Source organism: Haliotis asinina, chromosome 4 (genome assembly GCF_037392515.1).
Source record: "Haliotis asinina isolate JCU_RB_2024 chromosome 4, JCU_Hal_asi_v2, whole genome shotgun sequence".
NCBI lineage: Eukaryota > Metazoa > Mollusca > Gastropoda > Lepetellida > Haliotidae > Haliotis > Haliotis asinina.
Genome location: NC_090283.1, coordinates 72,651,560 through 72,795,738, shown reverse-complemented (window position 1 = coordinate 72,795,738; position 144,179 = coordinate 72,651,560). Strand labels below are relative to the sequence as shown.

Here is a 144,179-nt window from a genome sequence, read left to right as displayed (position 1 = left end):
AGCAATACCTTCGATAGGGTACTCCTGTGTAGGGATTCTCCAAGGTTCGGCCGTGTCGTAAACAACGCGTTGTAACTCCACCAGTTGTCGTCTCAGGTCAGCCACGGTAGTTTCTGGTTCAGCTGCTGGAAGTGTCGCACTGCTCATGTGCCGGATGTCCTCCATAGGTGACAATTCGTACTCTGTCTCTAGCGCGTGGCCATCATGCCTCACTCTGCAGGCCACTTCGTCCGGGTTGATGTCGTGGTGTGTAGTGACAGGCTGCCCAGTGGACCTACGGTCCCTTGCATAGGGGTGGGGCTGTCCGGACGGATTGCTGTTCATGGCCGCTGACGTCACCGTACATGATGGGATAGTTGTCCTTCGGTTCTGTCTACTTCGACTGGAAATAGTCCTGGTCTCAGATGTTGGAACAACATTCTCTTGGTATAATTGGAGCATGGTCCGTCGATTCCACGATTGTGGAATTTTGAATCCCATGTTCTGTAGCCTTTGTCTCAAATCAGTGCCTGTAAGGAGAGGATTCACTTGGGTGGTTACTGGGTCATCATGGCTGACCTGAGGGGTTGAAGGTGACGGGATCCTGGTTTGTTTTTGTCCTGGTAGAGGCTGTACGGGATCTCTTGCATCTGTGCGTTTGCTCAGCCATGTCACAAGCTGTAATGTACCAATTTTGGGTCCAGAAACGCGGGGATGGGTAGAGTACCGGACGATGCTTCGAAGATATTAATTGAATGATGATAAAAACAATGGCAAGACGGAGTAAGAGGGTGATCACGTGGTAAACTGGTGTATATATAGATGTAGTGACATATTTCCGGTACCGGTGAGTACAAAACTAACGACGAAACATAGATGAACATGGAATGAATTATAGTAGAACTGCATCTGGTTGTTGCACAACTAAAACAAGAATACATGGACAAAGACGCAAATAGAAAGCATTATAATGGACATAAGTTCTAGTTGCTGCACAAACTGAAAAACAAAATTTTTCAGTATGCCCTGTCAGTTCTGCCATTTCTGAACTTCTTGTTTCTGTCACATATTTTCTTGTAGGTCTGCTTTTTCAGATTCTAAAGTTTGCAATGCTTCTCCAAATAGATTACCTACTCATGGATGGGTTGGAGAACCTGTCCCCATTTTCCTCATATAGGTCCAACATCAAACAAATGGCTGTATTGTGACAGTGAAACTAACCTTCTGAAAAATCGACACAAAAAAGTTAAAATCATAAGGTAGTTTATGTCTGTACCAATAAACTGAAAATTGGTCTATTATAGCTCTTTATTAAAGATGCAAAGAAGGTTCCCCTTGATGCAGAAAACTGCATATTTGATGCAGTGTAAAGTGAAATTATGCATAACAAAAACAAACACTCTGTTGCTGGTGATGCGATAAAATTACTAATCCAGACCACACATTTCAATGCTATAGGTAATAAATGTTACGCCCATGATTTCTGATTTCAAACTGATCTGAAAGTACACACGATAATTCTTTAGAATTCAGACTTAGAGGCTTATATCTGAAAAAGTAATTATAAATTGAAAATGGATTATCTTTGTAAATTGTTTGACCCTCAGTTTATATTTTGCTACCCCACTAAAATGTGAACAAAGCTGCAGATGTTTCTCATTCTTTGAAAAAGAGTCCTCGTCTGGGTACTTATAAGCATTAAAATCCCACCACAGTTGTAACCATATTTTTCAATAAATGGTTCATTATATACTGAGTTCCGCCATATGCTGTAAACAAAAATGTGCATAATGTAAATATTTGAGATTTCACATAACAGAGTTAGTACTCACTGTTTACCCTATAGACTGAACAAGAGTTTGAAATAGGGACTGTAAATTAACTTTGCAGATGGTTTTCATTTGGATTGTGTGTTTCACCACATTCAGTACTAACTCTGTCAGCAGATAGTTATGCCCCATCTTTATCTGTGACCAGCTCAATATCATCAGTCTGTATCACAAAGTTTATATACAGTAATCTACTGGATCTCGAACATCAAGGGACCATCAAGATAGGGTCGAGATATTGTGTGATTACAGACAGACAGACAGACAGACAGACAGACAGACAGACAGACAGACAGACAGACAGACAGACAGACAGACAGACAGACAGACAGACATCTTTATTCAGTTTACAGGGCCATGGCCCACATTACAGAATAGAACACTGTGAGTTCTTAAATTCTCTCTCTGTTGGGGCCAGAGGATATAAAGCTCGAACTGAATCCAATGGTTTCAAAATGCATTTTAATTCCTGAAGTTCCAGTGTTTCTTGTGACACTTATTTAAACAACAATCCACACGACGTTAGAATTACAGTAATTAAACATTATCTTCACAGTAACTAGACAATAAATGATCAGTGGTTGGACAGCAGGTGGACATAGGCTGGATAGTGTCTGGATAGAGGCTGGCAGAGGCTGTCATTTCTTGACAGTTCTTCTTTATCATTGCTGAGGTGCTCGTTAAATTTTCTGTCGAAGTATCCCCTCAACTGATGATCAAGTGACTCGTCTGCTAGAACATCAGTTCTGTTGACTGCGATCTTGCTGGAAGATTCAGATTCTTGGAGAAGACTATTCACCATCCAGCCGAGAATTGTTCTTACAGTATAGGGTTACCATGACTGTTGAGGATTTCTAGTGCCATAGGTACATTGTTGCCAATTAGTAGCCCTATCTCTGCGTCTATAGGTGGTAGCGTGACGTCCCATAGATGCGGCCATTGATGAACTCTTCTTTGCACATCGGGACTGAGTGGCCAATGAATGAACAAGGTCTGCAAAGGTGACATTTCTTCTTCCCAAGATATCAAATGAAAGTGCCCTCCATCTTTCTATTAATTTGTATGGCAATTTTTGATACAGTTCCCTGAGGTTTTTGGGATGTTCTAATTCTCTCGTGTATTCTATATCTGTCGTTGTATTTCCACAACTTGTCAGGAATATAGAGAAGCTGGTCAGTGCATCAATGTCTTCTGACTTTATAGCTGGCCATTTCAAGTCTTTGTCCATGTAAGCTGTTGCAAGCTTGTATTCCCAAATTTCTTATTTAGCAGTGATCTGGCTTGTTCATAGCCACTTTCTGGATTCGTGTGAATGCAGCTTCTTACCAAGTCATTTGGTTCACCGCTGGTGTACTGATCCAAGTAATAGAGCCTATCTTTGGGACTAATGGTCCTATCTTCTATGCCATGTTCGAAGACTCTTATGAATGGCTTATATTGTAAGGGGTCTAAATATGGGTAATTTCCTAGAGAGTAGAGTGGCAAGTTTCTGATGTAATACAAGACACTATTATGGATGACAACTTGTTTAATTCTTTTAACACAACGTTTCAAGGCTAATTCTTGCCCCTTCGTCAGGTGGATAATGAGCATAGGTAACATTGCAGAATATATATAGGTATACATGAAGCCAGAGAGGTAAGATGTATATACAAGCACATAAATGTAATGAGGTATGTACAATCACAGAGGAGAGATGAAAAGGAGGAATTTTTTAACAGTACATGGTTGTTTACCCAGCTGATAGATTGAGAGTCTATGAGTACTTGTTGACACACCAGGCAGAGGGTAGGTACACGCCCTGATCTCTATTGATCTGAGGTTCTAATCTTCTGATGTTGATTGCTTCCCAAAGCTTCCTTCTCCGCCAATCACTTATGTTGGAAGCCAGGATCTCAGTTTTTTTCCAGTTCATGGAGTGGTTTGGATAGCTGACGATGTGTTCAGAGAGGGCCGATTTCAGATCTAATTTTCTTACTGAAGTTTTGTGCTCTTTGAGTCTGATGTTGAATGGTCTGCAGGTTTCACCTATGTAGCTGCTGCCGCAATCACAGTTTATCTTGTAGATGCAGCCTCTGGGGTTGGGGTTGGTTTGATCACTGCCACCTCTTCCATTTGCTCTAAGGATGTTTTTCAATGTCTTATCAGAATAAAAGGTCACGTCAACACTGGCAGTTTTTCTGAGGAGTCGACTGTTTTGATGACTTTTCTTGCCTTGGTATGGAATGTTGACTCGGATGGGTGCAGGCTCAGGTTTAGGGAGGCTGTCGTTCTGATGCTGGAGAGTTGTGGCTATAGTCTGGTCAACGAGTTGTTTAGGGTATCCATTGAGGGTGATGAAAGTTCTCTTGAGGTGGTCAATTTCGTCTTGGAGGTGGGCTGGGTCACAGATGGCTTTGGCACGTCTGGCTAGGGTGGAGACTATGGCTTGCTTTATTTGTGGATGGTGGTTGGATAGGTAGTGGATATACTGGTCAGTGTGGGTGGGCTTTCGAAAGACAGTGGGAAGGATTCTTTCAGATGAGTTGTCAAGGGATACGTCTAGGAATGGCAGCTTGTGTTGGGCTTCTACTTCCATCGTGAACTGGATGCGGGCGTGTTGTTTGTTAAGGTGGTTGAGGAGTTCTGCAGGGTTGTGGTTGGGATCAAGGATAGTGAAAGTGTCATCAACGTTTCTATACCAACATAACGGTTAGAATGGCGATGTAGATAGGGCAGATTCTTCAAAGCTGGTCATGAAGATTTCAGTTATCAGTGGAGAGAGAGGTGAGCCCATGGGTAGGCCATGGATCTGCTGGTAGATGTTGTTCTGCCATGTAAAGTATGAGGTCTGGAAACAACTAGACACAAGGATGATGATACTGTCAATGGTGAGTTTGTTGTCAAGGGTGTCAATACAACTAGTTAACTTAACACGGAGAACATCAAGAGCTTCAGGTAGAGGGATGTTTGTGAACAAATCAACAACATCATAGCTGACCATACGGCCAGATAACTTAGCATCCAAGAGTTTTTGCACAAAGGAATAGGAGTCACTGATGAAGGATTTACCTTCCTTCCTCAAAGGGGCAAGCAGTCTGGCTAAGAATTGGGCAGTGTTATAGAAGACAGACCCTCTGGAACACACAAGGATTCTCCTTTTTACAGGTTGTTTGTGAATCTTAACGGTTGCACGAGCATAGGGAGATTGGCAGTTGATAGGATTTAACTTATTTTACACAATGTCATTGATCTGGTTGCTGTCATGGAGAGTCTTGAGAGTTTTCTTGTGCTGGCGTTCAAGTTTGGCGATGGGATCTTTGGGCAGGATCTTTTAAGTCGAAGTGTCATTGAGAGTTTTGTTCACAAGGTCATGGAAATCAGGAGTGTCCGTGATGACGGCTGCCTTGCCCTTGTCTGCCTCGGTGATGGTGATGTTCTTGTTGTGGAGCTCGTTGATGGCTTTCCTCTCTTGTGGTGACAGGTTGCTGTGTTGCATAGGAGACTGCTTGATGAGGTCTGCTATCTGGTGCTGGAGGTAGTCAATGTTGCCGTTGGGAGCCAGTTGTTGTAGCCACTCTCGATGCCGGTCATGTACTCGTCAGTCTTGATGTTACTGCAGGTGGGGATGAACGTCAGGCCTTTACAGAGGAGGGATATCTGGGCAGTGGTCAGTTGTTTAGAGCTCAGGTTGATGACAGTTTTCTTGGTGTAGGTTTCATGGCTGATGGTTTTGCTGATGGGTTTGGATGCTGTCTGCTGCTGGAGGTTGTTGAACTTCGTAGTCTGGCATTGTTTATTCTTGTCATTGAGGGAGGTGTTGTTGATGGTAGTCAAGGACTGGACTTTCTGCAGGTCAGGGCTGAGGGTGGACTCTAAGTCAGCTGAGGACTTGCGTAGGTTACACTCCAGGGATGCTTTCTTCCATCTGAGTTGTTGCACTTGGACCTTGAGGATTCTGCTACTGGCTTCATGTAGGATCTTGGAGATAGATGGGTTGTCAGTCTGGATGGGAGATCGGAGTTTGAGTCCATTAGGTACAATGTTGTTGTCTCTGCAGCGGAGTAGGAAGGTGAGGTGGTTCTTGGTCTTGACGATCTTAGAGTTGACAGAGGAGTTGAGGTTGAGGAGTCTTCATCTCCATGTAGATGTCCGATGAAATTCTTCAAAGGCATTTAGAAGTTGGTGAGGTAATACAAGACACTATTATGGATGACAACTTCTTAAATTCTTTTAACACGACTTTTCAAGGCCAGTGTTCGCATACATGTTGAAAGGGTTATCGGAACAGTCAGGCAAAAGTTCATGATCCTTGGTGCCACCATTCCAATTGACTATTTAATTTCTAAACCGGAAGAAGAATGTGTCACACTGGACAAGATCGTCACAGTGTGTTGTTCACTAACTAATTTGTGTCTCTCTGTAGTACCATTTGACTGATTACCAACAAATGAAATAACATATTAATGAGCTTTGTTCTTTCAGGATAGGGGTATCAAACTACTTCAGTTTCTGTATTTCATGTAAACTATGGGAAATCTCTTCGAGACAAGTCAAGGAGAAAAAGGCTATTTCAATAGTTTACTTACAGCTGTTGTTTCCCATCATTGGCTCAATAGTCACCCCTATTTTAAGATCATAATAATTCCCTATGCAGTAAACATGTTTCGCCTCCCCAAGGCTCATCAGTGCAGCTTGGATTTCTCATCAATAAAGACTGAGAAAACTGCAGACATGTTTTAGTTGTTCTGATATTTTGTTTTTTGTTGTTTTTCTTTTCAGTTTCATATATTTTCTTCATTTGCCATTCAGTGTCACTGCTATAGTATGTTTTTGCCATTCATTGTGACTACCAGAACATGTTCTTATCTCTCTCTATGAACAAAGCTATGTACAGACTAATCTGTACATTGCTTGCCCTGATACAAAGTCAACATTAATGAGCGCTTCCCTTGACATTGGTCAGAAATTGTTGTTCTTGACAATCAGGATTTGGTTCAGCACTCAACTTCATACATTTGAAGTGAAACCACTCAAAAGGTTTATTTGGACAATTTTCTGAGTCACAGGCACAGTACAGTCGTAGGTCTTCTTCCGATGTATCCAGTTGAATGTCTTGTGTGGTATGAGATGAGGCGACACTTGTTTTCTTTGAGACTGTCTTCTTGGAGTGAGTGGAAGCTTTCTTGGATGTAGACTTCACTGTCATTCTAGAAGTGCTTGGTGTAGGATCATTTGGCCTGGTGTTTAGTGAAATTTCTTGCAGGATTGTCTTCTTTGGGGCTTTCTTTCTTGATTCAACAGCTGTCTGAATTGTGCTTGAGGTAGAGTTGTTGGCTTCAGCACCGTAGTATTTTCCAACAAGTTCTGGTAAGACAACTGCAGCAAACAACCTTTGGGGCTTTCTTTCTTGATTCAACAGCTGTCTGAAGTGTGCTTGAGGTAGAGTTGTTGGCCTCAGTTATCTTATACATGAAATAAACGTTGGTCACTACAAAGAAGTCTTACGTCTAACAAGTGTACATGGTGTCAGAAGTGGGAAAAGTACTTTGAACACTGACTTGGAGATCAGTCACCTGAATCCATTTTGCACATCATTGGTACCTGTTTTTCAGCAGTTGACAGTGTCAATTCCAGTAATGCCCTATCTCTACAGGACTGCTTCGTCTGGTATACTTTAAATAAAAACTAGCAGGTGAGTTTCAACGTTTAATATTGTCGCCATCTTGATATAGAACAAGGCATGCTGGGATGCCGGGAGCATTCGTTGAATCCTTGTATCGAGGGAGCATTCATTATTCAGATCTAACATCGTAACATCCCTCTTTCTTTAAGGAAAAGCGATAAGCTGATTAAATTCAAAGTTCATGAAAATTCAGCTCTTATGAAAATCTTATTTCTCTTCACTATCCTAACTCTACACAGTCTCTTTATGATATGTAGTCACTGAGGTAGGTAGGTCTTCTCACTGCTCTGCCTCGTAGTGTCCTCTGTGGACTAACAGGAACGTCAGTCTTAGGTGGAGACATCGGCGGCGGCGGCTGCTGAGTGGGTTGTCGACCTCATTGTGGTGTAGTCAGCATCGGTTGTGGCTGCTTCGCTGGGGAGCGCTGAGGAGGATTGACATCCATCAACCTGTCTGCTGCTGGTGGCTTAACAGGCTGTCTTCTGCTGACTGCTGCTGGCGCTGGTCTGGGGTTCAAACCTGCTGGTCTCAGGTTCAAACGTGGTGGCTGCATACGTTGACTAGGCGTTGAATCTGGTACCGGATATCTCTTCCACATACACGTTTCTGCAAAGTGTTCTTTTGATGTTCGAAGGTGTCTTCGATTTCGACGATACTTTTGACCATCTTCTGTGCGAACACTGTAGGATCGAACATCTACCTGGTTTTCAACTCTGGCTTTTATCCATCTTCTGTGACCTGGAGGCTGGAATCTGACTATATCACCCTTGTGGAGTGACGGTAGTTCTCTGGTGCTCTTGTTGTAGTAAGACATCTGTACAGCTTTCTTCTCATTGAGTCTCTGTTTAACATTAGGCTGTATCTCTGGTTTCAAGAGCTGTTTGGACACTGGTAACTGACTTCTGGTTCGTCTACCGAATAGACGCTGTACTGGTGATGAACCCATCTTCTCATTTGGGATATTTCGTAACTCGAGGAGAGCTAGAAATGGATCCGACTTGGCTTCATGTGATTTCTGTAGCATTGTCTTTGCAATCTTCACGGCACTTTCAGCTTTGCCATTGGATTGAGCATATCCTGGTGAGCTGGTATTGTGTTCAAATCCATATACTGAAGCAAAGTCTGAGAAACTATGCAAGTTGAATGGCGGTCCGTTGTCAGTAATAACTACCTGTGGGGCTCCATGACGTGCGAAATGGGCCTTGAGTTTGGTGATAACTTCGTTTCCAGCTTTACCTTCCAGTCTATCGATTTCGAAGAAGTCGGAGTAGAAATCGACGGTAATGAGGTAATCCCTTTTGTCGCATTCGAACAAGTCACAGGCAATATATTGCCATGGCAGCTCCGGGATCTGGTGACTTATCATTGGTTCCTTGCCCTGGTTAGACTGTATGGTGTTGCACACACTACTCTTGGATACATAGTCTTCAATGTCACTGTACATTTTGGGCCAATACACTGTCTCACGTGCTCGTCTCACACATCCCTGTATACCAGTGTGACTCATGTGCAGTCTCTCCATAACGATGTGTCGTGCAGCTGAGGGCACCACAATTCTGTCAACTTTGAAGACAAGTCCATTTTGTACAGACAATTCTTCTCGGAAATTTGCATATGGTTTCAAATTCCTCGGAACTCTCTCTAGGTCTTCAGGCCATCCTTGCTGAATTATTTTCATGAGCTGGCATAGGTCTTCGTCCAACTTTGTAGCTGTTTGTAGCTCTTGGAGTCTTTCGCTTGAAACCGCAATGTTCTCTGTTATGTCTATGCGCTGCAATTCTTCTTCAAGCGATGTTAAGAAGATCTCTTCCTTTTCAACATCCTTCTACTGAGTGTGTCGGCTAAGTACATCTCCTTGCCTTTCTTGTACACAACTTCGTACTCATATTTCTGTGTTCGGAGAAGCATCCTCTGTAGACGTTTTGGCGCTGATAATAGGCTCTTCTTGTGTATTGTCACTAGTGGTTGGTGATCAGTTTCTACAAGAACTTTTCTTCCGTAGACATATCTCTCGAACTTTTCTAGTCCGAACACCATCGCTAACATCTCTTTCTCAATTTGGGCGTAACCCTTCTCTGTACTGGTTAATGCTCGTGAGGCATACTGTACTGGCTGGCCATCCTGAAGCAAGCACGCTCCGAGTCCACTTTCAGACGCGTCACATTGAAGTGTCGTGGTCTGGCACTCTGTGTCGAAGTACCTAAGGACTGGCGGACTTGACAGGATCTTCTTGATATCACTAAAGGCTTGTCCATGTACCTGTTCATCCCATCGAAAGTTGATATCTTTCTTCACCAACTCCCGCACTGGCGCAGATACCTCGGAGAGATTGGGAGCAAACTTCTGTAGGTAACCAACCATACCCATCAGACGCTGTACTCCACTCTTGTCTTCTGGCGATGGCATCTTCTCAATGGCGTCGAGTTTACTTGGGTCAGCTCTCAAGCCTTCCTTGGATATCACGTGACCTAAGTAGTTGACCTGGGTCTGTTTCAACTCAACCTTCTCTCTGTTTAGCTTCAATCCTGTTTCTCTACAACGTTGAAGTAGTTGTTCGAGGTTCTTGTCATGGTCTATGGAAGCATCTTCGGGTGTCTTGCCTTTGCCCCATACAAGCAGATCGTCATGCGCTGCAAATACACTGTTCAGTCCTTTCAGTGCATTGTCCATTCTTCTTTGAAATTCTTCTGGCGCCGGAGATATTCCAAACGGCATCCTTAGCCATCTGTACTTCCCGAACGGCGTCTCAAACGTAGTAAGGTAACTACTGTCTTGATCTAGGCAGACATGCCAAAATCCGTTCTTGGCGTCAAGGTGTGTGAAGTAGTAGGCTCCCTGTAGCTCAGGTAGGATATCATCAATGGCTGGTATCGGGTACTCATTTCTTTTGAGTGCTTTGTTCAATGGTTTCGGGTCGATACACAGTCGTACAGCTCCTGAGGGCTTCATCGCTACAGCTAAACTGCTTATCCAGTCTGTTGGAGTGTCAACTGGTGTGATGATACCTAGTTTCATTAGCCTATCCAGTTCATCTTTCACCTTGGTCTTCACTGTGAGAGGCCATTTCCTGCATGGTAACTTGACGGGATTCACCGAGTTATCTGTCACTAAGTGCAGTTCACCTTCAAGCTGACCTTCACCTTTGAAGACATCTCCATATTTCTTCATTAGCTCTTCTCCTTGATCAATCTTTTCATCCACTTTGGCTATGTTCTCTCTGTTCACTGTCATCAAACGCATGTGTTGTACTGCTCTGGATCCTAGAATTGACTTACAGTCCTCATCAACAATTATAAATCTCACCTTGTAACTCTCATCATTCATTGGGTTTGTCACAGTGAAAATCTTCTGTCCCAGGGTCTGCATTTCTGTTTTGTTGTACATGACAAGACTTCTCTGTGTCTTCTCTGTTTCCTTGAATTCTGTGTCTCTTGTAATGGCAACATAATCTCTACTTGACATTACATTAGTTGTCGCACCATTGTCCAGCTGGAAATTTGTCATGTGTCCTTCAATGTACATGTTTGCACATATGACTTTCTCATAATCTCTGTCAGTGTTCATTGCTAGGACATAGTCATTCCCATCTTCATTTTCTTCATCGCTAGCATATTCATCTTCTACTGAATGAACTTGAGATTTTCTGAACTTGCACATCGAACTGAAGTGATTTCTGTATTTGCATACACTGCAAGTTTTCCCATACGCTGGACTATTTCTTGGTGGGCAATCTGTTCCACAGTATTTGCAGACTCTCTGATTTACTCTGTTTTTCTTTCCTTTCTTGTCATATCTCTCATGTCTGTGGCTTTCATTCTTCATGGGTTTCTTGAACTTTCTTTCTTTCTTTCTTGAGAACGCATGAATATCATCTTGAACATTTCCTGTCATGGCTTTTGTCTGATATTGGCTGGATTCATAGGCTCTACAGATATCTATGCAATTTGGTAGCGTTAGATTTCTAACTTCCAGAAGCTTGCTTCTAAGAGACTCATCTTTGACACCAACAACAATTTGGTCCTTCAATAACCTTGCCTCCATGTTCCCACAGTTGCAGGATCTGATCAATTTTCTCAAATGTGCGAGGTATACATCAATGTTTTCATTTGCTTGCTGATATCTCTTATGAAAGACATATGATTCATAGGTTTCATTTACCTCTCCTAGACAAAATTCCTCAAACCTCTGTAGTACTGCCTCAATATCATTTCTTTCATCCTCATCTTCAAATGCTAGGCCATCATAAATGTCAAGGGCGTCACTTCCTATGCAAGTCAACAGGGTAGCGGTTTGGAACTGATTATCTTCATTGTTTAAACATGTTACAATTACGTAGTTGTTCCACATCCTACGAAACTTTCTCCAGTTTGTAGCCAGGTTACCTTTTAGCTCCAGTTTTGCAGGTAGGGGCACGTTCATGCGTCTCCCCACATGGCCATGTGCTTCGCCATGTGCTCCCTGCTCCTCTTCACCGTGATCTTCATCTGCCATCGTTATCACGGTAATATGGCGCTCGCTGACTTGTCAATAGTTCATTTGTATTCTATTACTCACTGCCGACCACATTTGGTCACTTCTGACACCATGCTTCGTCTGGTATACTTTAAATAAAAACTAGCAGGTGAGTTTCAACGTTTAATATTGTCGCCATCTTGATATAGAACAAGGCATGCTGGGATGCCGGGAGCATTCGTTGAATCCTTGTATCGAGGGAGCATTCATTATTCAGATCTAACATCGTAACACTCTTGATGTTCCTAACATTATGAAATTAATATTTTAAAACTTATAATTAAAATAAAACACCCAAAATAATGCCAACATAAAAATACAGTATTTTGCACCCTATTACACTTATATATACAGTCACAGATTCTTGAACATTCGAGCACTGTGCCACCACATCACCATAAACTTAGAACTTTCTTGTTTGGCCTTGTGTTTACTAATAGTCAAAAACACATACTCATGTACAGATGAGTGTCTAAAGGGAGGCAGTGCTAAAGCAACCCCCTAAAAGGCATGGCGCTAAAATACTATTACTTTGTCATGAAATGTGACCCATAATAACTATCACTTAATCAATAATAATACAAATCACAGAAAACACACTCTTGTAACAGTAGATATATGAATATTACATAATGCCATTGAGTGAGCGCACTAAGACAGTGGTGAAGCCGATCTTGTCCACAATTGTTGCATTTAGCAGAAGGTTTTAAGCTTTCATTCCTTGAAAACTTTTTTGTGGGTTTTTTCTCCCTAATTCTGTGTGTTTGTTTTTGGTATTGGAATTGGTAGCTGTTCGTATTTCTTTAGCATGCTTATTGGTTAGTTCCAATGTGCCAGCATGAGTAAGCAAGTCAACCAATGTCATATTTGGGGTCCCTCATCTTGTTAGATTAACAGCCTGCTATCAGTTGGGACTTAATTTCACTTTGAACTCTATCTTTTAAACCACAGGTAATTGCATGCTGACATGACAGAATTCATCAATATTGTCTGCTTTCTGCGTGATTGACGAAAGGCATACCTTTGAAATTCAAGGTTGACCTCTGGATTGAAGTGATTGGTGATAGCAGTCACTATTTTGCCAAAGTGCATCTCATCCTGTCCTGGCACCAAATCCTCTTCAGGAAATATATCCATAATGTCCTAAAAAATCATCACCTTTGGTCCAAAGGAAAACAGAAATGCTTTCCTCTGTCGATTATTGGTGATGTTATATCTAAAGAACATGTCATCCACCAGCGAGATCTCCACTTGTTCCAACGAATGAGCTTTCCGACTTGCAATTGAAGGGGGAATAGTGCAGCATTTTCACCACTGGCTGTATGTCAGGCTATGCAGCTTGGTTGGCCATAATATCAATGGATAGTTATGGCCTCCTCTATCCTCGATGCCAGTGTACTGTTTTTGGTGACTGAGACACTACAATGACAAGTTTCTTACACATGTTCCATACAACTAACTGAAAATCCTTCCTCACACGTCACTGTGGTTGGCTGCAGTGCTCTGGCTAGTTACGTTACCTGTCGGTGGTTTCATTGGCGGGCGAGAGTAAAGCAGATGACTTTTGGGCAACTTTTAAGCACTCGGTATTAATTAACCACAAATTTTTAAGAATGAATTTGGTGTTCCGCTTAAGACTAACAACAAGTCTTTCATATGTAATGGTTAAAAGGTTAAAAGAGAACAAAAAAACCCCCAAAACCCATTCTTTATGAATGATTGAAGTATCAAAAACTGTGTGAAATTCCATTTCATGGAATTGTTATTGCATGCTGACCATATATCATAGTATATCCCCTACAAAGTACCTATGTCACACAAGTTTTTGACATTTTTATCTATATTGAATCATTATTATGAAAATTGTACTGACATCACAAAAATGAAACTGTATAGGGCAGTGTAGATCTAATCAAGTGATGGCAATGTTAATAACAACTATTTTTGAGGCTGTTTCTATGATTGTAGTGGGTTTCCCGTCCTGCCTTCAGGTTTTCTGAAGACAAAAGTCCATGAAACAAGAAATAAAATTGGTCTGGCCTAATCAGTTGAAACAAAGTTCATTCACTGGATTCATCTGTAAGTGATTCACACTTGTAAGCACTGGTGTTCCGTTTCTCCTCTTCCTCCAGGTATAAAAAGTACTGGAATCAGTACATTAGCTGAAATTTTGGTCCAGTATGGAATTGTTTTCTGTTTTCCTGGGAACATAAATGTGTGTGTATTTTGATACTGATTCTGCAGGAAGCATAATACTTAGTAACACCATCCATATTGTTATAGTGTAGCTTAGATCCATGGAGGATAAACGTTCACTTTTACGGAACAATCCAATCCTCGTCACTAGTTTGTTGTTTCAGTGTGTTCCAATAACTCCTACCAACCTACAAAGTTGTTTATCAGTTGCATCGAACATTTTATTGGAAGAATAAAAAGAAGTTAAAATGCGCAATTCATCTGTTTTCATTGTCATAGTGAGTGAGTGAGTGAGTGGGAGTAATTTTGAGGTGAGATGAGGTGTGGTGAAATGGAGTTTAACGTTGTATATGAGAATATTTTACTCATATGACAATGTACATGTGTGTTTATGTGTGGCTGCTTGTACTAGCCAGACTTAACCTGGCTTTATTGGGTTGCTGAAAACCAATTCCAACCCGGATCTACCTGGAATGGGACCCATGATGGCGGGTCAAAGGCTGTTTTAACTTAATAACAGCTGAATGCCATGAACAACAAACAAATACTCTACAGAACACACAGGTTTGAAATCGGTTTAAATCCTGATGCACAAATGATATACTTCAAGTTTCATTACACAAATGACCATGTTCATGTCGCTGTTACCTACCAATGAATGACATAGTAAGGAACTGTTTACCTTCTTGTGCTTTTAGTTTAGGGCAGTAGGTAGAATAGTGGTAGAAGCGTTTGAACATCACGTCATATGTCCTGGTTCAATTCTATACGTGGGTATGATGTGTGAAGCCCATTTCTGGTGTAACCTGATATTGCTGGAATATTGCTAAAAGCGTCGTAAAACTAAAGTCACTCGTGTTTAGTAGTACACTTAGTACCCTGCGATATGAGATTGAAACTGTGGTCACGCTGATCCACGCTACTCAATATCATCTGTCATTCACTTAAATAATTTATTTCCTTTTTTTTCTCAACTCAACTTTAGGTATATGTGAGGATATAAAAAACAATACCAACATCAGAGACTTTTAAGCCTGTGTATCCCTATCACTTTGTAAAGAGAAACAACACAGATCCCTTCTTTACAACACAGATTCTTTGAGAATATTAGACAAGTTTCGTGTTTTTTCGTATTTGAGATTCAGTCTACTTGAGATAGGATATAATTCTATACAACAGACCATTGCAATTCATGGAAAACAGAACAGAATTCATTTCTATATGCCAGAAAATCATCATCCACGGGAACTAAAACAGAATTTATATTTACAGTGGAAGCCCTCTAAACCAGCAGCCCTCCTATCCAGAATGCTCTCAGTATTGGCACTAGAATTTGGTCCTAGCAGAGGCTATTTGATTTATGATCATATGTGATTAAATGCCTTCTAATCCAACACCAGTCTATTCGAGACAACAAACACCACTCAACTGATTGTTTGTACAGTAATTAACACTCTTTAAACAGGTATCCAGTATTTAATAATAAATAATAATAACAATAATAATAATAACTGTTCATTACATGAAGTAAATTGTTGTATCTATGCTGCCGCTCGAACCTTGGAGGAACTTCACACAGTTTCCGAAGAAAAGTCTTCTAATACTACTAACAATAAACCAAGAAAAAACCGGTTTCAAGTAAAATTAACAGAAACTAGAAAATATATTTCCTGGATAGAGCTGTGCCTGAAACTAAGATCATCAGGGAATCCCATGTCTAAACGACAAAAGGCAATTTGGAGAAAATTAAAATTACAGTACAAAACAACAAAAGAAAAGGTACTTCTCCAAATTGTCGATTCCCTTAAGGCAAAAATAAAAATTTGGACTGAAAGAAAGAAAAAATGGGAAAAGAGAAACAAATTTATCAAACAAAATAAACTTTTCAAAAATAATGAAAAGCAATTCTATAGGCAACTTAAAACAAGTGGTGATGGTGAGCATGATAAACGGCCCCCCATGGCTGCCAATGAAAGGTTCTGGAAACAGTTGTGGTCTGTACCCGGCAACTGTAACCTGGAGGCACCATGGGTCAGTGATTATGACCATGCAATGCATGAGAAAGTAACTAGGTCGGTTGTCTGTTACATCTCACCAGATTGCCTGAAAAGTGTCATTAAAAAGTCCAAATCTAATACAGCTCCAGGGCCTGATGGCATTCGAAACCGGTATTGGAAACTGTTTCCCTGTGTCCAAGCACCACTCCTTCACTGTTTCAATTCTCTTGTGGATACAGGTGATGTTCCTCCATGGTTCTGCAAGGTCGCACAATACTCCTTCCCAAAACAGGAGACTTGACGGATCCCAAAAACTTCCGCCCTATCACATGTCTAAATACTCAATATAAATTATTCACAGGGTGTTTGTCAAACCTCGTGTCATGTTACTGCTCTTCCAATGAGATAATTTACAGAGAGCAGAAGGGGGCGAGAAAGGGATGTTGGGGGTGCAAGGATCAACTTCTTGTACAGAAAATGATTTTGGAAGAGGCTAAAACATACCACCGCAACCTCTCCATGTGCTGGATAGACTACAAAAAGGCATACGACTCTGTCCCTCACGAATGGATTCTGAAGTCTCTTCAGTGTATTGACCTCCCTGAGCGACTACTTGATTTACTCAAGTCTTTAATGAGTTGCTGGTCGACTCAACTTGAGATGTACTCGCAAGGAGAGGTGCAGACTTCGGAATCTATTCAAATCAGAAGGGGAATATTTCAGGGGGACTCCTTCAGTCCATTGCTCTTTTGTCTGTCTCTAAATCCTTTGAGTTTCCTGCTCAACGGGGAGGAAGGGTACCATCCCGGACCTCCTCAGCACAGATCCCCAACACCTCTCACTCATCTCTATATGGATGACATCGAGCTCCTTGCCAAAGGAGAGACCAATTTGAAAGAACAGGTTCTCCTTGTCGAGTCCTTCTCTAATGATATTGGCATGACATTTGGACTCGACAAATGTAATACTCTTCATCTGAAACGTGGCAAGGTAACTAGTGATGGATCGGTCAAGTTACAAGGGGGAGGAGTTATTGAGCATCTTGTGGAAGATCAGGCCTACACCTATCTTGGAATGCAAGTTCGAGACAAGCTCCAGAATGCCCAGATTCAAGATAAACTTCGGGCCGAGTATAAATCTCGTTTAAAGAAAATCTGGAGTTCAGAGCTAAATGCTCGAAACAAAGTCAAAGCCACCAATACCTTTGCTGTGCCAGTCCTCTCCTATTCCTTTGGAGTAGTTGATTGGACAAAACAAGACATCCAGAATCTTGACCGCCTGACCAGAAGGATCATGTCTGATAATAGAGCACACCACCCTCGCTCCTCTCTTAATCGTTTATATATGCCAATCAATTTGGGAGGACGGGGTTTGATTAATGTGGAAGCTCTTCATGACAGAATTTTATTGTGTACTTTTGCACATATTTATTTGTCAGATGATCCTCTGGTGATGCACGTCAAGATTCATGATGAAAGCAAGGAATTCCACAGCTACTTTAAGCGTGCCAAGGTTGTTGGACACAATTTGAAATTTGAAGTTGATTTTGTTGATGGCGATGTACTGCTGGACGGTACAGTGATGGGAGTAAACCAGGTGAAGTCTTTCACCAAGTCTGCCCAGAGTCGGTCCTTTATGGAGAAGCTGTCTGAGAAGCCATTGCATCGTGTGTATATGCAGTGTGTGGAACAGAACAGCAATCCAAGCGACTCCTTCGCCTGGATGAAGTCGGCTGGTCTCAAATGTGAAACTGAGGGCTTCCTTTTTGCTGCTCAGGACCAGTCACTTCCCACTCGCAATCGCCAGAATGTGATTCTTAAAGAAAATATCAATATGAAATGTCGTCTTTGCAATCAATTTACAGAGACTGTCCAACACCTTGTTAGTGGATGCCCTTCCTTGGCACAAACAGCATATCTTAAAAGACATGATGGCATGGCTCGCTGCTTTTATTATCGTCTCCGCCATGCCTGTGGCTTTGACTCCGAGGTCCATCCATGGTACGACGCTGAGCATGTCCAGGGCGTCCTGGAAAATGACAACTACAAACTTCTCTGGAATAGGCCAATATACAGCCTGAGACGAATTCCAGCCAACAAACCTGATCTTGTCCTTTTTGATAAAGCCAATGAAATTATTTATATCATTGAATTTTCTGTCCCTTTTGACAGCAATGTGATTGGCAAGATTCAGGAAAAGCATGATAAATATGCGGACCTCGCCTTTGAAATGTCTCGCTTGCATCCCAAGTACACTGTCGTCAGGCTCCCCATTGTTCTCGGTGCCCTTGGTTTGGTACCTCCTGATCTCTTGGCGCAGATGAGGAGAGTGCCCGGGTTCTCCACCGGGAGCACAGCCCTTCTGACAATCTGGGTAATGCAGAAGGCTGCAGTGTTGGGGAGCCTTCATATTCTCCGAAAAGTTCTTGGTGGGTTCGACTAGGCAGTGTTTCCTGGGAGAAATCCCATTCGCTGTCTGGGCTGCGTGTAGAGGGGGCGAGGGCCCTGAGCTGATGATGAGCTTGACCAGCCTGACTGTGCCAGGATCACCCGAACCCTCTCTGCTGCATTTCAATTTTTAATCTGTAAAACATAATAATAATTCATCTTAAAAGACATGATGGCATGGCTCGCTGCTTTTATTATCGTCTCCGCCATGCCTGTGGCTTTGACTCCGAGGTCCATCCATGGTATGACCCTGAACATGTCCAGGGCGTCCTGGAAAATGATTCTTTTAAACTTCTCTGGAATAGGCCAATATACAGCCTGAGACGAATTCCAGCCAACAAACCTGATCTTGTCCTTTTTGATAAAACCAATGAAATTATTTATATCATTGAATTTTCTGTCCCTTTTGACAGCAATGTGATTGGCAAGATTCAGGAAAAGCATGATAAATATGCGGACCTCGCCTTTGAAATGTCTCGCTTGCATCCCAAGTACACTGTCGTCAGGCTCCCCATTGTTCTCGGTGCCCTTGGTTTGGTACCTCCTGATCTCTTGGCGCAGATCAGGAGAGTGCCCGGGTTCTCCACTGGGAGCACAGCCCTTCTGACAATCTGGGTAATGCAGAAGGCTGCAGTGTTGGGGAGCCTCCATATTCTCCGGAAAGTTCTTGGTGGGTTCGTCTAGGCAGTGTTTCCTGGGAGAAGTCCCATTCGCTGTCTGGGCTGCGTGTAGAGGGGGTGAGGGCCCTGAGCTGATGATGAGCTTGACCAGCCTGACTGTGCCAGGATCACCCGAACCCTCTCTGCTGCATTTTCATTCTAATCTGTAAAAATAATAATTCACAGAGTGTTTGACAAACCTCGTGTCATCTTACTGCTCGTCCAATGAGATAATTTACAGAGAGCAGAAGGGGGCGAGGAAGGGATGTTGGGGGTGCAAGGATCAACTTCTTGTACAGAAAATGATTTTGGAAGAGGCTAAGACATACCACCGCAACCTCTCCATGTGTTGGATAGACTACAAAAAGGTATATGACTCTGTCCCTCACGAATGGATTCTGAAGTCTCTTCAGTGTATTGACCTCCCTGAGCGACTACTTGATTTACTCAATGTTTAATGAGTTGCTGGTCGACTCAACTTGAGATGTACTCACAAGGGCAGGTGCAGACTTCGGAATCTATTCCAATCAGAAGGGGAATATTTCAGGGGGACTCCTTCAGTCCTTTGCTTTTTTGTCTGTCTCTAAATCCTTTGAGTTTCCTGCTCAATAGGGAGGAAGGTTACCATCCCGGACCTCCTCAGCACAGATCCCCAACACCTCTTACTCATCTCCTCTACATGGATGACATCGAGCTCCTTGCCAAAGGAGATACCAATTTGAAAGAACAGGTTCTCCTTGTCGAGTCCTTCTCTAATGATATTGGCATGACATTTGGACTCGACAAATGTAATACTCTTCATTTGAAACGTGGCAAGGTAACTAATGATGGATCGGTCAAGTTACGAGGGGGAGGAGTTATTGAGCATCTCGTGGAAGATCAGGCCTACACCTATCTTGGAATGCAAGTTCGAGACACGCTCCAGAAGGCCCAGATTCAAGATAAACTTCGGGCCGAGTATAAATCTCGTTTAAAAAAAATCTGGAGCTCCGAGTTAAATGCTCGAAACAAGATCAAAGCCACCAATACTTTTGCTGTGCCAGTCCTCTCCTACTCCTTTGGAGTAGTTGATTGGACAAAACAAGACATCCAGGGTCTTGACCGCCTGACCAGAAGGATCATGTCAGATAACAGAGCACACCACCCTCGTTCCTCTCTTAATCGTTTATATATGCCAATCAATTCGGGAGGTCGGGGTTTGATTAATGTGGAAGCTCTTCATGACAGAATTTTATTGTGTACTTTTGCACATATTTATTTATCGGATGATCCTCTGGTGATGCACGTGAAGACTCATGATGACAGCAAGGAATTCCACAGCTATTTTAAGCGTGCCAAGGTTGTTGGAGACAATTTGAAATTTGAAGTTGATTTTGTTGATGGCGATGTACTGCTGGACAGTACAGTGATGGGAGTAAACCAGGTGAAGTCATTCACCAAATCTGCCCAGAGTCGGTCCTTTGTGGAGAAGCTTTCTGAGAAGCCATTGCATCGAGTGTACATGCAGTGTGTGGAACAGAACAGCAATCCAACTGACTCCTTCGCCTGGATGAAGTCGGCTGGTCTCAAATGTGAAACTGAGGGCTTCCTTTTTGCTGCTCAGGACCAGTCACTTCCCACTCGCAATCGCCAGAATGTTATTCTTAAAGAAAATATCAATATGAAATGTCGTCTTTGCAATCAATTTACAGAGACTGTCCAACACCTTGTCAGTGGATGCCCTTCCTTGGCACAAACAGCTTATCTTAAAAGACATGATGGCATGGCTCGCTGCTTTTATTATCGTCTCCGCCATGCCTGTGGCTTTGACTCCGAGGTCCATCCATGGTATGACCCTGAACATGTCCAGGGCGTCCTGGAAAATGATGCTTTTAAACTTCTCTGGAATAGGCCAACATACAGCCTGAGACGAATTCCAGCCAACAAACCTGATCTTGTCCTTGTTGATAAAACCAATGAAATTATTTATATCATTGAATTTTCTGTCCCTTTTGACAGCAATGTGATTGGCAAGATTCAGGAAAAGCATGATAAATATGCGGACCTCGCCTTTGAAATGTCTCGCTTGCATCCCAAGTACACTGTCGTCAGGCTCCCCATTGTTCTCGGTGCCCTTGGTTTGGTACCTCCTGATCTCTTGGCGCAGATGAGGAGAGTGCCCGGGTTCTCCACCGGGAGCACAGCCCTTCTGACAATCTGGGTAATGCAGAAGGCTGCAGTGTTGGGGAGCCTCCATATTCTCCGGAAAGTTCTTGGTGGGTTCGACTAGGCACTGTTTCCTGGGAGAAGTCCCATTCGCTGTCTGGGCTGCGTGTAGAGGGGGCGAGGGCCCTGAGCTGATGATGAGCTTGACCAGCCTGACTGTGCCAGGATCACCCGAACCCTCTCTGCTGCATTTTCATTCTAATCTGTAAAATATAATAATAATAATAATAATAATAATAAGGGCCTGATGATGTACGCCTCTCCGTGGTGGGCCTAGATAGGGGAATTTTATTCCCTGAACTGAACGTACATCACCCAGTTAGGGCTGACCCCCCGAAGCTGGTTTTTACTGGGTTACAGACAAACAAGGAGAAAGACCTCTTACAACTCCGCAGCCCAGTCAGCCTTCCTCCGGTAGTGACACCAACCACACTGGAGATGGGACTTGCCCCAGGGGAAGGCACAGAACCCGACCAAGAATATCTTGGTCACAACATCTAAAATCCACACTACTTGAGTGTGCGATGGCGACTGGATGGCCTGACAATCCACGCATAAATGGCAAATCGCTTAAGCTGCATTGGGACAATGCCATGCCCATGTATGCTTACCTGACGGAGCAAAATCTCCGAGATCAACTCCGGAGGCTAAAACATCTTATGCCCCGTGAGCCAGTTCAACCCACAACTGGTGCCCGTCAGGAACCTTTGCAAGAGCAAAATACTCAAGTGGCAGCAGACCCAAAACTTCTTATGGACGTCCGCGTCAACCTCTTTCCTCTTCCTGGTGGAAACTCTTCCGAGAAAGAGCCAATTGGCCCCGAAATTTTGGACCCTCAATCTTCCTCTTCTTCAGTTGCAGACCTTACCGAAAACCCTGTTTATATTTTGTTTACTTCTATTTATGAGGAAATTTGTGATTTACCTTTAGAGAAACGGAGGCCAATTAAACAACTAAACATGTCTTTTCCCAAAAATGAAATTGATTTACTTAATGAAATTATCTCTTTAAAACTTCCTGCGGACTGTTCATTACATGAAGTAAATTGTTGTGTCTATGCTGCCGCTCGAACCTTGGAGGAACTTCACACAGTTTCCAAAGAAAAGTCTTCTAATACTACTAAAAATAAACCAAGAAAAAACCGGTTTCAAGTAAAATTAACAGAAACTAGAAAATATATTTCCTGGATAGAACTGTGCCTGAAATTAAGATCATCAGGGAATCCCATGTCTAAACGACAAAAGGCAATCTGGAGAAAATTAAAATTACAGTACAAAACAACAAAAGAAAATGTACTTCTCCAAATTGTCGATTCCCTTAAGGCAAAAATAAAAGTTTGGACTGAAAGAAAGAAAAAATGGGAAAAGAGAAACAAATTTATCAAACAAAATAAACTTTTCAAAAATAATGAAAAGCAACTTAAAACAAGTGGTGATGGTGAGCATGATAAACGGCCTCCCATGGCTGCCAATGAAAGGTTCTGGAAACAGTTGTGGTCTGTACCCGGCGACTGTAACCTGGAGGCACCATGGGTCAGTGATTATGACCATGCAATGCATGAGAAAGTAACTAGGTCGTTTGTGTGTTACATCTCACCAGATTGCCTTAAAAGTGTCATTAAAAAGTCCAAATCTAATACAGCTCCAGGGCCTGATGGCATTCGAAACCGGTACTGGAAACTGTTTCCCTGTGTCCAAGCACCACTCCTTCACTGTTTCAATTCTCTTGTGGATACAGGTGATGTTCCTCCATGGTTCTGCAAAGGTCGCACAATACTCCTTCCCAAAACAGGAGACTTGACTGATCCCAAAAACTTCCGCCCTATCACATGTCTAAATACTCAATATAAATTATTCACAGGGTGTTTGACAAACCTCGTGTCATGTTACTGCTCTTCCAATGAGATAATTTACAGGGAGCAGAAGGGGGCGAGAAAGGGATGTTGGGGGTGCAAGGATCAACTTCTTGTACAGAAAATGATTTTGGAAGAGGCTAAAACCTATCACCGCAACCTCTCCATGTGCTGGATAGACTACAAAAAGGCATACGACTCTGTCCCTCACGAATGGATTCTGAAGTCTCTTCAGTGTATTGACCTCCCTGAGCGATTACTTGATTTACTCAAGTCTTTAATGAGTTGCTGGTCGACTCAACTTGAGATGTACTCACAAGGGCAGGTGCAGACTTCGGAATCTATTCCAATTAGAAGGGGAATTTTCCAGGGGGACTCCTTTAGTCCTTTGCTTTTTTGTCTGTCTCTGAATCCTTTGAGTTTCCTGCTCAATAGGGAGGAGGGCTATCATCCCGGACCTCCTCAGCACAGATCCCCAACACCTCTTACTCATCTCCTCTACATGGATGACATCGAGCTCCTTGCCAAGGGAGAGACCAATTTGAAAGAACAGGTTCTCCTTGTCGAGTCCGTCTCTAATGATATAGGCATGACGTTTGGACTCGACAAATGTAATACTCTTCATTTGAAACGTGGCAAGGTAACTAATGATGGATCGGTCAAGTTACAAGGGGGAGGAGTTATTGAACATCTTGTGGAAGATCAGGCCTACACCTATCTTGGAATGCAAGTTCGAGACAAGCTCCAGAATGCCCAGATTCAAGATAAACTTCGGGCCGAGTATAAATCTTGTTTAAAGAAAATCTGGAGTTCAGAGCTAAATGCTCGAAACAAAGTCAAAGCCACCAATACTTTTGCTGTGCCAGTCCTCTCCTATTCCTTTGGAGTAGTGGATTGGACAAAACAAGACATCCAGAATCTTGACCGCCTGACCAGAAGGATCATGTCTGATAACAGAGCACACCACCCTCGTTCCTCTCTTAATCGTTTATATATGCCAATCAATTCAGGAGGTCGGGGTTTGATTAATGTGGAAGCTCTTCATGACAGAATGTTATTGTGTACTTTTGCACATATTTATTTGTCAGATGATCCTCTGGTGATGCACGTCAAGATTCATGATGAAAGCAAGGAATTCCACAGCTACTTTAAGCGTGCCAAGGTTGTTGGAGACAATTTGAAATTTGAAGTTGATTTTGTTGATGGTGATGTACTGCTGGACGGTACAGTGATGGGAGTAAACCAGGTGAAGTCTTTCACCAAGTCTGCCCAGAGTCGGTCCTTTGTGGAGAAGCTGTCTGAGAAGCCATTGCATCGTGTGTATATGCAGTGTGTGGAACAGAACAGCAATCCAACCGATTCCTTCGCCTGGATGAAGTCGGCTGGTCTCAAATGTGAAACTGAGGGCTTCCTTTTTGCTGCTCAGGACCAGTCACTTCCCACTCGAAATCGCCAGAATGTGATTCTTAAAGAAAACATCAATATGAAATGTCGTCTTTGCAATGAATTTACAGAGACTGTCCAACACCTTGTCAGTGGATGCCCTTCCTTGGCACAAACTGCATATCTCAAAAGACATGATGGCATGGCTCGCTGCTTTTATTATCGTCTCCGCCATGCCTGTGGCTTTGACTCCGAGGTCCATCCATGGTATGACCCTGAACATGTCCAGGGCGTCCTGAAAAAGGATTCTTTTAAACTTCTCTGGAATAGGCCAATATACAGCCTGAGACGAATTCCAGCCAACAAACCTGATCTTGTCCTTTTTGATAAAGCCAATGAAATTATTTATATCATTGAATTTTCTGTCCCTTTTGACAGCAATGTGATTGGCAAGATTCAGGAAAAGCATGATAAATATGCGGACCTCGCCTTTGAAATGTCTCGCTTGCATCCCAAGTACACTGTCGTCAGGCTCCCCATTGTTCTCGGTGCCCTTGGTTTGGTACCTCCTGATCTCTTGGCGCAGATGAGGAGAGTGCCCGGGTTCTCCACCGGGAGCACAGCCCTTCTGACAATCTGGGTAATGCAGAAAGCTGCAGTGTTGGGGAGCCTCCATATTCTCCGGAAAGTTCTTGGTGGGTTCGACTAGGCAGTGTTTCCTGGGAGAAGTCCCATTCGCTGTCTGGGGGGCGAGGGCCCTGAGCTGATGATGAGCTTGACCAGCCTGACTGTGCCAGGATCACCCGAACCCTCTCTGCTGCATTTTCATTCTAATCTGTAAAAAATAATAATAATAATAATAATAATGGGTTTGATTAATGAGACGGGGTTTCATTAATGGACGGGGTTTGATTAATGTGGAAGTTCTTCATGACAGAATTCTATTGTGCACTTTTGCACATATTTATTTATCGGATGATCCTCTGGTGATGCACGTCAAGACTCACGATGAAAGCAAGGAATTCCACAGCTATTTTAAGCGTGCCAAGGTTGTTGGACACAATATGAAATTTGAAGTTGATTTTGTTGATGGTGATGTACTGCTGGACGGTACAGTGATGGGAGTAAACCAGGTGAAGTCCTTCACCAAGTCTGCCCAGAGTCGGTCCTTTGTGGAGAAGCTGTCTGAGAAGCCACTGCATCGTGTGTATATGCAGTGTGTGGAACAGAACAGCAATCCAAGTGACTCCTTCGCCTGGATGAAGTCGGCTGGTCTCAAATGTGAAACTGAGGGCTTCCTTTTTGCTGCTCAGGACCAGTCACTTCCCACTCGCAATCGCCAGAATGTTATTCTTAAAGAAAATATCAATATGAAATGTCGTCTTTGCAATCAATTTACAGAGACTGTCCAACACCTTGTTAGTGGATGCCCTTCCTTGGCACAAACAGCATATCTTAAAAGACATGATGGCATGGCTCGCTGCTTTTATTATCGTCTCCGCCATGCCTGTGGCTTTGACTCCGAGGTCCATCCATGGTACGACCCTGAGCATGTCCAGGGCGTCCTGGAAAATGCCAGCTACAAACTTCTCTGGAATAGGCCAATATACAGCCTGAGACGAATTCCAGCCAACAAACCTGATCTTGTCCTTTTTGATAAAGCCAATGAAATTATTTATATCATAGAATTTTCTGTCCCTTTTGACAGCAATGTGATTGGCAAGATTCAGGAAAAGCATGATAAATATGCGGACCTCGCCTTTGAAATGTCTCGCTTGCATCCCAAGTACACTGTCGTCAGGCTCCCCATTGTTCTCGGTGCCCTTGGTTTGGTACCTCCTGATCTCTTGGCGCAGATGAGGAGAGTGCCCGGGTTCTCCACCGGGAGCACAGCTCTTCTGACAATCTGGGTAATGCAGAAGGCTGCAGTGTTGGGGAGCCTTCATATTCTCCGAAAAGTTCTTGGTGGGTTCGACTAGGCAGTGTTTCCTGGGAGAAGTCCCATTCGCTGTCTGGGCTGCGTGTAGAGGGGGTGAGGGCCCTGAGCTGATGATGAGCTTGACCAGCCTGACTGTGCCAGGATCACCCGAACCCTCTCTGCTGCATTTCAATTTTTTAATTTGTAAAACATAATGGATATTTTAACGCGCCATTATCCATCCACTGGTACATGATCAAGGCGCTACATAGAAGCATACATTCAATGCATGCAACAGAAAAACATACCAAAATAAGTATATATTGAAACTGGTAACAAAGGGATTGATACTACAAATAAACTTTGGAGAAAAGGTGCGAATTCCACAGAGTAGGGCCAGCGTGCTGGAAACACCTCTTGTCACAAGAAGCAAGAAGAACTTTGGGAACTGAGAGGAGACATTGGCCTTAAGATCTGTGAGTTCTGGTAGGGGAGTAATCAGTGAGAAGTAAAGAGAGATACGAAAGCGCTCGATTCTGTAAACATTTATACACAATGCAAAAAGTTTGAAGTCAATCCGGAACTTGATTGGAAGCCAGTGTAATGATGAGAGCACAGGGGTGATATGGTCTTGTTTAGTAGTAAGGATATACGTGCTGCTGTATTTTTTTACTTTTTGTAATTTATGGAGATGTCTGTTGGTGAGTCTAACAAAAGTGTGGGCGCTTTCCATTGTGATGTGCTTCCGAACCGCCCCAACGAGTCCCGAGGTGGTAATAGCAGGTATGGCACAACTTGTCTACTTGCGAATCTAGAGACAGGTCTGAATCAATATATACACCAAGATCTTTTACCACCTCTGACGGCGTGATGTTACCTGAGCCAGTCTTCACACTACCAATGTTTAACTTCTTTAGGTTCCTATGTTTTCCAACAATGAGAACGTTTGTTTTAGTGTCATCCGGTTTTAGTTTTGGGCCTGTCATCCACGTCTTGATTTCTGAAGTACATTTCTCAACCTGTTTGAAGGTTGACTGGGCGTGGTTAGGTTTAAGCTTTGTCAGGAGTTGGTGATCATCTGCATAGGAATAATGTGGAGTAGAGAACTCCGTAGAGAGTTGGTTGATGTAAATCAGGAAGAACACTGGGCCCAGAACGGATCCTTGTGGCACTCCACATGTCAGAGTAATCTTTTGTGAGATGCTGCCCGATATTGAGAGTGACTGGTGTCTAGCAGACATGTATGAAGTGAACCAGGCCAGTGCTTGTCCGCCGATTCCACAGTGATGTTCAAGCCTATGGAGAAGCATTTTGTGGTCGACAGTGTCAGTACTCTCTCTATATGTTTGGAGAGGAAAGTCAGATTTGAAACGAGGCGGTAGTTTTTTTGTTGTTTTTTTTTGGTTAACCACACTGGAAAAACATGAGATCATCTGACACATAAAAATGATTGGAATCCATGGTGATTTATGATGGGAATTGCATTTTTTAAAAACAAACAAACAAACAAACAAACAAACACTGATTTTTTACAAAACCATACAAGTATCGACCTGGAATGTTTAAATGTTGAATTTATTGGTGAATGTGATCATTCAAAATATCATATTGCCAGTCTTGCATGAATGTAACCACAATGTTTGGGAGAGTTCAATCAAAGACATCTCGTGTTTATGGAATATGGAATTTTTTTTGTCAAATTGCATCAACATCGCTGAATTCAATTTTCCATAGACACTGACTCTCAAGGGTTGCCTACGAGTGAACTTCACACATTCCCAGATTTCATGCGTTGGACTACTGGAATCTGTTTTCAACATCGCAGAAACCAGACGTTTAACTTAATATTAAAGTTAGGCTAGAAAATCAATCAGTTGCTAGGTTCATAATTAGCTTAGACAATCAGTACATCGTATATATAGTCTCCCTGATACGTATATATAGCCTCCCTGATACGTATTAGTCAGGTTTTGAACATTAACATAAATTAGACTTAAAGAATTTAGATATTTGGGGTAAGTAAAATTAGGTAAATGTTTAGAAATTCATCAAAACAAAAGTTTGCATATTTAGGTAGTCCTTCACACATTCATATTTTGCCAATAAATGTTATCATATTTAGTTCTTCATGATTATCACTTTTAGTTCTTCAGTTTTATAATTTTGAAAATAAGTGTTATCATGTTTAGTTGATTAGATTAATTTACCTTTTTCCACAAAAAAAAAACACGTCAGAACAAAACTTTGTTGCAGAGCGTGGTTCGAACAGAGACCATATACCGAGGGACAGGCCTCAGCAGTATTTTATCATTAACGCACACAAATGCATTGGACAGTGTTTATTTCTCAAACCACTGAGCTAGTCGCAGTTATATTTATACCATTAAATTAAATATTCTACATTTCTGTGTAATTTCACAGATACAGGACCACGAAAGGGCACTTCTCTCACAACGTTCACTTTTCAAACCTTACGAAAATGTGCGCCTGATACAAAAACCCTCGGCATCCAGGGGGTAATTTCAACCGATTCGTGACCTGAGCTTTGTGCACGGGACCACACGCCACCACAAAAAAATAGGAGAAACATGAATTAATCAACAAATAAATCGGACGTTGACAAATAGATCCAAGTATTTAAAACATGCCATGAGTAATTTTTCTCATATTTCGCCACATTTGAAGGCTATACAGTTGAGAACAGAATCGGTCAAAATACACCCACGTAAGTAAAACCACCTGATTACATTAGTAATCGAGAAGCATTTTGTAACTCTTGAAAATCAGTTTCTAAACCGGATCTTCATAGCTCAAAGTTACACCTCGCTTTTATTATGTATTTCCCAGACATATAGTCATTAAACAGATATGTCCTTTTAGTTTATGTCCGTGACGAAGTTTTAGTTGAACCCCGCCCATCTGCTAAGACCAATTCAGTGGAGTCTCTGAGTGTGATGTGAGGACACTTGTTCCACTACCAAAGACGACTCACTATTACTTGCTGTTATCGCTTTATCATGTTTAATATTAGTCACCCGATAATAGCGTCACGTCACTGTCTACATCAGGCAGGGCGACAGGGGCATGATAACCCGAAACAGTTCATGGATAGTTTGTGACGTCACAATACAAAGATGTTGTCATTTATTAGATGATGTCATGAATATGACGTCATCTTGTAACGGTAAACTGTTAGATCTTTCTCACTTGTTTAGGTTGTTTTCAAGAGTAATGATCTCGACACGGAAATGACCTCGACTCGAACAGGAAATGTTGAAATTTCCTTGTAATATATGGACTGTATGGAAAGAATTTCAAGAATTTCAAGAGTCTGGAAATGTTTTCATGGTGGCTGATTGCTGTTGGAGAACAGCGGGACATTTTGGAAATCGACTGGAAAATCTTGGGTATTAACCTGATCTCCGTATGACAAGATGTCTTCCGACAGTTGGGTTAGTATTTAATCAGAGAAATATCGGGCCCTCGATCTGTTTTCGATACACTGTCCCGTATTATTTCTTGATCCATATCTGAACCGATTTGGCGTGTAAATATTGGTTGGTTCGGGAACTTTCTCCGTCCCCCAGTCAAAGGGTATTTGTAATATAACTTTTCATATGTAACTGACATATACAGTAACGATATTAATAAATGCCAGACACTTGTTCACATGTGGCCCTGATGCATGGAACGCACAGGTTCGCTGCTTGCAATTAGGAAACTTAGAATTTCGTGTATGTTGATATCTGATTTCCGATGTTGATGAATTGTATTGATATTGGATTTCGTGGGTTATATATGTTAATGGATCAATCGCAAACCCATACAAATACAATGTGAATGACCTTTCCTGTGTATTTTGGCCTTTTCCTCGATTTCATCAAACTGACTCTGATTCTATGTCGTGTGCTACTGCATCAGAAGCACTTCACAAAATCAACTCTTGGCAATTCCGTTATCATAAAAAAGTACCACATTATTACAGTAGGTAAATGACCAGTATAGTACTCTATGCATTATATGTATTGAACACATAACATTGAAAGAATCATTCCTGCAACATTGTTATCTGGAAACTAGATAGGTTCAGTAAAGATTGAGATGAGAAATGAATTATCGACGGTATGATCGCTACTATAAATAAAAGATGATGACAACTTTACGGGTCCCTGACTGCGGCAATTAACCCTAACCCTAGCCTAACCCAAACCGTAACCTAACCCTAACCCTAACTTCCGGGGACCCGTAAATTACCCCAAAAAGCAGATTATTCATTTGGAAAGATAGCACTCCAATTTGGACAAGATAACCACCTGCAGTTACACATTATGCATGTATTTACTGCGAAAACATCAAATCACCAATCGGTTACATTCTTAAAGGGGAAGCGTATATACGAAAAAAAAAATCATGTTTTCTTCTTACGTGGACCAAATGGAAATTGTTAATAACTATATGTTTGAACATATACATTCATTTTTCTTTCAATGAATGTATTACCCGCACTATATATAAGTGCTAAAATGTTTCGCCATTATGAGGCCTGTTTGCTGAGCTAAACAGGCCAGAGTTACCGCCCTTTGAATATGAAATACTATTGTGCCACTTGTCCCAAACCAAAATATGTTAGTGAGTTAGTGAGTTAATATTTAACGTCACATCGGCAATATTGCAGCCATATTGTGACGTGAACATGTTATATATTGAAATGAAGACGTGCATATAGTAAAAACCTGTCAACGAAGGACAGTAAAATGACTAGATTATCACATTGAGAATATAAAACTAGCGTCGAAATCTAAAAAATAATAGAACAATACAAACCAATTTGGACATCACAATGTAAAATTGGGCTATAGATTGCCAACAACTGAAGGTAGATCACCACACTAGGGACCATGGGGACTTACAGTACCTCAGCTTCCTGCATGGACAGTAGCTGGATTTACACCATCCCTTCAGCCATTAGCAATTTGGACAATGCTAGCCATACATTAAAATAACAAATATACTACGATTAAAAACTATTGGTAAATTTGAATTGACAATGAAAGTATCGGGACTTACGTACCTTCTCCGGGGGACAATAATTTTACACTACTTCAACCCCCTTCGAGGGTACAGCCACAAACAATCAAAGTTACTAACATAAACTACCAAGCATTAAAATACAACTATATACAGAACATATTAATCAAAATTCAACAAGAAAATCTATTTCTTTTAAAAAACCAATGATTAAAGGACAATTAACTGTGCTAAAAAGATCATGAAGTGTTTTCACATTGAAATATTTATCCCTTGTGATGGAGAATTCAACACAGTCAAGCAGGATATGCTTGACTGTAACTCTCTCATCACAAAGGATACAAAACGGAGGATCTTCAACTTTCAACAGGTACGCATGGGTATACCTTGTGTGGTCAATACGACATCGTCGCATGATAACCTCTTCAAATCTCGACTGACAACCCAAGTGGGTATATCCAATATACGGTTTTATGGCGTGTAATTTATTTCTTCCCACTTGGGTGTCCCATTTCTTCTGCATCAGATCACGGATGTAAGTTCTAATGCAAGCTTTGACATCAGAGTAAGGGATAAGAAGTGGTGTAATAGATTTGTTGAGTGCTGCCTTGGCAGCAAGATCAGCCGTTGTATTTCCAGAAATGCCCACGTGGCTGGGCAACCAACAAAAGACGATGTCGCATTGGCCAGTAGCAAGATCATTATACAATTCAATAATCTCAATTAAAAGTGGATGACACATTTTTTATAGCCTGAAGGCAAGAAAGAGAATCAGAATAGATTATATACTGTTTATGTTTAGGATGTCGTTGAATATACTTAAGAGCCGTTAATATCGCGTTTGCTTCTGCAGTAAAAATAGAGCTTTTATCTGGTATTCTAGAAGATATTGTCCTGGATCCAATGACAGTGGCACAAGCCACTGTGCCACCGTCCTTGGATCCATCGGTAAATATGAATTTATAATTGGTATATTTGTTTTTAAGTTGATAATATTCTTGTTTATATTGTAAGCCATTGGTTTCTGATTTTTTAAATGAGGTCAATGTTAGGTCGACTTGTGGTCTCACCAACTGCCATGGAGGAGAAGAAAGAAGTCGGGAAGGAGCTATATTGTCCAGCTCAATACCAGCAGCAGCAATAAATGGCTTAATTCTGAGCCCAAGAGGCGGGACAAGAGAAGACTTTTTGTTATACAAATCCTCATAAAGAGGGTTAAAGACACAGTCAAATGCAGGATTTGACTCAGTAGAAAATAATTTGGCAATATATTGTAAAGAGAGCTTTATACGACAGTGGTTAAGAGAAGGTTCATCGGCCTCAACGTACAGACTGTCAACAGGAGAAGTTCGAAAAGACCCAAGACAAAGTCTTAGGCCCTGGTGGTGGACGGAATCAAGTAATTTTAGGTTGCTCTGACAGGCTCCACCATAGACGATCGAGCCATAATCAAGTTTCGATCGTACCAACGATCTATATAAGTGAAGGAGGGTAGTTTGATCCCCTCCCCATTTTGAATTAGAAACAACCTTTAATAAATCATGTGCCTTCAAGTATTTTGCTTTTAGATATTTAATATGAGGCAAAAACGTCAAATGTGAATCGAAAATGAGACCTAAGAACTTAGCTTCCTTGATGGGGGTGCCACTTAAAAACAGTTCTGGATCTTTATGGGGTTTGTATTGACGGCAAAAGTGTATACAATTGGTTTTTGATTTTGAAAATTTAAAGCCGTTTTCAAGACACCACTTATCTATTTTATTTAAACACATCTGCAGTTGCCGCTCAATAGTATGCATATTTTTTCCGCGGCAAGAAATATTAAAATCATCCACAAAGAGTGATCCATCTATTGAATCATTTAAAACCGTGGATAAACTATTGATCTTTATACTAAACAATGTGACAGACAAAATACTACCTTGCGGGACACCCTGATCCTGACTGTAATAATCAGACAGGGTAGAGCCCACTCGGACTTGAAATTGCCTGTCATTTAAAAAGTTGGAGATAAATTGAGGCAAACGGCCTCGTAAGCCAAAGTCATGTAAATCTTTTAAAATTCCATGTTTCCATGTCGTGTCGTAAGCTTTTTCTAAATCGAAAAAGATCGACACTGCATGTTGTTTATTAATAAGGGCATTTTTGACAAAAGATTCCAAGCGCACTAAATGATCGACAGTACTTCTATTTTTACGAAAACCACATTGTATATCTGTAATTAGGTTATTGGTTTCCAAGTACCAAACAAGTCGATTATTTATCATGCGCTCCATGGTCTTACAAACGCAGCTTGTTAGCGAAATTGGCCGATAATTCGATGGATCGGTATGATCACGTCCAGGTTTCGGTATGGGAACAACAATAGCATCACGCCATGATGAAGGAAATGATCCAGATGTCCAAATGTCATCAAAAATATGTAAGAGCGTCTCTAAACATGATTCAGGTAAGTGCTTCAGGAGTTGATAATGTATGATATCAGCTCCTGTGGCAGTATCATGAGCCTGGTCAAGAGCAGTATGGAGTTCGTTAATTGAAAATACCTCATTATAATCTTCACCATTATCGGAAGTGAAATTGATAGATTTCTTTTCTTGCTGTTTTTGATACTTTTGGAATTGAGGTTCATAATTAGTTGAAGAAGAATGTTTGGCCAATGTTTCACCAAGCTTATTAGCAATATCGGATTTATTTGTTAGTAGCTTTTTTCCGTCTTTTAGGTGGTGAATGCTAGCTCGAGAACCTTTACCCTTGATCTTCTGGATCATATTCCACACTTTCGAAATTGGGGTACGTGCATTGATTTTAGAGACATATGTTCGCCAAGATTGGCGTTTATTTTGCTTAAAATTCCGCCGTGCTTTTGCGTTTAAAAGTTTAAATTTGTTCAAGTTATGGACTGTGGGATGGCGATGGAAATAATGTTCGGCCTTCTTCCGTGCCTTTCTGGCCTGTTTGCAGGTATCATTAAACCATGGTTTTCGAATGTGTGGGTTCATAGAGGACTTAGGAATACATTCATCGGCTATCTTTTTCAGCTCATCAGAAAATAATTGTATAGGGTCAGAGACATCAATAAACACATCTGATTTTAAATTATTAATGGCAAGCATTTCAAATAAAGACCAGTTGGCCTTATTAAAATTCCATTTTGTGGAGGGAGGGACATCTGAAGGAGTTACAGGGTTTAGAATGGTAGGGAAGTGATCACTTCCACAGAGGTCCACGTGAACGGACCAGTCAAATTCGTTTAGCAGTTGTGCGTCTGTAATTGATAAATCAAGAGCAGAGTAAGTACCAGTACCGGGATGTAAATATGTTTGGGAGCCATCATTAAATACACATAAGCTGTTATTAGAAATGAAATCTTCTAGGAGCTTCCCCTTAGTATTGGTCTGAGAACTACCCCAAAGTGGATTATGTCCATTTAAATCCCCCATGATAACGCAGGGCTTTGGGAGCTGGTCATAGAGAGCTTGAAGTTCAGATTGTTGGAGAGATGAAGACGGTGGAAGATACAGAGAACACAATGTAAAAACAATATGTAAAGTTACTCTGACGGCAACAGCTTGAAGAGGAGTAGTAAGGTTGATAGGGCTATGGATGACACCTCGTTTCATTAGGATTGATGTACCACCAGTGGCTTTAGCTCCATGAGGTGAAAAGACATTATAAGAAGTATAGCCTCTGACATCAAACTTGTCAGTGTCTTTGAAGTACGTTTCTTGTAAGCATATAGCCGATGGATTAAAATCTTGAATTAAGAGCTGTAAATCAGTGAAATTATTCCTAAGACCTCTACAGTTCCACTGAACTAATGTACTTTTAGACATTATGGTGGAGTTATAGGAGATCGCTCACGGTCTTTCTTCTTCGGAGAATGACTCCGGGAACGGGTGCTCTGAGGAGAGGAAACATCCATGTCCTCTAGCACGCCAAACTTATTGAAGAGAAAAGCAGTATTTTTCTGTGCTTTAGGCACACGATCTGAACGTTGCTTTTGCTTGGAATAGTTTACATTTGGATTTGTTTTCTTTTCATTTGAATGATGATCAGTTTGTGACGCAGATGGCCGTTGAGATGATGTGGCATGAGCATTAGTAGACAGTAATAACGGAGCAGAGGATTCAGTCCATGTGTATTCTGTCTGGCAACCCACTGTATTAACTGAAATGGTTCGTGGGGCTGTATTAGAAGCTGGAATAGAAACGGAAACAGTAGCAGCATAGGATGGCCCTGGAGTTTCTTGGGAAAGAACAATCTTTTTTGCATCCTGGAAAGAGATATTGCGTTCATATTTGACGCGTGAAATTTTGGATTGCTGTTTCCACACTGGGCAGTCTTTAGATGAAGAAGGATGATTGCCTGAACAATTGACACAAGAAGGGGATTTGTCACACAATGCACTGTTTTCACATGTTCCGCCACATCGATGACAAGCAGCTGGGTTTCGGCATGATTTAGAGCCGTGTCCATACTTTTGACAACAGTAACATCTCAGTGGATTTGGAATAAATGCATCGACCCTTTGATGACAATAACCTGCTTTTAGCGAGTCCGGACGCGTTGGAACACCGAAAGTGAATAAATAAGTGTTAGTATTTTTAATTTCATTGTTTTTCCTGAGAGTAAAACGTTTCACATCAATAACACCTTGCGAATGTAGCTCTGAAAGAATGTCACACACATTCATATCTGAGAGGCATTGACCAACATCGCGGACAATGCCTTTACAGGTGTTTAAAGTTCTATGAGGTGAAACCTCAATAGGAACGTTAGCTAGTGACTTTGCAGAAAGGAGGACCTGTGATTGGATTTGTTTTTTGCATTCGATAAGTAAATGTCCCGATCGAAGCTTTTTTATCTCTTTGACGTCACCAGCTAATCCTTCAATGCCCTTTGCAATGGCAAAGGGATTTAACTTGAGAGGACTGCCATCAGGAGAACACATAACAAGATAACGTGCCCAATGATCAAGTTTGTTTTGAGATAGTAATATATCATCATCAGAAGAACAAGAATCATCCGATTCGTGTGAACGTTTTTTTTGTGGGGGTGCCATGGTTGTAGCAAATATGATTCACCCTCCTAGCTCCCCACCCACCATGGAGTGTCTACATGGACGATGCCTTATGTCAGTGGGTCTCCAGCAGACGGCACCAAGGATACTAGGAGGGTATACTCAAGCAGGAAAAATCTTGAAAAGATAAATCCTACCAGATTGGCCCATGAGCCATCGCCTTCTGGCATAGGACTCTAGGCAAACGAATGAGTCAGAAATTATGTTTTTCAACCAACCTTTAGCGCCAAGACAATACAATACATAGTGGAATAAATCATATTGTGTGCAACATATTTGTCCAAGCACAGGGCTTGGCATGACCAGCCGATTGGTAGAATCGGGCCCATTCTACCACCCGTCTAGGTGAAGTAAGGGGCAAAGTGGTGTGTTGAAGAAAGGAACGCTATTCCTGGAACCAGTGTCTTCAACCACCAGCCTACCGTCCTCCACCGACACGGGACGCAACCCACGGCCAACAGGTTGCCCAATTCGGTTGCTCCTTGCAACCAGCAATGGGGTGCTATGGACCTAATTGACCCGGGTCCACACGGGGGTTGGAAAGCTCTTAGCGTTATCCGGCACCCACCACGAGGAGGTGGCTTGCCACGGGTGCCAAAATATGTAAATATGCTGACATTAGTAACGTGAAAACACAGATGTTAAAAATTCGAAAAAAGCATTAGAACTGAAAGTGTAAACAGAAAGAAAGAAGTGATCATGTGTATTTTGATTCATAACTCACGTCGATGAAAATATCAAATATGTATAACATTGTTGACGTACATGTGAGAGACACCTGCAGTTTACAGGTCCCTGCCTTCGGCGGTCACCCGGAAGTAGAAATGTATTCTATAGTAATAAGACATCACTATCGGGAAGCGACTTTCTCAAAATAAACTCCAGTAGGCAGGAAGTTTTGAGGGAAACTTTCAATTGTTTCAAGCAACGTATATCCATATATGTCAAAAGTAAGGGGTGCGACACATTCTGGCAGTCGTCTGGTCGTTATTTTCCTTTTATTTTCACTGTGATCAAGGGGTCAATAGTCAGAAATGAGAAATGCAGTCATCGTTGTGTGAGTGTTTGAGTCTATCATGGCGTCATGTTTACGGAAACGAAACATCGTATCGAATCGTGGAATTAATTGGAATGCAACTGTCTATATTTAACTATCGTTTGCAACCTTTCAAGGGTATGCCAACAAGTGTATGCAGCGAGTACGCGAACGGATCACTCACAAAATGAGAAAACGATACTGTCTCAGTACACAGTGTAAAATCTGAGATTGACTTTGTTTACATTTCAAACGATTAGTCTTTTCACAGTGCGACTACCAATATATTGTGCTAGATTTCACTGAGACACTTGGTTTTGGTGACAACGACCAGTTGTCATTTTATTTTGAACTGTATGAGAAATTACAGGATTCATGTAAGGAATATATGATTTTGAACTATAGGAGTGAAGTAATGGACAAAACAAAATGGACATACGTGTGACGTGATTTTGTAAACACTCTTGCTGGAAGTTCACTTCGACGTTCGTGAAGTTTCCAACACATTTTCAGCGATTTTTTACGGTTGTTTGAGAACGAGCATTAGTGATTCTGCCAAACAACAAAAATATCAGTGATCACAGTGATACGGGTGACGAGGTTCTTTTCTGTTTATAAAATGTAGATTCTCCCAGTGGAATTCGACATTTAAAATTAGCCATACTATAAATTACGAAAAGTGCAGTGAATGGTCATTCAGTGAAAAAGTAGAATTACGATCCATATAATTTTCACTAAATGTTCCCAGCAATGAGCGGATGATACCACAGAAAAATGTGTGGATATATAGTTTCCACATCAAAGGGAAGCGTGAACAGGAGGGACATATACTGTACGATTTATGAAGCAGTGTACCCAAGGTAGAATACCTTCACATTCACCGATAGTAAACTAGATGTAGTGCATATCAATTATAAATTTGAGTTTTGGTGAAAGAATTTTAAGTTACTGTTGGTTGGAAAGACGCCCGACCGGTTGAATGTTATACAATGTGGTCACGTGGTAACATGTTTGCACCGTGCAACACTGTGGAACTGACCACATAGCTAGGTGACGACCATAGGTGGATTAAAACTAGCGCATCGAGACACAAGAACCACACCTATACCCGCACCACGTGAAAGGGTGTTCATAACGACACCATTCGTTTATTATTGGTACACCAATCACGTCATTTCCAAGGGACGTAAGCCATGGTGTGTTCATTGTGGAATAAAACCCACGGTTAATGTAGAAACTTTGAATCGATATAACGCAAAAAAAGACTAGATTAGGTACTTGGTACAGTTATCTGCGTTGTTTTGGCTATAACACTACTTTATAACCATTTCTTATGATGAAAACGTGGAAGACAAAAAGGTTACCTTTCGTGTAAACTTGCCCTTTAAAGTATAGGAGTTATGTCGTAGTGCTGCAATCGTTTTGAGGAACGTGACCCTGAAAGTGTCGGCTGGCTACAGTCGTGAGCGTGACTCTAGTTGCGAGTTGATTCCCTTCGTTTATGTGCCGTCGCTCAATTTTGCAGGTTGTTCATCAGTTCCCTCTTACGGGCGGGGCTACCATTATATAAACATCCCTGACTTTCACATGGTTTTCATTCTTATAGTCAAACCTTCCATTATAAGTAAATGTAGTAGGGATGAAATATCGGGGTTTGAACTCGTGATACATTACGAGCTTATTTCATATTTAATAATTTTCTCAAGTGTATTTTTAGGAATGTCATTATTTTGTGGTTGAGGTCATTTTAATATATGTTGTAAAATGCAAATAAAATATATATATAAAGAAAATGGGTCATAAAAAAGGTTGTAGGGGGCAGTATTCTTTTAAATTATTCAGTTAATTTGTGGTGAGGGAGTTCGTCAATTATTTTAATGGAAAAGGTAGCTTTGTGCTTTGGGTGTCCTGCCTCAAGGTGAGACGCACACTTTCATATTGTTTTGAGTTTGTCTTTTCATGCTTTATCTCCAGCAGAGACACGCCACATGAGTTTACTTTGACTTTGATTTTTAATGTTTTAGCTTCAGCTGGTGGATAACAGAGGCACCTGGACAATTATATCAATTACGTTATGGTTATTGTTTAGGTTAATGAATTGATTTGCTATTTCTAATATATAAGCTGAAGTTCTTTGACAGTGACGATTAATTTTCTGCACATAATCTCTTCACAGCATTGATTGTTTTTAGAAATATGTTGATGTTTTCAGGTTCGTGCAATGTGTGAAGCCCATTTCTGGTATTCCCCGCCATGATATAGCTGGAATATTCATAAAAGGCAGCATAGCATTAAACTCACTCACTTTTCATGTTCAGGTTGAAGCCCCGCATCCTGCCATACTGTGTCATTAACTGTTTTAACCCAGGTTAAAACTCACAACTTTCTATATAAAAGAGTTAATGGCTGAGGTGGAACCATTTGAAATGCTCCATTGAAAAAAATAATAATGTCTTTAAAATTGTTTCAGTTCCAGATGAGTCGTGACATCGGACAATCTGTCACCGTTTCAGAATTGGGTGCAATGCTACAACTCTTGCAACTGTTATGTCTTTCTTATTTAGTGTTTAATCCAGTTACAGCGTGTCACTTCCTCTCATTATGGCTTGGGTTTTAGAATGTTTCAGCTGACGTGGAGACCCTTCATTGAGACGGTGTATATTTGTAATCTGGATGCAGTGGGTTTTTATTTGTTTCTTTTTCAATTTGTCGGTTTAGACTTGGCACTACATCAGTTGATATGACCTCTAAATATGAATGCCTTTGATTTAATGTAAACCTGTCTGAAAACATAAAGGGTGATACCTTGACGACAGAGGTGTCTGGACAGGGGTTTCACACTACAGCTGTCCGTGGTCACGTGGGCTCCATTCCCAGAAAGCCATGCTATGCTGGACTTTCCCTGTGAAGAATGTGGTCAGTAGATATAGGGGGTGTATTTTGCTTGTCCAAATGTTCCGAGTAGTGGGGAAAGTATAACCCTCCGCATTCATGGTGAAGTGTAGGAGTGAGTTGCAGGTGCTGTCCACTCCCAATGATACCCCAGTTACCACAGACAGGTAGTTGTAGTGTCAGCCGAGGTGGGTATAAAGCAGAGACCATATATATGGTTCGAATAAATTCGTTTTAGTTTAGTTTGTTTTTAGTCTGTCGTGTTTTGTGGTACTAATTATTTTGGATAGTTGACTTGGTATTTTGTATGTGTTTTGTTTGTTGGTTGGTGGTGTAATGTTGAGCGGATTACCTCAAAGCAAACTGGAAGCAGCAGCTTTCATGAATCCTATAGAAAGTGAGCTAAAACCTTTGAAATTGAAAAGCAGCAAGCAGCTCCAAATTCATCTCTTACAAAAAGTTTAAACAAATTGCTAAGAGGTATAGAAGAGTTGCCGTCTCGACATGCTGTGAGCAACATGATAGATCAGATAAGTGTTCATCAGAGCAAGGCTATTAACGTAATATGTGAACTGTGAATAGTGAGTCAGATGAGGTTGATCTGTTCAGGCAAAAAGGCAGGAATTAGAAGCAGTTGCACGCGAAACTGACGGTGCTAATGAGCAGGCTAATGTATTTTTTAAAAATAGACTTGAGACAAATTCAGTCAAATTTGTCCAGAGTGACATTTATTGAGGATACTAAACTACCTTCCGTGTAATACCATTTTTATTAAACAAGTTAATGATTTGGTATCAAACGAGCGAAAGCGAGTTTGATACTAAATCTTTAAGGGGTTTAATAAAAATGATATTTCACGGAAGCGAGTTTAGTATACTGTTTATTACTCGCCAACATAAACTGACAGAAACTGCCGCTAAATTCCCTACAGTGTGATCACTCTCAAGGTCTAGTAAAATTGCGACATCGGCATTAGCATTGTGACGTCACAACTTAGAACCATTTTGACGTCATAGGTCAAGCGGTATGACACTAGTGCAATATTGCCGTAAAATATTACACTGCAGTATCTTCAACTGGCGAGTAATAAAAAGGTTGTTACACTCGCGTATTGATTACCACTACATGGTAGTCATAATTCCAAAGCACAAAAGTAAGAAAATGAAATTGATGTGGGTTCCAAAAAATGGTGAATAGATGAAACAGCTCAAATTAGGGCAATGCCAGACATAAACATGAACCCACGGAAGATTTTAGAGAGTCTCCAAATTTATGCTTCCTGACAGGACATATTAGAACAATGCGACCATATACAGGTGACGATTTATGGAGACAACTTAAGCGAGTGTCTATCCCTATTTTGTCAGCCAAAGTAGCAGAAAATAAAGGGTGGAAAAAAAGCCTGCATGACGAGTGTCGATAGAGCACCTGCAAGCAATGAATATAAACTGCTTCATTTGAAACAATACCTATCTGGAGATGCAGCTTAGGTTGTTGCAAAATTAGGACATGGTGCTGATATTTATGATATTGCCTTAGAACGGCTTGAAAGAAAATATGAGGGTAAAAAACAGACAGACTGCTTATAAGTTGGACGAAATTTTAACTTTAAACTATTGAGTCCTGGAAATGCAAAGGATTTAGACAAATTTGCTGATCTGCTGGACATTGAGGAGTTAGGAGATGGATGTCTTTATGCTCAGTTGTTCACAAAGTCAACAGTAAGCATGGTGGGGGAGGAAAGGAAAAAGAAAAGAAAGAAATTCTGAGACTGTTTCTGTTTGAGGCTCGGTGGCCTGAGTTACATGTGCTTCATGTCACCGTTTCTCCCCAGTTTTCTTGTGCGCCCTCGGTGAGTCGTCCTGTCACTGACCTCTCCCTGATTGCAGCTGTCACTGACCACATGGTCCGCTGGAGTTGACTTTGTTACAGATTTGGCAAAGTAAACAGTTTAAGGAATTAGGCTTAGGAAGTCGATGGGCTAAGGCCAGAGAAATGAGTCTCTACTGCCTCGGTAAATATCATCGTGGAAGGTCTAGTAGTAGATATGGTGTATGTGGAATTGATGGTCGCAAAGCAGATCACAATTGATTGCTTTATGGCAAGCCAAGGTGGTGGCCCACCTGCAGAGACAGCCTTCAAGCAAACCATACTCGCCTCAAGCTACTGGATCAGAAGCTTGCACCCAAACAACAATGTCTATGTTAGACAGGTCAAATTATTGGGTGCTGGGAACTATTCCTGTAATTTTGAAAAGTGGAAATTATTCTTTGACATTTAATGCATTAGTAGATTAGGCTAATCCTCAAATGCACATCATACTTCAATTGTCTTTCTTTCACGACAAAGGTTAATGCTTTGACTACTCAAAGAGTGACAGGCAATATGAAAGCAATCGATTGGAGGAAATAGGCACAATGAGTTTCCAAAGCATTGTTTGCACCCAGTTTTTGATGTCCTGATAGGAATGGGTTCAATCCACCACTTACTTTACAGAGCAATTTTGACCTTTTGAATTCCAGCAGTATTTTTTACCAGGAACTCATGAGTGCCTTTACCGGTGAAGAAGCCTTTATCAAGGCTCACGTATCAGAGCGCTCAGCCTGATGACATTGTGCCCTTGATTCCCAATCATTATATTCATGGACAGATAGGAGGAGATTATTCACCAGATTTAGACGCCTTTGATCTCCATCCACATGAACATTGGAGAAGAGTCTAAGAAAATTCTCACAAACACTTGGCAACACTGGATGAGAGAAAGTGGGTCACTCCAACAAGGGATGTGCGAGTAGACGATGTAGTGATGGTGATTTTCAAGAAGACCCAAGAGCATCTTGTCCTTTAGGTCAGATTGTCAGGACTGTCCCTGAGAAGGATGGTCATGTCAGAGTGGTCCATATTCAGGTTGGTAAGAGCAACATTACAATGTTAGCGACAAAAATCAGTGGGAATGAACTGGGTGACAAAATGTGTATGTAATCAGTGTGTATATTGCCTACAAATTGATGGTTAACCTCCATTTTCAGGAGTGTTCAATCAAACGCATCTCTTTCATTTAGAATATTGGAGTCTGTTTTCAACATTGCTTGGATTCAGTTCAATAATAAGGTTAGACTAGAAAGTCTAGGTTAATTATAGTGGGGTTTAGTTAGTAAAGAAAGACAGAACTCAGATATTCAAGATTAGATTATTTTAGTATTAGTCGGGTTTTGGACATTAACAGAGGTAGAATGTTGATATTCGGGGTTAGTAAAATAAATTAAATTCTTAGAAATTCATCAACCCAAAAGTTTACATATTTAGTTAGTTCTTCACACATTCGTTTCTTACCAATAAGTGTTATTATATTTAGTTCGTCATTAGAAATAGTTATCGTGCTTAGTTCCTCAGGTTAATAACTTTGAAAATATGTGTTATGACGTTTAGTTGATTAGATTAATTTACATTTTCCACAAGAATAATTTACATTTTCCACAAGATTAATTTACATTTTCCACAAAAAAAACCACAAAAAAAACCAAAACATCACAACACTCCATGCGAGTGTGTGACAGACATCACTCTCCTAATACGAACTGTAAGCCTCCTGATCCTCTGAAGGGCCATTTTATGTCATTTCTTCTGTGAAGCAGCTTCTAAATTGGAAAGGTTCCATAGGCAGATCCAGAGGTGGGTTGCAGGGGTTTGCAACCCCCCTTTTGTCCTGAAAACGTAACAAATGACCATTGAAACTCTTGTGAAAATGAAGTGTACGCACTTCCAACCCCAACGCAACCCCTCTTCTCAATAGTGCACCCCTCTGTTCTCAAGAAGTCCCGGTCTGCAGTAGCATTCTTATATTTTATGATTGATTATTTGCATTTGCAGGCATGACAAGACAGTCACTGAACATAAATAATGATAATGTTAATGCGTTGTGTGAAATATTTTCAATATCACTACAGAATGATGACAACGAAATTATTTATGCATTGTGCTTAGAATTTCGTCTGTTTCAGCGTCCTCCTCGAATTCAGTTACACTCTCTGCAAGAGGCGACCGACACAGAGTTGTCTCTTGGATTGAATGTACTGAATCCAAGTCAGCTGGTTTGAGATGTTCTTGGAAGCGTTGATGCCACATGCTCGGGTTCAAGGCTTTGTCTACTTTGTTTTAGAAAGGGTGCTGTTTTTGTTTTGTATTGTGTCGTGCGGACTTGGAATGCTAACATTTGCTGAGGGAAATATTTTGTTAGTGATGAATTTGTTGTCACTATTACTAGGGTTCGTTTCAAAAGTGCATCCGACCTACATTTTCGCCGCACCATGGTGTCGGCTCCTTCCATGATGAGTTTAGCCTCTTTTAAGACCCCTTCGTCTGCTAGACAGGGTTCCTCCGCTATTATGAGGCTTCTGTCTATGCAGTCTTGCCACATAAAGTTTGTTGAGCCAGTCATTTTGGTTTTACCGACGGGCAATTGGTATTAGTGATCGAGCCATCATAGACTTTCCCGAATTGTGTTGGTTTTGGCCATGGTTTTATTGAGTATTTTGAGTATGTCTTGCAGAAATATTTCTAAGTTCCACACGTGATGATGTGCCAATTTTTTCATGATTTTTTGTTGTTGCTGTTTTCAACTTATTCATATTTTGTGTCATGTTGCTTGTTACTTTGTATTCATGTATCAAATCTTCAAAGGAGAGAATTTGAGTTCGTTGGCAGGTTGCCTTGACAACGACACTGGTGTAATTCCACTGCGCTGTCGTATCTCTCCTTGGTGTTTGATATTGATTTTCCCTAATTAGATCTATTAGGGATTTCAAAGTGAATGCTGGTTTTGTTTGTCCTTTCATGTTGTGCGTGATCTCGTTTTCGTTAGCGATTTCCCGTGTTATGTCTACTTCCGGTATTTCCGGACTCGGGTATTTGTTGATCATTTGGGGAACAAATGGCGTTTTGTACTGGGTTTGTTTTCGTGGCATTTTTTAAATATATATTTACCCAACCTGGAGGGTTTATTATTTTTTCTGTTGAAGGATGCATCTATTTTTTCACTCATGTCTGAAATTTCGTTTGCTTTTAGTTTTTGGTCAGGTGGTGTTCGTTTTTGGTGTGGAGGTGGTGGACTCGATTCCAGGGATCTTTGAAATCTGTGGCATCATGTTTATCTTGAGGATGATCTATGACTATGTGTTCTCCAACATTTTGCAGCATTGTTTTTAATTTTTGAAAATAGTCCGTGTTTTCGAAGTCACTGAATGTTGACGTAGTTTGTATTACTATTGTATAAAGTTGGTAGTCACTATGATCATTATCATCATCATGGTATAGGAAGTAGTGGAAGAGGTTTTGACCTTACCTGATCCAGGGTTACATCCACCGAGAGAGACTTTCAGACCAAACTTGATAGATATAATAATCTTGTGCATTTTGGTATTTACAGATTTTTGGAATTTTTAATTGTATTTTTTGTTTACCCCAAGGAACATTTGAGTGTTAGTCTAATGGTGGGGTGGGCGTCGTTTCCGGAGCAGAACTCAAATACTGATACATATTTCTCTGCAAAACTTTTTGCATTTTGCTATTGACAGTTTTTGTAATTTATGATTTTCTCTGTGTCCATGGAAACGTTTCTGGCATAGCCTCAGAAGTGAGAAGTGTATTTTGTTTCCAGAGCACATCACAAAATCTTTGTAATATGTCAGCAAAAGTTGGTAGATATGTGTAGCAGATCCTAAAAGGCGGTGCCTTTTGCTCTTTACAGGTTCTTGTGATAATGTTCTTGGGTTTCGGGTTCTCGGGGATCCTTTTGGAATTCGTTTAATAATGGAGGGATGGGCTTCGTTTCCGAAGCAGAACTCAAAAACCATTCAATATTTTTAGACCAAACTTGATAGATATAATAATCTCAACTTATATGGTTGTGCATTTTGCTATTTACAGATTTTTGGAATTTTTAATTTTATTTTTTGTACACCTTAATTCATTCTTTCACACTCAAGAGTTCTTCGTGAACGTATCAGTATCATTCATAAAAATGGTATTTGTCACTATACATGTACAAATCTATTTTTCTGTCTTGTGATGATATAAAAATTGCACACGCTATTCATCCAGTCGGTGTGTTGCACCACTGGTTATCTATGGAACCCAATATTTTTAGATTAAACATGTCACAACTGTCCCAAGCTGGAAAGAGATTAAATATCATGAGCGGTTCTCAAATAAAAGGACAAAACCATACGGGAAAGTCATAGAATCTTAACCAATTTCTGATGTCCAACAAAAACCAAGGCAAAGATACTCACATACAAACTAAACAGAAAGATACCTCTGTTTAAGGGAGGGGAAAGACAGTTTGAAGAGCGTGAAACAGCTGTTAGTAGAGAAGTGAAGAAACGAAAGCTGTCCACTTTGTATTCTGATCTTTGCTCTCCCATGAGAGGAAGGAAGGAGTTAGAGGCAGCGAGCAGGCATCAAGAAGAAACCAAACACCGGCAAATAATATCTTTGAAAAGGAAACATGAAGAACATGTCATCTTGTGGCAATATTAGCTAATGGTAACCATGTCAACAGAATATCAAATTTCAGACCAGTGAATTATTTTGTGAGCTAAAAACTTTCAGACATAGCTAGGCTGACTGGCAAGTAAAAGTTTGGAACTATAATTCACACTGCACCATAGGTTACTGTGGGCTGGTTCCAACACCTCTGATGAACAGCCTCACATACACAGGGTATCAAGAAGTTCTATTTATCACCAAGACGTATTCTGGGTAGAAACTGTTCTTTAAAACTTGTCCTAACGACTTCTTTACATAGTCACCATCCAGAGAGACACATTTCTTGCCCTTGTGCTGACCGCTTGAACAGACTCCCTAATTTCATGAAAAAACAACACTCTACCTCTTCAATGACCCACTGATATGGTCAAAACAGAGTCCACTTCTTGGTTCATCTTTCGGGCACGACTGGTTGTGAAATTCCCTTTCTATTGTGAGGTTTCAAAATTCCTTTTCCATCTCACATTAGTATCATAAGATGGGCTATCTTCACCATAAACAGATTGTGTCTCCTCTACATTCTGTCAGGCAGTCCAGACATTGAGTGCTAAAGTTTGACAACACAGCCTTAAAATTTTCAACAAAATTTATCAATAAATTCATGGAGATAATCAAACTTTTTTTTATATCCCCTCGCCCAAGTGCAGTATGAACATAGTTGGCTATATCTAAGACTTCTGTCTCTTCATATCAACATGAAAATACACAAAGTCACAAGGTACAATTAGCAGTCCAACATCATCTTTATCATTGAGTAGCTCATTATTAAGTCTGCATGTTCATAAAATGACATTCTGTATGCTAAAAAATCAAACAATAATTCAATTTTTGAATTATGTAAACAGTTCATACATTCAACAGATGAAAACTTCACCACTTCATTTGGCTAAACCAGCACTTCAGTCAAGACCAAGCAGAGCAGAACAGTCATGTCATACATTGACTCAGTATCCCATTTGACAGGATATATTCTATCCCATTTTGTATATCATTCTGTGATATAAAGATAAATGATTATAAGTGTATTATGTTGCCTCCCATTTGACTGGAAATTGACTGGAAGTGTGCTATGAAATACTGATTGACATATATATATGTGATGTGATATATCCCATATTTTTCTGTATATATGTTGTATCCCATGCTGTGATATATACTTCGAGAAAACAATAAGCTATGTGAGACAAAGCTTGTGAAGAATCTTGGAAAAAAATACAGGAACACTCGTCCTTTCATGCGATCCCTTTTTTTCTCATGAGTACATACATACATACATACATACATACATACATACATACATACATACATACATACATACATACATACATACATTATATGTATAAACATTATAATACATTATATGTGTAATAAACAGAGACAAACATTGAGTCAAAAGTAGTAGCATTTTATCCTATTTGGCCCTGGATATTGTTTCATGGGTAATAAAATATGGGATAATTGGGGATTATCACACTCCAGTGATTTCTTCTTCTGAAACAAAAGAAGTTGGGTAAGTGGAAAGATCCCCTATATATATTTTCTTACCTTTCACATAACTATAGGAACACTAACCAGTTAGGTTATTCTCATATTGATACATACTAAAATAGTCCTCAAGAACATCTGAATTTTTCATGACATGAGACTTTCAATAATCTAGAGAAAACCAATCACCTAATGAAACTATTGCAGAAGGAACAGTTTCTCCTCATAAACACAAACACTGGTTCACTTTGTGTGAAGTATGTTATTATTTAACAACAATTACCATGCTTAACAAATATCCCGGTGTCAGGGTTTATTGAAGATCAAAGGCAAAAACGCATTTTTTGTCTTTCATATCATTTAAAGTTTTTGTTTTACTAACCTTGAGTGACAATGGATATATTCATCTATTTCACACAAAAATATCAAGTGTTTCCTACTAAAATGGCATTGAGGACATTGTATTGACTGTTGCAGCTCTCAAAATCCAGGGACTTTGTATGGGTTTTTGAGGGTAGCCATAGTTTTTCCTCCGTATTGCAGGGGAGTGTTGGATCTCATGGTTTCCTGTTTATAATATACTGCCTGTCACCAGCAGACAAGGGATCTTACTGAATTTTCTCTTGCCATTTTATGTTATATCATCTGAAGTGGCATTAAGCATCTCGGATAAATATTATTGATGTTTGTTTGCTTTTAATATAACTTCCTACTGTCAAGAAAACCTCTCATGACCGTGACTTACCAATGAAACAGCTTGTGAACTCCGATCTCGCACATACTCTCCCGATATAGCGCTAGTGATGCAATTGTCAAATCACCAGAACATCGAACTCAACTCGCTTTGGGAAACTTTTTGTATTTAAAGATTTTTATTTCAAACTGACATAAAAAGTAAAGGCACTGTGTCAGAAAAAAAATATAGGATGCAATTCTTAAGAAATTCCTTTCTAATTTGAATATCTATTCCTTCCAGGTGTACATTTATTAAAACTATCATGAGAAAAATCAGGTGTACATTTAATAAAATTACCATGAGAAAAATCAGGTGTACATATAATAAACTATCACGAGAAATGTACACATTTCCTAATTCCATTAAACAAATATATTTTCATGTTTTTACACAGCTATTCTAGTATTACAGCCACTGTCAACATTTGAGCAAAATTGGTATTTGATTAATTTACAATCAAGAAAAATACGATAGTAAAATAATTCAAATTTAATTCAAAAACATTTCAATAAAAAACATGAATATATCAATATGACAAATGAGCAATAGGTGTATTCTGTAAATGCAAAAGCAAAGACAAAACAAAAAACATGAGCACTATATACAAGTCTGCCATTGGATCACTGTGATTTGAAGCGACACAAATTATCTTATAGAAACCAAAGTGATTATAAATGTCATCAAGTCTAAAACCATCCATATTTTGCACTGATTATCACCAATGTTGGAGAGCTCTGAATACATACTTGGATCACATGTAAAGAATACACTTAATCACAGGTTTTGTGGGGTAAGTGCAATCCCAGTGTAAGTCCGAGTCATATTGAACTGCCCTCCCAAACTATACTAGCACTAAGCAATATTCCATTATTATGATCATGGTCTGTTAATATTTTAGCCTGGATCAGACAATCTAATCAAGTTGCCAAGTAGTAACCCATCTCTGTGACATCCTGTAGATATTACAGTTGGATCAGACAATCCACTGACTGATAACATTTTTAATGGCAGATTCCAAATCTGTGACGAAGACCAGTAAATAAGTTAGTCTGGATGAGACAATCCAGTGACTGATATTATATCTAACATCACTCTCAACAATGTTGCAGGTACATGATTGTGGCCTCCATCTAACTTAGTCTGGTTGAGACAATCCAATGATTGATGGTATGACAGGAAAGGTATGGTGGTATGTATCATGAACAAAGTAATGTGATATGTAGAATTTCATGAGCAAACATCCTGACAGATATTTACTAGATCATGAGCAAGATGTTACGATACACACTGGACCTCACTGTACATATATATTTTCTGAGCCCAACTTATACCCAATTGCATAAATCCAGTTGTTTCCAATGCATCTGTGTGGCATAATCCCATTTTGTGATGGTACCAGGTGTAGTCCAGCCAAGCACAAACACATTCAGTGGCAAGTCAGCTAAACTGACATGTCCAAATAAAGATTGGCACTGGACACTGCATTTGTCTCTGATGTGTTTTTGAACTCTGGGCACTGTATTTGATTGTTAGCAACACATCTTGTTGGTGAGTTTGACATTTACTGTGGCAGCAAGTAACGTTTTTTACCAGTTGTCACCCTCCCAAGAGGGGTGACTTTGGAACTTGCCAAAGTATCATTGACCAATGACATTGAAGTATTTTAAAAGAAGGTAAGATAAACAAAGATATAATGGGAATATTGGTCAAAGCACTGTTGGAGAGTTAAGGTAGCAGATGTAGAAATGTTTGTCTTATCATGCTGAAAGCCTGATTTTCATTCCCCACATGGCTTCAATAAATGAAGCCTGTTTCTGGCGTCCCACATTGTGATATTGTTGTGTGATATTGCTAAAAGCAGTGTGGAACTGAACTCACTCCATCAAAGCAGCACTGGGGAGGTCGTGTAGCCTACACAGGTGATCGTGTCATTGTGAGGATTTAAGATTAGTCCTCGCAATGACACAAGCACCTGTGGTAGTCTAGTGTTTAAAGTGTTCCCTGATCACACTGAAACTGCAGAAAACCCGGTTTTGGTTCTTCAGATTGGTACAATGGTGAAGACAGTAGTCACAATGAAAAACTACTAAGATTAGAATACAAACCAATGAACCTGGGTTCGGTTCCCACTGGGAATAATGTGTGAAGCCCATTTCTGGTACACCTGTCGTGATATTGCTGGAATACTGGTGCAAGCGTCACAAAACCATGCCTATTCCCTCACTCACTGATTCAGTAACGGTTCTTGTGATGACGACTCTTCGTTGTTGACAGATTCTGGCAGACGAGACTGAATGGCGCAGAGGAAATTCTTCTTCACTCTTGTGTTGCTGTTAATGTCTGTCGGCCATTTAATACAATGGACATGCTGTAGTCTGGTTCGCGTTTCAGGCTCAAGTCCCTGCAACGACTCCATCAAGCGGCCATTGTGAACAAGGATGATCCGTGCCCCTTGCTGGATATCTGTAGCTGCCTTCATTAAAAAGTCCAGTCGGGGAACCCTCACATCTGAGTGTTTCACATAGATTAAAACGTAAGAACTGCTTTTCAGGGCTTTCAATTCGTTTGGTGCTTCCACTGAAATGAAACAAGTTAAAGGAATAGATTGTAGCACACAAACATAAATTAAGAGATACAGTTCACTTTCCCCTCATACATAACGAAATAAAATACGCAAGGGTGAAATGGTAGGCTCCTACCACAGTTTGATCCCCTATGGTTCAGTATATGAGATGTGATCATAATGCAGAATTAACTACAAGAGCCAAACCTGCACAGATTTTGACCAAATGATTTGATTTCTAGACATTTCTAAAAGACTTAAGAATGTGAACAGAATGACAGTATGAAAACCGATAACACAAAATTCTTGGATTGCATTATAGTATTCCAAACCAAAGGCTAAATACTGTGTCTTAAACTATTACATTGAAGTACATGGCTGCTTACTGAACTGTCTTATGTTTCTAAGATGCCTAATTTTAAACTTAGTTGTGATTAATCTAAGGCAGAAAACAAATAGAAAAATATTGATGTCAGAGCCCTAAATTAACAATCCTCATTCAGGGTTAGATGAAGTGCTCTTCTATTGATGTGTCTGCATGCCAGTAATACACATGCAATCAAGAACTTGATTATTTTAATAAATCTGAGAATATCCTAAACCATAGCCAAACCATGCAAAATAGTTATCTTGAGATCAAATGGTTATTGTTTCACTAAAGACATTCAATAATATATCAAGTGCTGACTTTTACTGTAGTCGTTAGAAACATATATCATATTTGACTGTTAGTGGATTCACTGTACCCCCATTGAACATGATGTACTAAAGCATTTAAGTTTCAGTGAGTGAGTGAGTGAGTGAGTGAGTGAGTGAGTGAGTGAGTGAGTGAGTGAGTGAGTGAGTGAGTGAGTGAGTGAGTGAGTGAGTGAGTGAGTTTAGTTTCATGCCGCACTCGGCAATATTCCAGCTATATGATGACAGTCTGTACAATATTGAGTTTGGACCACACAATTTACAGATCAACAGCATAAGCATCGATATGCGCAACTTGGAACCGATGACATGTGTCAACCAAGTCAGCGAGCCTGACCACCCGATCCCGTTAGTCGTTCTGATGGCAAGCACAGTCACCTTTTATGGCAAGCATGGGTTGCTGAAGGCCTATTCTACCCCGGACCTTCATGGGTCCTTAAATTTACGGCCTTTTTAGGATTTTTTCCAGGCTTATCAACATTGAGGCCACATGAAACATGAAGCTAGTCACATGTTGAACCTCTTCTCTGTGCGGGATTTTAGAAGTTGGGAAGTTCAAGGCAGACAAACCTCATGGATAGCTGTGCATGTAGCAAGCCAATTTTTGTGTGTGTTCCCAACAGATTACAAAGCTTTTATATTCAGATAGTATCGAGGGTTTGCCCAACTTTTTTAGCCACAATCACATGTAAGCCCGAGCTTTTTTTCAAAATGCTAGCTAGGCCCCTGAAAACAACTACATTTCATGAGTGTGATGTTTCAATACAGATTGTTGTAAAATTTTCACTTCTGCTTGACAACAGCACAAGAACATGGTTCTGAAACATCGCAAAATGAGGACCGACTAACTAGTTACATCATTGTGCCTGGAAAGTTTTGCTTTGTGATGGAGATTAAGTAACACTTGCGATCATTGCAGGATAATCTTGATGCATAAGTTTCCTGCTAATCGTTACTTCACAAGTTTTGTTTAGTTAAGAACCTTTTCAGAGCAAATCAATGGGGGTTAGGGTCTTTCAAGGCATAAACAAATTTTGTTGTGTTTTTCTTAGGCTCAAATGTTCAAATTTTGTTTTTTCAATCTCTTGCAAACTTGGGGTCAATGTTTCTGCACTGCAAATTCCAGTCATTCAAAATCATCAGCTAACTTGATCTTACCATGCAAGGGACTTTACAAGGCACAAAAACATGTCATCTTGAGATCTATAGACTAGTACAGTTACACAAAGTGCAAGTGTGCATCCAGTACCCTCAAAAGTAGAGAGTGGATGCAGAAAAATGGATGCCAACAACACATCTATGACTTTGCAAAGTGTTTGATTGGTTCATTCAGAGCATCATTTCATCCATCAGTCCTCATGATCAATGATTCACTGCAGGCTCTCAAAGAAATGATCAAACATACAGTTCTCCACACTGTAACTTCACAGGACCATCATGCTGAACGAAAGGATCATGAATAGTAATGACTGAGGGTCCAGGGACATCTCTGTCATTGAGTCGAGACAAAACCCTGGATCAACCAAACTGAAATAAGAAGGATGACATTCTTTGTGAGTTCATTTGTGCGAACATATTAAAAACACTTACACTCTCCCCCTTCATTGTCATCGCAGGGAAAGTAGACCGCATAATAGTTTCGAAGGTAGTTTGTCACGTGATTCCGAACTTCATCTTCGTTATCTGGGTGACACAAGATGATCACATCATACTGCATGTTTCCTGAAAGTTGAAGTAAAAAGTCCCATTTTTTTGCACTTTGGTGATACATGTAAGTTATCTGAAGCCAGCTTGGTCATAACTGAGTCCAGTGGTTGACATTATGAGCACCGCTGCTTCAGACTACCATGTCACACAATCAAACCTAATGCCAAGCTTATGCTGGAGAGAATAAGTTAGGGATATTGGTATTTTTGTGAGTGATATTTTATCAGTATGTCAATGAATAAATACATCATTATTCATTATCTAAAAATTTACAAATATCCATAACTATATTTGTCCAGTATCTATTGGGTTACAGCTATAAGGAGTGTTATAACAATTACTGTATTAGAATATGACACACTATATATAGGTTTACACCTTTCAGGGGTGTTATAGGAAATACACTGAGTGAGTGAGTGAATGAGTGAATGAGTCAGTGAGTGAGTTTTACGCCACACTCAGCAATATTCCAGCCACATTCCAGCAGAGGTCTGTAAATAATCAAGTCTGGACCACACAATCCAGTGACCAACAACATGAGCATTGATCTGCACATTTGGGAACCGATGACATGTTTCAAGAAAGTCAGCGAGCCTGACCATCCGATCCTGTTAGTCGCCTCTTACACCTCTTAGTCACCTTTTATGGCAAGCATGGGTTCTATTCTACCCCGGGGCGTTCACGGGTCTATAGCAAATACATTATTAACAAAGTGATACACTGTCTACTCAGGGCTACACCATTGAAGGGTGTTTTACGAATTACTACATTAAAATGTGATACATTATATGCATAGGGCTACACCTTTCATAAGTGTTTTACCAACTACTACATCAGAATGTGATACATTGTATATATAGGACTACACCTTCCAGGGGTGTTATAGCAAATACTGCATTAGAATGTGATACATTACATATAGAGAGACACACATCCTTCAAGGTGTTATAGCAAATACTGCATTAGAATGTGATACATTATTTCACCTTTCAGGGGTGTTACAACAATTACTACATTAGAATGAGATACAATGTAAACAGGACTACATCTTTCAGGGGTTTCATAGCAAACGTCACACTCATTGCAATAAAGAAGTTGAATATCCATAGAACCTGACTTTCCTTCATCTCTACAACTTCTAACATGCCTCTCAAACATATTATATATATAAGCCTACACCTTTCATTATATATATGATATATATCTTTCATATTTAGTGAAAAATATATACTATTTTAAGAACTTGTTATCATCTAAATCAATAATAAGTATCCACATATAGTTTGATACTATATAAAATGTGGCTGAAATTTCTTGTGTATGGTACATGTTTTACTTAATAATTCTCTTTAATATATATCTTTTAAGAATTTGTATACCTTTGCTGCCATTGTTGTTGCATATTTTGTGTTGTTTGGTCAAAATTATTCAAGTGAGACCTCAGATATATGGACACATTTGTTTTTGCGTAAATCATCCAGATAACTGAATATCCAGATACCTGGATTACTGTCATCCAGCCTTTGCTGTTGAAAAGGTAGCGAACATACACTTCTGGGCTAAAATCACTTCCAAAACAGCATGGTCCTTTTGATATGCCATTTTCAATTCACTCTGTGTCAGACAGGCCCACTAATCAGCACCAAACCCATATGATCGATCATTACTCCGGATTAGCAGTGCCTCTTGTCAAAACATATGGACACCTATGCTTCACTTCACATGGACAGAGGAAGATCAAAGCTTCATGTGGATAAGCGAGTCAATTTGGTGTTGATCTAGTTGGTTGGTTTGCAAACTTTACTATTCAGAGAGGGAAACCGAATATCTGTTATAGAGAGTCACCTATACAACATAAGAGATTGTTATCAGAATTGACCTGAAGGTGAGGATTCCGGATATTATGGGTATAAGAGGTCTCACTGTATGGGATGGCGTCTCTGCATACGTGTACTACATGTGCACACACCCATTCATACACCCACAGAGATAATTACTAATCCACACAACAATCAACTTTTAAATAATTACTAAGTCTTGGCGGAAGTCGGTGACACTTGGTTTTGATCCGGAATGAGAGTTGGTCTCTCCAAGGCTGCATAACGAGGAACAGAATTAGAAGGATGACAAGGATCACTGATACAGTCAGAACAGCCACACCCCATGTGGGAAGAACGTCTTTCTGCGCTGAAACAAAAAGACTGTAGTTACTAGTGGTGTTCCGATCAACTGAAATAATCGAAGATTGGTTGCAGTGACCAAACGACCAAGCAGTCAGTGACATTTTCTCATAATCGAACATGAATCATTTTGGAACTACTGTTTTAGTGGCCATTGAACATATCTTTGAAGCTGTACGGGTCTGAAAACTTGTTAAAGTCTTTGAAAACTCACTTCACTAATTGATGTGACATGACTGAATATTTCTTGCAGACTCCAGGAAGTGTATGTTCATGATATATTAGTTGTCACTTTAAGATTGTAATTTGCCTCATGTTATACATATCTGCAATAACATCCTGAAAAGGAAGATCTGAAAACTGATGCTAACCAATTTTGTTTCCGATGATTGATCATTAGCAATGAAGCAATCATCAATTGTGGAATTTCAAGCAATTTCCCAACACTATGAGTTACCGAGATTTACCTAGACCTGCTCAGATTTTGATAACTGGCACTATCTGCACTGCCACTATTATTCTGATAATCAACCGTGAACAAGAATGTCTGGTTGTCCAACAGCAGTGAATGTATTTATGAAACACATTTTTTACGGTCATTGTTTATCACGCTGACAATGAAAATAATTGTTACCTTGCATGCAAAGTTTCATGAATGAATACTAATTACAGTGGAAGCTGGCTAAACCAACACTCGTCACACGCAAAGATTAGACAGCACTGATCACTGCATAAACACAGGCTCAATTCATGCCAGGAACCAGAACTGACAACTGCTGAATTCCAAAGCTTTTAAATGATGATAAATGTACTAGCAACTGATGGGAATGAGATTTTATGCTGGCGTTGACAACTTGCAGTGGGCATGCCAAAGTCTCAGGAAGATAGTTTTATGGATGACAACTTTAATCTTATGAAGAACACAACATTTCATGGCACAATGGTGTCTGTCTATTACAGACTTTTCTGGGATCGACTCTTTTGTCCAGATTGTAAGCCAGTCCAAAATAGACATTTTTGTCTGTTACAGTAGACACTAGTTGTCTTATCTATGGGTTACACTTTCATCAAACATTTTTCCGGGGCAAGGAAATGTCACTGTATTGTGTCGCGAGAGGAAACAGCGGAAATCAAAATTGCAATTAAGCCCCACTAGACTATTATTTATGTTTTCAGTTCTTAATTGTTTTTGCTAGGTACTGTCTTACATGCAGGAATTAAGATTACCATGTGTGCTTGTCTATTATACAGAGACAGAAATAGCAATCACCTGAGCAGACAATCCCCCGTGACATACTAGTGATTTAGTTGAAACATCCGCAATAATGTAAGATGACAAATCTTAAATTTAATGATAAATGAGTTTTGTCAGGGCTCAGAGAGTAGTTGGGACTGTGGAGAAAACCGGATTGCACAGTCTGGATTTGACAGATTCCACTGTATTATTCTTGTTGTGGAGAAACTGGATTGCACAGTTTGGATTTGACAGATTCCACTGTATTATTCTTGTTGTGGAGAAACTGGATTGCACAGTTTGGATTTGACAGATTCCACTGTATATTCCTGTTGTGGAGAAAACCGGATTGTACAGTTTGGATTTGACAGATTCCACTGCATATTCTTATTGTGGAGAAAACTGGATTGTACAGTCTGGATTTGACAGATTCCACTGTATATTCTTATTGTGGAGAAAACCGAATTGCACAGTCTGGATTGGACAGATTCCACTGTATATTCTAATTGTGGAAAAAACCGGATTGTACAGTCCGGATTTGACAGATTCCACTGTATATTCTTATTGTGGAGAAAACTGGATTACACAGTTTGGATTTGACAGATTCCACTGTATATTCTTATTGTGGAGAAAACTGGATTGCACAGTCTGGATTTGACAGATTCCACTGAATATTTTCACTCCTTACATCCTTATGGAAGAGTAAGGATACACACTCCAAAACATTGTGCTCTTCACCTGATGAAACAGTAATGATATTCTCTAATACATTGTTCTTAATAATAAAGAAGCTGGCATCCATAAAATTCTCTTCCTCATTTGCATCACTTCTAAAATGCCATTCAAAGACTGGAAAATAAATCTAAATTCTAAAAATCATAAATACCTTTGTACGTTTAACATATATAAAGTTTAATAGCTGAGAAGTTGTTTGGTATCATAAATAACAAACCACGTCACCTGCTCACTCACACAAAAATATGTCAGTATGCCTTCAAAATTCTCAATACACCGCCACTTGCAATATGAGATGTAAGTACATCGACACTCCCAAAAATAATCTGAAGCCCTGAAACTTGATTATCTACAGGCCACTGCCAAATACATGTAGCTGGAATATTGCTGACTCCAGTGAAAAATTAATCTCAATAACTTAAAAACAGATTGCAAAATTCAATAGGAATATATCTTACGTAAAGGAACAAGCTGCATTGGAAAGCTTCGTCCATTTGGATTCGGTGAAAAGAGAAAACATGTGTAACTGGAGGTCATATTGTCCTTGGTTATTGTCTTGAAGGTCAGTATACTGCCAAGTATATTCCCGTTGCTGCAATGAAAATATATCAAACAGTGTTTTAGTCTAAAGGAGTTATCTAAAGGACACATCCTTGATAATTATAGTCTGTTTGCAGTGAAAACGTACAAATGAGTTTTTACCATGCCAATTGAACATTTAAATATCAGAATTTTATTCAAAATCTTAAAAAAATCAAATTCAAAAGTTGTTTTATAAACAACCCTATTATTGGTTTGGGTTAATTTTACTGTATTTGATTCACATTTTTGTTTATAGAAAAATTCATTGGTACGTTTTCACTGCAAACAGACTATAATACCCTGTATGCATCTATGGATGAGCCTGGTAATATTATACTACTTCCCATTGCTGTCCCTGCATTGTCACTGTAACCAATCCGGTAACCCATTACAATCAAGCTTGCCAGTGTCAACGAAGTTAGCAGTTGACCACGAAGGTTCGACTGATGTGCAATCAATTCAGGAAAAAAAATCACACAGACAAATTAACAGGTCTGAAACCTAAAAAATACGCAAGAACTCCTTTTTCCTCTTAACATTACTGTTTACTGAAGAAGAAGAAGTCATGATAGAAGCCTTGTGGTACAATGAATATGCCAGTGTAGACACCTGATTAGATAAAAAGCCAGCAATGGGAGGTAATAAAATCATCGGCCATACATGCATCCAGGGTATAGTGGAGCTACTGGAATTTATATCCTTGAGATTATCGAGGATGCTAAGGACAGAGATTATATAAAATACAAGAAAACACATATAATGTACCCTTGACCAACTATGACTTAACTATATTTTTGTTTGATCTTTTGTATTTATTGATCACAAGGGTAGGAAAATATGACAACATTGAAAAACACTTTAGTTAATACTGGCTTTTCGGTGAGGATGAAAAAAAAAAAAGAAGTGTTACCCCAATGCAGAAAAATCTTTAACTAATTCAAAGAATGATGCACTTGCGTGCCTTGAAAACAAAGGCCTCCATATTACCATGCAATTTGGTCTAAACACAACTAAACACTAAACAAAACTAGAGCTCTGTTTCACAAAGCTAATGTAGCGCTTTGACTGCTGTACCTCCTTTACTGAAAATAGACTTACGACAGTTGAAGTGGTACAGGAGCTCTTCTTTATTCAGTGAAATCATGACAGTAACAAACAGAAAGTATGGGTCTGTAACTGCTTCAACAACCTCTGCCTTGAGTGGAAATATCACAATGCCAAACAATATTCAGTCTCTGTTATCTCACAAAACAGAATGTCAATAAAAGGCAAAATAGGATCACTGAAACTCACTGAAGATACCTTGCGTCTCTTTCAAAATGTCCCCTTTCCATATAAAGGCAGAAATTGGATGTGTCCAGTGTCCTGTATGCACATATACCAGGCAACAGTTTTACCTCAACTAGTCTTCAAATAACAAGCTGGTGGGGTGGGCCAGTGGTAAAGGCGTTCGCTCATCACATTTAAGTCCTGGGTTAGTTAAGTTTACTTTGTAATCATGAACACATTCAACATACGTTTGATGACAAACTGATCCCTTTATGTCTAAAATGTCAATGGTGGCACATGTGCTTGAATATTCAAGAATCAGTGACTGTAGAAAGGATCGTTGTGTTGATGACACGGACACACACGCGGATAACTGGAGTACATCATTTGCCTACCTATCTGCCTGCCTCTCCATCAACGCTTGACCTACATGACTGCTGCCTAACCACTTGCCGTGTTGAATTCAGAATAACTGTTTTTCACTCTCAGACTTAGGTGAGTTGATATATTTGAGACCCATTACTTCAGTTTTGACACAGTTGCATTGTACATGAAACCTCTACTGTGAATCTTTGTATCTTGTTATTTGACTGTTAAATACATAATACTGAAAAGTTTAGACTTGTCAGTGTTATATTTTGCTGGTTCTGGGGGGATTTCTTACACCTTTTGTCACGGCAAATTATTTACCATTACAGATATGATTTACTTTCAGAGATAAAGTGGTTATGACAGGTGACTTATTTTTCATCTTGTCATCAAACCCCGATATCTTGATTGCTGTTCACAGGGATTTACCTTGAGTCCTGTATTTGAGGGTGTCTGCGACTCATGTTTATAATTTCCAAGGGTCCTGGACTTCACAATGAGGGTATAAGACAGTTAAAGATTATTGTCAGTACTGTTGTTGTATAGTGTATCATGATCAACACATTACTTGTTACAATAAGGAAATTGAAACTGATACTATAACCCAGCTTGGAGTAAACTCAGTGATAACATATTGTTACATGACTGGAAGTTTTACAAAAGTATTTGGACATTTTCTGCATCCCTGTGGTTTTGCTAATAAATTTTGTAGCATCCATTGTCAATTTTTATGCATACAGAACGCAGGAATTTGCATCCTGTAAATCCCAAAATTCACAATATCTGTCAGGTCCATCTGTTGCAGACTTGATTACTCACAGGTCCTACTCATCAAGTCAAATGAGTACTGAGTGCAGTATTAAACAACCCGTGAAGATCTGGGTTAGAACTGGTCTTGGGCAATCAAAGCTTGTTGCAAGGGCTGCTAATGAGACTGGGTTTACAGACTCCACTGTTCAGCAGGAATACTGCTGAGTGCAGCATTTAACAACAATGAAGCATAAACAAAATCCGATGAAGGTAAGTGGGTGTTGCATGTAGCAGACACAATACTTCTCTCCAAATCCTGCAAATACTCCTACCTCTTATTCACAAATTCCACAGAATAAAATGCATTATCTCCAGACAATGAAGTGGACACTTTCCCCCATTTTCTCATCCAGAAAGCATCTCGAGTGTTTTGCAAGCCACAACCAAAGTATCCCCGGCATTCCAAGGTGATGCTCTGGCCCAACTTGACCATCTGCTTTGCATCTGGCTTTCGCTCCACTATCACTTTGCCGACTGATTGGTCACAGTCTGAAATTGAAAAAAAAAAAATTGATTGAAATGTTATCAACAGAAATAGAATCTCATTGGCCAATCACTGTGTGGTAAAATATAATCATAATTAGGCTAAACGATCAGCACTGGGTAATTACATCAGCTCACAGTGGTATGGCATGAAAAGTAAATTTTGTCACACCACCCCTATGTCACCTGAACTTAACTTGATATAACACTACTTTGAAACATAATTCAGTAGGGACAATGCCTGTATACCGCAGTGCACAATGCATTTGGAACATACCATTATGGATTTATTCAGGATACTGAATGAAGCAGCCTTCATCGGTGGATCCATTTAACACGGGTGAAAACTACGTGTGCAGTCCCTGTCACAAGAGTGTGCAACCCCCTCTCTAAAAAATCTGTATCCAGCTTTGGTGTCTTTGTCAGGTAAATTAGGAAAAAATGATGGCATTCTTCAAAACTGGCTTACTTCAATGCTAATATTTCCATGAATTGTGAGGAAATGAGAAAAGTCTGAATTAAAATTAGGAATTTTTTTGTCATTATTTGCTTCAGACTTCTTTATGGAATCTTTCATGTGATTTGAAGTAGACTAAGTAATTTGAAATGATGGCTTCCTTTGACCAAAGATGCAAGGATATTTGCAACCACCTTCTGTTATGCAAATCAACGAAAAACCAGAAATATTCTCCAGCAGTGAAGGGATGGGGATGTTGTTTGTTTAGGTGAGGCCAGGTACTGTATATAATTAAACTAAGGCTAACGCAAATATATTATGAGGTGAACATGAATATATACAAATATTCATTCGTGAATGCTTTATGTTCAGCGTGAAGAAATTAAAATAACAAACATATCATGTAATTGCTAAAGCTGAAACATATACATGATATTTTATAGAAAGCCAGAACACTAATACATTGTGAACAACACAACATATTTGCCTTATGACACATCTGTAAGAGGCCTTGGCAAAAGAACTTAAGTTATGATACTGGATAACTTGGATGTATACAATTTTTGCATGTTCCACTTTGATAAACAACAAACAAGTTCTAATTAAAATGACTTTCTTGACAATATTACATTTCAGTGATCCAGTAAGGTTGAGGCGTCAGGATTTAGTCCACTTGAGACAGTGTGCAAAAACCTTGCATGGAGTCAGCTTTGAGTACAGACTCTTTCAGTGTTGTCACAGCCCCTTGTGTACAGTACACAACCCTGTACACAATCCTGTACACAAATCTGTACACAAATGTGTTGGTACATGACCACATGAATATGCTGAAACACCCAGCTGCGGCTACAGCAACATGCAGTGAATTTTGACAAAGTCCCAGTCCAACCAGCTGCGAATGGGTACCCCATTAGCTGAGAAAACCATAATACATGTGGTGCGTCTAGAGAGTTGTATACTCCCAAGGGAGTTGACATTGATATCAAATGGTCGAGGGAAAAATACAAGCACCTTGAGCAAGCGCTGGCTGTGTGGATATGTGCGCTACATAAATGTCCCATAATTCTAGTGACCATGACTAATGAATTGAATTCAGGAAGGCTATGGTTTATTTACTGAATATGTGAACAAATCATAACATAAGTTGTGATACAGTACATGATAGGCCTCATCAGCCTCTGTTTGATGAACCAGAGTGAGTGTGTACAGTGGCAAAATAGCAAGTTGGCTAGTAAAAATCCGGCCTGGCCATTAAATCTCCACAGTCCCTGATCTGACTGGCTAATGAATTTCCATGGGGGTCACTGTGTACATATATCACTCTCTCCGACTTGTTAACTTACACTATGCTTTTAAATCATGCCACATTATAGCCAGATAAAAATGTTCTTCATAACCCAGTATCTTATTCTTATCTATTTTTTCAATCCTTTGCTTAGTTTCTGCATTCAAATTTCGCTCTAATGAATTATTTTGTGGGCAAGTAAATTTCAGGCGAAGCTAGCCCAGCTGGTTATCAAAACTTGGAATCTATTTCGCACACTGAGGGAGTATGTTTTTAGGCCACTTTTAACAATGTTCCAGCAACATCAAGGCAGGGGGACACCAGAAATGAGCTTCATACATCTGTCTTGTCTGTATTGATTTTGAATTGTATTACTATGAATACTGATCAATGTGACCAAAACAATTCAGCATACAATATACACTGAGGCTGGGTAAGATGTAGTTGTTACCATGGTTACAGTTTCATCATACAGTTGTATTGATCTTTTGAACAACAGATGGCTCTGAGTAAGTTGTATATTTTCTGTGAAGGAGCTAAGTTCCTTCTGTAGTTATAGATACATCTGTGCAACCCCAGAAACACAACTGTCATGCTTGTTTGATATTACTTATACAGCCCAAATATATTGTGACAAAACTCAACAAAAGAAGAAAACAAGAGTCATAGAAGATGACGTATCTCTCCTGGCCCCCACATATTTCAAAAGACAAATCATCTGACAGTTACTTATTGTGTTTTTAGACCATGTCTGAATTGTCTCCATGGAAATCATGAAAAATGCCATATATCTGTAATCAGAAAAAGTCACCATTTCAAGATCTGTCTCATATATCTGTCAAGATCTTTAGAAAGATATGAAATGGTTTTCGAGTTGTGCTCCGGAAATGAAGCCCACAACATGTTCATGGAAACCAAGAAAATAATAAATCACAAAACCCTGTAAATACCAAAAGGCACCACTTTGGGGTCTGCCACACATATCTACCAAGTTTTCTCTGACAGATATTAAGAAGGTTTTGAGTTCTGCTCCGGAGACAACACAGTCTGAAACATTTCCATGGAAACCGAGAAAATAATAAATCACAAAAACCTGTCAATAGCAAAAGGTACCACTTCATGTTCTGATTGATATATCTATCAAGGTTTGCAGAAAAATATTGAACATTTTTTGAGTTCTGCTCCGGAAACGAAGCCCACCCCACCATAAGAATAACACCAAAATGTACCATGGAAAAACAAAAGAAATATAAATGCCAAAAATCTGTAGCAAAAGGCACAACCATAGGCTGAAATTACTATATCTATCAATTTTGGTCTAAAAATATTGAACGGTTTCTGAGTTATGCTCTGGAAACAAAATGATTATGGACGGACGGACGGACGGACGGACAGACGAGGCGTTGACTATATCCACCCGCATTACATGCCGGGGGGCATAAAAATCACTCTGCTCTCATTTTGTAAAAGCTCAAAATAAAACGAACATAAAAATTAAACACAGAAATCCCATAATGGGGGACCAGAGCTTCATTGGTGCATGTACTGGTTCAATGTATACCAGTCCCTCCTGGATTCCACGGCAAATTTTTAAGAATTCCGTGTCAGATTTAAGCAAATTCTGCACCGCACTTCTCAATATTCTGCAAACCATTCAGCGGCTAAAACATGTAGAAAAAACAACAAAAACATTATACAGAGCTTTATAGTTTAATTCTCAAACACAGATATAAAGTTAAGTCGACAGAAGACATGACATCTTGAGTGACAAAGCACCCACACCTTTTCTTGTGTTTGAAAATTAAACACTCACTGAAAGTTATTTCTTTCCGCTCATTTGTAACTTTGATGCAGATGAACAACTTCCGGTTTCGTGCAGACCGTTTTATACCTAAAAGAAATCTGGAATAATTTCAATCTTCAAAGTGATCAATTCTGAGATTGTAACTGTAGTGTCAAATTCATCTAATATCATTTGAAAAATGCCTAAAACTTGCTTAATTAATAAAATATCTTTAATCATGATTACTTTGAAAATTTGGTCACAATAAATATGTCAGTCCTTTTCATGTGTAACCTACCCTACTATAGCTCTACTTTTTGTTTCGGCTGACAGTCAGTTTTCACTCAGTTTTTGAAATGAGCAAAATCCGCTGCAGAAAAGTGGCAAATTCTGCACAGATTCTGCACGCAAATGCATTTTGCGCAGACGAGACGTTTTTCTGCACGGCAAGGTAAATTCCGCGATTTTTTCTGCAACCGCGGAATCGCGGAATCCAGGAGGGACTGGTAAAAAAAAAGCATGGAGAAAATGTTAAATTACAAAACCATTGGTTACAAGAAGTTGTTGTTGTTGGGTGTAGATGGCTATTTTAGACAGAAAGCAATAACCATAGCAACCATTATCAAGGACTGAGTCTAAAAACATTCTTTACCAGTGAGACATAATACACTCTAATCTAGTCATATCTTGAGGCTGATGTTTACTACTAAGAACACACATCATTTCATTACTTAACTCATTAAGGCCGAGAGCCGCGTATATGCGGCAAATTAATTAGCTTCTCACAGCGAGAGTCGCTTATTGGGGGGAATAAAAAGCTCCTCTTATTCAGCGAGAGACGCATATTGGGGGTTACGAAAAGCACCTCTCATTCAGCGAGAGCCGCGTATTGGGGTTTTACATTTTAAATTCGTACTGTACCTATCATTTCAATCAGTTTAGCAGTAATGATCAAAGATTAGCTTTTCTTACGAGAGGTTACTTTCTGTGTTAATCAGAAGAACTATTAATGTGTTTTGATAACAATTGCTTGCAATGTCGGGGGCTTATACAGGCAAATGAACACGTCTGCGAGAAAAGGGATTATGAGATGTTGTTACGGGAGGTACGTGTTTGTTACTCGTCATTGGGAGTGAATACTAAGATACTATGTTTGCACATTGATTGAATTAATGGTGACAAGGTTACAAAACCTTCTTCTAAATTAAATAATTCATTCATTCGTTGTAACAGTCCATATAATGAATCGTATACATAAATAGCAATACGGTATTACACTCATGTTCATGTTTGAAATAAACCAAGTTACTAATTTAGACCTAATTCATTTGCGACTATTGATTTTTAAAGTTGACGATAATACATAATCGAATATGAAGTGATAACTCTTGCGTCTTGCGTCTGCTATACATATATAGTACACATAAACCATACAAAGGTAACTGGGGTATTTTGTTCAAGATGTTTCATGCTTGAAATGTGATTTTTCAATGCAATTTACATAAGTATTGTGTAAGAAATGTTTGTATTTGATCTCTGTAATTATCTTATCCAGTGTAATGATCATGTGTATCAGATCCATCGTCAATAAAAGGAGGATAATATATCGGAACTGATGCGTATAATCATTCAATCAGAAAACACTAAATGAGATATGTGAACACCTCTTTCAACCTCAAAATAACAGCCTCTGGCCGAATGCATGTAAACTTTTGTCCCGTGACAAGTATAAAACAAACTAATGCGCTGTTACATCATTGGACAACCTGTTTTGTGGAGTCACGCCCATGGTCAATCTTCTGAACCTCGTTTGCTTTCAAAACAAATATGAGTATATCCATCTTCATAAATATTTGGGGAGATTCAAGTGTATACATCACAATAAATCTGTATCGTGTTACTTTTTTAAATTCTATAATACATGTACTTGAATTATGGTATTTATTCGTAACAATGTGCAGATTAAATTGAAATGTTCAGCGAACCATTATGTTTGATGTACAAGTAGTGTGTGCAAAAAGTATATGCAAATAAATACCATCTCTACTCAATAGTTGGATTGGGTTATCCGGGGTAAAAATAATCGCATTGTAGAGCTTTGAGCGCTTCAAAAGAAAAATAAACTCGTCAAAGTGCTTGTTAGTTCTACGTGTACATTTCAGGCATCCTTATGATTATATATGTTCACGATACACAAACTTTTCATGATAACTAGAGTTGATAAAGCCAAAATCTAGCATATCGATTGGTCAACGATCTAACCAACAGTCAATCTGTATCCAAGCTGTCTAGTGACCGAACGTACTCTTAAAAAATTTAGCCCATGCCCCATCACCTGTCATTTCCAGTGTGACAGGTATCTCATGATACGATTGGTCATAGATAACAAATCAGGGAGTATATTGAACAGTTAAGATACAAAATGTCCTATTCAGGAACTTTGATGACGCCCACCCCATGACCCTTTGTGTTCTGAAGAGAATGTCAGTTACATTAGCTCATGATTTTGATATGTTAAAAACAATAGCCAAAACACACCTTTTCAAGAAACATGAACATCGCATAAAAACGCAACCATCACGTCTCGTGCATTTTGAGTTTTTTGCATGTGCAGGGTCGGGTAGATGCGCTTTGGACGGCAAGCGATAGGGTCGAAAAAATAGAGTGTTCGTCTGCACTGTTGTGAATTAAGACAAATAGTTGCCATATTCGGGCATTGTTCATAGTTCGAATTCAGATAACTTATCTAGTCAACTTAGTTTGGTGGACTGTCATAAAAGGTGTCAATATTTAGTTTGGTGGACGGAGTGGAAAAAGGTGTCATATTTAGTTTGGTGGTCGGAGTGGCAATATCATTGTTTGGTTACCGTTTAGTTGAGCACATTTCTTTTTTTCTTCATATTTATTACTTACAAAATTTGTTTAACAATTCCACTGCGCAACAAATTTTGGTAGCAGAGCGTGGTTACTGCTCTGTATTTCGGAGCTGAGTTTGTTTATTCAGGTAAGTTGTTAGGTATTCTTTTCTAGCATAGATAGTGTTGTTTTTCAATATTTTGTTTTGAAAATCATGGCTAAACCAGAGGCCGATAGTAAGAGTGCTATCCTCAAGTTACAAATAATTAAACTTAAACGTGAAAAGACCAGTTCGAAAACAGCACTCACAAAAGCTAAAAATCAGTTGTTAGCTTTAGTTGAACAAGAACTACCATCAAGACAGGCAATAAGAGATTACATTGACAAGGTCGCATCACTACAAAGCAAGACTGTTGGTGTTATTGTAAGCTTAGCTGAAGCTTACCAAGAAAGTGATGATCTAGAAAAGTTTGACAAAACCATTAAAGAGATTGAACCAATTGAAGAAGAAAGTGAAACTGCCGTAAACAAGGCTTTAGTATACTTGAACAACACTGCTAGTACATCAGCAGGTAGTCTGAGAGAGGGTATGAGTAGGTTGTTTTGCAAGGATCATGATTCGGTTCAAGAAGTTAAGTCGGATGATCAGGTTTCAAAGCATGGTGATTATGTAAAGCCAACAGAAACCGTAGCTCCTGGTACACTAAAGGTTGTGACAGATAAATCTGAAAATACTGAAATTGGGCGAGACATGTGGAAACAACTGAAAAGAGTTTCAATTCCTATATTCTCGGGTAAAGTTCAAGAATATGAAAGCTGGAGAGCAGCATTTATGGCATGTGTGGACAAAGCCCCTGCAACAGGTGAATACAAGTTGCTCCAATTGAAACAATATTTGTCAGGAGAAGCCCTAGCATTGGTCAATAGATTAGGACACAGTGCTTACGCTTATGACATAGCGTTAGAAAAACTTGATAGGCGATATGGCGGTAAGCGAAGGGAGATAGCTCTAAAAATGGAAGAAATTTCCAATTTCAAACCTGTTAGGAAAGGAAATGCAAAGGATTTGGAACGATTTGCCGACTTGTTGGATGTCATGGTTGTAAGCCTACGAGACAACGATAAGATAGAGGAGTTGGGAGACGGCTGTCTGCTCTCTGTATTAAAGACAAAACTAACAGAATCAATGTTAGTTCACTTTCAGAGATGGGTGTTCGAATCACAAAGACAAGAGTCAGTGGAAACTCTGCGAGAATGGGTAGTCAGGGAATCTGAATTTCAGACAATAGCATCAGAGGTTAAATATGGTGTTTCTGAAAAATCAAGGAGCGGACAATCCTGTTCACGTACACACAAAGGTGTTTACTTTGGAACAAAAAACGAGAAAACCCTCCAGTGTAATGTATGTCAAAGGCAAAACCATACAACTTCACAGTGTCGTAAACTGAAAGCTCTTGATGTTGTCAACAGATGGGAAACGGTAAAACGCCTGCAACTGTGTTTTCGATGTTTAGACAAAGGCCATGTTGGGAAACATTGTCAACAGTGGGAAAAATGTAATGTTGATGGGTGTGAGGCAACGCATAATCGTTTACTTCATAGCAACAAAAAAACGTTACAAGTTGATGTTAACCAAACATCAGGTAGTACAGAGCAATTTTCATCTGTTACAATGTCAGCTATCAAAAACCAAGTTAAGACCTATGCACTTAGGACTGTACCGGTTGTCTTAAAGAATGGCACTTCTGAAATAAAGGTCAATGCTCTGTTGGATGACGCCAGTACTCAAACTTACATTAATGAGGACATTGCTAGTCAACTAGGTCTTCAAGGTAGATATCAGCAGATCTCTGTTAGCGTTTTGAATAGCAAAACTGAGACGTTTAGTAGTCGGTGTGTTCACTTTGACCTTGAAAGTGTTGATGGATCAGTAAAAATGACAATGAAGGCGTTGACGACAACTAAAGTGACAGGATCATTACCTGCTGTGAACTGGCAAAAGATCAGTGAAAACTGGAAACATTTGGAAGATGTTGATTTTCCTAAACCAGCTTCACCACCAGTAATAGACATCCTCATAGGAATGGATTATATTGAGTTGCACAGTTCTCAAAAAGAACTGTATGGACTACCTGGGGAACCAGGTGCAAGGCTCACACCTTTAGGTTGGACATGTGTTGGGATTGTTCCAAAAGGATATGCATCCCAGAACCAGACGTCACATGTATGCTATGTTCAGCATGCTGATGTTGGGTGTGCAGATGACTGTCTCGATGAACTTGTTCAGAGGTTTTGGGAAACAGAAGAAGTTGCTGCTGCAACACCCAAGTTAAGCCCTGAAGATGAGGATGCAATTCAAGCTGTTAAAACATCCCTTAGCTACACAAATGAGCGATACAAAGTAGGCATTCCCTGGAAATTGGATCCTGACATCTTGCCCGACAATTATGAGATGGCATTGAAACGTTTGAAAGATACAGAGAAAAAATTGTCAAAAAATGATACAATTTTAGAAGCATATGAAAACGTCATAGCTAAATACCTTGAAAAGAATTATATCAGAAAAGTTCCAGAGGAGGAAATCAGTAAATCCAAATGGTACTTACCTCATTTTCCTGTGGTGAATATGGATAGAGCAACAACAAAAGTCAGGCTGGTGTTTGACGCATCTGCAAAATGTAGTGGCATTTCCCTGAATGATGTTATTCACCAGGGTCCCAAGATGCAAAATGACCTGTTTGAAATACTGTTGAGATTTAGAAGATATCCAGTTGGACTTATCTGTGACGTAGAGGAGATGTATTTACAAATTGAGATTGCAGAGTGTGACCGTCCATACTTCAGGTTTCTTTGGCGATCAAATGATGAGGACAAACCTCCTGATGTTTATGAATTCTCTAGAGTAGTGTTTGGGATAAATTGCTCACCTTTCCTGGCTCAGTACATCACACAGGAACATGCCAAATTACATGAAACAGATTTGACTATGGCATCTACAACAGTTGTTAAATCAACTTACATGGATGACAGTATAGATTCTGTTCAAACTGACACTGATGCACTAGAGCTTTACAACCAGCTTATGAATCTTTGGGAAATAGCAGGTATGCATGCCAGAAAATGGCTATCAAATTCAAAGAATGTTTTAAATGAAATTCCGGTGGAAGACAGGTTGAAGGAAGTGAGCATATTGACAGATGACTTGCCATCGGTCAAAACCTTAGGACTTGTCTGGTGTGCTGAAACTGACGAATTTAACTTTGGTTGTAGTTCAAACAAGAAAATGCTGACAGTGACAAAGAGATCCTTTCTTAGAGAAATTGCCAAAGTTTTTGATCCGTTAGGATTAATAGCACCATTTGTAGTGAGAGCAAAAGTCTTACTCCAGCAAATGTGGCTTGCTGGACTCGGATGGGATGATAAAATGAATCCTCATCTTGAAGCAAAAACATGGAAGTGGTACAATGAAGTGCTGCTGCTTTCTTCACTCAGATTTCCGAGAGAGATAGGATTAAATCAAGCTACAAGTGACCAGCAGTTGCATGTATTCGTAGACGCTTCTCAAGAAGCATTTGGTGCAGTCATCTATTGTGTAAGTAATCTCTCCAGTCAAGGCAGGTCTAGCACTCTAGTAGCTTCCAAAAGTAGAGTTGCTCCATTAAAAGCAATGAGCATTCCTAGGTTGGAACTGCTTGCAGCTGTTCTTGGTGTACGACTGACACTGATTGTCACAGAGGCTCTAGCTGTTTCTCCAAAATCAGTGAAGTTTTGGTCAGACAGTGAAAATGTCTTATGTTGGATTAAAAATCAAAGCAGAAACCTTAAGCCTTTTGTTGCAAACAGAGTTGGGTTCATACAGGACAATACACAACCAAGTCAGTGGAAGTATGTACCAACCAGCCAGAATGCTGCTGACATTCTCACAAGAGGAGCACATGTTGAAGCATTAAATAAGAAGGAATGGCTTCAAGGTCCAGAGTTTATAAAACAAGATGAGAAGGAGTGGCCAAATCAAAGGAACTTGAAAATCAATGAACAGTTAGAAAGACGCAAAGGATGTCAGTCAGATTTTACAATGGTAACAGGTAAAGCTGCTACAGTGATGACCTGGTGCTTAGACCCATCAAGATATTCACACTGGAAGAGATTGTGCAGAGTTACTGCCTGGGTACTTCGGTTTGTTCACAATGTTTCTTCTGGAGGAACTAGAAAATCTGGCGAGCTTGAAGCCGATGAGATACAGGATGCTGAAACACTAATTCTTCTGAACGCTCAGAAAGAAGCATTTACTGAAGAATACTCAGCTTTGACAAAAGGAAAACAACTTCCTAACTCGAGTAAACTATTGAGTTTACATCCATTTTTAGACGATTCTGGACTGATCAGATCAGGTGGAAGACTCAGATATGCCGAGGACCTTTCCTATGAGTCACGTTTTCCAGTCATACTTCCTAGAGGTCACTGGGTAACAAAGTTGATTGTGAAACAGTTCCATGAGGATTGTTGTCATATGGGAACCAACTACACATTGGCTGCATTGTCAAGTAGGTTTTGGATTATAGCAGCTCGTGAAGAGATTCGTAGTTGGGAACATCAGTGTGCTTGGTGTAGACGTCAGAAAACCAAGCCTGCTACACAGATAATGGCAGATTTGCCAAGCGTCAGGGTTAAATGTTCGATGAGACCTTTTGCTCAGACAGGAGTAGACTTTGCTGGTCCATTTCTAACAAAACAAGGTAGAGGGAAAAGTAGACAGAAACGGTATCTGTGTTTATTCACGTGTCTATCAACTCGAGCGGTACACCTGGAGATGGCTTACGGTTTAGACACGGACTCCTTCCTGAACGCTTTCTCTCGTATGGCACATAGAAGAGGAATGCCAAATGAAGTCATATCTGATAACGGTACTAACTTTGTGGGAGCCGTAAAGGAACTGAGGCAGCTCATTTCTAATCTCGATGGAGATGATCTAAAAGCATCGTTAGCAAGCAAAAAGGTCTTGTGGAAGTTTAATCCACCACATGCTCCACATTTTGGTGGAATCTTCGAATCTTTGATTAAATCAGCAAAAAGGGCAATTTATGCTGTTCTCAAGTCTGGAGAAGTAACAGATGAAGAACTGATGACCACCTTTGTTGGTGTTGAGGCGTTGTTGAATTCTCGACCACTAACATATCAGAGCGCACATCCAAATGATATGTTGCCCATAACACCAAATCATTTCCTACATGGGCAATGTGGCGGTCCTTTTGCACCTGAGGCTGATCAACGAGACTTTAATCCTCATAAACGGTGGAGGCGTGTGCAGGAATTACTGAGGCATATATGGAAAAGATGGTTGAAAGAGTGGTTACCCACTCTCAATGTTCGCAAGAAATGGCAGGCAACAAGTAAGGACTTAAGCACAAATGACGTTGTCATTATTGTTAGTCCTGATTCTCCAAGAGGAAGTTGGCCGCTTGGTAAAATTGTCAAGATATATCCAAGCAGAGATGGACATGTCAGAGTAGTGGATGTTCAAGTGGGGAAGTCGGTGTTGACTAGACCTGTTACTAAGCTTTGTCCACTGGAGTGGAATCCAGAATAGGTCACCCACGTGTACACTTCAACTTCAGTAGTTCTACACATTTAGCTCAGATGTATATAGACGTCTTTCTGAAAGACCAGGGTCTTGTCAGCGGGGGGTGGTATGTTCTGAAGAGAATGTCAGTTACATTAGCTCATGATTTTGATATGTTAAAAACAATAGCCAAAACACACCTTTTCAAGAAACATGAACATCGCATAAAAACGCAACCATCACGTCTCGTGCATTTTGAGTTTTTTGCATGTGCAGGGTCGGGTAGATGCGCTTTGGACGGCAAGCGATAGGGTCGAAAAAATAGAGTGTTCGTCTGCACTGTTGTGAATTAAGACAAATAGTTGCCATATTCGGGCATTGTTCATAGTTCGAATTCAGATAACTTATCTAGTCAACTTAGTTTGGTGGACTGTCATAAAAGGTGTCAATATTTAGTTTGGTGGACGGAGTGGAAAAAGGTGTCATATTTAGTTTGGTGGTCGGAGTGGCAATATCATTGTTTGGTTACCGTTTAGTTGAGCACATTTCTTTTTTTCTTCATATTTATTACTTACAAAATTTGTTTAACAATTCCACTGCGCAACACTTTGTCTTATGTATGTGCAAGGAATAGCATTATACAATATGCATACATGTATGTTCGTGTGATAACGTGTATTTTCTGCGTTAAATCTAGATGAACCAAAGCGACAAACTGTGAATCTGTTTTATGTACGTCACAGACTAGCTTATTAGTATTTTCCTTAAAATATTCAGTAAACACTAGCAATGTATCAGCGAAAACGCTTCTTTTATAGATTATTAGGCATGTGCGTAAATTCGTCTTTACTGCCATTGACATAGATGTTTTGAACAATTTAATCTCACACAATGATATGAGTGAGACATAATTTGGTTTAAGTATGTCTTACATACAAAGATTCCAAACATGTGTGAAGAAAGGCACACTTACATAATCCCTTACTTTATGTGCTATTGAAAGCTTCTTGACACTTCTCTGTAATTATCACATGTAGCAACTAATTCCGTTGATCCATCATCAGTAAAAGCAGGATAGCATATTAGTCATGGTATTGATACCCTTGCGTATCATCATTCAGACTACAGTAATAAGATTATTTAGCGCTACTACTGGTCTTGAAACAACAGTCTCCGGTAACATTTATACGTAGCCACGCCCCTACTCCCTTATTGAACAAACTGTCCCGGGACAAGTGTAAAATAAACATGTGTTGTTATTTTGTCGGACAACCCACTTGATTGTGCTACATACGCTTCATTATCTGTACTGTATATGCACACATGGGTGCAGTCTGGTGAACCTTGATAGTGATACGATATCAGACAATACACAAATTCTTACATGATAGTTAGAATATACAACCAAAACACAACATATCCACTGGTCAACAATACAATAAAAAATCAATGTATCCAATCTGAGTGACCAAACGTGCCCTTCAGAAATTTAGGCCACGCCCCATCACTTTGCCCTTCCTATGTGACAGGTTCTCACGATACGATTGGTCAAAGTATCAGCCAATATAATGAGTAACTGAGATATAATGCGTTACATTCGTGATGCTTTATCCCATCACATGATGGGAAGCTTTGTTTAGCATCGAGTAATGATAAATGTATCATGCAGTATGTATGTGTATGAATGGTGATGTATGTTTACAGCGTTAAGTTAAGATGAACAAAGTGACAAACTATAAATTTCTATATGCTCAATGTTCTTACACACCTCTTGATACTTTCCTTGAAATAGTCAGTAAGCACGAGCAATGTATTGGCAAAAAATGTAAACGATTATAGTGCAAGTTCCCCCCTCTTTTTAAAGTCTATTATAAATAATATATTGTAATTCAGTCAATACGATGAGAGAGACAGGAGGAATTTGTATATTTGTTCATCTTGTACGTACAAAGACCGCGTAGGTGTTGATAAAAATACAGCACACACTGGCAAAGGGGTATAAGGGACAATAAATTACATGAAATGCTGTAATATATGTATTCACATCGGCCTCTTTTCCATCTTTACGACACAATTAAATAATCAGTGCTTGTTTGTGAGACTAGACAGTTTCCTGTCATATCTGAGACCTGCCAGGGAAATCAGGCATGATTAGCACTAATTAGCCTCGTCGCAGCAATCAGGCAGTCAGCGAGGGGTGCCAGGTGTTGGGGAGTGGAGTGGCTCCAGGGCTTAATGAGTTAGATCAAAATTTTTTACTCCTCTGATGGACTCTATTTGAAGTATTACTTACCAACAACAGTAAGTTCAAACACAAAGGTGATATTGTTCGTCCCATTGCTTGCAACACATATATAGGTTCCATTGTCCTTCATGGAGGCCTTCTGGATATCCAACACCTGTCGTCTTTCATGGAATGTATGGTTCCCATAATCAAATGAAGTCTTAAGTCCATTTTTATAACGGTACCACTGAATCTTTCCCACAAAGTTGTTGGCACAGCAATGGATGCGGATAAAATGATTCCTGTGTACATCATCGGCCTCACTATTTTGCCGGGAGAAGGACAGCTTGTCTGAAAATTGAACACGAACAACACTATCATCTTGACTGGATCAAGGATAAATTTCACTTTACCCAAAGACAACGTAAACCATAATAACAAACAAATGAAAAAAACAAAACAGCTTGGAAAATACTGGGCTTGGTTAAACTATATATTAGCGTGCACAAGTGCAACCAAGCTCTGGAATAGATATGTATGAACTACAAACAAGACATAATCAAATAAGACAGCCTCATTACCATTTACAGCAGTGGGTAGTCCAGATGTTAAAGCCTTTAGTCATCATGTCAAAGACCCAGATTGAATTCCAAGTATGGTTAAAATATTTACAGCCAATTTCTGGAGCCCCTAGGTGTGATGTTGCTGACATAGAGCTAAAACTCTTCCTCACTTTGAGCAAGACCAATCACTGCAAAGAAGCCAAGTTGCATGTTTCCAGTTCACTGAGTTTACTTTTATGCCGCTCATAGCAATATTCCAGTAATGTCATGACAGAGGACCCTCAAAGATGGGCTTCAGTCATTGTACTTAGCTGGACAAATGAACCCTTGTCTTCAGCACTATTCCAGCAATATGTCACAGTGGAGGACACCATACATGAGCTTCACACATTGCACCCATGTGGGGAATCAAATCTGGATCTCTGGTGTGACGAGCGAACGCTTTCACCTCTAGGCTACCCCCACTCCCCCTCAATTGATTTGAAAATGTAGGTTTCAATCATTATGATGAACACTTTATGGGAGTAGTTGTTTCTTAGCAGTATGTGTGGGTATTTCTACTGCAAGTGTTTACATATTCCTTTGTTTTTCTGCTCTCTGCTGGTTTCATTGGTACACCTGAACCCATGAAGAAACAAGGTTTTCATGTCAACATGCAGACAGTGCAAATTAGATCAGATAGTTCCTGTAATTGAGCCTTGCATTTTACTTCATAATTCCACTTTTCAAATTTGACAACATATTCTTCACTTGACGATGTATTGTGCAGCCTGGACAAACTGTAATTTTTTCATCCAAACCATTTCAATATTTACCATACCATGACAAATAACTGAAATAACTGAATACTATTTCCATCCCTGCCTCTTCCTACACCATCTTGAAAATTTTTTTTCTGAGATATGTTGGCTTATTAAAAAAATTCCAAACACTAAGTGTTTGAATTCTTTATTCTTGGAATACCATCAATCTGTGTTTCCCTTGATGTGGAAAACCTGTGTACATGACATAGTGTAAGGTAAAAATGTGCAAAAACACACAAATACTGCATTGCTTCTAAAGCAATAAAATCAAAACCACACGTTTCAATGCTACAAGTAATACACGTAAATTAAATGATTTCTGATTTAAAACTGATTTGAAAGTACACATGATAATACTTTACAATTCAGACTTAGAAGCATTTATCCATATTCGACATCTCCAAGGTATACGGACCCATAAATTTCCATCATGCCCTGGATGCATAATTTTATTATCTCCCTTTGCTGGCTCTACATTCTCTGCATTCTCACAGTAGCCAATCTACCGAACTTGCCAGTGTCAACAACGATAGCAGTTGCAGCTGTGAAGGTTTGTTCGAAGTGCAACTCAGATTTTGGGGAAGTCATACAGACAAATTGACAGATCCAAAACGTTTTAGAGTATGCAATATCTCTTTCTACCTCTTTCAGAATACCTTTGCATGGTTTGTGTGGCCAAATTTAATTGGTTATATAATTTCCTATAATCTGGAAACAGTAAAGTCTAGTACTGTTTTGGTTGAGTCCCATCCAGGATTCGAACCTGCACCCTCAGGGTCAGGCACCTAATTGCCTGCACACAAAGTCAGCTGCCTAGCCCACTCAGCCACCATGACTTCCACAAGTTGCGGTGGCTGAGCGGGCTAGGTGCCTGATTTTAACCACTGTCTGCATGTTGACATGAAAACCTTTTCTCTTCATGGGTTCAGGTGTACCAATGAAATCAGCAGAGAGCAGAAAAACAAAGGAATATGTGAAAACTTACAGTAGAAATACCCACACATACTGCTAAGAAACAACTACTCCCACAAAGTGTTCATCATAATGATTGAAACCTACATTTTCAAATCAACTGATGGGGAAATGGGGGGGTAGCCTGGTGGTTAAAGTGTTCGCTGGTTAAAGTCACGGTGGCTGAATGGGCTAGGCTGTCGGACTTTGTGTGCTGGCGATTAGGTGCCTGACTCTGAGGGTGCGGGTTCGAAACCCGGATGGGACTCAACCAAAACAGTAATAGAATTTGTACTTTATAGAGAAAGTGAAATCCCAAATATGACACATGTTGCATGTAAAAACATACCTCTCGAAACTGTTTAATATTTACAACATCTTTTCACAATTCCAGGTGATAAATCAGCATTGATAATGCCCGCTGTGCTGTACACGATTTCCCCACATCTAATGCGGTGCCTAAATCAAAGCATGGAGCTTTTAATACGTAGCTTATTCAAGTCATGCTGTTTCGTTATGCATTAAGAGTTACGTCCCCTACCAGTGTATTGACCAGGTCTATATCAAAGGGCGGTAACTGAAGTTGAAAAGAGTGTGTGCAGTTATCGAAATGAAATGTAGCTGAAAAGTCGTTTACTGTTTTTTGACACAAAAAGAACAAAACCTGATAGAGAAAATGCCAAGACCGTTGCGAGGTCAAGTGATGACAGTTCTAATTTAATAACTGAGACAAAACTATAAAAAAACAATGATACGCTGACCGATGTTAAAACTGAGAACAAAACATCAACCCGTTCGTTCTAAACAAAATGTCAAGTTTGGTATCAGTGGGTTCCCTTCAATGAGCGTGAAAACAAAATGACTTGTGCTCTTTGACTGAAAAATGGAAAGCATAATGTTTTCACTGATGGAACTGATAATTTCCGAGCTTCCATACTCAAGAGACAATGCTGATAGTGCCGACCATAAACTTGCTCTCTAAGCTGAATGGCTGAAGCAACAAATGAAAACGGCAGTGAAAAATATGACGTGTGGTCAGAAAAGGCAGCAATTCAATTTAAATTATCACTTTAACTGATACAACTGAACTGCTTTTTGCATGACAAATTCATTAAAATTGCAGAGTGAATGTCTCCCTTGTCTTTTCTTATGACCCACATACAATGGCAAATGTCCTACTATTTCCATTAACCATGGGCCAATGGCCCACTTCTTCTGAAAAGTAGTAAATTAGACACTGAGCCCATTTCTGGTGACCTCTACTATGATATTGCTGGAATACTGCTGAAGACCCGGGTTCGATTTCCCACCTGGTACACTGTGGAAAACCCATTTCTGGTTTCCCTGGCCATGATATAGCTGGAATATTGCTAAAAGTGGCATAAAGCCTTTCTCACTCACACATGGAGTTGATTGTATACATTTGCAGAAAAACTAGTAATTTACCTGAATCCTTCACACACTGACATGTCGCAGGATTGATGGTCAACAATGCCCAGGCAAGAAACAGCTGCAGAGTTCCCGCCATCATCCACTGGCAAATAAAAAAATTGTTTGCATCGGTATACAGAATGTCACACCAGGGCATTAAAACCATATGTATTACTTAAAGGGGCACTGATGCGGAGCGAATAATGTTTCTCGCCAACGGTCTAATTACGGAACCAAACTGCAAATTGGTCAGCGCCCGCTCCTTCGACCGTGACGGACAAAGGAACTGGGCTCCTGTCCATATTAGCAGAGTTTCTTCACCCATAAGAGTCAGGAGGACAGATGCCCATCATATGCCATTATTTAAAAATATCCATGGTATTCCTTGTCTGATCGTAACAAAATATCCCAGCAGTGTAGTTTTTTCCGGATGCTTGGATGGTATAGTTACTCAATTTGATACTATTTCTGTGTTTTTAACCTCGATATTTAATCATGTTACATGAAAATATGATATCTGCAGGCACGCAGCAAGCCATTTGTTTCACTCCGGAAGATTGCAAAGCTTTATATTTAGGTAATTTTGAGTGTTGGTTCAGCTGTGATACGTAAATCATACGTAAATTTTGGTAGCTATGGTAGCTACAATGGTTTATTATTTATGATAATAAAAAACACACAGTTGATTTATTTGAATTCGTAAACAATAAACGATGACTTTGCCTTTGGTAGAGAAATCTGAAAATTTTCTTACGTAAACCTCCCCCCCCCCCCCCCCTTTATTTCACCTATTTACCCAAGTACATAGCAAATGCCTGTATGTATTCCTTATGTATCGAAATTCCGTTCGTATCCTCTAAACAGTTTTGGCCCATAAGTGTTTTCAGGCTGCATGAGACACAGAGATTACATCTTCCTTGCTGTAACTCACCTTTGATGGTGTAAACCTACACGTGTTATTTGTCATCATTCTCTAGATGGTCAATTAATGAATTTTTAACAGGTATAATTAGTAGTAACACCACTTCGGTTACTCAACAAAGGTTCCCATTTGGCATTTCTCCTGTCTGGAGTAAATACTCAACATTATAAATTAAGGTCTGTAGCGGCAAATGTATTGCATGTTATGTAATATGTGCATGTAAGTGATGCAAGAGGGTTTATCAGCTGAGTTACAAAAACAAACATCGATCAAAAGATTAACCGATAACACACCGATTGATTAATTACTTTTGTCAAAAGGCAGTGTGTGTAGATGACTACACCCTGTCGTAAAGTGCGATTGTAAAAACAACATCCTCCCTTCAAAGAATTAACCACCCTTGCGTTGATTGATTGATTGCTCATTATTGGTTAACTAACTTACTTAGAATAGCAGATATCATACAATTAGTTGCCAGGTGTGCTATCTTGGGTGACCAGTGAGAGGTTTATCAGGTTTTCACCAACGAAAGACGTGAAACGATGTGTTACTTTTTCGCAAATTAGACAGTTGTAAGACACACGACACAAAGCAAGATTATTTACCAGCTGCAGATGAATGGAATACGATTTCTTTTATGTGGATATTGATGGATACATTCCTGAACAAGGTAGTAGCCTGACATTGTTGCTATAACATTAGTCTGTTTTACATTCATTATTTGCATTTTGTTTTAATTTATTTGTTGTAGCATTCAGCAGAATCGATATGACAAAAAACACACACTAGATCGCGTATGTGTGTGAAATAGGATCCACATTGGCAGTCTATACAATGTATAAATGTTGCTGTTATGTTAGAAATTTACTATGAGTATAAGCAGACCGTGTGTTCTTTTAGTAATGTTCAAAATCATACAAATATGACAATAAACTCGTTAGGGTTATGAGACAAAATATAGAGACGTACATTGGCTTCGGTATTTTTCCGTCCTAATAGTTTTTTACCATTTCTACTACTGGCAGATGATTAACCTTCAAAGTGTTTCATTTGTTTTCATAATACATTTGTAAGGAAGTAAAAATGCCTTCACCTCAGTTGATCTGTCTATAATTAAACTATCAGTTGCGCATACGGACTGCGCAGCAGAGGTCACGAACCAGTCACGAATTCTGGGATATCATCCGGGTTCTCCCTGGAGAAAAACAATAACAAAAGTTTACACCAGTCCACGGAAATTGCTCCGCATCAGTGCCCCTTTAAGAAGGCATTAAGATAGGAGAGAAATGAGTTCAGAGATCTCTTTTGACTAGAAAAAGTTTTCACGACACTGACAATCAATCAAACTCTAAATGTCACTCTTGAAATTTCAGCTCTGAGGTCATCATGACCTGAGTACCACTGTGTGCAGAGGATTTTTCACTCTCACACATGTAAACAGGATATTGCACTCCTCAGCCTATTCAATTGCCTTGTTCTGATAACAAAAGAAACAAAATGGAATGATATTTGATTAAAGGCAACTTGCATTTGTTTTTTAAGACTCAATTTGTGACACTCTTTAGTGATTACACTGTAAATGGACTCACTGGTCCAAACTTGAACAAATTTATACACTGCTGTCAAAAACCTAGAATAGTGAATCAATAAACAACAAAGACAAGCAAACATTAACAAGAAGTTTCACTGACAGCTTACCTTTTTCATACTTCCAAGGAGCTAGTTCAGTCAAGTTATATATTCCAACACAACACACTGATTACAGAATATTTCCAGGTCAGTTACATGTGATTGTGATGACAGTACATGCTGTTTCCTTTTCAGGAAACATATGAATAATATCTCACTCTGAGGGGAAGTAGATTTAGATCAAACAATGCATACCACTGTATATATATATCCGTGCATAATATATGCACCATCCTGTATCGTCGCTGATGAAATTCAATACGCTTTCTGAAATATAACCTTTATGATTTGACAGGACAAGAAAATATTGAAATTACCATGTACTTTGAGTAGGATAATTGCTTCTATTTAAAATATGTGTTTTTCTGTCCTGCAACAAGTTACCATATTTTCAAAGGTGAAAAGTAATAATTGATTGTTATGTGGCCTATAAATTCAATAAGTTTGTAAACTAACACTTAGGAAAAGTTACAAACTTAAAAAAGGAAAATCTTAAAATACAGAAAAATGTCTATATACATGTATGATAAATATCATCAAAGATGATGGAAGAAAATGGATTTAATTTTTCAGACATTGGTCCATGCTACATCCATCTTTATACCTTGTGCAATCTATGGTGAAGAAACAGTGAACGTTGTAAAAGTGGAGGTCCTCTCACATTCAATATGCTTTGAATTCCAAAACTTCCAAAAGGCGCCAAATCACCACCAGACTCATCGATGTGCCAGCTTAGGTGCAGAACAGTGAATGGTTTTAAATATCTGCTCCAGAAAAGAAAAATGTGCATTGAGACACAGACGGATGGATGCATGGACGGGAGTCCTTTCTAATACCTCCTCCACGCAGATTGTGTTGCAAGGGACAATGAATAAAAAAATCACCAGTCAAAGAAATAGTCCTTTTAAATACAAAAAGTATTTCACTTTGGAAATTTATGAAGCATATATGGGGCAGTAAAAACAATCTAAAAACACTTTTTGTAAGTTTACACTTTCGGTCAATAACAACATCAGGATTTTATTGTTTTAAGAGAGGAAAATTCATTTTTATTTTTTTTCATATTCTTGAAAAAATATGACCACTAGATTTGTAGAACAAGAAATAAATTTGGTCTGGCCTTAACATATGTCTGCAGGCTTTATCTTGACTGGCAAAAGTGAGGTCCATGGTGCTATATATAATAAGGGTCCTTGCTGGTAATATGAGGGTCCTGTAATGGTGCAAAGTATTGAACGTATTGAAATGTTCTAGAGTAGTGTTTGTTCAAATAATTACTTCACAGCCTGGAAGGAATCAGTGGTCATGTCAACACTAGTCATGACTGATGGGTGAAATTACAGACACAGACAGATACTTGTGATACCCGATAGGTATTTGTATGTCACGTAAAACCCGGACATAATTCAATCCTGCAATTTAGCAAACCACAAGAATACCAACAATGATTCCAATGTCATTTTTGCATGAGATAAATGAGGTTTGGTTTGGTTGTTGTTTATCACCACATTCAGCAATATTTTAGCAACATATCTGCAAATAATCTAGTGTGGACCAGACAATCCAGTGATCAGCAGCAAGAGCATCAATCGACCGAACTGAGATACAATGAGATTTTTTTATTACCTCCTGCAATGCTGTGTTCGTCTGGACCCGTGAAGGTCCCGGGGTAGAATAGGCCTTCAGCAAGCCATGCTTGCCATAAAAGGCGACTATGCTTGTCATAAGAGGCGACTAACAGGATCAGGTGGTCAGGCTCGCTGACTTGGTTGACACATGTCATCGGTTCCCAATTGGACAGATCGATGCTCATGTTGTTGATCACTGGATTGTCTGGTCCAGACTCCATTATTTACAGACCGCCACCATATAGCTGGAATATTGCTGAGTGTGGCGTGAAACTAAACTCACTCACTCACTCACTGTGTTCGTCTGTCTGTGCACGCATGCATCCATGCACATTTGTATTTTCTAGAGAAGATCTTTGAAACCATGCTCTGTTTCTTCACCAAACTTTGCACATAGATAGGTCTACTGGTGTACTGGTGAATAAAATATTTTCAGCATTACAGTGGCAACAAATGTGACTTTGACTCGAATTGGTGGTACTACTCATTTCCAGAGTAGAACTCTAAAACCATTCAGTGTTCTTCATCAAACTTGGCACATCGATAAGTCTGGTGGTGAACTGGTGCCCTTTGGTAGCTTTTGAAGTCAAAGCATGTAGAATGAGAGAGAACCTCCCTATGATCTAGGTACAAAATCAATGAGCCCCCTTCCATGTCATGTACAAAATCAATAACATCCCTCCCTCCATTATCGTTTAGTGTAATTTCTTAAAATATTTATGTACAAACTTGCCCATAACACCCAACAAAACCCCAGTACATGTGTGCAGAATAAATGGCTGACAGTTGACTGGTTTGTAGTCTAAAAACTGTTTGAAAAGAGGAAATATAGTAACTATAAGCTTTAATACATAGAAAAAACTGTTACAAAGGCATTGTCAAGAGCAATATTCGGTTTGATATAATAATATATGTAGTTGTTTTATACATAGTCACCATGGCAAAAGGAAGCTGTTCTAAACTTGGCGCTGACTGCCGAGTCACCAGGCTTAATTAATTAGTAATGTGTTGATGATGTGAAACCACAGACCATATCTCATGTAACCTGACAAGATTGATAAAACCTCTGCTTGTTCAGACCTTTACTTCTATACATATAACAAACATACCTGGCTTGTACAGCCTGGGTCAACTTGTGTCCAAGACAATCTAGAGGACCGCCAAAGTTTGTACTATCACTGTTGTCTTCTGTTTGCGCTACATTAGAGTTCTAGGCAATCCGAATGCTATCAATACTGCCGATGGTATCAGGGTTGTTCGCTGCCGTAGCAACTCGGTCTTAAAAAATGTGTCAGGTGCGCCAAGAAAGACAACTCATGCCGTTAATCCCCAAGCCATTTTAATTTTGGAGATTATAAGTCCCAACACGCAATATACCAATCAGTCAAATAGTCGAGGCATCTATATGCATTATGATCTAATCTCTACTTTTCACAACCCAACAGCATTCTTAATATGTCACAGTATACTTGTCTAAAACATTACGGAAGACCCGGCTCTTCAAACATATATCTGTTGCAAATATATAGCGAGCCATTGTGATTACCTTTGTCTTCCCACCCATCTTGATTGCTGATGATATTTTCAGATAACATACAGTCACAGGCGAATGTATGATCTATGCGCTCACATGAGTGGGGTCACAACGACGCTTCTGCCCGAACGCGGAAGTTGCGAGCGGAAAGCACGCCGCGTGAGCAGACGACTGATTTAAGTCAGGCTTAAGTTTCATCGGTTGTGTAAATATTTAAGAGTATCTAGATTGAATATCTAGATAATTTGTCCTCTTAATCTGACAAGCACCTGTTACAGCAGTATCCTATGGCACCGACGTCGACGAAGCGTGGGACATAGAGATAGGCAGATACTGTCGTTTCCTGGAAATTGGCCGTGGATTAGTTGAATTTGTTTCAACTTGAAAGGTACGTTTGGCGCGCGGCTTGTGTTTGTACGACACCGAGTCAGGTGAATCCCCCGTGTTTTCAAAGGCTGTTTCAACGTGAAACATAAACTCGATTGTCAATAGTGATATATACTACCTAGATCCAACACTGAAATATGTTAGGCAAGGTCGCAGATTAAGTCATCCGAAGAGAAGTGAGTTATTTGGGGTGTCGAAAGCTTGTGCTGTCTTAATAAATAAATATTCAATAATTAAATATATGAGTATTTACACCTCGTGGTCATTGATTGCTTCGACCAAAAATTTGTAGTGGTTTTGATCTAAAAAATGTATTGATAGTGTAAATAATACTAGTATTCCCAACACCCCACACCCACAATCAATAAGACAGCCATCACCTCATACCTGACATATTCAAGTAAACCGGCTGAAACAATTCCCTATATATAATCATCTGATCAAATGTAAATATTTGAATCAGACATCTTACTACAACTATAGTCTGTTTGGCTCAAAAGAAGACGGATCAGTTGCAATCAAACTCGAAAACTAGTAAACATACAATTCTCTAAGTAATACTGATCCTAATCGAGACGTCAGACCAACTCTGTGATTTTTTGTTAGAATTTATGCCCTAAATAATGAAAAGTTAAAGTTTTAACACAGTTAAGCATGTGTACAAGCAGGGAGACTACATACAGAGGGAGAGGAAACTCCTTGAAAAGCCCCTGAACGTATGCCTCAGCTCATCATGTGACCAGTGTAGCCAATTTGGTGGTAGCTTAGTATTGGTGGTAGCTTAGTATATAAGATTGAGCCTGGTTTATTTTCAGCAGCTGATGAATTCGCTGAGTGTTATGACAACTGGAAATCTACATGTAGACAATAAGTTAACTATTTTGTCACTTCAGTTTAAGTCAAATATTTGTTATTTGTGTCAGTATTAAGACAAACTAGATTTGTATTGTCTGTTTGGCTCAAAAGTGGAGTGATAAATTACAGTCTAGCTCAAAAACTAATAAGCATAACATACTCAATGTAACGCTGATCATAATCAGGACATCATACCAACTCTGTTTTTACAGAATATTTTTCCTTAAAATAAAAAAGTTGTGTAACAAACCATTAACTAACCATTTGTTAAGAGGGAGGAGTGCAGAGAAAGGGACAGCCAGGTTTGCGAGAAAGCATGAAGACAGCACAGGTTAATGAATAAATAACTTTCTTGGCACTTGTGCACGTGCTTCTCGAACACCTGGCTGTGCCTTTCTCTGCACGCTCATAATAAACAGTGAACTGTGTCAATATTTTAATGATAGTTTGTTAAACAACTTTTTTATTATTAGGACAAAAATTCTGCAAAAACCTCACAGTTCGGTATGATGTTTTGATTATGATCAGTGTTTCGTTGAGTATGTTATGCTGTATTGCACACATATAAGTAGTACATGGTACTCATCCTCTTGTGATAGATTACAGAATGGACACTGGATATCTATTACATTTACAGTTTTGGCAAATCGTACCGCTTGGACTTTAAAGTTGTGGGCATTGCATCAAAATTTAGTGAGCGCACGCTTAAGTTGTGATGATGTAATCTTTGAAAAGTAAATTTCTGTATTAATACAATATTCATATTCTGTATAAAAGTTGGCAGATGTTGATGAAGTTATTTCATTGTACCAGTCTCTTTGATAAATGTCTTTGCGTCTCTGTTTGAATACTTCGATGAAATATTCTGCATTGCTTACATTTTGAGCGAGTCAAACATTTCCAAAGCCATGACTAAAAAGAATAGTTCAGACGAAGGAAACCCAATTAGTATCTTCTGTATCATCTATTGTTTTAAGCATGAAATTGGTTGTCTCATCAATCTTAGCCAATATGATATAACCCGACAGCAGGTATTAACTTGTTTGAGTGGCATTTTAGAAGTTGAGGTGTACAAATAGGACAAATTTGTTATGGATAACAACTTCTTTATTGCGTGATTGCGACGTTTCGGTACAGATTCTTGTCCTATCAGCAGGTATTAATAAATAGTGGAAAACGTCCACATTTGGCTAAAATAACCTTGTTTGTGGTTCTGTAACCGACACGTAACAAAAACTTACAGAACTTTGAGTGTACCTTTTCAATATTCTTATTTATCATAATGCCCCATATATCAGAACCGTACAGCAAAATTGGTTGAATTTTTCCATCAAACTGTTTAAAACTTCCATGGTTCGGTAGTTCTTTGTATTTACCTATTAATATCTTTATGACATGTAGGGTTGTTCAGCTTGCATGGATAATGTTTCACAGGCTCTGGAAAATATACTTCTACAAGAAGTATGATACCTAAATATTTATGATAAGATACCACCTCCAATATTTTAAACCATTTTTCACTATTGGAAATTTTAGCTCCATTTTTGAAAACCATTACTATGTTTTCTCATATTTATCTCAATGCCCCATTTCAGACAATATTCATTTAAAGTATCTATCTTACATTGTAAGTGGACAACAGAATCAGCAGGGATCACAACATCTGCAAATAGCAACACTGCAAGATCTCAGATATATCTGTTAATAAATACAGCTCTCGTATCATTTGATAACAATTCCTTAACAAGTACTTCGACATATAACAAGATAAAAACTGGTGATAGAATGCAACCTTGCCTGACTCCAGCATATGTACCAAATACATCACTCATTTGAAATTTACTAATTCTGACAGATGTTCTCACATTGGTGTACATATAACGTAAAAGACATTGGGGTTTACCAATTGTATTCCTGACTGTTGTAGAACGTGTAACAGTTTCATTCTGTCAGCGGAATCAAATGCTTTCTTAAAGTCTACGAAAAGGCAATACAACTTCCCTGAGGGGAATGTACCATCAGGTGAAAGGTGTTTGGAACTAAAAGTGATAGTTTTATGATTTTAGAAACATTGTTAGGGGTGTATGTGATGTGTTTGAAAAACATGACATATCACCCATCTGATTTGACCCGCCATTGATCCTTGTGATGCTTGAGAGTTACAGTTCTATAACTTCTTTCTTTCTTGTTGATCTTATTATTTGACAAAACTGGAAAGGTGTTTACAATGCTTTGTAATAGTTTTAAACTTCTGTTTTTGAGGGTTGTGTGACAGTGTCTGTTAACGTTTATTTAATGTCCATGCCATTCCGCACATGCAGTAAGATATAAGAATGAATCATTAATGTAAACAAAAATATCTCAAAGTAGGTTTTTTGAAAAGGACAGCTGATGTTAATACATGTGTTCTAGCGATACTTTTGCACTCTTTAACATGTTTTGGGACGGATGGCCGTGGTGTATCATTTATTCTTTCATTCCTTCACATATAATTCCTACTCTTAATTCTTACTTTAATTTATCCATTCATTCATTGTAAAATCCAGACTGATGCAATAAACTGGTTTATACCCAGACTGTTGACAACAGCAAACAATCCGACCAAATTACTTGTCGACAGACCGGGGGGGAAAGGGAGATGATGTTCCACATGAGTGACTTCATGTCCAGTGTGCTCGCAATTAACAAACCTACTAAAAACACAGCGTGATATCAACAGAGCACTGTATGTTTATTATACCCCTGCTAAGTAGTGGGGTATATAGCATTCATTCTGACTGTATATATTCACACAATATATTTTGATATAGATATATATTATGTAAGTATAACATTTGAGAATTGTGATGATAAAGTCCATTTCACTAATCTGAATGTTCAGTCAAGATGAAGCAACTCTGACACGTCTGTGTAGTTCAAGTCAGTATGTCTGTCGGCAAGAAGGTCAGCCTTCAAGGATTGATGATTCGGTAGCGACTTCTACGGACGGGATCTCTCTGTTGTCCTTGGACCTGATGAATTTAAACTTCAGTAGCTGACTTATTTTTGCAGCATTTGTACAACCTCAAACACATTCGGATGTGTCTTCATGGCATACTTGTTGATTTTGTTTTGCCAACCCTCCAAACTATTGTTAGCTCTATGTCCATCATTTTCAAAATGATTCCAAGTTGGCAGAGTCCATGGACCTTCTATCCAGGTGGTAGTAACATAATCCATCAACTGTTGTCACCTTCTCATCTAGATGCACGTTCAAAGTCCAACTGAAACACGTCAGGAGAAAGCAGAAGTCCTTGAGTTGCTGCAGTATGCTTCAGATAGTCAAACAAACTTGTGTAGGTCACTTCTGTTCTGTTTGGAAAGAGCCTATTTATCAGGGGTATCGTATTCAGCTTCGACTGAATATATTTGGTCAAACAGTCATGGTGAAGACATGAATGTTCCATCGGCAAAGATGACATCTGCTGCAGAGAGAATCTCTAGATTCTTGCTGGTGAAGAAGAGCAAAACGTTGCCATATTTAGTCCATGAAGAAAGTCATCTCCTGTGTCTGTCGTAAACTCATTCTGTAAACTGATGTCTGCAAGGGTCTGTGGCAGCTTAGGGACGGTCTTATGCCTTTGTCGATACATACTGGTTCCCACAGAACCAAAGACAGGAATGTGTTGGAGAGGGGCATCTGGAGTAGCTGCTGGATTCTTTCTCAAGCTGCTGACTTCTTCATGGTAGATCAGGGGGATAGGCATAGTGTTGTCAGCCTTTGCAAGATGACGGAGCTTTGACTTGAACGCATCAACTTCAGTATGAAACAGAATAGCCGATGGTTGTGACCTTTACCGACCATATTCAGCAGGTTGTTTTCTGTAACCAAATACGATGGACAGGTGGCATCTGTACATCTCCAGTATGTATTCTGACCTCTGTGTGTTGACTCTGTACTTAAATCGATTGTGGTAAAGATTCTGACCTCCATTAATGTTGTCAGTCAGTTTAACCCGCATCATAACAATTGCCATTTTGAAAGTGATAACAACATTTTCCTGTTCTGTTATATATACTGAGATGATACATGTTTTCAACAAGATTTCTGCATCCTGCTACTCCCAATGTCACAGCATAATTTCTGGGGATTTTTGTGTTTTGTGGCAAACTGGTAATCCTTCCACTTGCATGACGTAAAATAATAGTTTGTTTGCAACCTTAATTTTCTCACAAATTGTTAAAAAAATTAACTTAATTCAATTACTCATGACTGACTAAGTCACTAAGCAAACATTCTCTTTAACACCATCACGGTATGTTGATCACACTCTGTCAACACTCCAGGTTTTTACTCTGTCAATGATTAGCAACATCATAATTTTCATTTGTCGACAGATCGGTCTGACCCCGTTAAACACAGCTTACTGGGAACGAGCATTTGTGTGAGTTGGAACATGACGAGGCACACATTAATTAGTACAAATGGTAAAGAAAGCAAGCGAGTGACCTAACCCTGTTGTAGATTATCCTCAGTACAGGTGGTGATAATGTGATTGATCTACCTGTGCAGTGCAGTCTCCATACTTTCTTGCACACCTGACTGCCTCTTCTTTGCACTCTTCCCTCGTAACAAATAGTGAGCTGTGTAAATATTTCATTGCCAGTTTGTTAAACAACTTATTGATTTTTAAGCAAAAACTCATAGTTGGTCTGATGTTTTCATTAGGATCAGGTCTTCACTGAGTCCTATATGTTTATTCGTTTTCATTCAAACTTATGGGGAGTGGAAAAAGTTTACATACAGCAACATGCTCATATAATTAAGTTTTCACTCAAATTTCAAACTGAGTTTGACAGAATGAAACAGCTGTATTTTCAAAATAAGAGAACTGATGCTTAATTAATCTATCCACCAAACTTAAATTGTCTACTGTGTTTAAGATGAATATCGATTTCAGTTTATCCTGGTAAATTTTACCGTGTTTTACTAAGATTTGAGTAAAAACTCAAACTTAAGCCAAAACTGAGACTTTTTCTGGGGCCTGGCTCTGATTTCTCGAAACACACTTAAGTCTATGTTCTGACTTAAGTTCAAGTTTTTGCTCAAATTTGAGAAAACGCAGGAACATGCATTGTCCAGAATGAATGGAAATCAGAATCAAACTCAAACTTAGTAGACAGTCTGAGTTTGGTTGACAGATTTCTTTAATTGTTTGGACATTTTTATTAATTTCTATTTTTAAAAAATGCAGTTGAGTTAAAAATTTAGCTATTTCAAATTGTCAAACTCAGTTTGAGGTTTGAGTGAAAACTTGTGTTTGTTGTTAGAAATCGGGGCTTGGTCTATAATCCTCAGACTATATAACCTATGTATTGTGAGTGTGTTTCAGGAATGTGGTTCATGCTTGCTGTGTCTGTGGCCTTGCAAGCAATGAGGATTTCTGCAGACAGTACACCCTGTAGTGATGACGTCAATTCGACAGGTGAGTGAGTGACAGGGAGTAAAAGTTTAACTGAGTACCACATAACACTACTTTTAGCAATGTTCCACCTATTTCATGGTAGGGAACACTCACCCAAACAGGCTTGTCACATTGTACTCATGTGGGGAATCCAACCTTGGCCTATGACACGATAAGAGTCACAACTCGGCTAACCCCTTCATGTCATGTAATCAAGAAGAGAAATCTGAAGAATATGCAACCTGTAGACCAATGTCTTGCCTCTGAAATGAAAATGTTTTACTGAAAAGAACAGATATACATGATCTTACTATGATAAAATACAAAGGCTCGAGTCTCTTCAGAAACTGCAGATAGGTAGGCTTGCCAACTGTTGTAAAAGTCCAGTCAGATGTAATCAGAGTTGCAAACAATGGTTTTTTTTCAATAGTCTAAACGAAACTTACTGTTTTCAAGTATTTGTAACCAGCCTGATTGTGTAACAATACCCCAGTGTCATGGCTAATATTATTGCGTACAGATATCAGGCACATAGCCAGGAAAATACAAAAATACAGAGTGTAAACACAACTGCTGAAACATTTTGAAATCAGGGTGATTATACCACATCTAAAAGTAAAGCAATCTTCTGAACACCAGATAAAGTCAAGAAAAACATAATAAACACAATAAAACATGCAGGCCATAAAAAATAAACTCCAAACTAGCGGATCAAACTGAAGCAGACTCCAACCAAGTAAATATTGTCAATACAGTCAAATGACCCCAAATCAATACCAGCGAAACCAATAGTAATATTTGTCAATTCTACTGCCCAGCAGAGATAGTAGATGGTTTCTGAGTGTCTCATTTAACAACTGGCAAGGAATCAGTACATGACTCTAAAAATGCTATTTTATCAGTATGTGTTTGGGAATGCAGTGCACTATTGTCAGGTAAAATGAGTGTTTCAGTCAAATCGGGTTGTTTAACGAAGTAACAATCCATTGTAGATGAATGTTTTGCAGACATCTTTCTCATTTATGCACATAACAAATTTAAGATACAATACTTAATAGGTAAAACACTTTCAAAGAATAGATCAACAATGTCGCCTGTAGACCAAATGATTTTAGACTGAAGTGTCAGCCTGTTTCCTGACATACTCTATTGCATAGTGTAGACAAAACATGTGTATCTATACTCACATGCAGAAGAAACTCAAGTTTCTTACTGAAAGGAGTTAAACTCAGATGGTGTTAACATTTTCTGTTGCATTTTGGAAGCCAGTGTGGGAACAGAAGAAAAAAAACGAATTGCCAAAACGCACCGTTTCTGTGGCAATGGAGGCATCATACACACTTTCCTTTCCTCATGCAATCAAACATGCACAAATTGTCACCATCTTCAGTGGGTATATAACTGAGTCAAAATCTTTGGCCAGTCACTCTTTGTTCAACAATGCTACGATTAATCAACTTTATAGGAACCAGGCTATTGGACGTTTGGAAGCTGGAGAGTCTGTCCAAGATGCTGCCTGTCACTTTAAGGTCAACGTAACGGCCATCTACTGTCTCCAGTATTGATACAACACAACGCAGACTAAAGATGACCTTCCCCAAAGCGGTCTGCCTAGGGTCACCACCCCTCGACAAGACTGACACATTACATGTCAACACCAGTGAGATCCTTTCCTGACAGCAAGCCAGACTGCTTGAGATACCATAGGAACGCATGATCAACGCATCAGCTGTGACACTGTCATCAAACGTCTGCATTCCAACAACCTATGATCACCTTGTCCTGTCCTCCAACCATGGCATTGACAAGCATGACTTCAGTGGGGACAGGGTCATCACAACTGGCATCAACGTGAATGGAGATGTGTCATATTCTCTGATAAGAGTCGGTTTTGTGTGTCACATGCAGATGGACAGATCAGACTTTGGCGATGTCAGGGAGATTGTTTTGCTGATAAAAATGTTATTGAAAGGGATGCATGGGATGGACCCAGTGGCATGATTTGGGCCGGAATTGGACTTAATGTGAGACTTGGACCAATGTGCTACCAGAATGTCAGTCAAGGTTTAGAACGTGGAGTGACATAGTCATGAGACCGCATGCTGCATCATTTTTCGCCCAACGTCGTAACCACCTTTTCCAGCAGGATAACACTCGTCCATATGTTGTAAGATTTACCATGGACTTTCTTCAACAGCACAAAGTCCGTGTCCTACCATGGCTGCCTCTCAGCCCAGACCTGAACCCCATCGAGCACTTGTGGGATGAGGTTCAAAGGCACCTGAATGAAGTGCAACCAGTGCCTACAACTGCTGATGAACAGCTGTTCTTGATGTGTGCAGGAGGATCCCCATGGCCTTTAAGAATCGTCTGATCCACTCTATGTACGGAAAACGTGCTGCAGTGATCAATGCTAAGGTGGCCACACCAGGTATTAAGTGACATCATGGTATTTGACTAGAATCTTTTGTCATCATAAAATGTAATGATGTCATCTGTTTTTGTTGCCAATGAATTGTTCTTGCGTAAAACTTCTTGATTTCTGACACTGTTGGTATTTGTATTCTATGCTGTTAAAAATAAGTACATAGATACTGTATACTAGACTTGCGTTTCTTCAGTCTAAGTAAACTTATCCGCGTGAGGTAACCTTTGAGATTGACCGATCAGAACACAGCTAACCAAATCGCGAAAGTGCACTTTCGCACATCCCTTATGAACTTTTCATCTCGAAAAGGTTTGTACCCGAACAACTCCGAATGCTATTTAGCGTATGCTTGCTTCCGGTTGATGCACACGGCGTACGTGCAGCCATGACAACTGTGAGTAAACAGTCTCTGAAAATAGTGTTTTGACAATATTCAAGGATGTTATCTTGCGGAAATATTAGCTAATGGTAACCATGACATCAGAAACCCAAAAGTGTCATATAATTGCAGGTCAAATAACTGTGTTATATGCTGATTTTTGTTTGTGGAGAGATCTGTGTCAGTGACCTGAATAGTAGCCGTTGTCTGATTGGTTAATTCTATTTAATCGTCTCGCATTTGATTGGACTGTCATTGGTTGATCAAAGGTTACCTGACGCGACCTTCTACTAGGTTTTGTTAGACTCAGTGGTTGAGTGTAACAAAATACACTGAGATGAAGTTTACTTAGACTGGCGTTTCTTTTGCGTATGACTTTATAAATGATCCGCGAAACGAGTTACATTCGGGTGCCACAGTACCATACCAGAAACCACACAGAAAATATGACAGCAAATTGAATGTAATTTTTTTGTGTGCATCTTCAGTCAGAACATTTCTGTTTTATATTTTAATGTGTAAGCACATGCTTTTTGTGCTATGCAGTTGCTATGCTACTGGATATGCACTGATCAGACTGAAAGTGCTGTGATTTAGATAAAGTCTGATTCATAATTTACTGACTTACATAAGTTTCAGTTACTCATGCACTAGGTGTTAATTTTTGCTATTGACAGCTGGTTGCAGAGTATGAATTAAGCCGGAACCCAGCCAGCCATCAAGGCTGGTAACTTCAAAATATTACCTGCCCAAATGGAATTGAAGCAGAGCAGACACCAAGATATTGTGAATTTTCTCAGATGTATGGGATATCTAAAACATTTACCAGACCATTGAGCTGTCGAGTTGTAAATTTAGAATGTCCTTCAGAAAGCTAGTCTCTTTTGGGCGGTCTGACAGCATTTATTTCATACACTGCCAGTGGACTTGTCCAGACATAGCTTTGATGAGTTGTTTGTCATGATATCGACTTCTGATTTGAAGGAATTTTCCTGGATGCAAATTTGTGTGTCCTATATGCATAAAAATTGACTGTGGACACAATGAAAAAGTCCAAATACTTTTGTAAAACTTACAATCAAGTTACAATAAGTTATGACTGAGTTTGATACTAGCTGGGTTATAGAATCATTTGCAATTTCATTACTGTAACAAGTAATGTGTTGATCATGATACACATTGCAATAACAGCATTAATAATAATATTTAATTGACAAAGTGTCTGGGACTCCCATTTTGTTGTCCAGGAGCAATGAAAGTTATAAGCAATGACTCCGAAGACCCCCAAATAAAGGACTCAGGGTAAATCCCTGGATTTGTCTTGTCTCGACACGATTATTGATATGCCAGCCACCTTATCGCTGACTGACACAACATGATACTGCTACCACTGCACCGTACCACGTAATCACTGGAGTATCTAGTCCAGGCTGCCATTGTGTCATGCATGAAATATTGACAGTTCAACTCAAGCTTATCTGTTTCAGCTTCCCTTCAATTCAATGACAATGACCCTGACCTTCAACCCTTTCGTAAACCTGGTCGCTACTTGGAAATTGATTGCTGTGGAGATGGATTCACGGACATTGAGTGGTACTTCACCAGCAACAAGAGCAGCAATTGGCGACCTTGGCCTTGGTTCTCCTGCCAGCACTGTTCAGAAGACTACTATCAACTGAGTCAAATGAACCAGACATTGAAAATATTTCGCACAGCAACCTATGACACAGGATGGTATTTGTGCAATGTGTCGAATTCAGACACACAGCATTACATACAGAGGAGGTTCCATCTCGTGGTTGCAGGTGAGCATGGGACAGTAGTGATTCAGTTGATCGTGTTTGCAGGTAGTGATGACATAGTTGCAGGTAGTGATGACAGCTGCAGGTAGAGATGACATAGTTGCAGGTAGTGGTGACAGTTGCAAGTAGAGATGACAGTTGCAGGTAGTGGTGACATAGCTGCAGGTAGTGATGACAGTTGCAGGCAGTGATGACAGTTGCAGGTAGAGATGACATAGTTGCAGATAGTGGAGACATAGTTGCAGGTAGTGATGACATAGTTGCAGGTAGTGATGACATAGGTGCAGGTAGTGGCTGGTGGATCCATGAAACAAGAAATAAACTTGATCTGGCCTTATAAATTTGTATTATTGTGAGAGTGTGACCTAGTACTCCTCTCAGGAGTTAAATGCTATTGTTGATAAATCTCGTCTGCGAGAACTCATTTTGTCCATTTGGTAGAGAAGTGAAGAGTGTAAGCATTGTACCATTCAGCATCTCAACAGAAGCTGCTGTTCAAACTTTGTATTTCTTACAATATCTTGGAAATTAGGACTTGAAGTTTAACATGTAATAGATACAGATTACATCCTGTTTGGACAGTTAAAGGACATTGGATGAGTGCGTGAGTTTAGTTTTAGCAATATTTCAGCAACACCATGGCAACACACACCACATTTGGGTCTACGTTAGGAAACTTAGATATCATACAGTTGATGCATCCAATTGTTTAGTAGTTTGATTTAGCCTATTGACAGTTCAAAGTTTAGACACTGTGTACTAGTATACATTTTCTCCAGACTGTGATGATCTTGGCGGCAACATCCGAGTGTTTGAGCAGCCGGGTCTCATTCAGAAGGCAGCAATAGACAGTAATTTGACCTTGACCTGTGGCGGTAACTTTGGATGTCCCGCAGGCGATGTGAATCGCCATGCCAACTGGTCCTACGTGTCTCCAGATGGCAAAGTCCATTCTCTTCTGCCTGATGTCGATGATCATTACAGCATTGTCTTCAGTCATGGGTATGTACAGCAGTGGTTGTTCCTGTTGTTAAGGTCTTGTCTTTGCTTGTCATTTTGATAAGCAGGTTTACACGTGTCCAATGTGTTTAAACCCTTTCCTGTTGGCTTGTCAGGAGTTCAAAAATCCCAGTCGCCTGTCAGTTTTCATTTTGGGCGATCAAGTAATGGTATCTTACTTGTCCATGGACTACTACTGGTGTCAACCAGGTCAGCAAGCCTGACCAACTGATCCCATTAGTCACAAGCATGGGTTGCAGAAGATCAAAATTCTAACCCAAACCTTCACAGGTTCAGTATTAATAATACAATCACTTAAATTCAATGTGGAATGTACCACATTTGGCTCAGTATTAAGTTTTGAATGTCATACAACACAACCAGTTACTTCTGTGTTTAGGTTCGACAGTTTTCCCTGTACTGACATTGAATGTTGTACAGTGTAATTAAAGATTTACAGATATAGTGTAACACAATGTAATTCTTTATTCCAGAGATAAAAGATATGACAGTTACCTCTATACTGACATTGAATGTTGTACAATGTAGCACAATGTAATTCTTGATTCCAGAGTTAAAGATACCACAGTTAGCTCTATATTGACAGTGAATGGAGTGAGAATGTCAGACTTCAGAAACACATATGTCTGTGATCTGTCGACAAACACCAATGTATTGACATGGAACCTTACAATACAAGAACAAGGTATTGTTAAACTTTGTTTCCAAATTTACCTGGTTAAATATTTGAATGTAAAACTTGAAAAGTCATTCTGTTGTCACAATGTGTGCTTGTCATTTATGGCTGCACATGGCAATATTCTTCTAAATTAGTAATTTAATCAAATCTACACCTTTTAAACAAGTTATTGATATTGTGAGCAAACTTTCATTCCATTTGGGCATGTTGGCAATCTAAACTTTAACCAAGACACAAGACCCAACCATCAAGAGAAGGTTGATGAGTAATCAAGACATAGAATTCCATGTTGAAATGATCAATATCTGAGGGATGTCGAAACAAATTTTAGCTTTTTCTGTATTTCAGCAGTACTTAACTTCAATAATTGACAATATCAGGATACAATTTGCATACAGCAAAATGGTGCAGTCTATGTAAACTTAGTATCAGTGTATTTCGTTACACTCCACCACTGAGTCTAACAAAACCTAGTAGAAGGTCGCGTCAGGTAACCTTTCAGCGACAAAATGGCCATTCAGTCACACAAGAGATGGTTAAATAGATTTAACCAATCAGAGAATGGCTACTATTCAGGAATCGGAGGGACTTTCAAAATATTCAGGTCACTGACACAGATCTCTCCACAAACAAATATCCGTTATTTGACCAGCAGTATATACGCTTTGGGGTTTATGTTGACATGGTTACCATTAGCTAATATTTCCGCAAGATAACATCCTTGAATATTGCCCAAAACACTATTTTCAGCAACTGTTTACTCTCCGTTGTCATGGTTGTACGTATGCTGTGTGCATCACCCGGAAGCAAGCGTACGCTAAATATCATTCGCAATCGTAGGGTACGAACCTTTTCGAGATAAAAAGTTCATAAGGTATGTGCGAATGTGCACTTTCGCGATTTGGTAAGCTGTGTTCTGATTGCTCAGTCTCAAAGGTTACCTGACGCGACCTCCTATAAGGTTTTGTGAGACTCAGTAGTGGAGTGTAACAAAAAGTACTGAGGATAAGTTTACTTGGACTGCAAAATGGTGGAAAGTACATGAAACTGTAGTGTTTGGTTAAATCCCATGAGTGATGATTGATTTATTACAACTGATAAGTCATCAAAAATAATTATTAGCATTTATCAAATTTTCTAGTTATGTTTGTTAATGCACAAAACATAAATAAACAACATGTAGTTCTTTCAAGGGTTTTCAAGGTATGTCAGGATCATAAGTTTCTTTAAGATAACTTCAGTTCAAACTTGGAACGAACTTGCAGTCCTTATGAAATAGAGCTTTGTGAAAAAATTGTTAATGCAACCAAGTGCTCAAAATTGTTTGTGTTCATTTATGAGAAAACATAATACATTGCTTGGTCATTTAGTAAAAGCGACCAATCTTTGATTATTTCAATCGGACCACCACTATGAGACTGTGTATGTGTTTACTGAGCTCGATGGCGATCTTCCTCCTTGAGAAATGAACAGTCCTTACATGAAATATCAATCAATGTTTTCCAGCTGTCCAGGAGAAGGTGAACGTGATGGTAATAGCCATCGCTGTTGGTGCTGTAGGGGCATTTGTTCTCCTACTGGTGGCAACAATGGTTCTGTACTGGTGCTACAAACCTTTGGTTCACTTCAGATATAACCTGATGCGAGGCAATCTTCCTGTCCGAGGTAGGCTGTTACTCACATACATGCAGTGTCTGTGTGTAAAACTGATACAAAATATTGTGTGTCTGGTAGGCTAATTTTGTTAATAGTAATCAGATTCTTGTTTAGCTTTCAAAATAATTGTCTTAAAGTCTATCAGAAAAATGGACAATGAATCAAATGCAATAATGAGGTAACTCTGCCTATGGACAATGTCATATTGTTTCTTATGGTCACTCTGTCCACAGGCTTATTCGAACTGTAGGGCATATGGGGTTGCCCAGCATAGAGAATATGACCAGTCTTCATATATGCCAGCAAAGATTGTTAACGTTATTCCCTCGCTTCTGTTCGAAAAATATTTTACATGTCAAAATGAAATATCGCCACCATCAAAGGTACTCTCCCATTTCCTCAGTTGGTTGTGCTCTCACATTCCCAAGCCCATATTTAATAATTACTGAAGAATATGTTTTATTCAACATTTTAAGCGCCACTCATGGCATTCAGATCATTGTTTGTCTCCATTTCCCCTTCCGGTTCAGCAGAGTGGAGGAATTAACTAAAAAACCATGCAGTATTTTTATGCAAAACGTGGTAGATATATCAAACATAACCTGTAGTTGTGCTTGTAGCTATTTACAGACATTTGTCATTTTTATTATCCCCTGAAACAACAAAGTTGCAGGGGATAATGAAACGGGTTCTGTCCGTCCGTCCATTTGCATACTTTGTCCAAAGCATGTCTCCTTAACTATTTGTGATTTCTTAACCAAACCTGATACACATATCAAGCATAATCACTAGATGTGCCTTTTGGAGATTAGACCCAGATTTGAATTTTATTTTTTGTGGTCTCCATGAAACGTGTCTTAAACTATGACTTTGGTGATGTCATCTCATCTGGAGCAGATCTCCTAAACTATGCATGCTGGCATCATAACACTGGGTACATATATCGAGCATGATCTCCTAGATGTGCCTTTGGGGGATTAGACCCATATATGAATTTTATTTTTTGTGCTTTCCATGGTAACATGATTCCAGCTGTGGCTCTGAAGATGTTATCTTGTCCAGAGCAGACCTCCCTAACCTTTTGCTTTATCAAACTTGGTACACATGTTCACATCCCAAGATGTGCCTTTTGGGGGTTATACCATTGTGTGAAATTTATTTTTTGTGGTTTCCATGACAACATATTTGACTTTGAAATTGATGGTTGTGCTCTTTTCTTTTCAGAACAGATTTCTGAATAAAATATATTTTGCATTTCCATGGCAACAAGTTTGACTGAATTTGGCGGTAGCTTTCTTTTCAGGAGCAGTACTGTAAATCCTTATAATACTCTCATTCCGCTCTGCCATATGCCAGTGTATGAAACTCCTAAAAAAGCCAGGAAGCCCACACGGCTGATAACTAAAAAATGTTACTGGCCCTGTTAACATGTGTCCAGCAATGTATTAAAAATAAGAAATTGTGGTGTTAAATATAGTAATTAATGAATTGCTTGTTGTGAGGTAAACTTAAACATGTGCAAAAGCAAATTTAATAAAATCATAACTTGGTTGTCACTGTAGATTGGTTTAGTGTTACTGCCATCTGAATCAGAAAAGCAGAAAAGAATGACATTATTCATTGGCTGAAAGCATGGTCTAGACAAGTCACATTTAGTGTTAGATAAATGGGTAGGTTGATCCGTGGAAGGTACTGTTTGACTGATCATGAACTATACAGACATTATCTAGTTACCACAATTCTAAACTATTTTTGAAATATGTCCCGTAGTCAATGACATTGTCAAATATATACCCTTGGAAAATGTATTGGCGCACAGGGCTGACTATAAAATACAGTTGTAAGCCCACCATGTAACTAGCAAGCAGTGGGCCACCAGACTGACGCTGTTTCATACACTGCATATGCACACTTAAACACTGACATACTGTAATCATAATTAGTAGACATATTCATGGAGAATATTGTGCTTTTGAAGGGGATATTGGTGACTGTCTTCTTGTTTTTCTTGGTTTCTTTGGAAATAATTCAGACTTAGTCTCAAAAGGGAGTGGTGGCCTTTGATTCTGGAGCATAACCCCCAAACCAGTCAATATTTCTATGCAAAACTTGGTCGATATATCAAAGATAACCTAAAGTGGTGCCTTTTGCTATTTACAGATTTTTGTCATTTTTATTTTTCTTGGTTTCCATGGAAACAATACGGACTTACTCTCAAAATAGGGGGAGTGACATCATTTCAGAGCATAACTCAAAAACCGTTGAAAATTTTTTATGCAAAACTTTGTAGGTATATCAAACATAGCCAAAAGTTGCAGCTTTTGCTATTTACAGAATTTTGGCATTTTTTGTTTGTCTTGGGTTCCATGAAGTAATTCGGACTCTCAAAAGGGAGGGGTGGCCTTCGTTTCTGGAGCACAACTCATAAACTTCTTAATATGTTTCAGCAAGATCTGGCAGATATGTGTGGCATATCCCAAAGTGGCATCTTTTGCTATTTGCAGATTTTTGTGCATTTTGTTTTTCCTGGTTTCCTTGGAAACAATTGGGGCTTAGTCTCCAAAGAGTGGTGTTGCCTTCATATCTGGAACATAACTCAAAAAACATTCAATATCTTCCAGCAGAACCTGAGAGGTATTATTCAAAACCTACAGTGATGCCCTTTGCTATTTAGAGATTTTTGTCATTATTTTTCTTGGTTTTCATGGAAACAATTTGGACTTGGTCTCAAAAAAGAGGTATTGGCGTTGTTTCCGAAGCACAACTCGGAAACTTGTTAATATCTTTCAGCAAAACTTGGCATATATGTGAGAAACATCCCAAAATGGTGCCATTTGCCATTATATTTCTTCTCGGTTTCCATTGAAACTATTCACACTTAGTCTCATAAGGGAGGGGTTGGCTTCATTTCCAGAGCACAACTTGAAAACCATTCAATATCTTTCAATATAACTTAGCATATTTGGCAGATCTTGATGTGGTGCCTTTTGCTGTTTACACATGTTTGGCATTTATATTTCTCATAATTTCCAATGATTTGGTCTTAGTGTGAAAAAACATCAAGCTGCACTGTCAGATGATTTGTTCTTTCAAATATGCAGGGGCTGCAGGAATATGTCGTCTTCTGATAACTGTTGTTTTCATATTTATTGGCATTGACTAGTGGCATGCTTGCAAAATGAAATATCCTCTACTCACTTTTAATGGTATATATGAAAATGTCAGTGTCTTTGACCTACATTTGATAGTTTGAAAAACTTGCTATCTGTTGGATCACATGTTCTGTCAACATGTTCTGTCTATTCTAACACAGACTTGTGGAGATGACCAGACAACTGAATGTAGAAACTATTTTCCTGTGAAACATTATCATTATTTCATGATATATGTAAACAGCACGCGTATTTATATGTTTACAAATGATCATGTTACTTCTATTTTAAATTTCACGTCATAAACATAGTAGATGTGATATTGGTATCTTCACGATGATATCCAGAAGTAGGCCATATTTAAACCTAGCGAAGTCTCGCTATGCGAGATCTCAGGAGGCGAATTACCCGTAAACCCTTCTTCATCATGGCCTCTATTGATTAGTCGTGTGTGTTAGTGCTTACGTAAGTTTTGATATTGTCAATTATGTAGAATAGCATGAGTCAATATTCTTCCATCAAAGGGTCTTTAAGTTTATAAGTATATTTACATCAAAATTAAAACATTTTTCATAATAGTTGAAAGTCATAGGCTATAAATAGAACATAACAGCCTTAGTAATATTCCCCTGGGAAGCAGAAGTGGGCATCACACTTCGTACCCAAGAGTGGAATCGATAAGCAGATGCCTTAACCACAAGGATGTTACATGTAAATGGGGATGGATCAGTATGATTAGTACCAGTACTATGAGTATAACCAGTGGTTAATAACACATAACCAGTCCCTAATCAATCTAATCGTTTGTAGTTGGTGGGCAGTTGGATAGCTAGTGTTTAAAGTGTCTGCTCTTCATGCCGAAGGCCTGGCTTCGATTCACCACATGGGTGCTATTTGTGAAGCACTTTCTGGTATCCCCGCCAAGATATTGCTGGAATATTGCTAAAAATGGGTAAAACTAGATTCAGTCAGTTACTCGTAGTTGGTACTGATATACACTTCACATTTAAAAATGTTCATTTGTTTTATAAATATTACAAAATGTTAACAAATTACTCATCAGTATGCATGGAGATTATCTTGGATGGGAATTGTTTTATTTTAAAATCATTGATAAATTGTTTCTGCAAAGATTTTCGTTGATAATTGACTGTTTTGAACAAAAACAAACAGATCATTGCCAAACACTGTTTGATTCAAGGACCAAACCAGGAGCATTATCATGACAGTGCTGTAGTACACAGTGATAATGAAAAGACTGCTGAGTTTGTGGAGAAGGAAATCCGAAAGCCTCTACAGGATGATGGTTATGATGTGTTCACTAGAGCGTGTACTGACGAAGGTGCAGGTCAGTATTTGTTTACATTGCAAGTGAAAAAGTAAATATTGGATCATATATATTTTACCTGTGTCATTTTTTGTTATGCAGTAAATGGCATTTAGCACAAGGTGGGACATATTAGTTGTCGTGATTCTGCAATATATCAGTGATATCAGCTGATATACACACTTGCATCTTTATGCACTCACTGTGTGTTACACTTTTACATGTATGTTTACACTCTTACTTTTATGTTTACACTCTTACCTCTATGTTTACACTTTTACCTGTGTTTATGCTCTTGCCTATGTTTACACATTTACCTCTCTGTTTACACTACCTCTATTTTTGAGCTCTTACCAATGTGTTTAAACACTTACCTGTATGTTTACACTCTTATCTGTATATGGTTTCACGGCAGATTCATGACCACTACAAATGTTTCACTGTGGATTTGTGAGAAGTAACGGTATTTCACTGTCTGATCTATCGTATTACAGGTGAGATGGAACAAGCTGATGCAATCGGACGCAGTATGAGTGTGATTTTAGTCGTGGATGTAGCCGAGGTGACAAGCAGGGAAATGTATTATTTGTTGGCTGTTGCAATAGAATGTCATGGCACACAAGGGGTGGTCATTGAGATGAAGGGAAAAGGATCTACTCACTCCTGGAAGGACAAGGTTGATGAAAACTCTCTCAATGAACTGCCCAAAATTCTGAAAACAGTCACCTGGCATGGATCAAAAAACATGAGCAGACGACAGAAGGACAATGTGTTGTACACCATCAAATCCTCTCTCCCCAAACCAGGAGGAAGACGTGTGATGGCAGATGATCCCCAGAGTGAAGTCAGCCAGAGACACCTTAGTAATTCCAGCACCACACCACTTTTACCAGGAGGTGATCAATCAGTTTCTTCACTTTCTCACACTAATATTGAAATGGAAGAGTCAAAGTCAGAACATCCAGACTTTGTGGTTGGTGAAGTTGATGATGACGTGTTTGGTACCAATGTGACCTCTGGTGCTGTTCCAAAGTGTAGGCCGCCATTGCGTCGTTCTGATCGTGTCTCAAGCAGTAGTCAGTTTGTGAAGCAATTATCAGACGACAGTGGCTATGCAAAGTCTCCATGTATTGGCTCAGAGCCAGAGGAAACCACCAGGGTTCCTTTCAAAGATGCATCACATGATGTCTTGGCTAGGGGATCTGATAGGGTCATACGAGCAGCTGATACCTAATTTCAGCATCATTTTTAACAAAAAATTTCTTTTCATATTCCAATTCTCCACCAAAGTCCATTGCTTTTCTCATGCAGTTTTTCATATCATGAAGGAAATTATGCATGTACATGTACCATGTAACTGCTGTGAAAGAAACAACCAAAACCTAACCAAAGTCTTAAATGTGTTGCTGGTAAATACTTATATTGTGTGTCCCTCTGTGACAGTTTCTTCAGCGTCAGTTCTCTCCATAATGTGTAAAAGACACACATATTTTTTTTTTTATATTTTTATGTATTGGTGGCATATGCACTGGTTTTACCTTCCTCTTGATTTAATACAAGACCTATTATCCCTTATGACTTGCCTGAAAACGATAATTGAAACTTTGAGGCAAACATCTTCCAAGCAGAGAACACTTGCCATATGTAGAATGTAAGCAATTGCTCCATTCATCGAAATCTGTCGCACGGGTGTTGTCTGCGTTTGCCGAACTGGTTTCAATCACAAACATGCAAGTCTCATATAGTCCTGATCAAATGGATGGATTACAGGGATAACAAACCCAATGGGACCAATGGTATTTGTTTTTTGTAACCATGGTTCATTACACATGGTTTAAGTGTTCACTCTTCAAGTCAAAGATCAGTGTTCCATTCCCAATTTCTGGTATTTCTACTGTGAGGTTGCTGGAATAATGCAAAACCAAACTCACTCACTCACTTATTATTTTTATTTGAACCAGGACTAAAAGAGGTAGATCATTATGTCTGTCAGTTTGTTGTAATGTTATTAACATAAAATACTGTGTCTCTCTTTTACTGGGCATTTTGGAAGCTTTAAAGATGAAGGAAAACCAAGTTCTATGGATAGTCAACTTCTTTAGTGCCAATGAGAGTGACGTTTCAACGTTGGTACTAACGCCGTTATCAAGATTCACTTCATTTGCTTGGTTATCCTGAAGGAAGGTTTTCCTTCCTCTCCTGTATGGAGAGATGGATCCAAAGGGGGTTTTACAACCTTCTCCTTGACCTGGAAGTTCATTAAATGACCATTGGAATTCTTGTGAAAACTGAAATTCTTGCAAAACGGAAATCAAAACGGGTGAAAATGAACACACACACATAAAAAGCAAAAACAAAACACACACACACAAAAGAAAAACTGTGTAACTGCACTGGTATGTAGTACAATGCAAATTCATGTTAATTTTTCAAAAATAACTTAAGTGCTTTCATGTATTGCAGATTTTTCTACCACAGTTATTTGAGGGAGGCATTGAGGCAATGGTGAGGTCTGCATGAACTAATGTGTTGTAAATCATTAGCACAAATCATTTTCAGTTTTTGGTTCACTGTCTGAGTTGTCTCTTTTTGTTTATCATTGTCTTATGTTGCTCGGTTTCTCTTGTTCATGCTGAACACACAGTACGGCTGAGCTATCAATATAGGTCATTTATTGATAATTGTTAAGTAAATATCCATTGATTATCAATAAATGAAACTTGGTGCAAATATGCAAAAAAAATGTAAAGAAATGAAAATATTTCATGTCACTGGTGAATGGTGACATTTTTTTATTTTCATATCGAAAGTCCTTAATAATCTTTCATATCAATGATATTTCCGATAATCAATCATTTTAGACAGCCTAAGAACATATAGATAATCATAAATATTACTGGGTATGTTTATTTTTGTATGTGAAATATTGTGAAAGTCATTTATGCTCCAGTAGGTCATGTATTATTCTTCTGACAAGTGAACAGAGCACATTTTCTGATGCTGATTAAATAATTACTGAAAGCTGTAATATATTTTTCCAGTTTTGTTCTTCAAATAATAATGAAAATGACTGATTAAGGCTTACTATGTATTTGCATGTGTTTGTGATAGGTGTCACCAGTAAAACAGGATTCATTCTCCTTAATGTGAACATGTATCACTGTTTGAAATTTTTTTCTTCAGAGAGATTTGTTTGCAGGTTTTGATTTTTGTTTTTCTGTCAAGTTGACCTTGGTTTTAGAAAGTTCATTTCTTCTTAAACATCTAACACCTTATGGACTGTCGAAAGCTGTTTTTACGAAGCAACCTTAACTCCCATTCATTAACAATGCACCAAGGTTACCTTAGAGACTTGTAATCACCTTAGTGCTTAAAAGGCCCTGCTCACTCTCTTCTGAAAGAAGCCCACCATTCCATGTTCTGGGATTCTTTGTTTGAAAATTTCTTGACCTGAATGGCCTCCTCTCTATATATTCTGGATTTCTGCGGTGTCTGCTATCCAAGTAGATGCTGTTCAAACTAATCTAAAATGAAAATTGCTGCTCCACAAAAGTGAAACGTGATAAAGCTGTTTTTGCTGTTGGACTGTTGTTATTGTATCATAACCACATGATTGTTGTTCAGAGCTGTCATTTAATTTTCTAAAAGGGGCCCAGGATTTTTGTTTTTGGAGAAAGAACTTTGAAGCATATTGTTTTTTCTCTGAAATGAACAAATGTTTTGAATCCATAACATTGTTTTTATGAATGTCCTGCATTTATGAGGGAACAATTCTTACACCTCATCCGTTCATCTGTTTGTCATTTTTTTGTTTCTGAAACAAAACTAGAAGAAAACGTTGAATATTTTTCAACCATAATTAGTAGATATATTAAAGAGGACCTGAAGTGTTGCCCTTGGACTCAATCTAAAAGAGGGTTGGATTTAGTTTCTGTAGCATAACATGAACTGCTCAATATCTACCAACAAAAGTGGGCATACATATCAATCAGCCATCCACCCCAACCCACTTTCACAGCACTGTCACTGTCAATGTTAAAATATGTTGTAGCTATATACTGTAAACAAAAAGTATGGGAACACCCTAAAATTTGATAGTTGTAAACTAACTTTAGATTGTGGTGTAATAGACCTTCAACTTTGTGTGTGCCTAATAGGCACATTAAAGTTATGACATGTTAGGATTTGAAGTGAAGCAACTGATTCAATATTCAATGAGTCTGAGTAAAATGAAACATTGTCAAAAACAGCTAAAAAACAAGAGTGCTGCACCATGTTTGATCATAACGCCCTAACACAACAGCCTAGTGCATGTGGAAGACATACTTCCAATGCAGCTTATGGCAACTGGGCACTGGCAGTTGTGAATCGCTTCCGAAGGGCTCAGAGCACAACATATCTGTCCTGTTGCCTTGATGTTTTTCTGGGTCTTTCAGAGCGAGGTCTGTCCTGTACAGTGGCCTGGAACCTGTCCTTCAGTCTGCTAATGACAGATGGACAGACCTGAGTGAGGTCTGTCCGGTACTCTACCAGTGACCTGGACAGTGTTCGCAATACTTAGAATTTGCCTAGTGGCCATCAGGGTTTGCTGCTGCCTGTAGGCTTATAAATCTACAGGCCCTGAATAAAATCTGCAGGCCCATTGTGTTAAAAGTCAAACCAATAGAAAACAAAAGCAACTGCACTTTATGCAGTTTCACTTTGTTTCTACAAAATCAGTTAGCACTGAGAAACATTTATATTTGCTAAAGACTGGTGTTAACGTTCCTGTGCTAAAAAGCGCTGAAATACAAGGAAGTGAAACTAAGTTATCATAACATGGTAGATCATGGGTGATTTCCAATCATTCATAATGTGGAAAAAAACAAGATTCCACTTGTAAAAAATAAACAGATGATTATTTACTGAAGGCCACAAGGGCCTGCACATATTTGAAACTGCTGGCCAGATACAATAACAACCGGTGCTGAGCCTCCGGGCCTGCGATTATTTTGAACGCTGGCCTGGAACCCGTCCCACAATCTGTGAATGACAGTGGGAGAAGCCTGGAGACGGCGATCAACACTTATAGATTCACCATCCTGTAACCATGCATTGGCCCTACTGCTGTTAAGGGCTCTTAACGGTCTGTATTCTGGCATGGTGAAGAAGTTATGAGGCTTCAATACTGTCTGTAGCTTCTTTTAAAGGAGACATTGCCACAAGTTGCATGGGATGTCTGTCTTTGACATGCACTAGGCTGTTGTGGTTGGGCGTTTGAATCTGACATAGTGCTGGTGTCTTTCACAACACTTGTTCTTTGATATTTCATGTCACTCAACCTCAATGAATATTGAAGTTCTAACATGCTGTTTAAAGTGGCCATTTAGCACACAAAAAGTTGCATTTGTCTTAGAGTATAAATGACCTCACCACATTTGAGTTCATATATGACTGTCAAATTTCAAGGCATTCCCATACTTTTTGTTTGAAGCTCATGTAAACATTACCTGATGATATTGTTTTCCCTTAACAAGATGGCTGCAGACATTTTGCGATGTTTTTGTTTTGTTTTAAAACAAGCAACTGGATAAACACAGTGTTAGATGCCAACCAGTTGTCAGTTTATGCGCACAGTTGATCCTTTTAAATTGAAGAGATAAAAATTGAAACTAAATCTACCAAAGAAAAATCTGTCCTACAGTGATGTTGCCTTTCTATATATGTCAATAAAAAGTCATTGATTTCTTATTTGTGTCATACAGTTTTGTGAGCAGCAGTAGCATCCCTGCTGTTTACACCGTGTGAATGAATCTGCATAATCATTGTAATATTGAAGGGTTTTGATTGGTTCCTTAGATCACAGGACTGGTTACATGTAAAACTTGCCTGCCCCGACAAAAACCTACCTGCCGCAAAATATCTTCATATATGTCTAAATTTTAACCCGAACGTCAGGCAAGTGAATTTCAGAATCTGACAGTCCATGTTGAAAATAACCTATCCCGGACAGTTGAGCAGGCAGGTATTTTGAATGCTACCCTTGGTCATGTACTCAGACATCAGCTGAGACCCACATAGGATGTAACCACTTACCAGTGTATGAAATAAGCCAAAAATCCAGCCAGACATCAGGGTTGGTGACTTCAAAGTGTTAGCAACCAAAAGTGGACTTAACCAGACCAGACAATCCAAAGCAAACGACTCAATTATTTTATAGGTACAATGAATGATTAGAGTCTAAAATATGGTGAAATATGGTAAAGAACATATTATCTAAAATTTTTACCAGACCATCAGTCTGGCTAGCTGTAAACTTAGACCATCCGTCACAATCTGGCACGTCCAGAGTGGTTGGACAGGCCTTATTTCACACATTGATGTCACTATATGTGACTGAGAAGTCCTGTGCCCTTACTTTTGAAACGTTAGTAGCCCGAAGAATTCTTAACCTCGATCATAGCCAACGTGTTTAGAAAAGGCATGTTTGTAAGGCTACAACATTTGGAGAATAATTAGCGTGTAGTAGACCACTTCTGCTTTAGTTATTCATGCTAAAACATTGACAAGGTTCAAGTAGTATCTTTCACAACAAAATGTCAAAAAAGAGCAGACTGGAGTGTTACCTTTTAATTAAATAGGAAACATCACAGCAATTGTGTTTCTTGAAGCATGGCCAACATCTGGACTCATTGGAGCGTCGTTTTAATTACTGCTTGGATTATAGATCTACCAATGAAAGTTCACAATCTTGATCAAATTTTTTCTCTTGCCTGACTGGATGTTGAAGAATAATTCCTACTTTGTAAATAGAGAAGAGAGTAAAAATCAGCAAGACCTATGATTTCCCATAACCCTTTTCTTTCATCTTCAGTACATCTTATTTAAATCTTATTTCAGGAGGGATCAATTTTTGAATAACATGTAGAATTTTTCTTTTGGTGTTTTGTACTCTACCACTGCTATGGCCTTCAAACCAATGTAAACTGTTCACAAATACTCACAAAACCAAGGCTTCAAGATCTGATGTTCATGTCAGCCATAAATAATACTGTATTGTAACCATTTTGTGTCACATCAACCTTTCTTGTCCAGTATGTCATCGATATCTTGTATGAGTTTGTTCGTTTGCAGAAGAGCGTGTCTCACTGAATTAAATCCATCAAACATTTCAATAGTGCGTTTATCACTTGATCCCATTGGATGAAGCTGGTTGCCTGGATACATCATGCTAGGTGGAACATGATTGGATGGTAGTCTAGAGGTCATTGACACTGGAGGAGTGTAACGTACTGCTGGATGACTGTTGCTCATTGGTTGTGGATATATTGCTGAATGCCATGAGCTTGATGCTAACTGGTCTGTGATTGGTTGAGCAGATGTTCGACTATCCATAATAGGACAGAATTGATTCGATGTCACAGATTGTTGAATACTGTTGGGTGCAGATTTCATTCCTTGATACTGTGTTGCATATTCCATGCTGTAACCATGGTTACTTCCCAAAGTGTCAATTGTACCACTGTTCCCTGTTACCATGGATACAGCACCAACCTTACTGGCTGCAGGTTGCAGGATGGTGTTCTCAACAATGTCTGTGTCACGTCAAGGATTTTCATTAATGAGCCAACAGATCTGCACCGTGCACAACACTTAAACTTAATATCACTAATATTAGTGTTGGAAATTGGTCTCACAATTGATGATTGCTTCATTACTAACAGACAATCATCGAAAAAGTTGATTAGTGTCAGTTTTCAGACTTTCTGTGAAGATTGTTTTTGCAGACAAGTATAACATGATGGAACTTGCTACTCAAAAGTGGCAACTAATATGTCATGAACATACACTTCCTGTTGTCTCCAAAAAATATTCAATTATGACTTTTTACTTAATGAAGTGAGTTTTCTAAAAATTACACACATTTTTAGGCTCTGACAACTTTGATGATATGTTCCATCATCAAGTGTTTCAAAGACTATAACAAGAGTTCCAAAATCGTACGTGCTCGATTATAATTTTGAAAAAATGCAATTGATTGCTTGATCATTTGGTCACTGTGACCAATCTTCAATCGTTTCAATTAACTGGAACACCACTAACTAATATTGAATAGTAAAGATATTATCAATAAAAGTCTTACATTTCCATCTACATTATCATAATGATATTAAACTATATGTCATTTTAACTTGCACCCAATATCTCTGTAAAGATACAGTTGAAACAGTTTATCTTCTGAAGCTCCAAGGCTGCTGACCTGAAAATAAATGAGAAACTAAATGATACAACAGTGTGGCTGATAGCTTGAGCAGGAAGCAACAATACAAGGACAGAATGATACACACTCAGCCAAAGTCGTACACTGTAAACATTTGTGCATTACCAATTCTTTATGTATTGCAAAATATCATACAAATTGTGTTCAGAAAACATGAGGGAGAAATGCATGTTTAAATTGCACCACAAACAAGAAAACAGAACAGGAAAAGCTTTATTTCAAGAACTGTGTTCACTGGTTTCATGTGAGCTGCAGCCAATGCACAAGTTCATTATGGTAAACTGACTTATGAGAGTGCAACCATTTTCTGGTCCATCGTGAGTCCAACACCCTCACCAGTTTTTGATGGTTTAATTCATGAATCGGGTTTCCAGTTAATTGACATAATTTTCCGTCTTTTGAGATCCATACAATTACATTTGTCTGATGACAGAAAACTAGTATTTCTTGTGTAATGTCACACAAAGCAACATTCCAGCTGCCCTACAACTGTGTGACAAAATCAAGTCCAGACCAGACAATCAACTGGTTGAGTACAAATTCCTAGGATATGAAGATGTCTGCATTAGCCTGAACCCTTAAAGTCTCCCATTATTTCAAGTTTCTGAAGATAATTTCGACACGGACATGAATCATCAAGTGAGAAACCTGTTTAGATCGTGACACAATGTTACGTAAAATAAGATCTTTCAGTTTTGTTAAGCAATGTTGTGTATCTTCCCTAACTTACCCTTGGGCGTTGACTGTCTGTCCCAGTCTCTCGTAGAAATGCTTCCTGTCCAGAGGGGAAGCATTTACCCATGATGACCACTCCATGGCCTGACTTACATATCTGTAACAGATGACACCAAACGTCTGACTGCACTGGTGACCACAAGATAGTGTCAGACCTTTGAAGCTCACTAATGCATTGCCTAGAATATTTTCAGTAAAAAACTTAAACACAGCAAGACTTCAGCTTTGAATGTGATTAAATGTACAAAATATTTTACATGTACACAATATTGTCCACAACAGTTTCGAGGATTTGCAATTTTCTAAAATATTTCCAGCTTCTACACAGCTAAGTGTCTGGACGTCTGCTACACAGACAAGCATACAGACATCTGCTGCACAGAAAGCCATCTTGTAGTAAAAGCTGACTCACTTGTGGTATGTCCCTGGCTTCAACTTGTTGACTAGGATGTATTTCCCAGATGGTAGCATGAGGCGACAGGTGGTGCTGTCAACTTCGTTGTCAAGTGCAGTGACAGTTGCAACGTTTGGGAGGGAGGAGTTTACACTCTGAAACAGGATGAGAAATACATTCTTGATCAATGACTTTCTACAGTCAGAAACAGTTGCAGGATTAAAAAGCAAGTGAATTTCACGGAGCTTAAAGTGGGAGTAGTTCAGTGTTACACAGCTTTACGCAATATTTAAGCAGTATCATGACAGGAACACCAGAAATTGGCTTCACACATTATACCCATGTGGGAATCAATCGAATCCATGTCTTCTGCATGATGAGCAAACACTTTGACCACTTGGCTACCCTGCCAACTGTAGTATCAACTGCCTTGGTCAAGTATTCTGGTCATAAGGCGATGGCAATAAGATTTTGGGTAAGACACAACTTCAGTCACTGGATTGTGAGGTCTCGACTTATTTACAAGCTGATGTGTAACTGATGTAATTTTTCTGTGCCATTACATCTATTTTCAATGTTTTCATTTAAAACTGGTGAGATCTGGTGGAGACCCCTTTGATCATCACATACAAAGTGGAATTCTTTGTGAAAAGTAATGAAGTTGTACAACTCATCAAATTGTCTGATAAAGCTTGCTTTTTTATATAGAAGTCAAGATTTTCTTGTTTTGATGCCCATATATCTGTACATGAAAAATGTCCATGAAAGAGAAAAATCATCCTCAGTTATCCTCCAAATGTCATTCCAGCCGTGGAATGAAAGGCAAATTTCCATTGTATCTGTCACTAATATACCAAGCTGACGCCAGTAGGACTGTAACGATCACCCAGGTCCAGACCCAGACCTGCCTACCCTACTTGCCATCAGAGTGTATTCATGGTGGCTTAAATGTGTATTTCAAAGTGTGAAAGTTTACAATCTCATAAGGAATACAATATTAATGTATTAATGTCTGCACAGCAATATGTACAATACAGTACTTGGCTCCTTTAGTTGACCTGCTTATTCCTGGGATGGAGGTGTATTTCTCCATAATATCCTATGTCCTGTCTAACCAGAATGAACCCCAATCACATGCATGAAGAACAAGGAAGCACCTCAAAGCAGCGTCCTGTACACAAACCAGACAATCGAGTGATTGATGAAAAATCTGCAGGGATGCACTGTGAATGAATATAGCTCCTGGCTGGCTGCCAAATACCAATGGTTTATGGTATGATTCTCGACATAGTGCTCTTGGGTTTATGCTATGACTGTCCTCACTATGCTGTTGGGTTTATGCTATGACTGTCTGTGGTATGCTACTAGAGTTTATGCTATCACTGTCTGCACAATGCTTTTGGGTATATGCTGTTACAGGCTGTTGTATGCTTTTGGGTTTAAGCTATGACTGGCTATGGTATGAAGTACACATTCTTCAAAAGGCCCATGCTGTGGTTGAGTAACACACCCCTCAAAAGAGGAATACATATTGCACATTCCTCTATAGACGTACCTGCTGACTGTCTGCAGTATGCTGTGCACATTCCTCGATACGCCTGGAGAAGTTGCACACCATGTCCAGGGACGTCCTGTCATCAAACACTACCCGTACCCGACCGTTGGTATGTGCCGTGAAGCGACCCACACCGGGGATGTATGCCTCTTCAAGGATGCTCACTGACAGAGGTTCCTGGACTGTTGTAGGCATCATCTGGTGGAGAAGTGAGTCAGTACATACAGTCAGCAGCACCAATAATGTATATCAAGGCAGCTTGAAATAGAAATTTGATCATCTACTGTCAGAAGCACATATTATGCACATATATTTCTGTATTTAGGATTTTCCCAGACATTGTTTACACATGTAAAAGTTCAAGGGTGAGATTCTACATGTCCTCCAACATGTTTTGTTTTTCAGTAAACGTAATCACCAATGCCGTGTACGAAGCACTGTCTCTGCAGCAGAAAGATTAGTGAAGAATCAATTATCACAAGCATTTGTATAAACAACACACTGTCTCCATGACGCTTATGTCGGCTTGGCACAGGATTTCTCTCATTCATGAGTGCAATGTGACTGAATATCGTGTTCATTATATACAGAAAGAATGCACCCACGTGATCTTCTTTCCCATGCAAGCGCAGACAATCCAAAAAATCACTTTTACTGAAGATCGATGTGAAGAGTCCAGAGAGGGGAGGAGCATTCAGTGTTGGGAGAGAATTACTGCCCCATGGTAAGGCAAGCATTTAAATATCTAAAATATTCAGATTTTAATAAATTTTTAATTTACCATAGGTCTTATGCGTATGGCTTCGACAAGAGGATGGTGGTGTCGGGCTCCAGAGGACCAACCAAACCAAAGGAATAAACCACATGCCATAGGCAACCCTGGGAACTAACTGAAGATGAATGCAGGAAACCCTTGGAACAAGAAACAGATAGTCAGTCACCCATGGAAACCACAGGAACCCCAACCCACTCCACAGTGAGGTTACCTAAAAGACCAAGAGATAAGTAGAGGCAATTACCTAATAGGTGGAAGGATGAGTGAGCTGCTGAGTATCTACCAGAGGTCCAAACAACTGAAGTCGAACGTCTTCCAGTGCCTAGCCTTTCAAATAATGGCTGGAGGAGACCGTCGAAGACTTCCAAAAGCATCCCTCCATAATCACCGGGACTGTACACTTCCTGTGAAGGGCCATGTTGAAAGCCAAAGCTGGAATCTCATGTGGATTATTAGCAGTTGGATGAGGAAGACCCTTTGCGTGGTAAGCGCCCAAGATTGTAGAACGAAGCCACAGCGAAATAGTATTCCTGTTAACTTCCATTTTGGAAGAAGACGAAAAAGGGATAGACAGTCTCTTACGAGACTCTCTCTTGACAGCTGACTTAGCGATGTATAATTTCAAAGCTCGCACTGGACACAGCAGCTGTTCTTCCACATCCCAAGACAGCAGACATAGGTCGAATCGAAAACAACCTATCTGGCTGTCCAGGTAATTGGTGTTTAGCCGCAGTCCCAGAGAAGGCCAAGTGTGCATGACCATGATGAAATTGCTTGAACCATATGCTGGTGTCATTTAAAGTGTGCATCTCACTCACTCTAGCTGCCGTGGCTAATGCTAGTAGAAAATCTTTTCGTGTTTTTGGAGAGATTTTCAAACAACGTCTTGTCCAGAGGTCATGAGGAGCTCCCAGTAGATGTTGAAGCTCTACATTGAGGTCCCAGACTGAGGTCTAACTTAACCTTCTGATCTTCTAACGTAAATGCCTTAAGCATGGCAATCAACTCTGGGACTTTAGAGATCTGTCTGTCAACCTTGACGGCCAGAACTGAGTTTAAAGCAGGTAGGTACATATAGTGCTATCTTTGATGCGCCGAGACTTCCGCAGGAAAAGCAGTAACTCTGCAGCAATCAGAGGGTTGGTGTTGCTCAACACCTAAAGCCAGTGATGCACTGACTGTCTGAAACTCCAAGTTGTTGATGTGCCACTTGTGCTCTGCATTGGACCACAGCCCTGAGGTTGTCTGGCCATTGACATGAGCACCCCAACCAAGGAGCAACACGTCCACGAAGAACTCATGGTCGTGAACAAAGTCTGTTAAACAGGTGCTGATGCAAACGTTCGATTCTATCATCCACCAATGAAGATACAGATGTAAATGTGCCAGCAAGTCATGAAGTACCTTCCCTTGCCATTGGAAAAGGGTAGAGAGATGGTCAATCCTAGACATGTTATCCTCAGTGAAATCCCAAGCAGCCGCTGAAGTCGCGGATGCCAGCACTGATATAGGTTTCAACATCCTCTTTAGCTCAGTATCAACGGCCAACAGCCATGTCTAAACTGTGGATCTTGTACTCATTCTTATGAGATTTGGGAGGCTTAATCGTGGGGCTTAGTGACAATTTGGCAAAATCAGCATCCATTGAGGCAATTTGCATCCGCCACCATAGGATGAGGTGGTAGCAAAAGCTCCAGAGAGAACTTAATAGCTTTGGGGTCGTCAACATCGGCAAACGGCGACAGACAGTCAGGTAGTCTATCTGTTATCCAGTCAAAAACAGCAGGGGAGGAAGCTAAGTACCCCCGTCGTCGACCTTATCAGGCATTTCCTCATTATAATCCAGTGAAACGTACCTTTCTTCGGTATCATCCCATGAAACTGTGAGCGAATTTATACTCTGAGAATTAGCTGCTGACATTGAGCGCGAAGGAGCTAAAGTTGACTGAGTATCCTTGCCAGATCCATAGGAAATAGTAGGCAAACATGACCTGTGATGGCCAGGAGAATACTGAGGCGATCTGGACCAGGACCTCCTATGGTGCTTGGTATGGGTCAGAAACTAGGAACGGCTCTCTGTTAGATGAACGCCGAGGAGAATGTGATCGTGACCTTGAGCAGTGTCCGAAGTCTCTGAGTGTAATGTTTCTTTTCAGCAAAAAAATAAGCCTTAAAGTCCGAAGTCTACAAGGAAGTGCAGTGATGACAACGTTCCAAGGTGGTGTAGGAAAGCGACGTACAGTCAGGACACCACGGGTGATTTGCTGATTTTTGCACCTGGCTGATTCTACAGAACTGTTGTGGCATACACAATAATGCTGTAACACAAAAAAATAGTGAAAGTGTAAACACTATATAAAACCGGGAGCAAAAACCCCCTACAGAAAAAATGAACGTAACAGCACCCCTACGTGAGAACATAAACATGCCCAACAAATGAACACAGTGGAGTGCAAAACAGCCAAGATGGCTGCCCCCACTACATTGAAAAGGCGTGAGAAAACACAGCAAATTATCAAGCAATCAAAGGTAACATTGCAACAAAAAGGTACATAATGTTGAAAGACACAAAGAAGACTACACACATCGTAAGGAACTACTCCAGGAAGAAAATTAACGACACGGGAAGTAGCTCTACGACAAAGTGAAACAACACAAGGTAGCCAGGCATGTTAACTTTAGATAATTCTTGTACACCCAAACGACAAATAAGGGATACAAAAACATACCTACAAAGTATAAACTAACTTTAATAGTGAAACCATTAGGTAATAACTTAAGGAACCAAAATGTCTGAACCATAGGACGCTTGAAGTAAAAGTGATTGTCTGTGCTTGCACAGGAGTGCAGATCGCATCACTTCCATGTCTATACATTCATCGATTCACTAGGTAGCTGTCCATGGGAATGGCGAATCAACAACTGACTGATCTCTCTTTAGCAAAGCTTGAAGTAATATGCATAAGCCCTATGGTGAGGTAAGTTAAAAATTCAGTGCATTAAAATTTCTTTTATGTACTAATTACAGATCGCCCCTAGTACATGAGCGCAATATTTCCTCCCAAAACAAAATGGGTGAACCTACCTTCCACCACTTTGAATAATAATCACCCCCTCTAGCCACAAATAAGGAACAGTCCCTTAGCAGTCTATGAGATTGGATGAGGTCTACATGATGTCCTACCTGCCAGCATGGTTGCTCCTCAGAGTGGGACAACTTGTCTCTTTGTACTGCTTCACACATGAATCTGTTGGAAAATCCATTTCATTAACATAAACCTCCTCTTCATCAGCAAAGGAAATGTTTGAGCTAATTTTACTGCATGTTTGTTTCTCAACACATTATGAATATTAACAATAATGACATCTTTATCTTGAAAAATCTTTTTGGACAAACCGTTTACTTGTTGTAAAGATGAAGAAAAAAAACAAGTCCTATGGATATTCAACATCTTTATTGCTATGAATGTGACGTTATCAAACATAGTTCATTTCTTCAACTACAGTCAGACCTTGTATATCCGAACTTCAGATATCCAAATACCTCGGTTTCCGAACATTCTTCACAAAAAATGGATTTTTCCAATAACACTTTACCTCGTATATCCGAATGTTTGGTTTCTGTATCCGAACAGTCAGTTTTGCTAACGAAACATCAAAATGTGTACAAATTTGCCTCGTATATCCAAACACAAAAGCTGACATCGGCAAGATGTTGGATGTTTACCGCTTATTAACAGTGATCACTGCTTTTACCTTTGTTGTCAGCAAGATATCCAAACACGCAGTCTATCATGTCTGCCCCTTGCCAATTCATTGTATGTCTAGCTAGTTAATTTATTGTTTATTGAAGACATGTATTTATTGCCGAGCGTGTAGGTTAATTAGGGGAGAAACAATTAAAGTTTGACACTGAGTCGAATCATTGATTGGGACAGCAGATCTCTTTCGTGATTGGTTGCTGTTTTTTGCTTCTTGACAATGCGGCGAGTCACAACTGCAAGAATCTTAACCTGACTAATGTTACTCTCCATTTCCTGCCACCGAACACAACCACACACATCCAACCCATGGATGCAGGAATCATACGGCAAACACTGACTTCACACCAGGTGAGATCTCACAACGAAGATCTGATTTATCACTTCAAAAATTCTGGCGACATTACAAATCTGGAACTGTTATTAGAATTTCAAACAGCAAATAATAACTCTGCTGCCCGCCAACAGTCATCAATTAAAGACTTTTACACATGTAGCCGACCACCTAGGTCCTGATTCAGACATTCGAATGATTCGTATATCTGAACAAATTCAATAAAAAACCAAAGTGTTCGGATAAACGAGGTCTGACTGTACTTCATAGGACTACTTTTTGCTCTTTCATCAGATGAATGACATGTTGGGATAACAAGCCACATGTATACATTCAAATGAAACCTGTCATTCTCAGATAAATACTGTGAAACTAATTGTGACGAGATTAGGGATTTCCTCAGATGTTCCATACTACACTCACCTACATGCCCTCTTGAGAACCTTCTCCAGAGAGTACTTGGCAGCAGACATGGGTGGAGGAAGTGCTCGTAAAGAGAAGGTCCTCTCCTCGAGCTGTGGACAGAGAGCATAGGATGCAGTTCAATATTTGGACCTGAGTAATGGATCAGTAATTGAGTGTAATCATAAACCATACCACAAAATATAGCAAGACCAAATACTAACATTAAAGGTCACATGCAACCAAAAAATCAAACATAATTAAAATACAATTATCAATTATTCATGACATATAATATACATTGCTGCTTGTAAAAAATAAATAAACAAAATTATTAGCGTACAATCGCGATTCAAAAGTCCAATATTTTGTGCTTGGGTTTACTTCCCTCGAAACGAAGCCTTCAGGAGACCGAACCCAGTCATAGCAGGTGGGGATGCACTCAAGTGTATCAACAGCTTCCGATTGGCTGGTTCATTTGCTGATACGCTGAGGGCTCATTGTGTGCACAGAAAGATGATCTGTTTGATGAGCATTTTAGAAGTATGGCGAGTCACCAGAAAGTAAGATTCTTTATGGATAACAACTTCTTTTATTGTACTTGATGCGTCGTTTCATTATGGATTCATATATTGTAGTCAAACAAAGTCATATGCACTAGAAGAAGTTGTTATCCACAAAGAATGTATATACAGATGTTGGGTTTTGTAGATACATGTTCTCTGAATTTGTGTTCGATCCAGTTAAAAATCATCTCAGTAGAGATGGTGAACTACTGCGCGGCTGGAATCTGTCATTCGTCCACGTACAAAGCAAGACTTGAAACTGACAAAAAGTTTGCACCAGTTTCCGTCAAATCCAGTCATCCGACAAAAATGGATGTAGTTTGTTTGCAACCCACAGACATAAAAGATGTCATGTATAAAAGTATCACACCTGTCTAATTACATAATGTGGCAGAGACAGGACTTGGGTGCTTAAGTCATAAATCAATTTATTTTGTTTATGGCTTATACCTTATGGCTTTTTTTCAACTTTACAGGTTGAATTGGCATTTTTGATGATTTGTTTCAGTAAGTGCATACCAAAAGGTATCAGAATCGGCAAAGTTTTACGTTGCATGTGACCTTTAAGTTTATTACCATGATCAAGATAATCACAATAATTAATGTTTAGACATGCATGCATGTTGTTTACATTGCAGTTTTTCATCATTAGTTTTTTCTACTTGACTTAACAAACATAAAACTAAAATACTTTCTAAAGTTCAATTTGGCGTTTAATTTTCTATTTTCCCTGGACATGTCACAAGTGAGATTGACTGACTGGCTATTTGATAGAACACTAGCGAGGTTAGTTTTACGTCACTTTCAGAAATATTCCAGCAATAGCATGGCAAGAGACACCAGAAATGAGCTTCACATATTGTGTGGAGTCAAACCTGGGTTGTCAACTTCACAAGCAATGCATTAATCACTAGGCTACCCTACGCCCAAGTACAAATTCTAAAACTGGTCTTTACTAGGGAAATGTCTTCTGATCCAGCATATTGCCTGGATATGGCATATGTTTTTGCGGATTTGATCTGATGCATGGTTTACCTTATTCCCAACAGGAAGGATCTGGGTGTAGAATTGTCCAGATACACCCTGTGAGAGGAAGACACTGCCGTCCCCGGGGTAGATCTCCATAACTTTCAGAGCAGGCAAGTGGATCAGTCTGTACAAGAACATGACACATGTAGACAGTTGACTAGTTTGATTGCAAACAGCTACACAACAGCAGCATTCATACTAAATGGATAGCAAGCATTTAAGAATGACAAGTATGCTGCCTTACACAATACAGATATAGACAATATTATATGACTGCCCATATCAAGCTGTCTTTACGACACGAGTGCCTGTTGAGATTTCCCAAGCGAGAGCGTGGGACATACTAATATTTAGGCACGACTGACATAAGCATAGTATGATATGGCCACTCATTCAATAATCTGTTCATTACTGAAGTCATCAAACTGGGGAAAATCTAGCCAAATCTTCTTTCCAACATAGGCTGGACATCTGCCGCTGACATATGTAGAACACATCACAGAAGAAATGTGATGTCAGGGCACAATGACAAAGTGATATTTTGCCTTGATATGAACCCCAATATTTGCTACCCTCGGAGGTAATACTAAAATATATTGTGACATCGTATGAAAACTCAAGACGTAATAACACACTGGTGTATTGTTTCATCCCTGATGTGAAAAGCAGCGACATATCAAGCCATGTGGTTTGGGGGATGATTTGTAAAGTTGTCTTAATCATGGTAACATTTTTAATGTTTGACTTTTTAATAGAAACAAGTTATTCATTAGAGTGATGAGTAACAATTGAAACTATTGTTTAGTTATTACACACTTTTGGTTTCTGCTGAAAATTATTCTTCAAGTACCACTGATATTACTTTCAGTATTTCTTAATGCTTTGTCAAGGAGTGATTATATTCTCATCCTGCAGTACAATCCATAGCAACCCCAGTTAAGCCTACCTGTATATAATCCCATCCACCATCACCACTTTGAGTCGACCAGGGTTGAATCTGTCCAGGTCACCCTGATGGGCATCAACAGGTGCCCACTTGTGACGGTGTGGGGCGTGGCAGGTGAGGGGGATCGGGTGAGGGAGGGAGGACATGATGGTTTGTTTCTTGTCAATCTTCAATGGGAGGCGACTTGGGGGTAGCTGACTGTTGTCTTCATCTGCAAGTAACACTCCACTGATCTTTATGCTGGATTCAGTGAGTTATTTTTTATTTTTTAACAAAAGTTTGAATACAGAACATAACATTGTAGAACAAAACCCCCTGTGGATAAAAAAAAATAGAAAAAAAAAGAACCCCTTTGGGAAAACACCCTTATGGACAAAAAACCCTCATGAGGATCTTAATTGAGATTATCAGTGACAGGGATTAACAGGCTTCAATGATTAACTGTGTTTTGTTGTAAAAGACAAATAATTTGAATGACAACTTCTTGTTTGTTGTACATGGCACAACGTTTCTGGACTCAAAATGCATGTGATGTTGGCTAGGTGTTCATAATGTATGAGATGTCGGCTAAATAAAATATTTTAATAATGAACAATCTTAATTATTTATTTGCAGCTTTGGGGCTTTTGTCCTATATGATAGGTTTTTTTTTGTCCTAATGGGGTTTTTGTCCGTATTGCTTTTGTTCAAAGAGCGATTTCGTAGCAAAGCATTTTTTATTTTAATAACTCAGCAAAATTAAGTGAAAATAAGTGAAATATATATTGAATATGTTTTGTTGTTTTTTTTTAAAAAAAAAACTGCCCACAAACTGCTTATTTAATCAACAAACAAAAAAATGTAAACCAAAAATTAGTGCCAACCTTGATGCAAAATACAATACAACCATTGACAATTCTTAATCAATCAGTGTTAAGCAGTGGAATACATGAATGAGACATCTGACCAACGAATTCCCATCGTTTGTCACTGAAGTCCCCAACTGACTTCATACATTTTCAGTGTGGCTGTGGTGTAGCCTAATGGTTAAAGCATTTGCATGTCACGCTAAAGCCCCGTTTCAAATCCCCACATGGGTACAATGTGTGAAGCTCATTTCTGGTGTCCCCAGCCGTGATGTTGCTGAGATACTGCTAAAAGTGGTGTAAAACCATATTCACTCACTCACATTTTGAGCAACTGTCCCCTGACATGGCACATCCCCTGACAGCATGCTTTCTACCGAAACAAAACGAAATCTGACCAGTTCAGTAACCAAGTTCACTGATGCAAGTGTTTGTGTATGTTGCATGAGATTCATGCACTACAATCCACCATTTTCAGGTGGTGCATTCGTACAAATATTTTCAAATGTTTTTGGATCTCTTCAAGTGCTTCAGTCCAACCAATCAGGAAGTGCATTAGACCATTAATCGGTGACATCCACAGAGTTGTATCATGAGGAACTGTGAATGTGAGTGAGTAAGTGAGTTTAGATTTACCATACTCAGCAGTATTCCAGCCATATGGCAGCAGTCTGCAAATAATCGAGCCTGGACCTGACAATCCAGTGATCAACTACGTGAGCATCGATCTGCACATTTGGGACCCAATGACGTGTCAACCAAGTCACCAAGTCTGACAACCCAATCCTGTTAGTCACCTCTTACGACAAGCAGTCACCTTTCATTGGAAGCATGGGTTGCTGAAGGCCTTTTCTACCCCAAACCTTTATGGGTCAACAGTAAATGTATGATAATATGATAACACATTGTAACCACATCCTGTGTGTTGTTTAAAGAGTCAACAAATGTTCCACCACTATGACAATGGCCTGTAAACAAATGAGTCTAGATAAGACAAATATATGACTGACATTATGAGCAACAATCCAATCAGTTACAATTATATGCCATCTACAAAATATTATTGCCTGACACCATACATTGCACAGGATGTATTTTAACCAAGTTGGACTACATGTGGTGACCCGTTGGACTACATATGGTGACCATGCAACCCATGTATGCTATAAAGGCAACTATGTTTGTTGTATGAGGTGACTAACCAGATCAGATGGTCTGGCTCGCTGACTTGGTTGACACTTGTCTTTGGTTCCCTATTGCACAGATCAATGCTCATGTTGTTGATCACTGGATTATTTACAGACCACCACCATATAGCTGGAATATTGCTGAGAGTGGCGTAAACCCCAACTCCCTCACTCACTCACATATATGGTTTTCATTTCAGGGCTAACATAGGGGAGCAGGTCAGTTTTATGCTGCTCTCAGCAAAATTCCAGCAATATCATGGTGGAATGAACCAGAAATGTGCCACACACATCGTGCCCATGTGGAGAATTGGCATGATGAGAGGACACTTTAACCACTAGGCTACTCCACTGCCCTGGGCCAAACATAGGTACATCCCTTGGATGGGATTAACAAGACGATTAAACCAAACTTGCTGACTTACTAATTTTAGGAAGATTATAATGGTGAAAACTAACTTCCAATCTATTTAGCTGCCTCTTTATAGGCATCAGGGCACTGATAAATTGCTGACAGAACTTTGACTAATAATTTGTAAGATCTAAATCAGTCACATTAAACAGAGGAACACAACAAGTAAAGTAAATAGATTAAAAAAGGCGCTCATCATTCAGATTTTTATTTATATTTTTATTCATGTGTATCAATTACACACTCTACATCTACTTACCCATTTGTCTCTCAGACGATTTCTCCTCAGCAAGTTTCAGTGGATGACGCCAGTGATTGGGACACTCGTTACAGGATATGTGTCTGGTGACCCATGTGTACAGCTGACGGCAGGCTGGTCTCTCTGCACTGCTGTTGGCAGACATTACACTTTTCTCTCTCTCCTCTGAGGAATTACTTATGTTTCGATTCATGCTGTGATCCCCTGTACTGTTTCCAGCACTGTTTGACAATTGTCCAGCATTGTGTCCACTGTTTTGTCCTTGTAATACTGGCGAGGCTGATCGTTGTTCCAAGGAGAGTGCGTGATGTCCAACAGTGACATCGACATCGATGGTTGTGCACAGCCCTTCCGATGAGATCTTGCTGATGCTGGAGATGTCGTGAGTGGCAGGTGATGTCTCAGTGCTCCCTGCACCGTAGCGCCGAAACATAGACGTACGACCAAATGGCATGACAGCTTTGTTCCCTCCCCCTGGGTCTCCCTCATCAGCGAAGTTAGTTGGTGTGGAAATACGAGTGTATGCTGGGTCAACTCGATCCTGTTTTATCTTCTCCTTGTCTGTGGCTACATCAACAGATTCAACTGTCTTCAGATCTGACTCATTACTCATTTCTGTGGTGGGACCAGATTGGCCAGTATCAAGTGGGGCCATCTTACCAACCCCGCTACACTCTGACTCATCACCTTTGAGACACCCAGATGTCTTGCTCAATGTTTGATTACTTCCTGCTGAAATCAGTTCCTGAGAGTCATCACTGCTCTTGTTCTGAGATGAATTGCAAGACACTGACCGTCTGGATGAAGATGCACTCTTATTTTTCACTGGATCTTGGCTTATTTTTGACAGATAGCAAACAGTAAAGTCACGTTTGTGTTGTGACAAAGACAGACTGGCAAACTCGTCGATGGAAAAGATGCGGGTGCTGCCATCTGGGAGGTGCTCTGCCCGGGATTTGTCACCAGTCTTGGGCCAGGCTACCTCCTTGATGTCTGTATACAAAGGCTGAGGAAGGAAACAAAACAATCCTTTGTCATCTAGATCACTAGCCTACTCAGTGTAATCACTCACTGTTTGGTTTCATTTTCCAAATAATGAATTCCATAATCTCAGTGATTCTTGAATTACAATAAATATGTCTAAAAAATTCTGGAAAATTACCAACTTAATGCATGTCTCCGAAATCTGACAACTGATAAAATTCCCACCTTGTTGTTTGGGGCTATATTTGCTTCATGGTAAACAGAGTAAAACATAGAAATAAAGTGTGTTTGTCGTTCGGGTATTGCCCTTTGAACAGAGTGAGTGAGTTTAGTTTTATGCTGCACTCAGCAATATTCCAGCTATATGGCAGCAGTCTGTAAATAAGCAAGTCTGGACCAGAAAATCCAGTGATCAACAGCATGAGCATCTGATGACATGTTAACCAAGTCAGCGAGTCTGGCCACCCAATCCCAATTAGTCGAATCTTATGATAAGCACAGTCGCCTTTTATTGCAAGCATCGGTTGCTGAAGCCTATTCCACCCTAAACCTTCACAGGTCATTGTCCTTTGAATATTAACAAGAAACAATACCATAGAAGCTATTATTTTGTTAAGAATCAGTTGTTTCTCACTCAAGTATGATAAATCTCAAAGTGAGTGAGTGAGTTTAGTTTTACACAGCACTCAGCAATGTTACAGCTATATGGTGGTGGTCTGTATATAATCATGTCTGGATCAGACAATCCAGTGATCAACAGCATGAACAAGATGAATCTTAAAAGTACCACCAACACTACTGGAGCTTACCACCACGTCATCCTTGACCAGCAGATCATCACACAAATATGGTCGGTCAGCAAATCGATTTCGGAAGTCCAGGGCCTGGAGCACTTTCTGCCTGTACTCACTGGTCACATACCGACATCGCTGCTGTATCTTTCGCAAACCTAAAACATTTATGCTGGCAATAATTTTTTAAATGTACACACAAAGAATGAGCAAGTGAACTGGTTTAGTTTTATGTCGCTTTTAGCAATATTCCAGCAATATCACTGCAGGGGACACAAATGGGCTTCACACATAATACCCATGTGGGAATTGAACCCAAGGTCTCGGGCTGCTGAGAAAACATATTAATTGCATGGCTACCCAACCACCATAGGAAAGAATGGAGGGGAAACAAGAAATGGGCTTCACACACTGAACCTATGTGGGGAATCGAACCCTGGTCATGGTAACACACTTTAACCACTAAAAAGTGACTCCAGTTCCTCTAATTTGTTCTAAATTATAATGTTTTAAGGGTAGCAGAATCTGAAAAGCTGTTAAATCAGGTGTTTCACTGTGACTATAACTAACTATATCTCTACTCTACCTGTTACAGGGTGTTGTTCTGCCTCTGGTCTGTCATGATGTAACACACTAGCTCCACACGGCGACAGCTGCAGACTTGATCCATCACAGTAACGAACCTCCACTGCATTGTTGGTGTAGAGCACCATCAGTGATGGTGTGGAGGACATCGCTGGTACCTGTCAGCAGTTTCAAACAAGTTAGCATTTTCAAATATGTCAACAATTGTACATTCATATGGGAATGTTTAATGGGAGTTTAATATGGTGACAAGGCAACTGGTAGTTTCCCAAGTGAATCAATTGTGTGCCTATTCCAACTTCATACATTCAGTCAGTTATTTAAAAAGTAATGTTAATTCATATTCCATAGAGGTAAACAGAGCTAAATATACAGGGATTTACTGGACACAATTTCCTGCATCCTATACAGATAAATTGACGATGGATGCAACAAAATTTATTAGTGCATCCAGAGAGATGCAGAAAAAATCCAAATACTTATTGTAAAATATCAATCAAGTAACAATAAGTCGTCACTGAGTTTGCTACTAGCCGGGTTATGGTATCATTTGCAATTCACTTCCTGTAACAAATAATGAGATGATCACAATACACAAGACAATAACCATATTCATAATAGAAGTGTCCGGGACCCCCATTTTGGTGTCCAGGACACACAATTGGACATAATAGACACACAGCAAACACGCTGTAAGTGTCTAGCAAGGCACAATGATATTCACCAAACCAAATTCTTGACAAGAAATGTATAAAAGTCAAACCTGTATAGTAATGATCAAGTCATCTTATGACATCACTGAATGTTTATTTCATTTAGAGTGCACATGAAATATATTGGGTTCAGGAAATCACAATTTTGCAAACTGAGATGTCACTGAAAGTCTCTGAAGAAGGCATTAGTGACTGAAAACAGGTGCAACTACCCTATAAGAAAGCAATAACAAGTATTTATGTAATTATAATATTTTTATATTTTACAAATATTATTTGTTATTAACATACATCATTGAACAATGTGCATGTCATGATTTAACCTGGTATCATGACCGGAAGTCAGCTATGTTTTAACTCTGTACAGTCCTATAAAAAATCTTCACACAAGGCAAAGAATAGCATTACGGTGATACCTGGACATTAATAGACTCAACTCAATGATATGACACGTAATGTTTATTAGAGAGTATATCTTGGGTATGTTGAAAATACCTTGTGGAAACTAAGCAGTTTTATAATTTGCTGCATTAAAGCATGACAATATACGACAACATTAACAAGCAATATTAACTTTGAAGCAATGTTGACATTTAGATACTATTCTACCCTGATTATCTCCCTTGACAATGGTAATTTATCCCCGCCATTAACTTGGCATATCACTAAGGTGTCAACATTACTCGCACCATTCTAACGTATGCTCATTACTCACATTAATACAGACGTAAAAAAAATTACCTATATGCTTATTTTCACATCACATTTGTTGTTTCCGCCATTTTTCGATTCGACAAGACTAAACATGAAAGACCAATCATTTTGAGAGCCTGTTCAAGGGACGTCACTCCATATATGGTTCACAGCAAATGCTTCTTGAAGTTGTGCATCCACAGACCTCAAATTTTGGTTCGATTCCAGGTTTTGGATTTTTTCCTTCTTCAAATAACCGTCAATCATACCAAAGGATAAGCACTGCATGTAAGTGACATTTGTACCGTGCGTCTGTCCTTCTGGCCGCTGTGTCAAAAACTGTATATACAGTGGGCGCTTAACGGTTTGTGCTGTGGCATGTAGAAGATATTGTGAAGCTGTATATTTTTTAAAGGCCACGTTGCCACAAGCTGCTTGGGAAATCTGTCTTCCACATACAACAGTGTGTTGTGTTTACTGTTTTGGTGTTTGAATTAAACACAGTGTCGGTGTGTTTCAGCACGCTTGTTTTTCACTGTCTTTTGACAATGTTTCATTTTACTCAAACGCTAAGAATATTGAATCAGTTGCTTCACTTCAAGTCCTAAGATGTTGATTAAAATGCCCATTCAGGACACAAAAAGGCTGCATTCACCTTTGAAGTATGAATGACCAAACTACGTTTAAGTGTATATATGACTATCGAATTTTAGGGTGTTCCCATACTTTTTGTTTGTAGTATATATAATATATTATTGATAATATGCCATAATTATTGTCACACGATTGCCAAGTTCTTAAATTATTAGAATGTTAGATGATACTTTGTACATATTTTAAACATACGTTACTGACTAAAAAGGAGTGAGTGAGTTTAGTTTTGTGCCTCACTCAGCAATATCGCAGCTATATGGCGGAGGGATTAAGAAGGAAGTTATTATTAGAATTAAGAAGTAAAATATTTTAGAAATACATATGTATGAATGAAATGAACATGAACGTCTTGTGGTTGTTGCCTTCCTCTGGGATTAAGGTTCTTGTATAAACACCCGAACGCATTGTTGCAAATGTCTACTCATTTCTCACGAAGTCGAAAACGAAAAACGACCCACGTTTATACACGCCCAAAAAAGTCGCCTTTCTCCGAGTGAACCGCAGCAGGGATTCGTAATAAGACTGTTCATAAGATTTCAACAGTAATCGGTCTGGATCAGAGCCCCTTTAATTCTTCGTCTCATTTTGCTATAATTCAGCCAAATGTCGGCGGGGAACATGAGAAATACTCTTAACACCTTGTACCCAGACCTTATTAGATCACAAGACTCATACCAAGACGGCACCAAGTCACCGAAAGACTATTGTTTAAACTATCAATCACTAGGTGACTGCCCCAAGGTCGACCAAACCCCACCGCCTGGATAAATGCAGGTAACAATGCCAAGCTGGCTTGGAGAACCTGTTGATAACGATAACTTTATTTCTGAGACTGAACGTTAGTGTAATAATCAAGTTGGTGACTTTTACGAAAAAGCGTTTTTTTCGTATGAGAATTACATCGTTCCTCTGTTTTCGGTAAGTGTGGGTTTGCACCGCTTTCATTATTCCAGCAATATCACGGCGGCATACACCAAAACTGGGATTCACATAGTGTACCCATGAGGGGAACCGAACCCCGTTATTCGGCGTGACGAGCGAGCGCATTAACCATTAGGCTATTCCATAGTTCCAGTCTGCTTCCACACAAACTGAGATCACTCTGAAAGCTAGCATTGGTCTTGTGCTCAACCGGTCAGTGCTGAGATACAGGATCACTTGAACAATTGTCCTCGGCAAACAGACAAAGGAATGTTTGGTAACAAGTCTTGCATAACGTCAACTGTCACAAGAACGAGGGTTGCAGGTAATGTTTTGTTGGTCTCGTGTCTTCAACCAGATGCTATATTATTGTCTCAGCATTTACACATGCAGTCTGTAATAACTCGAGGCTGGGCCATAAAATTCAGTGATTGATATCATGAGCATCGCTCCTCAGAAAGATGACACGTAAATTTACCAGTTTACCGATCCTGAGCGCACAATCCATTTAGTCGCCTGTTACGCACAGTGTATCATCTCATACAGTGCAAACAGGATATAGTGCGCTGCACGTAGGTGCTTTGGTTGATTGATATACATGTCGTCCGAAAAGGGAGGCTCGATCAAAAACGTTTATATAAAGACAAAGTACAGTAATATTTCACATGCACATACCCTACGCTACAAGGTTAAGCTAAATACAAAAAGGTGAAATGTTTCTTGGGCATCGGCGCGCCACTTTTATTTGTGCGTGTGACAATGGCTTATTGCCATCTTAAAAGTTTGACTTGGCCGCATCCCGATCATCCATTTGTCCACTATAAGAATGAGTGTCTGTAAAAACGAGTGTGACTGAATCTACAACTCATAACCGCGTGCTTAACTTCCCAAGCTGTAATTCCTCTCTCGTCGCTTTTTTTTCTATAAAATATTAATATTAAAGTCCTACCTCCCTCGTCACTTTTGAAAAATATGTGCTCTAGAAACATTCAATTTTTTATGCAGCCTTAGATAACTTGGATATAGCATTTACAGTAATTATTAGCTACATGATGAAAACACAATAGTGTTCACCTACTACGCATGGAGCCCACATCCACCAGCTTATGCACTTTTGCTTCTACTCGTGTATATCATCAAGTTTGCTTAAAGAGCTACCAGTATTATATTCTTAATAGATTTTACAATGTAAGTGTGAATTTCCATGCTTCAAAGTTGTTTAGTTAGGATGTTATTAATGAGTTCACTGGCATTCATGCAGCATCATTGTACGGAATTATAGCCGAGACTGTTTGTTTCTCTTTATGGAATATAGCACGTAACAGATTGACGTCCTGGCTGAGAGTTTATTTACAAGTGGGCTTTATTGGCATTTCTGCACATATTGTACTGGTATACATTCAAAGAATCTAATCTCAAATCGCAAAGAAATATTTGAAACCGCTTAAAGATTGGAGAATTTATAGATCTTAGTCATTTGTTCCTAGTTAAATGTCTCAGACACTCGACAAACTCGATCGATGTTAGAAAATTCTTACTTCGGTGAATATAGTTTTTAAATTGCAATTAAATGTTTTTGTGATCAATGGCATATTGAATTTGGTTACAATTCATTATGTATGACACTAGTCATTATGATGTGATGCAAATGTGTTTGTTTTCATTAATATTCATAACATACAGGCCTTTAGAATAAGTGTGATGTATTGTTGAATTCTGCTTTTATACGAAAGACTATTTGAACGGTCTCCAATCACCAGTCACAGCTTTCAGAAATTAGTTTTTTTTCAGCTTTAAAGGAATTTACTCTCATTCTGCCTACAGACATAACAAAAGTGTAAGCAGAATGAGAAAAATGAGGCCACCCCTAAGTTAGAAATGACATTGCCCATGAGAATGGCCTAACACAATACTGATTGTATTTATATTTTATTTATAGTAGATAACATGATAAATATGAGACATTTGTATAAGAGATATAACACATTTTTTCTCATGTTTCCCTGTCACTATTACTATTGTAATAACACCATCAGTCTACAATTTCAAAAGATGGCCGAAGGAATCTAAAAACTGCAGTTTTGTCCTTCGACCTTGATGAAGGTCCTCCTTTATTTTCTTCTTTCTGTCTGTTGGTTCAATGTCGTTCAACTTGCGGATAAGCCCGAACAGGATTTGGTGGGACTTGCCAGGGGACCTGTTCAATCTAGAGTGCCAGCCCTCCAGTTGATTATTGGTTTGGTTTGGATCTTGCGCAGGATACACCGACTGTAGTGAAACAGGCATCCTCGTAGATGAGAGCTGGGGAAGATAGTCTCAAGTGCTTGAATGACTGGAAGCCCAAAGTCAGTTTGGATGGTAGCTGGATCTAGATCTGCATCTGTTGCAGTATGGATCCTACCAAAGGAGGGTGTTGTTGCACCGTCATCAACAGTCAAGGTTTTCATTCCACCTTCAAAGATCTGGTGAATAGGTGTGACTTCTGTCCTGGCACGTGTCCTCAAGGTACTCCTCAGTCGGAGAGTAGTCGGCCTTTTTATGACACCGTGATTATGTGGCGATGAGTTTCAAAGAAACTCGCCAACGGTGCTTACCTTTCCAGGGCAGCTGGTGAAAACACATTTACAGTTAGTCACAGTCTGTCGGTTGTTCAGGCGATACTTGAACCCTTCACACAGGTCTTTCTGGCCTCCTGCTTGGGAAGTGATAAACTCAACTCTCTGTAAACCAACTATAAACAGCTAAACTTTGTTTATATACAAAACATATTTTGTCCACTTTGCGGGTAATTTGAATGCACAAATGATTTAGAGAGAAACCAGTCTGGTTAAGTAATCTGGAAGAATACACTTGGTTGTGACAGGTAGACCGGCGATTAAGTACGTGCAATACATGCTGACCGTGCCGTTAAATCAACACCGCTACTGTTTGACATGTGTCTCATAGAGTGAGTTACTGGTAAACACATATAAGATGATCCACGACCTGACAAATGACCCCAATTTGCATACTTGGGAACGCAACACAGAACGATCCACTTGCAACAAGAAGGAGACAGGTTGTCTGATAAATATCGAGAAGTTCATTTTCCCCGTGCGTTTCACGCATGAATTGTTATAGCACACTCGATTTGGGAACAGGTACAATCCCAACGAAGTGAATCAACACAATATACTGAGCAAAATATATTTATGACCACCGATACATTTCAAGAAGCAAATGACATTTTCCTGGGGTTTTTTTAAAACAAAATTGTTGAATATCTAAAATACTTATCAATGCCCCAATCATCTACTTGTCTTCGTCTTAACTAAAGGTTAGCGTGGAATATCAGTATCTTATGCCTGAAATTGCAGTCTTATCATTCGAAGGAATATGTGGTGGTGTTGTAATGGGTAAAATTGACTTTTCGTCCGCTAAATATTAAATAGATAATAACTACATATAGTTAATTGTGTTTCATTTAACTTGTTAATAAGTTAAAAGTTATCTGTTACTGAATGGTGGTGGCTAATTCAGAGTAGCAAGGGGGAAATATTTTTATCCCATAATTTTGTTCCTATTTCTCTGTACGGGCTGATTTTCGTCCATAATTCCGCTGGTGATCGGCCGGGAATACTTGTCTTGGAAATTTATATAATCGGTTCCAGAGAAATGGTTAGTATTCAAACAATATTTTCAAATTTCTGTCATATTTTTATTATGGTCACCAAAATTGTGTACAGAAAACTGAAAATACCTTTTGACATTCATAAGTCAGTGAGAAATATCTTTGTACACAAACGTGTCGGTTTGGGGATTACTCAGTACCAGACTCAGGAGATTTATCAGTGACTAAAAAATATAAAATACAGACAACTCACCACAGATTACTTATTTTTATGACGAAGTATGGGAACAGTAAAAACCTGATATAGTATGTGTCAATTATTATACAAGACACAACAATGCTGATAAATTACTTACTGATTTATACTTTAATTATCATTCTCTGAATCAATCTCGGTGTCTGAATCACTTGCAAGTCCTAAGTCAATCACTTGTCTGTCTATTTTCCTTTCTACTGCGATTTCACGTTGCCAGTAACCATCTTCAATTGTTTTAACATGTTTACAACGTTCCGACCATTCTTCAGCACCGATTGCAGACATCCTTTCATTTATGGCAACTCTTAAGGAACTTTTTGTGAACTGCAAGTTTTGTGAAGCGACATAATTTTTCACATTTGCCCAAATTAACTCAGTCGGGTTTAGTTCTGCGTGGTATGGAGGGATACGTAGTACATCATGACCATGTTGCTTCAACAGCGTGTCTACTCTGTAGACAGGGCCCGATTTGTTGGATTTTTGCAAGAAACAATAGTTCGGCTTTAAGCATTTTCTCATCAAATGAGACATTGTACCTTCGTAGCCACGCTTTTATGTCATCTTTTCTGTTGGCGGTTGTCGGACATTTGTCCACTTGCTTGCTATGATATGGTGCATTATCCATAACGATGACAGAGTGCAGTGGAAGGTTTGGGATCAACTTTTCCTGGAGCCATTTGGAAAAATTATCAAAGTCCATCTCGTCATGATAGTCTGCTGATTTGAGTTTGGAATAAAAAAACAAGTAAAGCATTTGGAACAAAACCGTTTTCACCCCCCTGCATGAACCACAATAAGCCGAGGTCCGGTGCCAGACGGAGGTTGAACCCCATTTATTACGACTTCACCCTCAAGTTGCCAACACTTTGGGACAATGTGATGCACATGCAACCATGTTTCATCGATAAAGATGAGCGTTCGATTTTCTTCTCTGCATTTTGTATTGCACGCAAGTGTGGCAGACTCATATGTATATATATATTTGTATATAGTTCTTCTTAGGTATCAATCATGGCACTGTTTCCATTTGATAACAAAGGACACTTATAAGAATCTTACCAATGTTTTACACTTCATTTTACTCTTAGTCCATAGGTCTGCATAGTAGGCCTTATTAACACTCAGTCTAATCTCCACTAATTGTCACACTGCATGCTTTCAACACTCTTTGCCACAACCCTCAAGTCATTTCTATTGTTCGCTGATAGGCCAAGCTGGCCACTGTTTAACACAAAGTTCAGATTTTAAACTCAGATGCTGTCTTGTTTCGTTGAGAGCAACACATAACTACAGTCGTGTGATGATTTAAGGTTGGTCCATATTGTATAAAATACTGAATATATGGATAATTTCTTGTTTATTAGAATCAGAAATAAGACTTATAGTGGCACGTAATTCAGACTTGATATACCTGTAATGTAACATAGCCTATTAATATGTGTAATAGATAAGCTATCAGATCATTGTGTTATAGCAATGTTTAAGGATTAAATGCAAGGTTATTCAGTTAACTATTAACTATATCTCAGGCATCTTATAAAAGTAATCACTATATGTTTGAATGTGTGTATGCATGTATGTTTGAGACGTGTGGTTAATTGATGCATATGTGGTATATTATCCGTGGTTCCGTGTTTGATTTGTGTGGCGGATGCAGTTGTACTCTTAAACCTCACTTTATAGCGTATCACTTGTATATATGCTCTTTGCATACATTATTATTTGCCATGCAGATCTGTGGTCACTCAGAAGGATATCTAGTTCTATCAGCTTGGGTACCACCAACCTGGTATGTAATACCTAAATGTATATCATGGATGTATTAATTATAACATTTCCTGAAGGCACCTATAGTTTTTATGATCGCTGCAAATTTATATCGATGTTATGTACCATTATACCTTGTGATATAGTTCAAATATATTTGATCAGATGAATTCTATATATTTATTGAGTGGTCTAAATATGTACATACATTATCTACTTAATTGTATTTAATATTTTCTGTGTTCTTTCAGGCTGCTTAATAACCAGAGTAAAAATAAACACGTCAGCCTCACAACCCACAGCTGTTTGTATTTGTTGTCAACGGGATGCAAACATAATGCTGTTATACAAGTATTGCAAACGCTTGAAAACAATGTCTTTACGTTCCATTAAAAGTTTACGGTTTGACTGCGTTTTTCGCCACCTAAACCCCACGTCTTTGAGATTTTTTCGAAAACTTTCCTTAGAACCCTTGTAGTTCAACTGGCACTTTGCCATATCATACATCGTATTCAGAGTGGGTAGTTGTTTTTTTACGCCATATAAACTTTGCACAAATTGACGGATTGCACACCGGTCGGAATCACCAAGTTTGTAGCTGCAAGTTTTGGGTTTGCGCAACTTGGTGGGACTGATAAATGTAGGTCAACTCGCACTCCTACCACCTTCTGCCTTAATGCGCTTTAAAGTTGCCTTTGAGAGTCCAGCAAGGCTACTTTGTAAAAGAGAATCTGCTTTGGTTGCACAATTTTTGTCCATATACATGATAACATTGTATGCTATCTCCCTTGCCTGAGGATGACCTATTTGCCCATGTTTTCCTAACTACAACTGACATCTGTTTAACAGTAGCGAGACAAGTGTAAAACAGTAGCGGTGTTGATTTCATGTCACGGTTAGCATGTATTGCACGTGCATAATCGTCAAGCTACCTGTAGCAGCCACGTGTACTCGCCCAGTTCGTTGTACCGCCTCTCTAGTCACAAATGCGTTTAGTGCGCAGGACCATCTAATATGTGTCTAGCAGTAGTTCAGCAGGGAGCAAGCACGACACGATTCGCACGAGAAAAATTGAACTGTTCAATATTTAGACGACAACCTGTTTCCCTCTTTTTTTCAAATGGAACGTTCCGGAGGCCGTTCCCATATATGCAAACTGGGGTCATTTGTCAGGTCGTGGCTCATCTAATACTTGTCAAGCAGTACTCTGTTGTGTTTGTCTGAACATTTGTTAACCTGTTCTAAGCCACGAATTTCCAAATTGTTTTATCAAAACTTACCAAAACAGGAGTTTCGTGTGATACAAACTATTTTCCGATGACAGTCAGATATATATCAACGCCCTCTACACCCTCAACTCTCTTGAAATATGAGCGTGTATTTTAGTCAACAAATGAACAAATGTTTAGTATATGTATTAGTATACGTTAATTTTCTGCCAACCTATTAATGGTTTTACTGATGAATTTAACAGGTTATAAGTCGTCATACCAGATATCTGAGAGAGAGAGAGACACACACACACACACAGAGAGAGAGAGAGAGAGATCGATCAGCTAATGAACTGAAACAAACATAGTATTATACTTATCGAACTTATTGATGTATTTGTTACATTGTCAGTCTAAGTAAACTTATCCTCAGTACTTTTCGTTACACTCCACTACTGAGACTTGGGTGGTGCCCAAGGACTAAGAATACGGCAGTGCGCTCATTAGCAAGCGCTCAGCAGTCCCCAGACAGACAGACAGACAGACAGACAGATATGTTATTAGAGTTTCACCTCAATACATAAGAAAATGGAATGTATACATTACTAAGCTATACGGGTAAATATATATCCAGCCATCCACCGTCGGGTTATGAGAGACTATATTACAGTTTGGAAAAAAAACACAGTTTACAAACACGTTTAGAAAGTATAAGTATGGTTAAAAGATTAAATTTTATACGTGTAAAAAATATCAGGTACATAATAGAGCAGAACGCTTTGATAAAATGGCATGGCAGGTTTTGGACGCAGTATATAAAATGACTGCATGTGAGAGTATAAGACCCACTTTGTCAGTATCGGAGAGATGGGTGAAATATACAAACTTGCATTTCAGATGTCTAAATCCTCTTTTCTCTCACGCTGGTATTGGGGACAGTTGATCAACGCGTGTGTCTCATCTTCTGTTTGGTCATCGCAAAATGGGCATGTTTTCTCGTCCAACGGCCTGTCGGTGTAGCGCCCAGTCTCAACTCTTAAAGGCTCAAATCCACTTCTGAACTGTGCAAGGGTTCTTCTAAGTGATCTCTTCAAGTAGGTAGATACGTATGTTCCACATCCAAACTCGTGTTTGAGAGTGCTGCACAGTCACAGTTTGTTCCCACCAGGTCCAGCTGTGCTGAGCTGGCGTGTACGGTCCACTTTCCACTCATCTATGGACTGTATGAAGACACTGTGTTGAACCGCGGCTGTGACGTGACGACTTCTATAGCGGTTTTGCAGAGGTATAAAATGCTGCAGATTCAGCCTTTGAAGCTTCGTACGGATCCTAACAGTTTGACTGTCTCTCCCCCTCAGACCACAGTGGTGAGACCATAAAAAGATCTTATGAGTCAGTCTTGTACGCTGTAAATTTCGTAGTCTCATGTATGGACGGGTAACACTTCCCCACTGCCCTACACTAGAAGGAGCCCACCCCATATCGCCTATCACCGCTCCAGTTGGTGCATACTTACGGAGGCCTAGGAAAAAACGTTCAAATATTCCATCAAAATGTTCAGGTCATTCTCAGATTCTGCTATCAGTACAACATCGTCAGCATAGGCCATGATTCCAATTGTTATATCATCGCTTTTCACGCCAGAGACAGAAGACATCCATGCTTCAATCCACTCTTAACATCAAACCACGGTGTCATTCTCCCGTTCAATCTTACAGAGCACTGAACGATGTAATTGAGTAAGTGAGTTTAGTTTTACGCCGCTTTTAGCAATATTCCAGCAATATCACGGCGGAGGACACCAGAAAATGGGCTTCACACATTGTATCCTTGTTCGGAATCGAACGCGGGTCTTCGGTGTGACGAGCGAGCGCTTTAACCACAAGGCTACCCCACCGCCCGTGTCTACATCCTCCTTTTAATTCCAAAATGTGTCAGTTTTGTCCACATTTCTGCCGGTCTATGCAGTCATAGGCTTTACGGAAGTCTATAAAAGCTGTGTACGTTGAATTCCTCTGTGATTTGTGTGTTTCATTATGGAGGTTTACGATGCTATGTGTCCTGTTGTAAAGCGACTTTTCTGGAGCCACTCTGATTGTCCTCTAGAATAATGATCTCTTCAACGTACTTTGTTAGTCTATTATTTAACACATAGCAGTATAATTTATATGCAGAACTGGTAATGGTGCGTCCCCTATATGCCAGTGGGTCCCGGGGATCACCAGTTTTTAGGTATGGGGGGATACGACCAGTTCGAAAACAAACCGAAAATAGTCTATGGAGATAGTTTGTTGCCACACTGTTTTTCAATACCTCCACCAGGATTCCATCATGACCATAAGCTTTGCTTTTCCTAGCACTGAGAATTGCGTGTTTCACTTTTTCAAGTGTAACGTCATTATAGCTGTAATGTCAACGGAAGACTTGTAACAGTTAAGGCGATCGGAGTAGCACTTCCGCCAAGTGCTCATGACAACAGCCTCGTCTGAACTGACTGAACCATCCTGACCCGTGAAGGTCCCGGGGTAGAATAGGCCTTCAGCAACCCATGCTTGCCATACAAGGTGACTCAGCTTGCCCTAAGAGGCGACTAACGGGATCGGGTGGTCAGAATCGCTGACTTGGTTGACACATGTCATCGGTTCCCAATTGCGCAGATCGATGCTCATGTTGTTGATCACTGGATTGTCTGGTCCAGACTCGATTATTTACAGACCGCCGCCATATAGCTGTAATATTGCTGTGTGCGGCGTAAAACTAAACTCACTCACTCACTGAACCATCCTCTAACACAACTTCCATAGGAATGGTCTTATTTCCATCAAGTCCAAGTAGCGCACCCTGTAAACTGCACTCTTGCCACGAAATACGCAAGTTTACCTAGACTGGTTAAAACAGGGAGACTATATATACAGTGAGAAGAAACTCCCCGAACAACCCCTGAACTTATGTCTCGGGTCGTTACGCAATATAGAGGCAGCGTAGTATTTAAGATTGAGCCCGGTTTGTTTTCAACAGCTGATTAAGTTCGCTGAGTGTTTTAACAACTGAAATCCTACATGTAGACGATAAGTTAACTGTTTTGTCACTTCAGTTTAAGTCAAGTAATTGGTATTAGTGTCCGTGTTAGGACAGTAGATTTGTAATAAAGTATCAAGCCAGTATGTTATAGCTCACTGGCTTCTATTCTCGATTCACAGCGAAGATAGACTAAATTGTGAAGATAAAAGCTTCTTTCACACACTCTTTTAATTTTTAGAAGGGAAACATACCTTTATTTGAAAGGTGTTTGCAAGGAATAGCAATAGTTTTATGATTTAAAAAAAATTGTTAGGGTGTAACAGAGATTTGTGAAAAATATACTACCGACAAGAAATAAGGGAACTAATGAAGTAATAGCGAATTTGAAACTGCTGTAAATATCCACTAAATATCCACACAATTTTAGGCGTCAAGTTCAATATCTGGTGTGTCCACCATGTTGGGCAACACATTCACGGCACCTTGATGGCATGCTGTTAATCAATTTCCGGATGGTTGCCCGTGGTATTGCCCGCCATTCCTCTTGGAGAGCTGCACCAAGCTGGGCCAGGTTGGCGGGTCCTGGGTCCCTGGCGTACACCCTTCGACCAAGAACGTCCCAGAGATGTTCAATTGGGGACAGGTCTGGGGACTTAGAGGGCCAGTCCAATGTCTGCATACCTTCTTGTCGGAGATAAGCGGAGACAATTCGGGCCCGATGTGGTCTGGCATTATCATCTTGGAATACAAAATTTCGGCCGATAACTCTAGCCAATGGAGCCACAACAGGACGCAATATTTGGTCAACGTATCGCTGACCAGTCATGGCTCCGTTAATGATGACCAAATCTGATAGTCTCTCATGTGTAATCCCACCCCACACCATGACACGACCACCTCCATATCGATCATGGTCAAGAATTGCTGCTCTGGCATATCGCTACCCGCTCCGACGCCAACAACGTTTTCTGCCATCTGTGAATCGTAGGCAAAACCTTGACTCATCAGAGAACATGGTGTAACGCGAGTGGCGCATAGCCCGTCCCTGATGCTGCCTAGCCCATGCCAATCTTTGGCGTTTATGGTGAGCTGAAAGGGTGACACCCTTAAAATGCCGTTTTGCTTTCAGACGAGCTTGACAGAGTCGGTTTCTAACGGTTGAGGTTGAAATGCGTCTTCCAGTGAGTGTGCGGAATTCTCTATTGATGGCAGGGGCCGATTTAAACCAGGGAGCCTATATTGAGAGTATCCCTGTTTAAACCTATCGCGTAGAGCAATTAACGTAATGAGACGATCCTGTCGTGGTGTCGTTGATTTTGGTCTACCACGCCCAGGTCTCGTTGCAACCAAACCAAACCCGTTTGACGGTACTTATCCCACAGGCGTGAAATTACACTTTTTGATTTACCCATCTGCAGGGCAACTTCACATAATGATGTCCCCCCCCCCTCCCCCCACCCCCAACCCCACTCTATCATCCCCACAATTCTACATTTTGTTGCTTCATCGAGATACTGCCTCGGAGGCATTTCTGTCAGTAAGTGTCAATCTCTATTGCATTAGTGATTGCGACTTCTCTAGTACATTTACAGGAGTTAACTTCTGTATGCACGTGTATCACGTGCTGGGCATGCATTATGCGAAATTCCATTGTCATTGGATGTTGCGTTTGGGAGATACGCCACGATAACGGACCCTGTCACAGTCAAAGTCATCTACATTCAATTTCTTGGTTCCCTTATTTTCTGTCGGTAGTATATGACATATCGCCGATCTGTTCTGAACTGCCATTGAAATGCTACACGCCGTTGTTTGAGAGTTTCTTCAAAAACATCTTTCACATACACCAGTGTTCACGAATAGTGTCTGACCCTCTGACAAATCCGGCAGATTTACCAACGGTCAGACAGAAGTCCTTAACCTGCTAGCCCCAGTGTCTGACTGAATATATCACTATGACTTTGTCTGAAGTTGTTATTTGTGGCACGTGACACTTGTTCACAGTCAATAAATCTATGTTTATAGTGTTTATCATAATATAATATTACTAATTTTAATGCCAGTTATGAGGAATGTTAAATCTGAAATGTGTGTTTAATTTTATTCTGTGGGTCCTGTGAATTTTCAGTGGGTCAGACAGACATCTGAAACTTACAGGACCCAATGTCCTGTTACATTGAAACACCATTCGTGAACACTGATACACCTTTAATTCGTATGAGGGAAATATACTTTCAGGTGAAATGTTTGTAGTAGTCATAGTTTCATAATCTAAAAAAGAATGTTAGGGTGTATTTGAGGTGTGTGAAAAATATGACATATCGCCGATCTGATCTGATCTGAGGGTTATAGTTCCATAACTGCTTTCTTTCTTTTTGATCTTATTATTTGACAAAACTGGAAAGGTGTGTAGGACGCTTTGTGACAGTTTTACACTTTCTGTTTTGAGGGGTGTGTGACAGTGTCAGTTAACATTTTGTTAATGTCCATTCCATTCCCCATATGGAATAAGATATCTGAATTAATTATTAATGTAAGCAAAATGTCTCAAAGAAGATTTTCTTTAAAAAAAAGGACAGCTGGAGTGTGTTCTCGCGATACTTTTGTGTTTTGGGAGGGAAG

General features: G+C 39.4%; 3 protein-coding genes across 10 annotated transcripts; 1 reads left to right on the top strand and 2 right to left on the bottom strand.

Moving 5' to 3' along the window:
• Window positions 1-49,565: 49,565 nt before the first annotated feature.
• On the bottom strand, window positions 49,566-86,150 carry LOC137281853 (uncharacterized). Of its 7 annotated transcripts, none has more exons than XM_067813505.1 (9): window positions 86,032-86,120; window positions 82,005-82,106; window positions 80,005-80,092; window positions 76,311-76,592; window positions 61,866-62,082; window positions 59,022-59,155; window positions 56,446-56,601; window positions 54,298-54,429; window positions 49,566-52,025 (listed from the first exon to the last, which is right to left on the bottom strand). In XM_067813505.1, exons 3-9 carry the CDS (start codon window positions 80,087-80,089, stop codon window positions 51,673-51,675), a joined length of 1,359 nt encoding a protein of 452 aa, XP_067669606.1. In that variant the 5' UTR covers window positions 80,090-80,092; window positions 82,005-82,106; window positions 86,032-86,120; the 3' UTR covers window positions 49,566-51,672. The 7 variants fall into 7 exon arrangements, with proteins under 7 accessions (XP_067669606.1, XP_067669605.1, XP_067669604.1 ...); XM_067813504.1 differs by lacking the exon at window positions 86,032-86,120 and adding an exon at window positions 85,775-85,911; XM_067813503.1 differs by lacking the exon at window positions 86,032-86,120 and adding an exon at window positions 82,610-82,732.
• Window positions 85,898-107,634, top strand: LOC137281852 (uncharacterized). 2 transcript variants are annotated; one of them, XM_067813499.1, is made up of 8 exons: window positions 85,898-86,150; window positions 92,377-92,469; window positions 96,743-97,060; window positions 97,837-98,059; window positions 98,629-98,762; window positions 100,263-100,421; window positions 104,766-104,912; window positions 105,386-107,250. In XM_067813499.1, exons 2-8 carry the CDS (start codon window positions 92,379-92,381, stop codon window positions 106,123-106,125), a joined length of 1,812 nt encoding a protein of 603 aa, XP_067669600.1. In that variant the 5' UTR covers window positions 85,898-86,150; window positions 92,377-92,378; the 3' UTR covers window positions 106,126-107,250. The 2 variants fall into 2 exon arrangements, with proteins under 2 accessions (XP_067669600.1, XP_067669601.1); XM_067813500.1 differs by lacking the exon at window positions 100,263-100,421 and having other exon boundaries at window positions 105,386-107,634.
• Window positions 107,635-111,485: 3,851 nt separating this feature from the next.
• LOC137281851 (uncharacterized protein C5orf34 homolog) lies at window positions 111,486-130,281 on the bottom strand. The gene is made up of 13 exons (XM_067813498.1): window positions 130,166-130,281; window positions 128,713-128,869; window positions 128,145-128,284; window positions 126,352-127,357; window positions 123,649-123,859; window positions 122,709-122,826; window positions 121,129-121,220; window positions 119,795-119,858; window positions 115,836-116,033; window positions 114,299-114,435; window positions 113,882-113,983; window positions 113,090-113,130; window positions 111,486-112,465 (listed from the first exon to the last, which is right to left on the bottom strand). Exons 2-13 carry the CDS (start codon window positions 128,858-128,860, stop codon window positions 111,948-111,950), a joined length of 2,775 nt encoding a protein of 924 aa, XP_067669599.1. The 5' UTR covers window positions 128,861-128,869; window positions 130,166-130,281; the 3' UTR covers window positions 111,486-111,947.
• Between the last annotated feature and the right edge of the window lie 13,898 nt (window positions 130,282-144,179).

Coding starts and splice junctions, on each gene's coding strand:
- LOC137281853 (XM_067813501.1), bottom strand. Junction 62,083..76,310: donor GTTTGAACTTACTGTTGTTG/GTAAGTAATACT, acceptor TTTCAATTTCAG/ACTGTGACCAATCAGTCGGC. Junction 56,602..59,021: donor AATGCAGCTTGTTCCTTTAC/GTAAGATATATT, acceptor TTTTTGTTTCAG/CGCAGAAAGACGTTCTTCCC.
- LOC137281851 (XM_067813498.1), bottom strand. CDS start 128,860: ATGTCCTCCACACCATCACTGATGGTGCTCTACACCAACAATGCAGTG. Junction 127,358..128,144: donor TGGTCAAGGATGACGTGGTG/GTAAGCTCCAGT, acceptor TTCCTTCCTCAG/CCTTTGTATACAGACATCAA. Junction 113,984..114,298: donor AAGCCAGGGACATACCACAA/GTGAGTCAGCTT, acceptor CATCTGTTACAG/ATATGTAAGTCAGGCCATGG.
- LOC137281852 (XM_067813499.1), top strand. CDS start 92,379: ATGTGGTTCATGCTTGCTGTGTCTGTGGCCTTGCAAGCAATGAGGATT. Junction 98,763..100,262: donor CCTTACAATACAAGAACAAG/GTATTGTTAAAC, acceptor AATGTTTTCCAG/CTGTCCAGGAGAAGGTGAAC. Junction 104,913..105,385: donor GTGTACTGACGAAGGTGCAG/GTCAGTATTTGT, acceptor ATCGTATTACAG/GTGAGATGGAACAAGCTGAT.